The 144,179-nt window shown below is 32.3% G+C and overlaps 6 protein-coding genes and 1 long non-coding RNA gene across 7 annotated transcripts; 4 read left to right on the top strand and 3 right to left on the bottom strand.

Annotated features, from left to right (window-relative positions):
* Positions 1-22,712: 22,712 nt before the first annotated feature.
* LOC143070496 (uncharacterized) lies at positions 22,713-79,679 on the top strand. The gene is made up of 17 exons (XM_076244763.1): positions 22,713-22,801; positions 22,927-23,030; positions 29,678-29,916; positions 38,995-39,185; positions 43,509-43,716; positions 46,274-46,442; positions 48,069-48,186; positions 49,039-49,135; positions 49,489-49,572; positions 50,130-50,189; positions 51,524-51,637; positions 54,276-54,401; positions 55,457-55,588; positions 59,195-59,328; positions 63,280-63,396; positions 67,684-67,743; positions 79,234-79,679. Exons 2-17 carry the CDS (start codon positions 22,969-22,971, stop codon positions 79,369-79,371), a joined length of 2,049 nt encoding a protein of 682 aa, XP_076100878.1. The 5' UTR covers positions 22,713-22,801; positions 22,927-22,968; the 3' UTR covers positions 79,372-79,679.
* On the bottom strand, positions 71,432-72,876 carry LOC143071404 (uncharacterized). The gene has a single exon (XM_076245665.1). It carries the CDS (start codon positions 72,735-72,737, stop codon positions 72,198-72,200), a length of 540 nt encoding a protein of 179 aa, XP_076101780.1. The 5' UTR covers positions 72,738-72,876; the 3' UTR covers positions 71,432-72,197.
* LOC143071403 (uncharacterized) lies at positions 75,487-76,466 on the bottom strand. Its single transcript, XM_076245663.1, has one exon. It carries the CDS (start codon positions 76,231-76,233, stop codon positions 75,487-75,489), a length of 747 nt encoding a protein of 248 aa, XP_076101778.1. The 5' UTR covers positions 76,234-76,466.
* Positions 79,680-81,692: 2,013 nt separating the features above from the next.
* LOC143070975 (uncharacterized) lies at positions 81,693-89,785 on the top strand. Its single transcript, XM_076245072.1, has 6 exons — positions 81,693-81,781; positions 86,256-86,355; positions 86,711-86,942; positions 87,467-87,556; positions 88,691-88,834; positions 89,777-89,785. Exons 2-6 carry the CDS (start codon positions 86,267-86,269, stop codon positions 89,783-89,785), a joined length of 564 nt encoding a protein of 187 aa, XP_076101187.1. The 5' UTR covers positions 81,693-81,781; positions 86,256-86,266.
* Positions 89,786-94,447: 4,662 nt separating this feature from the next.
* On the top strand, positions 94,448-98,808 carry LOC143071402 (uncharacterized). The gene is made up of 4 exons (XR_012976893.1): positions 94,448-94,710; positions 95,296-95,497; positions 95,963-96,128; positions 98,657-98,808. It is a non-coding gene; the product is annotated as an uncharacterized LOC143071402 (long non-coding RNA).
* Positions 98,809-107,078: 8,270 nt separating this feature from the next.
* On the bottom strand, positions 107,079-118,497 carry LOC143071401 (peptidyl-glycine alpha-amidating monooxygenase B-like). The gene is made up of 10 exons (XM_076245662.1): positions 118,362-118,497; positions 117,278-117,471; positions 116,304-116,423; positions 113,978-114,050; positions 112,922-113,061; positions 111,222-111,295; positions 109,754-109,856; positions 109,246-109,358; positions 108,067-108,173; positions 107,079-107,238 (listed from the first exon to the last, which is right to left on the bottom strand). Exons 1-10 carry the CDS (start codon positions 118,488-118,490, stop codon positions 107,140-107,142), a joined length of 1,152 nt encoding a protein of 383 aa, XP_076101777.1. The 5' UTR covers positions 118,491-118,497; the 3' UTR covers positions 107,079-107,139.
* Positions 118,498-122,519: 4,022 nt separating this feature from the next.
* On the top strand, positions 122,520-126,600 carry LOC143071399 (uncharacterized). Its single transcript, XM_076245661.1, has one exon. The coding sequence runs from the start codon at positions 122,674-122,676 to the stop codon at positions 124,822-124,824; it is 2,151 nt and encodes a 716-aa protein (XP_076101776.1). The 5' UTR covers positions 122,520-122,673; the 3' UTR covers positions 124,825-126,600.
* Positions 126,601-144,179: the final 17,579 nt, after the last annotated feature.

Here is a 144,179-nt window from a genome sequence, read left to right as displayed (position 1 = left end):
CGAAAAAACAACTACTTTGCAGTCATTCGTAATTAAAACTAAGTTTTATTTAATGATATTTGTAAATATTTTTTAGAAACATGAAACTTAACAAACAAAATAGCAATGTGATATATAAAAAAATATTTTGGCTGAATATTGTCACAACCTCAGAAGCAGAGGTCATTTTTCAATATAGTTCAGAAGACAAATTTTACACATTTTGTATGAACAAAATAGACATTTTTGCATCCACCTCCATTTAACCTGTGGTTATGAATGAAAAGTATCAATGTTTCGAATCAAAAAAATATAACAAAATGTTTGGGAAATTAGGTTCTAGGATGGTTGCTATGGAAACAAAAATGTGTCATTTTTTCCTTTTTGCCTCTAAAATGTATCCATTTTATTAAAATAGTCCACAAAAAGTAATTATTATTGAATGACTATTGGCAATTAAATAACCATAAATTTGTTCAAAGGTCAAAAGTCATTGATGACCTTGACCTTTGACCTTGTGTATATTAATTGAATTTTGAATGGAAATATAATAGAAAGAGGCTACTATACATGGAGAAAATTATCAGGATGTTTTAAGCCACCTTTTATCAGCATATGAAAAATAAAGAGTCATGGTCATGTCAAAAGTGCTTAGCAACCAACCTTATTTGATAAAAAAATGTACCTAGCAACCATGCACAGCAACAGTTTATTTTAGATTTCATTTGGACAAAAATTAGAATTTTTTTTTATTAAAAACACATGTCTAATCCGGAAAAGTAAATAATATAGCAAATTTAATTTCATGAGACTGATTACACATATATACAAAAATTTAAAAGATGTCGTCTGTAGAAACAACTCTCCAGAAGACAACCAAATGTTATTTAAAGACAAATTATTTATATCTACAAGAAGAAGAGAAACGGAATATAACTTCTAAGAGATCAACCAGTTTATTTTGGTTGGAGTTGGCCTTTCAAGCAAAGAAGTTATGCATAGACAATATTTTCATTTTCACTCGTTATAACTTATAAGGCTTGATTATTTCATATTTTTCATCGAAATTGTTTTTCATTGCGTACACACTGTTTTTGTATTTTAAATAGTTTTAGATGTGCATCTAAATGTACAGAAATTTGTGTTTAGCATGTTTTGGGCAATATTATTTATATTCAGATCAAGACACTATCACATTCATTTCGTTAAACTTCCATCATCCCCATCACAAAAGATAAAATGCTCTTTCCTAGCTAATATAACTACCCTGCATCTATCTATTGCTGTTTTTGTATATCAACAGTGGAAGATTAAAAAAAAATATATTACAAAATACTTTGTGTGTTTAGCAAAAGTTATCTCAGTGCCAATTGAGATTTAGTAATCGAACAGACTAGGCCAATCAGGACCCCTTTTGGCGCCAAAATATAGATTATTATTACATTTGCTTAAAAAGTAAACTCTAACGTTATTTATAAGAAAGTAGAAAGCGTGTGTTAGATAAATATGAATCGTCTTTGACAACACAGTGAATCAAGCGTTAAGAAATTGAGCACTTACTTATACAAATGATGAGACAAGACATGAATTCGACAACTTCCATTTAAGACTAAAAACATTCTAAAAATGAAATGTAATAGCAAATTTGATTTATTTCCATATTTGAACTTGAATTTAAGTATTTGTAATGATGAAATCAGTTCAAATTTTTTAAACAAACTGATTGATTCAAGTGAAGTACACACTTTTTGAAGTGTCTAAAATGTAACATTTTTGGAAAAATTATCTTTTAACCGGACTTCTCCACAAACCAGATTTGGACACAATCATCATTAAAGTAATAATATACTTTCAAAATGTATCCTATGATGGCTTACATGGCTTAAATAGAATAAAGGAATAAAATGCAAGTTTGAATTGTCCATCATCATAAAAATTGTTATAAATAGAAAACCCCGAAAGGACCTTTAATATTCCGAGTGAAAGGGTCTACCTACTATCTATTTACAGGGGAATTTCTGGCCTGAAAGGATGAATGTTAACCTTTTTATGCCCCGCTGAAGCAGACGTGGCATTAAGTGTTACCCTTTCCATCTGTTTGTACGTTCGTCCGTCCGTATTTCTCAAAAGTTGGTATCCGTTCTCTTATTTTAGTTTGCCTTAGCCAAATATTGTTTTAACCTTACCATGCTTATTGCCACATAAAACATGTCAATTTGAAAATTGGGTGTCCTCACCTTTATCGTTTTGGAGTTATATGACACGATTACAAATAATTTAACATGGTTAAGGTAGATCATAAAAATAGACCTTTTTAGACAGAATTTTCTTATTATTTGCTAAAATAAAGATTTAACTTTGCTTTTTTATCTCACCTGGCCCAAAGGGCCAAGTGAGCTTTTCTCATCACTTGGCGTCCGTCGTCCGTCGTCGTTAACTTTTACAAAAATCTTCTCCTCTGAAACTACTGGGCCAAATTTAACCAAACTTAGCCACAATCATCATTGGGGTATCTAGTTTAAAAAATGTGTCCGGTGACTAGGGCAACCAACCAAGATGGCCGCCATGACTAAAAATGGAACAAAGGGGTAAAATACAGTTTTTGGCTTATAACTAAAAAACCAAAGCTTTTATAGCAAATCTGATAGGGGATGAAATTGTTTATAAAGCCAAGATCTATCTGCCCTGGCATTTTCAGATAAATCGGACAACCCGTTTTTAGGTTGCTGCCCCTGAATTGGTACTTTTAAGGAAATTTTGCTGTTTTTGGTTATTATCTTGAATATTATTATAAATAGAGATAAACTGTAAACAGCAATAATGTTCAGCAAAGTAAGATTTACAAATAAGTCAACAGGACCAAAATGGTCAGTTGACCCCTTTAGGAGTTATTGCCCTTTATAGTCAATTTTTAACCATTTTTCGTAAATCTGTAATCTTTTAGAAAAATCTTCTCCTCTAAAACTTCTAAAAGTATTGAAGAAAAAAATCAAATCATCATTACTTGGGACAGGTATTCAAATAACAACTGATCAAACCTATCGCGGATATGGACATGCACTAAGAATAAGAACATCATATTTAAAATACATAAGTTTAGTGTTAAAATATACTGAGATTTTTAGCTTTTTTAAATATAAATTAATTACTGCACCCTTTCTATGTAAATATGGAACATTTCAGGCTACAAATATTCAAAATTAAATTAATAAACGTATACCTGTTGACGTTTTTTTGCTGGTCGTATTGCGATCATTGTGTTTTTGTTAGTATCATCTCCTTTGAATGCATCATATATCAGTTTGCTAATACCACTATTGCTACCTCGGTAAATAACCCAACTCTCTAAAAAAATCAATTTTGTATAATACAAAAACCTAGTAAATCCAAACATCGTATTCAAATTGGTTAATATTACTCCAACCAGGTAAACTGTTTTGAAGTAATTGTCAAAGTGACACATCTTTTGTGTGCGTCTTTGTTAGATTTAACTGTATATCTATTCCTATCTTTTAGTCGGGTGTGTTGTTTGTCTGTGATATATGCAAACACAGCTTTGGCTGCTGGATCCAAATATAATTGTCACATACATTAGCCTTTTATGTTTGTTTAAGGTTTTCAAGCAATTTTACCAATATAACGAAATTATAAAAAACTGATATTCAACTGGCATGTTTGGCTAGCCTTATAACCAGATTTTATCCACGATGTGCTGTACTTAGTCAGGAATATTGCAATTCTTTTTTTTTTTAAATCTATTCATTGATACATGTAGCGTCTGATTTAGTGAGGTTTTATAAACTTCCTCTTTCTGATGTTGCTTTAGAGTTTATGTTTATATTTATGTTTATCTTTCTTATACGGGAAAACTTTGCGTATAAACGATAATACGGTATTAAAAATTACCGACGTCAGTGCAATCGGTTAGAATATTGTAAATCATTTTCAATACAACCAGATATTTGCATGTTTTTTCTATTATACTTTCTTAATCATTTTAGTACAAAGAAATATCAATACTTAGTATATATACCACGTTGGTGTCTTCAACCTATGCCAACATTTGATAAAAATATATTCAACCTATGCCTACAAACAATACACATTAGGTGTTGTTATAACAATTATTAATTAATAAAAGGTAAAATACAGTCAGTATACTTAAGCATTAAATATTACTCTTTAAAAATTCAGAAACGAAAATAAAGCATTTGCAAAATTGAGTTGCAGTAAAAATTTAATAATTAGAAAATTCTAAAAGACAAAACATTTAACCCTGGATACTACCAAAATTGAGTTGAAATAAATATTAAATTATTATAAAAAAAAACTAGAGGCTCTAAAGAGCCTGTGTCGCTCACCTTGGTCTATGTGAATACTAAACAAACGAAGCATATGGATTCCTGACAAAATTGTGTTTTGGTGATGGTGATGTGTTTGTACATCTTACTTTACTGAACATTCTTGCTGCTTACAATTATCTATATCTATAATGAACTTGGCCCAGTAGTTTCAGTGGAATATGTTAGTTAAAATTTACAAATTTTATGAAAATTGTTAAAAATTGACTATAAAGGACAATAACTCCTTAGGAGTCAATTGACCATTTCCGTCATGTTGACTTATTTGTAAATCTTACTTTGCTTAACATTATTGATGTTCACAGTTTATCTCTATCTATAATAATATTCAAGATAATAACCAAAAACAGCAAAATATTTCCTTAAAATTACCAATTCAGGGGCAGCAACCCAACAACGGGTTGTCAGATTCATCTGATAATTTCAGGGCAGATAGATCTTGACCTGATAAACAATTGTATCCCATGTCAGATTTGCTCTAAAGGCTGCGATTTCAGAGTTATAAGCCAAAATCTACATTTCACCCCTATTTTCTATTTTTAGCCATGGCGGCCATCTTGGTTGGTTGGCCGGGTCACCGAACACATTTTTAAAACTAGATACTCCAATGATGATTGTAACCAAGTTTGATTAAATTTGGCCCAGTAGTTTTAGAGGAGAAGATTTTTGTAAAAGTTAACGACGACGGACGACGACTGACGCCGGATGCAAAGTGATGGGAAAAGCTCACTTGGCACTTCGGGCCAGGTGAGCTAAAAATTAGACTTAAATTCCTAAAATTAAACCCATAAATATAACAAAACTTGAGAAAAAAGACAAAAAGCTATTTCATTTCTGCAAATTTTTAATTTTTGTTCATTATTTTGTTGTAATATGAAGCATACTACAACAAGCAATAAAATATACAAATATAACATACTTTAACAGAAACTTTTTTATAATTCATATCAAATTAATTTTGCAATACACAAGATTTCACAAAAATATGAAAAAATGATTTTTTTTTTCGGTTCATTTATAGGCAGTAACTTTCCAGTGGGACCGTACTGACACCATTTGTTTTAGTTAAGAAAATTCAAGTACTCCGTGTTTGTTTTTATTCATTATATTGAGTTGTGAGATTTGTGGTTAAATTTTGTGTCTCTAATTTAGAACTCCATCATCTGGATTGATAATATTAGATAATAATAACATAATTTGCAAAATTAATCTAAAAAATACGTGTTATTTATATAAGCCAACTATCGTGTAGTCATTACTTTGTGACTAACTTTAAAGGATGTCCAAATTTAGGACCTCTTTGTGAACCCCACTTAGGACAAGAATATGCCGTAAACCATTCTTAGACATGTCTTACTTCTGAGATAGTTTTGTGAAATTGGCCCCAGTGACTCAAGGATAACAACATAACACCATTTGATTATGCAGATGCAGCATCATATCTTATAGTATCATGACTTTTGAGATAATCATATTAATTTAGTGAAATTTTTCTTCTCTATATGTTTTGGAATTAATAGTGAACATTTAAAATAGATATTGTACATAAGTCAGTATTTATGAAATAAAGTTTTCAAAAAGTTTCAAAAGTGTTGTATGTCATTGTATTTGAAGAAATCAATTTTACATAAAATTTAATATTTTGATCAAGTATATTTATATTATTCATGAAAATGGCACTGATAGATGACTAGATGATTGTTCCTTTGATTAAAATCATAAAATCCTTTTACCCCCATTATTTCATTATATTAATTTGAAACTAATTCCTTTATGAAAAAGAGATCCTCAACACACAATTATCTACATTTGCACTAGTACTTGTAAAAGAAATTGTATCTTGAGTATACTTCAACAGTAGGTTTAACTGGTTATAGATTGATTAGCCCCTAATTAATTTATGTTTTTATAACATTTAATCTGCAACAAATTATTCAACCTCTGCCAACATTTTTCACACATTTTGATACCTAAATATCAAAATGTTGGCATAGGTAGAATGAACCACCACGTTACCAAAACAAGTAACACTATATAAAAAAAAACGAAACAGTAAATAAAGGTATCAATATATATTTCGGATAATAGTTATTCATCATCACTATAATCATAATGATGTATCAAAAATCGTTTCAATTTATTTTCAATTATTTCACAAAATACGTAACCTTTTACAAATTTAAACCGAACCACGCTTGTATGATTTAAAAAATAAACTAAAAGTTGACGTAGATTAAGTATTTACAACATAATCTGCATCCAAAATGAATAAAAATGTGCTTCTTGAACACTGATTTTTTTTTTAATTTCAAAGTTAACGAAGGTTAATTTATAACAACAGACACTGTGCAGCAATACGTCCTAAATGAAGGTAACTCCTCGATTTGAACTACAGCTTTTTATTGATCTAATTTGGGGCAAATGTTTTAAACTTTGTAATCTAAAATATTTTCCAGAGTATTTCTCTCCTCCCTAGACAAATATATATACAGAGTCATGAAGAAGACTTAATCAACATCAAATCTTTCTTGACTTCGACAAGTTGGAAAACAAACTGGTGGGTTTGTCTCATTGATTGGTTGATTTAAGATATACATATATAAATTATGGAGTTGGCCCTGTATAACCACAAGCTAATCGATGAAAAACATAGAAAGAAAGTCAGACACATATTAAGGCGTGTATAATACGTTATATTTGAATAACTGAATGGTACGACAAACTAACAAACGCTGATATGCAAGATATACTACTTACTTTCAATCTACTACACATCATGCTCATACGAACCGAAATAAAGCTAGCGAGGAGGCAATCAAAGTTTAAAAAGTTGCTTAAAGTGCTTTAGCCCCATTTAATCTAGACACAAAGTTGCAAACCAATAAATCGGTTATTAGATTTCCTTTGGAGTTCCATTTCATATTCTTGAATAATATGAAATCTTTTTTGATATGTTTGATTCTCTTTCACCAAAATCTAAAGCTTTATATTAAAATTTTCTAATGATATTTCACTGGATGAATATACAGAAAAAAAGGTCATGTTTTACATTACACTTTGTCAAAATGAATAACAGTCCTTTCTTAAATAGTTTTTCTAACAAAAGTATTTGACCAGGGGACACAGCTTTCGTTCAATGATTTTGGTCTGAAGCTGTCAAACTGTATTAAAGACACCATGAATGTAATTTTTTCCATATTTTTGGTAAAAGCCGATAGGTTTTTCTTTATTTTGTCCAAAAAAAGTAGTAAACTTCACTATAAAATTATTTTTAGGACAAAGCAAGTGCGGTTCTTTTTAAATTTGCTTTTTTATCTCTAAACAATGCGTTACAAAATACCTATATTCTCGTATCAAATAACAACTTGTAGCAAAACGTGACATAAGAACAAAACCAAAAGTCGCTGAAGATTAAAATCGGAAAGACCCTGATCAAATGACAAAATCAAGAGCTCACACAAATCAAACGATTGGAAAACAACTGCACATATATCTAACTTGGTACAGTCATTTTCTTATGTTTAACTGCACATATATCTAACTTGGTACAGGCATTTTCTTATATGTATCACCCTCGACCAATATCATCCCTCGGGCCTAAAGGCCCTTGGTCTGATATTGATGTCTCGGGATGATACGACATATGATACGGATTTTGCCATGTATTATTCTCTATATTTCAGATATGACGTAAAGAATGGTCTGCGTAATTATTAAAATTTTAATGTTTTTAAACAAGTTGAACGGTTTTTGAATCAAAAGGGATTCTTGAAAATTATACATACAAACTGCAAAATATGGGAATCTTTTCATATTTCATTTTTTCTCATTGTGAGACAATATAAAATCTTTTGATATTTCTACGATTTACTACGGTAGTCGGTTGGTGTCAACGGGAATTAGTTTTTATTTATTTCAATTTGTTATAACGACTTATCGTTCATCGGTTAAACGACTTAACCACCTCGTTATAATGACTAAACTAATTTGTTATAACGACAAATTAACTCGTTATAACGACAAAACAACTTGTTATAATGACTTAGTAACTCGTTACACCGACTGAAATACCCTCTTATTTCTTATTTATTTGACCTAGTGTTCTTATTTTCGAATTTCAAATTTCGACGAAGGTTACATAAAAAGTTTTAAAAAAAACCAACAGAAGTTATAACTAGTTAGCTCAGTTGTTATAACGTAAGATAAACTTGATTACTAGTGATGACTGTCTAAGTAGCTTTCAGTATTGACTTCGTCGGTTGTATATTTTTCAATGGACCTTGTTTCGTCCAAATGATATAGTTAAACCAATATGGAGGTTTGATTTCACCGTAATCACATAAACACGAAAACAATATAAGCAATCGGCAATTGTTGGAAGAATGAAAATAAAAAAAATATCCTAAGGTTTAATTAAGAATAATTATAATACTGGTTTTTTTTCTTCAAGTTTTATCTTTCAAAATTATTTAGGACTTTTGTTTGGCATAGTGTTGCCTTTGATAAAACTCATTTTTTGAAATTGATGTATTTCGCTTAACATTTTGCTTGAGGAAAATTTATAGAAAATGTATTATATCCTTTAATTTATTCAATTTACTTAAACAAATATTCTAACTAATGATAATATATAATAATACTTATTTTCAATACCTTTGACTCCTTGTATTAATTGCAAAAGTCCAGATGTGAAAGCTACTGTATTCCATGGTTTTGGAACATAACTCTTCGAGTCTCCGATTATTGATAATACTAGCCCTGGAAAACAGTTGTCAGTTCCATCAGCAGCTGCTAGTCGTTCTTTAAGATTACTTAAAATTGGACAAATATCTTCACTCGTGACTTTTGGTTTCTTAACTCTTATTTCAATATGTTTTTCGGGCCTATAAATGCAACACTATTTCAATTCAAGTTTGTTAGAAACATGACTTATTGCAAACCAAACATTTATCAAAAAAGAATCAAAATGTAAAAGATTATAGTGAAAAATGTACACACAGTGACAGAACAATATCTATGTATTTATTCAATGGGATTATATATGTGACAAAAGCTGTAATATATTGATCAATAAGAGATACATCTTTTGAAAAGTTTCGTTTGGTAGTTAATGATAATGTAAAAGTTTTGTTAAATACATTAAATTTTTTAAATCCTTTACATAAAATTACATATGCGTAAATTAATAATCAAATTGAAAATTGAAAATTCAGTGTTAGCTAGATAACTTTATAATATTGCAAAACTATGTTATAATAAAACACATACACGAATTTCAATTTGATTATATCCGTTTCAAATTATTTTAACAGGCGTTTTGGCAGGATGTTTTAATGCATACTTCTCTGACACACACATTATGTGCTTACCTTAAACTGATGGCACTCATTGCTTTAGTGCTACTGTTGTCTGTATATTAACGTAATCCAATAACTACAATTAGTAAAGTAAACAATATGTATTATAAATAGCCTGATTCAAGTTTGTCAAATTAAGGACTGCATTTGAAGCAAATTATAGTTTTGTTCAAGTATTAATACAGAAAAAAGCAAATTTACAATTTACGTTTACTTAAATTAATTGGAGAAGATCAAAGAAACATGGTCATTTAATTTCACATTCAGCTCTTTCCATTTACAATCCAAACTTTTCTGATTTGATTCCATAAATATATACCTAAGAACTGGAAATAAACCTCGAATTTGACTACACAGTCATCTCCGTACAGGAATCCATGACAAACGAAAAGATTTTAATTATTAACTACCTTAGTAGCAATATACATTTTCCAACTTATTCGGTATACAAGAGCGTGTAACTTAGCCGTATTTGACACAACCTTTTTCAACTTTTAATCTTCAGTGCTGTACAACTTTGTACTTTTTTACACTTTCGATCTTTTATATCTGGGCGTCGCTGGGTAGTCTTGTGTGAACGAGGCGCGTTTTGGCGTATTAAATTTTAAACCTGATGCTTTTTGTTATTCATTAATCATGTGTTTCTTTGTCTAATACGTTTTCCTATTTATTTGTATTGTAGTCCTGTATTATTATGTTGTCATTTCTATGTTATATTTAACATTGCCATTAAAGTGCGAGGTTTGGCATGCCACAAAACCAGGTTCAACCCACCATTTTTTCCTTTAAAAATGTCCTGTTCCAAGTCAGGAATATGGCCATTGTTATATTATAGTTCGTTTCTGTGTGTGTTACAATTTAACGTTGCGTCGTTTGTTTTCTCTTTCTTCTTTTTAGTGTAAATTGACATTGCGATAAGACGTGTCACGGTACTTGTCTATCCCAAATTCATGTATTTGGTTTTGATGTTATATTTGTTATTCTCGTGGGATTTTGTCTGATGCTTGGTCCGTTTCTGTGTGCGTTAGTTATATTGTAGTGTTGTGTCGTTGTTTTCCTCTTATATTTATGCGTTTCCCTCAGTTTTAGTTTGTTACCCCGATTTTGTTTTTTGTCCATGGATTTATGAGTTTGAACAGCGGTATGTTGCCTTTATTTTACTCCTACTCAGACTGTGCAAAAATTCACCAGTGTCTGTGCAGAAACTTGAGGAACCAGGGATATGCCACAGATCGTCTCGTTCTCTAAAAGAATGTTCATCGGAAAGTACCGAGACCTTGTTGATAAATATTCCAAATCAACTTCACAAATAATACACGATAGTGACGTTGTTTTTCATCTTAATAACGGGTTATAGTATTCTTTTTATTTTCTTAAAGAGTATTACTTTTACTGTTGTTGTTTTTTTGGATAATTAACCGATGACATGACTCATATACTAATAAATCCCGTAAATGAAAATGCCTGTACCAGGTCAGGAATATGACATTTGTTATCTATTCGTATGGTGTGTTTGGGCATTTGAATTTGCTATTTGATTAGGGACTTTCTGTTTGGGATTTTCCTATGAGTTCAGTATTTTCGGGATTTTTACATTTTTCTAAATTCCCTCGCACAGTACACAACATTTCAATAAAATATAGGATGTACTATTCCGTTTCAAATGAGTTTTCTACAGGTACAACTTAAATTCAAAACCAAATCTATCTATCTATGAAATTATTTACTGAAGGTTAGCATACTCAAACGGCATCAATTTGCTATGTGAGTTGAGAGGAGGTATGCTCAATAGTATTCTTATAAAAATTTGACGAAAACAACCAGAACGAAATAAAATTTGACCAAAAAGGTTGAAATGTGTATTTCGTATTTATCCTTGATGACATTATAATGCCATTTTTCAATAGAGGGGGGTAATCCATCGTGACTTATGCTAGACATCATTGGCTTAAAAAAAACAATTAAATTTGAAACACACTGCACATAGTCCCACCAAATCTATGTTTTTTAGTTTCACTTACTCATACCGAGTTTCGTTATTTGTGATACGAGCAATGTCTAATTATGCGGTGAGGATAACAGAACACATCCATAACAGACGCGCGTTTCGTCTAAATAAGACTCATCAGTGAAGCTCAGATCAAAATAACTAGAAAGCCAAATAAGTATAAAGAACCAAAAATTAAAAAAATAATGGTGTGCAAATACGGATATGGTTATCTTTGTCTGGGATTAAAAAAAAATCCTTAATATTTCAAATATTTCATACTTTTGCAAACAGTTTATTTATAAAAATGACAATATACTTGATATTCATGTCAACATCTGAGTGCTGACTCCTGGTCTGCTGATAACCTCGGGGACAAAACGTCCATCATCAGTGGCATCGACCCAGTGGTTTAAATAGTTATCAAAGGTACCAGGCTAATCATTTAATACTTCATACGCACGTTTGGTCGACATTAGACTCATCACTAACGCTCAGATCAAGTACAAAGTCAAAGAGCATTGAGGACCCAAAATTCCAAAAAGGTGTGCCATATACGGCTAAAGTAATTTATGCCTGGGATAATCAAAATGTTATCTTTACTATTAAATTGACTGCTAGCCTGCAAATGATGCAACATCCAGTTAATCTAACAATAAAATGAGAACTTTATCATCAGTATCTCATTTTCGAGAGGGTGGAATGTTTTCAAACACGATGTTTCGGTAAGATTGGTTGTTGATATGTGCAGTTTGAATACATTATTTCATTTATTATAATTACAATCATCCTAACTCTAACTACGTCGTAGTTATTTGTTACATTCGTACCGTTCAAATATACTTAAAGTATAAATTTCTTTGGTTTTCTTATTTTAAAATCAAGGTTTTTCATTTATGAAATAAGTACGTTTAAATAGAAAATATGGGTCTATTTATGCAATAGGACACACATTCATAAAGGAAAATTAAAAATCGCAGTTTTATTTCAAGGTTTGAAAATGTTGAAAAATTAAACAGGTTAAAAACCCATGCCATGTAATCAATAGCCACTATATCATATTGCATGCTTTTATGTGTCATATATACCTTGGATTCATTATGCTCTGCAATTTCGATTTTATTTGGTCTAATTAACTTTTTTGATTCGAGCGTCACTGGTGAGTAGTTTGAAGACTGCAAGCACGTCAAACGAACAAACTTTTAAGCCTGATATATATGACGAGTAAAAACAGGACGAAAGACACAAACAAACTGACAACGGCATGACTTAAAATGAAAAGAAAAACAGACACACAATAGTACACAAACACAACATAGAGTACTAAGCACGAACCCCAACAAAGACTTGGTGATCTCAGGTGCTCTGACAAGTTAAGCAGATCCTGCTTAACATGTGGCATCCGTCATGTTGTTAATTTAAATACAAACCTTGTGACAAGTCTTATTCCGTTGGTCACGTTCGTGAAAAGGGGACTGGATTGTAGTTACGACATTTGGTATTTATCTTTCCCAGGAGTGTACGTTACATTTTTTCAAATAGATATAAAGACAAATACATGTTGTTTCTCAATTTTCATTGTAAAATGAAAAAGGAAGTGCAAATCTTATTAATAAATCTTAGTGCTCTTTTAAATATTGGGGAAGGAGAACGAAGTTTAAGAAAAGTACAAATGATAATGATAATCTAATTTTCATTTTTCACCTCTCATTTTAAACTTTCACACATGTTATATTGAACATTTAAAAACAACGCAGGTGTCTTCTGTTGGGTAAAAATGTAACCTACATAACATCACACATTGCATATGACAACTGACCCGTCCGTTGTTAAGTATTCATGTATATGTATTAATCAGGTCCAAATCAAAATCTGGCTTGTAGAAAGTACCCTCAACCATTTGTGTAATTCATCATGCCGTGCAAGCATTAATGATATATGACCTTTCAAAGAAATTGAATCACTCTTATCGGGACTATACAACTTAATCCAATTGAACACAATATTTGTTCATAATTTAAGTTAAAAACGACATATTGATAGACATGAAAAATATGCAAATACAATTACTGATAAATTAATACATGTTACATACTCATCAGACAAACATATACATTTCGTATGGTGATCAGTGGTTGCACCTGCGTTAAATAAACACTGCAAATTATTCAAAATTTCTTTTTGCGCCTAGAACCGTGCCATTTTCATGTTTAAGTTAAATTTGACCTACTATATACTAGAATATAGGTTCACATGTACACCTTCCCCGGAGTTCAGTGTTTGCGTGAATTTACTTTTTGTTAAAGTAAGTTCTATCCTGGAAGCCTTCTATGATGATTGAAATGCTTCAAAGTACCAACACTTGATCAGCACTTCATTTGGAACATTCATGCCATGTTTGGTTTCATTCATTCAGTGGTTCTCTGATTAGAAAACATTTCATTCCGTGTTGCTGTTCTTAAAAAGAAGACATATTGACTTATTTGTTTTCATATGTCTTTTTATCTTTTATGATAAGCAACACAAATGGAGATAATCGTGTTGCAAATTTTCGTTATATTTAATGAATTCAAATGTATGAGGACCAATATGCGTCAGCTATGAATTGAGAAACTAAATGAAAGTAGTTAAACTTTATCGATACATGAATGTAATATTTTTGCTATTATTCAGAAAGAATATAAGAAGGTATGTCATATGAATCTAGTAATTACGAGATAAAAATTCATTTGGCCAAGTAGATTAAGAGTAGATTTTTGAAATAGTGAAAATTTACTAAATTGCAGAAATGACTTTAAAGGGCAATTACTCCTTAAGGGCTTAATTGGCAATTTTGGTCATTTGACTTATTTGTAGATCTTACTTGGCTGAACATTTTTGCTGCTACAGTTTATATCTATCTGTTATAATATTCAAGAAAATAAGCAAAAACTGAAAAAAGATTATCAAAATAACCAATTCAGGGACAGCATCTTAACAACGGGAAGTCTGATTCGTCTGAAATTTCTTACCCTGTCATATTTGCTCTAAATGCTTTAGTTTCAGAGATAATATACTACATTCCCCCCATGTTCTATTTCTAGCCATGGTGGCCATCTTGATTGGTGGGCGGGGTCTTAGGATACGTTTCTAAAGCTAGAAAACATAAAGATGATTTAGGCCAATTTGGTTCAATTTAGCCCATTGGTTTCTGTAAAAGTTAACGTACGACGACCAACGACGGATGCCAAGTGATGGGACAAGATCACTTGACCCTTTGGGTCAGGTGAGCTTATAAAAACGCGCGTATTATCAAGTGCCCCGGAAGGGTAATCATGATCTATATATCTATATATATACATGTAATTTTATCTCGTTATTAAGAGATAGTTTTCTCGTAATTACGCGATAGTTATTTCGTAAAAACGCGATAATTATCTCGTTATTACGAGATAGAAAAATCTTAACTCGTTATTACGCGATAGTTTTCTCGTAATTACGCGATAGTTTTCTCGTAATTACGCGATAGTTTTCTCGTAATTACGCGATAGTTATATCGTAATTGCGAGATAAATAAAAAAAAAATGTGACCCTAATAGGCTTTCGTAGATAATAAGGTGATAGAATAATGTCACTGTTCAGAGTTAACGTATAAAAATAACACTTGAAATTTCCTTACCTAAAATAGGCAGAAACAAAACAGATTTTTAAAATGAGTTTATTTTATGTGTCTAAACATAGCACACTGTTGTCATCGGATTTAAATAATATGTTCTCTCTTGCATAAAATGCAACGAATTGTAACTGGTATCTGACAGCTACTGGTCCTCGGTTCCTGGCACAACCGGTATCCAAAACAAATTTTCTTTCTTGTTTTAATCGAACAAATCTAAGATATTTTCAAAACGCATATGTCTTCAAACAAATAGTTGTGAATAAAACATACATTTACAATTTGCAAAAAATCTTTAAAAACACTTAAACACATTTAGTATTTGTTTTCACAAATCATCAATATTGGTTAAATCCTTGAAATTAACTGACATGCTATATAATATGAATAATCGATTTAATTGCAGAATAATCGTCTATTTAAACACATTTTGTCAACATGAAAAATTATATTGATATCTTTTTTTTGTACGTATAATCCCCATTTGCCATGTCTTAATCATCTAAGTGTGTTCAGTACGTTTTTATTCATTCAAAATATGAAAACAATACTGGATGAATAGCATGCGTCCGAAGTCATATTCTGGCTTTACCTCTATAAGGAACACTCAAATCTGTATATATGAAATCTAAGGATATATTAAAATCGGAAAAGTTCAAGACCATTGCATGATAACCGAATGCATCTATGGTTAACTCGAGAGGGAGTTGAACCTTGGTATCTAAACAATCTTGAAAATATAATCGGACAATTTTAGAAATGTTTGTTTTAAATTATGTCAGTACTATGGTTCTGACTACGAAGCTGATGACACTTTTGTGGACTAATAGTTCACCAGCATCAGCGCGCATACATTGTTCTAATAACACCACCCCTCCCCCACATCTTCAACTAACCATTTTCATTTTCCATGTAATGACAGAAAATGATATTCTGACAAAAACAAGGTTATTCCGATTGTATTAGTTATCAAAGGTACCAGGATTGTAATTAAATACGCCAGACGCGCGTTTCTTCTACATAAGATTCATCAGTGACGCTCGAATCAAAAAAGTTATAAAGCCAAACAAGTACAAAGTTGAGGAGCATTAATGACCCAAAATTTCAAAAAGTTGTGCCAAATACGGCTAAGGTAATCTATTCCTGGGATAAGAAAATCCTTAGTTTTTCGAAAAATTTAAAGTTTTGTCAACATGAAATTTATTAAAATGACCATATAATTGATATTCATGTCAACATCGAAGTGCTGACTACTGGGCTGTTGATACCCTCGGGAACAAAACGTCCACCAGCCGTGCCAGTGATGTGAATACAAATAATATTTACGGCATCGGAAACATCTTTTTCATTAAAGTGAGAAGTTTAGATTGCTATAAAACCAGGATTCGTCCACAATTTTCTACAAATGCTTGTACCAAATCAGGAAAAACAGTTGTTTTCAATTCGTTAAAGTGTTTGAGCTCTTAGATTTTACCATTTGTAAAATGGACTTTCCGTTTTGAATTGTTCTTGACGTGCGGTATTTTTTTTTTTCAAGCGGTCAAAAGCATCACTGCTCTTTGTTATTTTTACATTTTACCTAAACATTATATAATGGCAGTTATATTTTTTGTGAAACATGAGAGCAATGCTTATATCTAGAAAAAGCATTTTCTGCTAGTTTTCCTTCGAACATTTAAATCTTGCTCATCATGATATCTGTCTTATATATTCTATTCTCTTACATTTTTATTTGGAGAAGAGTACCAGTTAGACCTGTATTAACGTCAGCTAGATATTCTATTCTTGTGAAATTTTCAGAAATTTCGTGTTCGAGCATGTGCGCATTTAATTTTGAAAAGAAATGAGGAATATTTGTTATTTTGAATTAATAGTTTATTGTTAAAAGATTGTAGTTTAGAAATATGTGTATTATTTTATAACTATTAACTAGACATTGCTTAAATTTTGTTTTAAATATTTTTTAACAAACTAGTACTTACATTTACTGCATCGTAGACATTTATTAAATGCGCACTATTTAATCTTTTTTTAGAATTTATATTGATTCAATTTACTGATTTTGCAACCAAGGTCCTTTCTCTTATCAGATATATAAATTAACAGAGGGTTGCGTCGATCTAAACAATTAGACACATTTTTAAAGGGAACATTCAAAATTGTAGATTTTATTTTACATGATTGCAAAAAGTAAACGGGTTGAAGAGACACGCTACATAATCAATACATGTTATACCGTATACCGTCATAATATCATATATCTTCTTTTCAATTATATGAGTGACATTTTGTCAAATAAACAGTATAACTTATGCAAATATTGTCATAGTAAAATAAAACAAATGCGCAAATGTGAAAAAAAAAACAAATCTTTTCGTATTGTTGTTGAGGAATGAACACACATATTAAGTAATCATGTTTAAGACACGTGTACATTTTGCATTCATTTGTAAAACATTTGTCATTATTTGAAAGAAAAAAAAAGCAAATTGTCTTCTGTTCGATGAGATTTTTTAACATAACAACACAATTGCTTCAGACAGACAATCATATCCATATAATTATATATTTAGTGTGCTAGCTATTGTATACATCTGGTGCAAATCAAGAGTACAAACAAAATGCTTTACAAAAATTTAAAAAAAAAGGATACACACATGCTTGGTTCCCTAAGTTACATCCCTTTTTCAACAAAACAAAATCTAGATTAAATTCTAACATTAATCTAATTTTTCTTTAGTTTCCAAGGCGACCTGCGTCTCTCGGCTACAATACTGTACGTATTCATGGTAAATTATACCTAAATTGATATTAAATCAGTTCATATGGGAAAATGTTGTGATATTCCAGAGCAAATTATGGGGAACGCCATTCAGGTCAGTCTTTGAATTACAATTTGGATTGAAACATATGTTGATATAGTGCATGCTAATGGGAAAATAACACAATTTCCCTTATCAAATGGCAAAATTACATAATAATCGCACACCCATCAAACGAACGAAGAACACAACCCATTTAAACAATTATCACAAAATTTAACAAATAGAAATTTAACCTACTGAATATATAAAAAAAAAGGTCATACTGGTGATTCATTTTAAGAAGCTGAAATCTTATTATATTCATACACAAGGGCAGAAACCTTAGCGATTTCCTTATATTACAGGTATATGTTTTTAAAAAGTGGTATGATTGCAAATGAGACAACTCTTCCCACGAGACCATATGAAACAGAAACTAACAAGTATAGGTCATCGTGCAGCCTTTCACAATGAGCAACGCCAATTCCTGGGGCAGTGGTGTAACAGAACAATACAAGACCTATACAAAACAGTAAACAAACCACCACGCTGAAGTACGTCCTTTATTCATTTTTCATTATTCAAAATTCAATAATGAAATTTTTCACTATTCACTATTCAATGTTAAGTGATGAATAATTAAACCAAGAAATCTGACATACCAATAATTGGTTTTCTGACGCGAAATTTTCAATTGGCATTTATCCGTTTCAGATCCGTTTATCATCCGTTTTATCCGTTATACGTCCGGTAGAAGTCCGTTTCTCATTCGTTCGACATCCGTTTTATCCGTTAAACGTCCGAAAGAAGTCCGTTGGTGAATTTATCTTCCAGACCTCCAACGGATGTATAACGGACACGTAACGGATACAAAACGGAAACGAAACGGACGATTACCGTACGTACAAAACGGACGCCTAACGGACGCTCAACGGACATTTCATCCTTTGGACGTCCGTTCAAAGTTTTGAACATGCTCAAAATTTTCCACCGGACAGACCGGACGTCGACGGAGAAAACGTACGCTTAACGGACATGCAACGGATATGGACGGACGTATAACGGATACGAACAGACGTCTAAAGGACATGAACGGATTGAAAAAAGTTATCCGTTAGGCGTCCGTTCGAGCTATCCGGTAAGGTGTGACCGAGGCTTAACAGATAAACTTTTTTTCAATCCGTTCATGTCCGTTAGACGTCCGTTCTAATCCGTTTAGACGTCCGTCCATATCCGTTGCATGCGTGTTAAGCGTACGTTTTATCCGTCGACGTCCGTTCTGTCCGGTGGAAAATTTTGAGCATGTTCGAAACTTTGAACGGACGTCCAACGGATGAAATGTCCGTTGAACGTCCAGTAGGCGTTCGTTTTGTATCTGTTACGTGTCCGTTATATATCCGTTGGAGGTCTGGAAGTTAAATTCATCAACGGACTTCTAACGGACGTTTAACGGATAAAACGGATGTTGAACGGATGAGAAACGGACTTCTACCGGACGTATAACGGATAAAACGGATGATGAACGGATCTGAAACGGATAAATGCCAATTGAAAATTTCGCGTCAGAAATGCCAATTATTGGTATGTCAGATTTCTTAAGGTTCATGAATTCGTATCATTCATAATCGATCTTAGAGTATACTAGGTACGTCAACACAATCAAGCAGTGCTTATTCAGGCCAGACACTGCCGTTTGGCGGAATTTTGAAGATTAAACCAAAACCAGTTACATAGAAACATTTTGGATATTTATGCGATTTCAAGTATTATTATTGTCGCCTTTGATTTTCCGTATATTTTGTTCATCCGTTTTAAATATCCGGTACGTTTCCGTTAGGTGTTCGTTATATGCGGTACTCGTCTGTTGGATGCACGTTCGACATCCGTTCTGTCCGGTACGTTTCCGTTTCTCGTACGTTGCATACCCGGTGTGTGTCCGTTATGCATCCGTTACACGTCCGTTTTATTCGGTCAGTACATCAACGGATTCCCAACGGATAACAATTTTGTCAACGGACAACTTTTATTTTCATTCGTTAGGCGTCCGTTCGTGCTATCCGGTAAGGTGTGACCGAGGCTTTAAGGTTCATGAATTCTTATTATTCATAATCGATCTTAGAGTAAGGGTACGTCTTCACAATCAAGCAGTTCTTATTCCCTTTAATTTCCACTTTGTGGGTGCGAGTGCTGCCTTGTAGCAGCATTAGTCTGCTCTTTTTCGAAATCTACAAAGGTGTCTTTAATGTGCAAGAGATATGGCTCTCTCTAAAACGCGGGTCAGCAATTTATCGTCTCCTTCAGACGGATTATAATCGTTTACTCAAGACCATACTCGCAAATGTTGTCAAGGGAGAGCCGAAAATTTAGTCCATGTAATTTTTATCCCGGAACGAGAATTGAACCAGGAACCTTTGTGTTAGTAGTCCGATGCGCTAACCACTATACCAAGGCTCTCGGTTTCGGTATTCAGGTCGTCCATACATGAAACAAAGGAATTTCTGTTAGAGAAACGCACTAGTTTATTCTCCGAAACTAAATAAATAAATAAAAATAAAGTGTTTTGATATTTTCTGCTGATATTAATTTAAAAATTTGTAAGATAAGACGAAAATGACGAATTCAGAAAACGGGAATACTATTAGTGTCACAGTAAAAAAATATGTGTTTTTTATTTCATTATTCACTTCTTAACTTAAATACTGAAATATAAACTATTTCATTATTTATTATTCATCACTTAACGTTAAATAGAAAAGAATGAAATTTTGAATAATGAAAAATAAATAATGGACGTACTTCATCGCGGTATACAAACAACGCCTATGATAAACAACAACAAACAGCAACCACTCAGTTGCAGACTCCGGACTTGGGACAGGCAAATAAATATAGAAAATGACGGGGGTAAACATGTTAGCGGACGCACAACACTCCCCCGAAACTATAAAAGTCGGTTGAAAAAGCCTATACCCATCAGATGGATACAAATAAATTGCCGATTACTTATGCACCCAAACAACAAAAAGACATACACTGTAGTCTACCTACAAAATAGCCTAAAAATTAACATTTTACCCGTCCGTAATATTTCATTTTCAACTTCAAACAGTTTGAAGAAATACAACAGCTAACCTCAAGAGTATTTGATGACACGCGGTTAAAAGCAATCAACCACTTTTAAGAATCGTTTATATATATATATATATATATGTAAGTATCTATAAGATCACAAACACAAAGGTCGTAGTACGGTTATTAACTTATGTGTCAAGAAAAATAATTTGCCTGTACAAAGATAGAGTCGAATGATACCAAAGGGACATTCAAACTCATAAGTCGAAAATAAACTGACAGCGACATGACTATAAAGGACAAAGACAAACAATGTTCCAAGATAGCATATATATGAAACAACAAACTACAAGAGATAAAAATTACGTATATAATACCGTTAGTCCTTGTACATTGAATAATACTAATACCATGTATTACATGCTATAGAAATTTCCAACATGATAAAAGCTAAAACAATTCAAAAGAAAATAAATCAACGGTCTGACAAATATACAAAACAACAAACGAAAATCAAATCTAATTTAAAAAATAAACTACAGTTTTATGAGCTACTAAACTAGTACAGGCACATATATACTTATTATTGCAAACATAAGCACGTTTGCAGAGGATCTAGCTTTAAAATCAATAGATTTAACACATAATGTTAAAATTAGATAAGATTTATTCATTTGTTGTTTTCTTTTACTTCGGCCACAAATATAAAAAAAAAAAACTAGACTAATTGATTTAAGTTACTGTTTGTACCTATATCCAACAAAAAGCATTTGAAATGTTATTCATATTCATTTGTCATTCCTTTGGATTCTTGATCTCTGAAGTCTAAAGTCGGGACAATTTGAAGACATTTTATAACTTATATATGTCTGTCTTATTTGGAAGGATTCTTATATACGAAACATATATTTTCTATCATGTATACATGTATTTGCAAAGTTCAACAGGTCTTCGAATTTATACCTGCATTTGTAACTTGTATTTTCAGTTTTTCATTTGGTAGAACTAAAATAGCAAAATTAATGCACTATTCATGATTGACATTCATGTATTTATGTACAAAACATGAAAGTGAAATCTGCAAGGAAATTGAAATTTACAATAAATTCATATTCCTTTTATTGATAATTATTCGATATTTAAGTAGGCAAACACTATGCAAAGGCAGTAAGATTTCGTTTGAAAATTGAAAAATCAGCGTTAAAGAGATTAAGTTGAAGTTATAGGTCAAAGTTTTATTATTTATTATATTATGAAAGGCATAACCTTAAGATAAATCTAACGTTATTGTTTTTCTTCAATGTGATTTGTTTAAAATTACAATGCTTTTTACATAAGGTACGATTATGTTACAAAACTTAATTTTCGAAAAATTCGACTATATTAAAATAGCTAACATTAAATGTTCATTTTATTGACCTACTTTCAACTGAATTATGTTTTTGGACCTGCAGTCTTCCATATAAGTAACTTAGAACAATACAAACATTGGTATAAGTACTTGAGTGTGTATTGTCGTGTGTAAGAATTAAATTTTAGCTCAATATGAATCTTGTTGATAAACAGTAAACTAATTTTTGGAAATTTCTGTAAGTTCACTTTTATACTTTGCCTAATTGCTATTTAGGTATCAACATTAATATAATTCACTACGAAGTAACTTTTTTTAATGTTTGCCAATGTATGCACTATTGTTCAATGTATTTTGTTGCAGATATTAACATATGAGATATTGAACACATAGATAGTTTGGAGAATGTCACGAGTTTCCGCCGAACCTGGACCATCCAATTCCAGTTCACAAGAGACATCATCGAAGTAAGTATATATCTTTCTCGTAATAGATAACTTGTAAAATGTGGCGGTAATAATAACTCACGATCGAATGTGCCTTTGGGTATAGTAGAGATTTCCAATAAAATGACTTTACTCCACATAACCGACCTAACTCAACCTATTTCTTCCTATTTCATTGAAGCATGACGGAGGGGAGCATACATTGCATGCATGTTTTGCTCTTTGAACACGCATTGTTTTCTGGAATATACTTTAAGTAAAAATAAACCCTAACTATTTTTTTTTTATCTTTAAATATTTTGTCATTTGAATGATTTTATTGACACACATATTTTACAATGGAATAAGTAAGTTAAAACTCGTAATCAAATACACCCATCATTCTTGTCATTTCACTTGACCCATATTTTAGTTCTTCTCAAATTATGAATTTGTTGTACTGTTATACCACTGTCCCAGGTTAGGGGGAGGGTTGGGATCCCGCTAACATTTTTAACCCCGACACATTATTTATGTATGTGCCTGTCCCAAGTCAGGAGCCTGTAATTCAGTGGTTGTCGTTTGTTTATGTTTTACATATTTGTGTTTCGTTCATTTTTTTACATAAATAATGCCGTTAGTTTTCTCGTTTGAATTGTTTTACATTGTCTTATCGGGGCCTTTATTGCTCACTATGCGGTATGGGCTTTGCTCATTGTTGAAGGCCGTACGTTGACCAATAGTTGTTAATGTCTGTGTCGTTTTGGTCTTTTGTGGATAGTTGTCTCATTGGCAATCATACCACATCTTCTTTTTTTATATTTAAAAACTACCTAGACAAAATTTAGCATGCGAATATAAAGAAAATGAATTCCGAAGCAAGAAGGTTGCTTTTTTATTGTTGTTACAAGTTTTAACGTTTAAAGTAGATTCCAACACACCCGAATGTAAAAGGTGTACTCGAATATTAAAAAAAAATGTTTTTCTATAATTCAATTCTAAGATATTTGATGTGGGCAGAAATTCTTATCATTTATATATTCATCAAATAGTACTTTTTCGTCTTTACCTATATCAATGTATGTGACGAGGTTTTTGTCCATGTATACCTAAACGTGCATTCTATGATACAGGGGTAGATGGCGTACTCCCCCTTTTGATCGCTAGATAATTTTGAAAATCGCATGCTTTCCACAATGTCTATACACATTTTAGCATATACTCGTCTAAATTATTTTTTGCATCGCTTCAAATAAAATTAAATTTAAATTTTTGGGAACTATACCCTCTTTGAAATATCTTGGATCCGGCCGTAATCACAAATTGTATTGCACGAAAAAATCTTAAATGATTGTCGTTTTACTTTGATAAATACTTTTTAAAAACAACAATGTCTGAACATTAGGTATCTCGCATGAGATTTAAAAGTTTAAGACAACATACTGAATTGGATTTTTTCCATGATTTAGTAGCTCATTGAACACAGAAATGTGATACTGACGTGTAATCTAATGGACACATGGAAAATACATGTAATCTGCTATAGAGTTACTACCATTAATGGTCCTACATATACTATCTGCTTTTGACATGACAAAAGGTCTTGCTTTTCTAGATTGTCTATGAATATTTTATACTTAATTTGCGATACATGTATGTACAAAAAAAGGTGTAGTTTGATTGCCAATGAGACAACTCTTCACAAGAGACCAAAATGACACAGAAATTAACAACTATAGGTCACGGTACTGCTTTCAACAATGAGCAAAGCCCATACAGAATAGCCAGCTATAAGAGGCCGCAAAATGACAAATGTAAAACAACTAAAACGAGAAAACTAACAGCAAAAATCATATGCGAAAAAATTACTGAAAACACAACAAGAACTGATAAGCACTGGGTTACAGGCTCCTGACTTGGGACATGCACATCCATACTAGGACAATGATGTAACAACATAATTGATCAATTTTATAAAATGGATAATTATTTTTTTATTTATTAGTTGTAGTTGTTTTAAGATAGCTTTCAGCAGATGTGGATACTATCAGATCGGTACATTTATTTAGAAAAACTAGAAATTGCTGTTTTTATGCTTCGTTTCAGTCTCACGAGTCATTCCCTTTCTTACTGTTTTTAAAAATTGTTGCATGATCATTTGATAAACACACTTCTATGATCTCTATTGGCTTTAACACTTCTATGATCTATATTGGCTTTAACACTTCTATGATCTCTATTGGCTTTAACACTTCTATGATCTCTATTGGCTTTAACACTTCTATGATCTATATTGGCTTTAACACTTCTATGATCTCTATTGGCTTTAACACTTCTATGATCTATATTGGCTTTAACACTTCTATGATCTCTATTGGCTTTAACACTTCTATGATCTATATTGGCTTTAACACTTCTATGATCTATATTGGCTTTAACACTTCTATAATCTCTAATGGCTTTAACACTTCTATAATCTCTATTAGCTTTAACACTTCTATAATCTCTATTAGTTTTAACACTTCTATGATCTCTATTGGCTTTAACACTTCTATGATCTCTATTGGCTTTAACACGTCTATAATCTCTATTGGCTTTAACACTTCTATAATCTCTATTGGCTTTAACACTTCTATAATCTCTATTGGCTTTAACACTTCTATGATCTCTATTGGCTTTAACACTTCTATAATCTCTATTGGCTTTAACACTTCTATAATCTCTATTGCCCTTGACACTTGTAAAATCTCTATTAGTTTTAACACTTCTATAATCTCTATTGGCTTTAACACCTCTATAATCTCTATTAGCTTTAACACTTCTATAATCTCTATTGGCTTTAACACTTCTATAATCTCTATTGGCTTTAACACTTCTATAATCTCTATTGGCTTTAACACTTCTATAATCTCTATTAGCTTTAACACTTCTATAATCTCTATTGGCTTTAACACTTCTATAATCTCTATTGGCTTTAACACCTCTATAATCTCTATTGGCTTTAACACTTCTATAATCTCTATTGGCTTTAACACTTCTATAATCTCTATTGGCTTTAACACTTCTATAATCTCTATTGGCTTTAACACTTTTATAATCTATATTGGCTTTAACACTTCTATAATCTCTATTGGCTTTAACTTGGATATTTATAAAAAAAACTATGTAGCATAGAGATGCATGCGTAAAATAAGTTCTCGATATAAATTGGCTAAAATATCAAATAAGAATTAAGCCTCACGTTATAATACTAACGACGAAGAAGCCCAAAGGTATATATAATGCATGTACTTACGACGGAGATTTAGCCTCATGTTATAGTACGTATGATTATGATGATACTGATGTAAGTCTTATATCCAACGACAAGTATTACATAAATATTAAGGATGATGAAATGATAATGATAAATGCAAATACCTTTTATACATCATGCTCAACACTTAAAGTCACATTTTCATATGCTAGGGAACAAGAGAGCGTAACCACTATAAAGACACACTTGCCTTTCTACGAGTAAACCAATACCTGCTCTTACTCGTGAATGAGTCATGCTTGGCGGAGAAGCCGAAAAATACAGTCTTACAAATATTGGACCAGGGGGTCAAACAAAATAATTGAACCCGTTTCCGAGGCTAACCTGCTACTAGTCAATCCCATATACAAGTATATAATTATGAATATAAAAAGTTTTTTTCAGTCGTGTAAACCTTCAATGGTGAGCCTGTCCATGAATCCGTCACATAGTTGTCACTTTTATATATATACCTCCAAAGCGAGACAAAAATTGAAACTAAATATGTTCGCTAACTCAATTGCATACATAAAAGTAAAAAAAAAATCTCGTAAAGACTGAAGTGACATTATAGTTGTCTCAAAAAATGTAACAACTATGTTAATTGGCATTCTTACATTTATCTACTTTTTATCAGAGATCTTGGGGACAGGATATTTTTAACCAATTACTATGTTCTATAAATTGATAGTTTAATATCCACAGTGGTCAATGTTTATATGCATATTATTAGTCATCAGTTGTTAGTCAAGTACATCTTCCAAATAACAATCTATAATAATGAATTGGTATACACATTTATTTACATACATTATCAATTACAATATTCTTTTTTTCAATGTTCGCTGACTTTCATTTGAAAGAAAAGAGTATGTCAACTATTAAAATTTAAAGAAGTACAAGACCTGAGATCAACTGCAGAAAAAGAGAACGTTTAAAATAATGCTGAATAAAATATGATGCAATCCCAGTTATCAACTTTAACAGAGACACATTCTAATTAACACTTTGAGTTCATTTTTTTTCTAAATGGCTAAAAATCTATTTAATAATACTACAATGTACCCACGGAAATTACATTAAATATTATAAAACATTAAAAACGAAAAGAAGAAGGGACATTTATCTGTATCTGATACTGACAAACAAAACAATGTAAATATCAAATAATAAAATGTTCAATAACTTTTGCAAAGTATATCGGAAAAACAAAGTCATGGTCAAAACTTTAAAGACAACTCAAATGAATCGTATGATAAGTAAAGATACGCATATATACGTGGTCTTATGAAAGTTAAGTTTAGGCGGGAATCTCAATTAACACTTGATATATAAAAAAAATATGATTTCTTTCGTTTTTTATCATCTTCGAAATATTTGGTACTGATAAAATTTATTATGAATGGGTTTCATAGTTTAGGAATACTTAGTTAAAACTTAAGTAACGCATTTAACAAAATTAATTGGTTAACAAGAACTGGTCCCGTTACGTACGTACGTCGAGTTAGGTACAATGTACGTATGTCATTTTATTGGAAATCTCTATTAATAAGTCGTGTTTACCTCATTTAATAATTGTTGGATGATTTTCAAGTTCTCATAATAGTCGACCTTTATTCGCAATATTATATAACTCGAAAGACAGTCTTTAATATGTGTAAGGCTGTAAAGACCTCGATCCTTAACCGTGTCTACGTAAAGAAAGTTGGATGCATTTAGGATACTTATCTTATCTTTTATAATAATGGTCTTTGGCATTTTCATGAAAAGAGATTAAAAAAAAAACGTTTTCATCTTGACAAAAATGTTTGATCTAATCACAATTACGACATGAACATAACGATATAAACGGCATTTATCAATAGACAAAAATTGGTCAGGGTCGAAGAAAAATCGTTCATATTTTAGAAAAGATATAATTATATAAGTTGAAGAAAAGATGTGACCATATAACTTGTGTCTTACGTTCAACTCTCCTACTTGTAATATCGATCGACCGAAAAAAAAGCAGCTATATGGAGAGAAAAAAGTATTGCAACTCTGAATATATATACACACTCCTCAACATCATCATTTATTGAACAAAATTATCAAAACTATGATATTGAACAATATTTCATTATGTCCACAGCAGCGACATAAATGCTTCATTCTCCCCTATCCAATATACAAATATAGCCTAATCGTGTTTTATTCATTTACTATTCTGATATTTATAATATAAAAAAGAAGATGTTGTATGATTGCCAATGAGACAACTATCCACAAAAGACAAAAATGACACAGACATTAAGAACTAAAGTTCTTTTAGGTCAAATTGAGGCAAATCTATGTTGTGCATGTATCTTTAAATTGATATATTGTACACATATTTACTTTAATTGTTGTCGGTATTATTATGTTACGTAGTTAAAGAAAAGAGGGGCAAAAGATACAAGAGGAACAATCAAACTCATAAATCAAAAATGACAACGCCATGGCTATAAATGAACAAGACAAACAGGGCGGCGGAGTTAATCATGTTAGGGGGCCCTAACCCTCCTCACATTATCTTGGACAGTGGTATAACAGTACAACATAAAAATGATAGCAATAAACATGTTAAAAAGGTTGTTTTGTGTTTTATGTGTTGGCAGTCAACTGCTCAGAGTCTTTTCAATCGTTATTAATGATAAAATGTTAAGGAAGCCTTACTTGTAACCTATTCCACATACAGTTCATTGATTACGCTCGTACATATAAACATGTTTATAGATATTGTTATGCGTTTACTTTTCTACATTGGCTAGAGGTATTGGGGGAGGGGGGAGATCTCACAAACATGTTTAACCCCGCCGCATTTTTGCGCCTGTCCCAAGTCAGGAGCCTCTGGCCTTTGTTAGTCTTGTATTATTTTAATATTAGTTTCTTGTGTACAATTTGGAAATTAGTATGGCGTTCATTATCACTGAACTAGTATATATTTGTTTAGGGACCAGCTGAAGGACGCCTCCGGGTGCGGGAATTTCTCGCTACATTGAAGACCTGTTGATGACCTTCTGCTGTTGTTTTTTTTTCTATGGTCGGGTTGTTGTCTCTTTGGCACATTCCCCATTTCCATTCTCAATTTTAGTAATATAATACATGTAATGTACGGAACATTCTATTTTTTGAAGAATAATCATATCTATATATACATGTTTATATGTAGAAATGAATGATATTTCTGGATTGTTCTTACATGCTTATTGCTAAGCTTGTTAACCTTATAATTATCTTCGTACCGACTCGAATCAACAGAAATTGTGTGATTATGACTTTCCAAACAAGACAGTTTCATGGAAGTTCTTTATGATACTTCAGTTTTGTTAAATGTATAATCCCTTTTTAAACAAGAATTATTACTCATTGATAGGGATTTTAAGCTTCACGTACTTGTGTCAAGCGAACAATCAAACAAGGAAACAACCAAAGTGTATAGCGAAATATACAATACTATACGAGAGTCTACGGAAGCTATTTTTGACAACCAAGACAAGTCCTTGCCAGGACTTGTTCTATCAGTCATTGGAGATTCCGAAAGTTATGTTCCAAAATCATGGAATACAGCAGAATTTGAGTCGGGGCTACTTCAGACTGTCAAAGGTGCAAAGGGTAAGCAAATTGTAACTCACTGTAACGTTGGTTCGTTTAAAGTAATTCAAACTAGTGTCAACAATTGTTTAATGCTTATGCGTTTTTAATAATTTTGTGGCATTTTAACCTTTCTGGACTCATTGTTGAATACATCAAAATCAATGCGTACCTGAGGTCATAATCTTTATCAGCTTTCCAGATAAATCGAACTGTGAGATAGAGAAATATAAAACCTTTGTGTAACCAAAATAAAACAAAGGATGTATGACGTAGAAATCAGGAATGTGGAAATCATTAGAAACGTATTTTCGTTTATTAATATAATAATCATTAGAGTAACAGATTCCTACATAGTTACTCGTGGATCGCCTGATTTGTTCAAATACGATCATTTTATCCGAGATTCGGACTTTAAAATTTGATAATTTAACTAAACAACGCTGAATAAAAAGTATACATGATCACTATATTTTTCACCTTAAAAATGATAATAATTTAATGGAATATGTAGTTTACATCATTTTGAAGATGAAAACCCCAAGTTTTCTCTGCTTAAAACAAGATTACACATTTCGGACAATTTCAACAGGACCAAACTCAAGTTAACATGTCAATAGCTATCATAGGTACCAGGCTTATAATTTAATACGCCAGACGCGCGTTTCGTCTACGTAAGACTCATCAGTGACGTTCAGATCAAAAAAGTTATAAAGCCACACAAGTACAAAGTTGAAGAGCATTGAGGACCCAAAATTCCAAAAAGGTGTGAAAAATACAGCTAGGTAATCTATTCCTGGGATAAGAAAATCCTTAGTATTTCGAAAAAATTATACTGTTGTAAAAATGATCACACAATTGATAGGCATGTGAACACCGAAGGGCTGACTACTGAAATAGCGATACCCTCGGGAACGAAACGTCCACTAGCAGTGGCATCGACCCAGTGTTGTAAATAGCTATCAAAGGTACCAGACGTATATATATAACGTATAATTTGATACGGCAGACGAGCGTTTCGTCTACATAAAACGCATTAGTAAAGTGCTGATCAAAAACGTTATAAAGCCAAACAAGTACAAAGCTAAAGACCATTGGGGACCGAAATTCCAAAAGGTAGTGCCAAATACAGATAAGGTAATGTATGCCTTGGATAAGAAAACCCTGAGTACAAAACCGTGTATGACCACCAACTGCATTTATGACCGCCAGACACCTCTGTCGCATTTAATCAACTAGACGTCGAATAAAGTCATACGAAATATTGGTCCGTTCCCTGTTAAGTGCTGTTCGCACCTGGGCGTGCGTTTTCGGTGGATTTTAGATATTTTGAAACGTCGTTCAAGTTCGTCCCAAAGATTTTCGATTGTCAATAAATCTTGAGACATTGCTGGCCATGGCAACATACGAATTTGATTATTCCCCAAAACGTCATCAAAATGTGTTCAAAAAATGACAACAGGCGTTGTCCTGCTGCAAATGTAGTTAAAGCGATGCATTTTTGAAAACGGGAGATCAACTGGAGGCAGAATTTCCTTTTCTATACCATTTAGCATTTAATAAAGCGTCAATGCTTTTGAGCTTGATGCGTTCCTGGTATGTTTAATTCCGCCCTTTACCACAATTCCTCCACCACCAAATCAAACTGTTTCCTGTGCGCACACATCCGAAAACCGTTCATTGCGTCTCCTGTAGGCCCTGGCTCTGTCGTCGCAAAATTTCAAGTTGAATTTCACTTCATCGGTAATTAAAAAGAACCTGTATCCATAAGACTTTTAGGAATTTTGGTCAACTTCGTACTTTATTTGGCCTTTTTACCTTTTTTGGATTCGAGCGTCACTGATGAGTCTTTTGTAGACGAAACGCGCGTCTGGCGTATATAGAAAATTTAGTCCTGGTATCTATGATGAGTTTATCCACGTAAGCCTATTCCGTCGAATCCGTTCCATAGTCCATTGAAGTCGCGTCACTCTGGGACAATGCGTAAGGATAGGTCCCTTCAACGCTCTTAGACCAACTAAACACATTCGGGTACGAACTGTTTGGAAAGAAATTTTGTTATTTCTTTCTTGTGTTTGACGGGCTGTTTGTTATTACCCGTTTAAAAACGATTCCGGAGTTGAATATGCGGATGTGCATTTCTTGACGTAACGTCGTTTTACATGACCTGCCACTTCGGCCACGATCATTTGTCGTGGCAGTATCTCATATATTAGTCTTTACTCTTGCTATAGTCATTATAGGGACATTAAAACTATGTTCAACTTGCATTCGATTCATTCCTGTTGCCACCATTCCAATAGCTCGTTCTCTATCATTTTCCCGTAGACATGTTGCTTTGTCAATTTGTTGAAGCGATCTTTTGTTAACATTAGTGTTCGACACAATTAATGACCAAAATGGAAACCTCGGTCCCATTTCTTTACAGGTATTTTTTAAAAGAGAAACATGCACTTACCCTTGTCTGAAGTGTCTAAAAATTCCGTTACGTCATTTCCGATTTTTGTCTTTACAAAGGAGTAAATTTGATAAATAAATCATTCGGATCACTAGTTTTTATCTTGATTTTTTTATAAATATCAACCAATGTTACGTTTTCTCTCATGCCTAGTATATTTCGATTGGAACATTCGATTGTCTATTGATACGTAAGAACCTATATTTGGAATTTTGGATAATCAATGCTCTTCAACTTTGTACTTTGATTGGCTTGATAGATATTTTGATATGAGCGTCACTGACGATTCTTATATAGACGAAACGTCGTCTTGTCGTACTAAATTATAATCCTGGTACCTTTGATACTATTGATAACTCTATGTATCCAAGAACCTATATTTGATAATTCTATGTATCCATGACATAAAGTTGCGTATAAATAAGGTATCATTAACGAATCCATTATCAATTAACCATATGTATTAATGAGTATACAAAAGTATGGAATTTTCATAATATGATGTGCATATATACGTTTATATATGATGTGCATTTACCTTTATATGATGTGCAATTCTCATTATATTATGTACAAGTATCTTTATAAGACGTGCAAATATGCTTATAGTATGTGCAAGTATCTTTATATGATGTCCAAATATTTTATATGATGTGCAAATGTATTCATATGATGTCATACATACTTATATGATGTGCATACATACTTATAAGATGTGCATAGATACTTATATGATGTGCATACATACTTATATGATGTGCAAACATACTTATAGGATGTGCAAACATTCTTATACACTGTATGATGTGCAAACATTCTTATACACTGTATGATGTGAAAATATTATACGATGTACAAATGTACTTATATTATGTACAAATATTCTGATACGATGTGCAAAGATCATTATATAGTTTAAACATATTTATTCATCATCAATACAAATATATCATCATACAAAAAACACAATAATAATAGGATTCGGAAACAAACTATATATAGAAGAGGGACGAAAGATACCAAAGGGACAGTCAAATTCATAAATCTAAAACAAACTGACAACGCCATGGCTAAAAATGAAAAAGACAAACAAACAACAACACACACGACACAACATAGAAAACTAAAGAATAAACAACACGAACCACACCAAAAAACAAGGGGTGATCTCAGGTGCTCCGGAAGGGTAAGCAGATCCTGCTCTACATGTTGCTTATGTGATAACAAATCCGGTAAATAGTCTAATTCGGTAGGTCACATTCAGGAAAGGGAAGGGGATTGTAATTACGACGTAAGGAACATATCCGATATCATTTGTGATACGGTTGTTCCATAACGGTCAACCAACTCGTATAGCTTATATTAATCCGTTTCCCTGAAATACCAACTCCAGTTACATTTGTAACTATTACATAAATATAGCATGCAATGTTACTATGATATGGAACAAGAATAAACTAAGTAACTATATAACAAAAAAAGAAAGGAGAAAAAAAAGACTCATTTTAAAATAATGAAAATAAATACAACAAAAGAAGAAAAAAAAGTAAAAAAAAGAAAAAAGAAACTACACCGAAATACTACACACATGTTTAGATGAAATGCAACTTAGTGAGAATAGTGAATAACAATTTAACTTGTAAATCTCTTGCACTTTAGTAGGAATTTTTGTACTTTTCCAAAAATATCTTTATTTTGGTCTAAATTTAGAGCTTGTGATCCAAATAAAAGTAAATTCGTGTTTAGTGTGACTGGATAATTAATTGAGAAAATAATGTCATTACGCAATTCGTCATATTTTTTACAATGCAATAAGAAATGAGCTGTAGACTCGATCAAACCACACGAGCAGTTTGAAGAATCTACTAGATTTCGCTTGAACAAATGTTCTTTAGAGAACTACTATTCATCCTTAATCTGGCATGTAAAACTTGACCCATTCTTGTACCAGTGTAGTAAAACTTTGGGCATTTATTATTTGGTTTTTTATACGACTTTTAAAAATGCTTAAAGACGTAGAATTTCTCGTTTGGTCTGGTAACTTATTCCACAATTTAATAGACGAAGGAAGGAAATAATCGGAGTATAGATTGGTTCTTGTACGAATTTTCGAAGTATTTTGAGTCTGACGAGTGAAATGGTTATGTAAATTAACTATTTGATTTGGTACCAAGTTTGTTTTGTAAATAATATGGAGTTTCCTTATTCACCATTTTATAAAACATAGTGAGCTTGTGTTTTCCCTTCTTTCTGAAAGTGTTTCCCAACCCGTTTCCTTATAAAGCATCTGTATCGAAGTTAATCATAAGATCATTATATGATGTGAAAATATCCTTATATGATGTGCAAGCATCTTTATATGAAGTGGTTGTGTCATTATATTATGTGCTTGTAATCTTATATCATGTGGTTCGATGTACTTCAATAAATGATTTGCTTTCATCGTCGTTATGGTCAGTGAACGTGATTACGATTAGAATGATTAAGATTAGAATGATTACTATCTACGTCATAACTGATTCGATTTCGATCTGTTTCTGCGGAGTTAATATACACCCGGTTCAATTTTGTAGCTATCGTTTGGAAAATGATATGAGATTTAAAAAGATAAAAAAAAACATAGGCATGTTGGTACCTCCATTTAAGATATAAAAAAAAATCATACCAGATATTGATGGAAATTTATCAAATCATTAATTGCAAAGCTTAGTTTAAAGTCATATGAAACCTCAAATTAAAAAAAATATATATGCATCTTTTTTTATAACTAAATGAATAGTTTTAATTTTAAAACTCATGAACGTAATCTATTTTTGAAAGAAAAGCCTTTAATTGTCCACATTTAGAAGAAGTTTACTCTTTTTTAATTGCTGGCCTCCAGCATATAATTCGCAGACATATTTTCCGTATGCAAAGTGACCCTTCTTGTAAAATTCGGTGATACCAATACACATGAATCTGTCATTAAAAAAACTATAACCTGATTGTACATGTTATGCACATTTTTTTTTACCAGTCACTCGTTTCATATATGACTTTAATCGATGGGTCTATAATACACGGTGGGTAATGTTGTCCTGTGAAAAAACGTTCTGTGCTGGTGATTCGGTCCTGACTGGTCCTGGTGGGTGCTGATTCTGTGCTGGTGTGTTTGTTTAAATTGTACCAGAACCGCAATAAAACAACCATTCTGTTACCTATTATTTCTTTGTCCTGACGATGTGCTGGTGATTTTAAAAACGATCCTGGTTCTGTGCACCTATGTCCTGGTTCTGTGCCTTTAAATTGTAGTTTAAAGTGTCAAATATTCAAGATCATTGATGCAAAAAAATGTGTGTAATTGATAGAAACTATACCTAGCATATATTTGATGGATATTTCATTTGAGCAAAGTTTCTATTTTGTTTTAATTTGATTTTTGAGAGGGGTGCAAAATCATTACTGTTGAGTTTTTTGGGACGTTTTTAAACTATTGTTAACTGCTGTTTTGAAGATATATGTTCTGTTAACTGTTATTGGCTAATTAGCTGTTATTTGTTTTCTTAAAATTTACATTGCTGTGAACTGTTATCTATACTATTAAACGAGAAGACCTCATTTTATGTGTCGCTTCTCTTCCTCCCACAATAGGTTAATCAACATGCCTCTGTGTCCTAAAGGTACCATGCATAGTTGCATTTGTCATCCATTCTTATGACTATTCAGTTTGGGTTATTTTGGGAGAAAAACGAAAATAAATGCGTCCGAATATTGTTTCCGTTATCAAACCGACTTTTATATCAAACATGACTTCCGGTTTTAACATTGAGAACCAATCGTATGAAAGATAAAAAAAAAATGAAAAAAATAAATAAGCCAATTAGAGCGTTGTGCTTATCATAGTTGTATATCGTAGGAACCACTACTATTATACCTCGGTTTTGACTTACACATAATTTTCATACGTATGCCTCTGTGTTCTATATGTAACATGCATAGTCGCATTTGTCATCCATTCTTATGATTATTCATATTGAGTTATTTTTGGAAAAAACGACAAAAAAGGTGTCAGACCACCAATTACTCCCTCCAATTTAGAACGTAAAAGTAGTCCTACTTTGACACAAAATAGTGCTTTTGATGTCATTGTTTACTTAAACTAACCAACAAATTTGCAGAAATGAAACTTTTGGTGAAAGGGAAATATATTTAGACCATTTTGAGCCAAAATTCACTTGTCTATGAGTTTGCATAAAAAAATTCAGGATTAATGCGTTACATAGTACACTAATTTAAGATTTCCAGAAAACCGGGAGTTATTTTGGTAGTACCTGTCTTTTCAAAATCAGAAATTTGTTACAAGACTTTAAACATTGGTTGAAAATTGGCATGTAGGAAGGTGATACATGTACAATTCAGGATATACCTGGTTTCCTTGAAGTTAAACTTAAGGTAAAATATTTAGAAAGCTGTGAAAATTGCAAAATTTGGTTGAACAGATAGGGATTTTTAATTGGTGGTCTGACACCTTTAAGGGAAATGCGGTGAAACCCCAAATTCAGAAAACAATTGATTTTTTTTACTTAACTGATCATATGAAGTGATAGTAGTCACATTTCAATCTTTTTGGGGGCAAAAAGTCACATATTGCAAATTTAGAGCCTTAGACCTGAATTTGTACTATTTTTAGCTTTTCCCACCCTGACAATATGCTTTCACATAAAAAAATGTCCCAAATTTTATAAATGCACAGCAAGATGTTTCTGTGGTATTAACATTAAAACATGGTTATTTTACCACCAAAAAAAGTTCTTGTCATCAAGATTTAATAAAATTATTTGATTTTTATCCCTTATATCATTGCGTCATAGCATGTATTTGGCAGATAACATAGCCTGATGTAAACATTGCAAAAACTCACAAAAATCCCATTTATTATCTCAAATGAAAGTTTTATGCCTTACGTTGTATTAACTGATAGAAAATAAAAACATTTAAATGATCATGACTGCACTTTTGATCATTTAATAGTCCCATTACTTACACCAGGTGTAAAAAAGGGGGGTCAATATTCCTTGACTCCTCAATACCTTGAATTTTTTACTTAACCCATTGTAAAAATTGTTGAAAGTCTTTTAAGAAGTAGAACAAACAAGAACAAAATCAACAAAACTGATCTTGATATTGAAAGTTTATGTTCCTGTAGTCCAAAATGAAATTTTCAAGTATTTTCTATCAAAGTCATACATTACAGTCAGTTTAAATTGAGCTGTGAAATTTGTAATATAAGTCACATTATGCTCAGATAGGATGTTTCTGACTTCAAATTGACTAAGGATTAAGAATAAAGCAAAGCAAAGATTTCTGAGCAACTTTTTTGGCTCTTTAGGTGTCAGACCACCAATTACTCCCTCCAATTTAGAACGTCCTACTTTGACACAAAATAGTGCTTTTGATGTCATTGTTTACTTAAACTAACCAACAAATTTGCAGAAATGAAACTTTTGGTGAAAGGGAAATATATTTAGACCATTTTGAGCCAAAATTTGATTTTAAAATCAGAAATTTGTTACAAGACTTTAAACATTGGTTGAAAATTGGCATGTAGGAAGGTGATACATGTACAATTCAGGATATACCTGGTTTCCTTGAAGTTAAACTTAAGGTAAAATATTTAGAAAGCTGTGAAAATTGCAAAATTTGGTTGAACAGATAGGGATTTTTAATTGGTGGTCTGACACCAAAAGGAGTCCGGATATTGATTCCGTCATCAGACTGACTTTTAATGATAGATAAGACTTCCGGTTTAAAACAACCAATCGTATGATAGATAACAAAAATCGAAAAATAAAAAAGCCAATCAGAGCGTTCTCCATATCATGGTGTTTAAATCGCAAGAAACAAGAAACTATTATACCTCCTTAGAGAGGACAATTATTTTATGCATTTTATGTACATGTAAACTACGATTATGCTACTTTAATATATAGATCCTCTCTGTATTCTGTCTACTGTTTTCTTTGAAATTTTTACTATTTAAGGGGTCATACCAGTAGCATATATATAAAAATAAATAAAACATGCGGAAACAAGAATGTGTCCATAGTACACAGATGCCACCTCGGCACTATACTAAGTTTCGAGTTGATTTGACTTCAACTTCATCGAAAACTACCTCGACCAAAAACTTTAACCTGTAGTGGGACAGACGGTCGGACGTCACGAACGAACACACGAATGTACAGACTAGAAAACATAATGCACATAAATAGGGCATAACAAAATTATTGTTGAAAGTGAAAGTAGTGATTTGGCAAAAATGAAACTAGGGTAGAGACTAGAGGGAGACAGGACCTTTTTCGAGACTTCGGGATCGGGTGTTTTTAATCTTGGGATTTGGGGATTGATAAATATGGGAACCGGGAATATATTTTTTTTCGATTTCGGTATTTTCGGTTTTAATTTAAAATAAGAAAACTTGCATTAGATTTGCGGGAAAATCGTATAAAGGTAAATGCACATCATATAATTAAAATGGCCATAACAAGACAGTTTAGAAGTTCCATTAAAAAGCCTTATCAATAATGCGTATTATCAAAGTTAAAACTTTGAGGACTTTAGTAAAAGGACATACTAGTATTGCTCAAAATTGTTCATTGTAGAAAGCTGGATTATATATAGAGGAGAGAAAGATGGCGTTAGTTCTCTAGTAGATATGGCTCTAAAAGGCAGCATACTAGTGGACGATAAGGATCAAGACAATGATACAAATGACAAAAAACAGAAAGTAACGTTAGTTGCAATCAAACCATGTAATGGCACGATGGTTGAAACAAGCAATGTAAAAGACAAGGTACATTTATAAAAAAATAAACGTGTTGTTTGGATAAATGATTTCTAATTTGTACATGTATTCTGAAACTTCGACACGAAAATAGACAACAGCATCGTCAAAATGGAAAAGGACAAACAGACAAAAAAAAATCATTAAATAACTGAACTCCGAATGAAATTCAAAACGGAATGTCCATAATCAAATGGCAAAATCAAAAGCTCGAACACATAAAACGAATGTAGAAAATGGTGAATTTAATCTTGTGTTATAGCTAGCTAAATCCCTCACAGTTTTGAAAATTAAACAGTGGAATTGATTTTAAAAAAAAAACAACTAACAAAACTATCTACGGTGACTTTTGGCTAACAGACTGCTCATCTATAAACCGAAATGGAAGGGATTAAGGGTTGCCTTGAACATTTGAGGGAATGGAAAGGGCCTATCCAATATTTCAATACTTTAGATTGGGAACATCGAAAACAAAACCAAGATTTAGGTTATTCTTAATTTTTATTTCAAACATGCAAACACTAAAGTTAATTTGATGAATACATAAAATCAGTATCTACCACCTGGGCTTATATTGTGATCAATTTTATATTGTGATCAATTTTATATTGTGATCAATTTTATTTGGCAATCGCCATTGGCAGTCAGCAGGGTTATAGATCATCAGTTGTTCGACCTGTTAGTCAAATGCGTTTTGTTTAAATATACTTTTTCACTTTTTTTGTCTTTTAAAAATGTTGTTTGTGCTGTATATAGACCCTTCTAAAACGTTTGTTTTACATGCACACGTATAAAAATTGCGGTTTTTATCCAACTCAATCTATGTACTAAAAATATTGATTTGAACGTTTGAACGTAGTTTTCAATTTAGACTTTTCGCAAATTTTTTGTCCTTCTTAAAAATCTAAATTTAAGGGTAATTAATAATTTTGATATTATATTTGTACATTTAAACTCTTTGAAACCAAAAAAATAAGTTAAAAAAATAGCTACGTTTTATATCAGAATTGAATTGTAAATAGATAAATTAATAATATAAATAATGAGTACTTTAAATATTTTATTTTATTACTGCAAAAGAAAAGAAAAATATTTTCCCGATGCAAAACTACAGGGCCCAGTTTCATCCTAAATGTATAAACAAGTTGCTTTTTTTTAAAAAAAAAGACAATAGGTGAACACGAAGTGCAACAGCATAATTTTAGATGGAAAAACTTTACATAAAGGAAAAATTGTCATTAAGTCCAACAGCTTGTTGTTGTTTGTTTTTAATAGAAAGATTTCTTAATCTATATCATATGCACACTGTAGACATACAGATGTAAAAGAATATGCCCCACACTTTCTGTTGGAAGGGCATAACTCACAGGGGATAATATTTTTTTAGAGGATGCCATTACTTGCATTATCTCTCTTTTCTTATTAAAATGTACATAGGCCACCACTCTGATTAATTTTTTATTATTTTACTTCCAGTCACAACTATATGTATAAACTGCATAAATAAGATGTGCCACCATTATGAAATTGACTTCACAACTTTTGAGATGGGAGATTGTGTCCTTGACATTTACTATTTATCCATTCTTTTTTCATGTATGTAAGAAAAGTTAGAATACTAATACAATCTATAGATGGTACTTTTGATAATATTTTTTGAAGTATAGATTCTAGGTACTGTAGTTGTTTATTATCTTAATTACGTGGCACAGTGTTCTTTTTTGTTGTCTGTATAATTCTAACCCCAACTGTTTCGTTCCTTTTTTGATATTATCGTTTTGGCGTGGCTTGGTATTTTTACATCCTGCATGTGTCCTATTGTGTTATGGTAATTTTTAAATTTTTGTCTTACTTTTTGCTAATATGTCTTGTCTCTTGAGTGTTTTTGTATTATTTTGTTCTTTTCTATTGACATATTTGATGTCTCTTGGTATTTAAGATTTAAACACCATGTTGATCGACTGGTGTACCCCATTTTTCAATTAAATGGAATACTATGCGACTGTCATAAAAGTGAGAGGTTCAGCTAGCTTTAAAACCAGCTTTTATCCACCATTTTCTACAGTAGAAAATGCCTGTACCAAGTCAGGAATATGACAGTTGCTTTCCATTAGTTTGATGTGTTTGAGCCCTCCCTTTTTTGCCAGTTAATTAAGGACTTTCGCTTTAGAAGTTTCATTGGTATGTTTTACTTTTATCCATTCTGTTTTCATCTGTGTGTGAATAGTAAGAATACTAATACAATATGTGATCACATAGTAACTTTGGTGTTGGGAGATTGTCTCCTTAACATTTACTATTTATCCATTATTTGGTCACATACGCATGAAAAGTGACAAAACTATAAGCATTTATATACGACATTTAAATGATGATTTTTGAACATTTATTATAAAATTAAAATTTAATTAAAGAACTCAGACACTTGAGTATTTCTCTAGTGTAACATGAAAATTAACTGTCGATATGACAGAAACACTTTATTTTGTTAATAAATTCAAAATAAGTTTACACATTTATAAATGTTCTACCATAAAAAATTGATTACACTAAAAATATTGATAATCTAATATTATATCAATACAATAATTAAAACTAAAAAAGTAAACTAAATAACTTCAAGTTCTGCACTAATCTAACAATTAGACAAAAAATTGACAACAAAACATGAAGCTCAAAACAGCAATTTCCATCATAATAGCAGAATTTTACTTTCTTTTCATCAAAATATTTACAATGGTAGTTTCCACGAAGTGTATATCTAATTTCAAACAGCACAATTCAGTGGCGGATCCAGAAATTTTCATAAGTGGGGGCCCACTGACTGACCTAAGAGGGGGCCCGCTCCAGTCACGCTTCAGTGATTCCCTATATAAGCAACCAATTTTTTTCCTAATAAGGGGGGGCCCCCTGGGCCCCCCCTCTAAATCCGCCTCTGCAATTTTCATGATTGCTTCCATGATAATAGTTTTATCAAAATCCAACTGAAACTCAATTCCCCTTGACTGAAACACCTGTTTAATTGTTGGAAGAAACATTGCACATTTTTTGTTTCCATTTTCTGTGTTTAAGAGGACAACTACTCTCACATATGTTTTTGCAGTAGATGCTCTGAAAGTTCCATTACATTTACTACATCTCATCACATATATCAGACATTATATATTCATCATTATGGAAATAAAATTAAATGTGACTGTATAAACATGCACGCTCAAACCTTAATAATCATGTATTTTGCATTGTAATTTAATATTATATATGTTTTTGTGTAACCTGTAAACAGCTGACAAAGTGTTTATTTCCGTTACGCTGGCTGTCGTCTGCTATTATTAATGTTTAAAATAACACGTGTAACCTCATAGTGTAGCTGATAAAGTGTTTATTGTTTCTGTTTGATAATATACAGTACGCTGGCTGTCGTCTGCTAGTATCACTGATTAAAATAATACGTGCAACCTAATAGTGTTTCAATTTTGTCGTCTGCTGATTTTTCAACTGGCGATAAGTAATCGTTGCTAACCAAACTTTAGATTCTTGGGAAAATTACATGGCGACTTCCTTGTACAGGAAGTTAATAGCCGCTGATTATGAGAGGGGTGAACACTCATGTGTTCACCCAAAAAGAAGATGTCCACAAGAGACCCCAAATAGAATCACTAATAAAATATGTCATTTATATTAAAACGCATCAAATTATAATTTTAAAATATGAAAACTTGATTGAAATTTGTGTGAAATCATTTTGTTATCACAAGTTGTGGAACTGTGAACAAAGAAACTTATCTAATAAAAAAAAAATGGAAAATGGTGTGAGCAAACAATCATATCTTAATGTTGTCTACTTTTGAGCAGTTCAAACCAGCTCGACTAGTGAAGTGTACAAATTTTCAAATTTGTGAAGAGAACAGGAGTGGATCGTAAACCTTCGAAAGCGAAGATGAATATATTGGTGTATTTGATAACTTTATATTAACAGATGAAGACTTCACTTTGTCAAAATTGTACGATCCACCTAGGAACAAAAGCTGGCCTTTCGTTAATATGTCTATAGATAATTTGTCGCCTCTAACAAATTTTTCACTTACAGTGTCTTATTTTATTTTTGGTGGATCTGTATATTCTTTATATTGGAAAAAATTGAATAAAAGAATTGGCTTTGACAACTACGCTAACAAAAGCTAAAACGCCTAACTTCAAAACGTGGTAAAGGTATTCAAAGATGAGTACAAGATGAATCTAAAGATACTTTTGTTATCTAAAATAAATGTACATTCTGTTTTTTCTCGTCATCAAATTGCCCTTAATGGTAAATATCCCATTTTGTTGCAGAAAAAGAATGGCAGATGGACTTTTCACCTCAAACCAGAGGTTCAAAAACCAAAGGTTCAAAAACCAAGTGAAAACTCTGAAAAAAAGAACACCGAGAAAAATCGTCCAAATATCGAAAAGGACTTTAAATGGTTCAACAACTACTTAGCTAATCTACTTTCAGAGTTATCACAACAGTATACACCACTACTGACCAACAAAAGTAAAGGTAAACTATCAATTATGCAAAGGAATAAAAACAAACATATCCTAAGACAATGCAAACGTGCAATGTTTGAATTGACTGGTAAGCAGAACATGTTGCAATGTCAAATAAACTGAATGAAGAACTACCTGCAATACTTTAATTATATAAGATTTACATATCAATATTAAACACGTTTGATTGTTAATAATTTACATCAATTTTTCTTCTTTAGAGACCAAATTTAATGTATGACAACTTGAAGCACTGATTACAATTTTGAAGCGATCTCGCAAATGTAATACTGAACATTAATATATGTTTTATTTTTTGAATGCAAAAACACTATTTGTGTCTTACAATATAAAAAAAAGTTAATCTAACAAGCATCTACACGTATTACCTTACGCGTCAACTTTGTAAAAAAGGGACGAAAGACACCAAAGGGACAGTCAAACTGTTTTGCTACGCTTTCATAACGTAGTGAAACATAGCTCTTGAAACGTGACTAACCTTAACTGTTTATACAACTGGGTCGTATCTACTGCTGGTGGCCGTTTCATCCCGGAGGGTATCACCAGCCCAATAGTTTTTACTTCGGTGTTGACATGAATATCAATTATATGGTCATTTTAATAAATTTCCTTTTACAAAACTTTGAATTTTTCGAAAAACTAAGGATTTTCTTATCCCAGGAATAGATTATCTTAGCCGCATTTAACACAACTGATTGGTATTTTTGTTCTGAAATGCTCTTCAACTTTGTACTTGTTTGGCTTTATAACTATTTTGATGTAAGCGTCACTGATGAGTCTTATGCATACAAAATGCGCGTCTGGCGTATCAAAAATTATAGTCCTGATCCTTCGATAACTATTTACATAAATCATCCAACTATATTGCAGGTTTAACACATTAATCAAAACAAACTTACTATATTACCAAGGATTTGTATACAATACAAATCCTTTCTATTACCAATAAGTTAATGATAAGCTTAATTGATATAGATTTTTAAACTACACAAAAACCTGTAAAATATCGTTTCATCTCGACCTCTAAATGTTAATAAATTGGACCTTAGATAGAATTTCGCTTACAGTTTTTAGGTATTTTATACTTATACATCCTCGCATTCAAATATTTGTCTTTCAGCGTTTCTGATGGAGGTTAATCCAGAAAAGCGCTTCGAACGCTAAATCTATTAAACGTGTTGCAAATCTTTGTTTATTAATTGATATTTTAGAGAAGAGATATTATTAATAAACAAAAGTTTCCTTCTTTTGAAATTTATCTGCTGCAAGTGATGTTAAAGTCATGAAACTAGTTACTAGTGAAACAACTAATGTTAATCAAATTTTTGACAATCAATGCATGTATACATCATAACTTTAGTCTTCAGTACACGATTTTATATTTTTTTACGCATCCATTGTGTATAATCGTAATAAACATATTTCACTCGGTCTTTTTTGATGTGAAAATATGGTAGCTAATTAATAGTCGTGTTTTGAAGCCGAAGTTTTCCGACAAAGAAGCATGAGTATTGAAGTAAGCACGTGTATAACATGTGCAATAAGATAGAGTTAATTTCGATGATGTAGCGATGCCATTTTCGATCACATTTCAAATTTCCATTTTTAATTGCTTGAAAATATGTTAATATGTCGAGCAAACTATCAGAAATATATGATAAGGTCATATAAATTCCCATATCTTTGTCTGTCATCTTTCTTGGTGTTCCTGACTGTTTTTATCAACCAATTTTCTCTCTTTTTTTGTTATTCCACTGTTACATTACACACCAAACGAAACACAAAAATATTGGAAAAAAGTTAACATTTTTACCTACGCAATATATGAAAAGATGTTAATTTTTAAATCTTAATTATATAAAAAAAAAAAGAGTGGGGTAACAGAAACCCAGCGAATTTCCCTCTTTTATCCCCCCCCCCCCCCCCCCCCCCCCCCCCCCCGCCCACTCAAGACAGTGTAGGTACAAACTAAGTACAGACCAATCAACAGTATAGTCAACAACACTTATCGTTATCGTGATGATATTTCGATAAATGATCCAAGAATCTATCTCTTAATGACTTCCTGAAATTTACCCCCAAAAACTCAATTTGAATCAATCAAATATACACTGGAATAACTGTCCTTGTCTAGATTTGGATGTTTCAGTTTTACACAGAAAACACTCCATAAGTATGTGCGACGTGAAGGACGAATTTTCTGTATTGTTAATTTTGTCTTTTTAATTGTACAATTTATATCCCCATTTACTCAAACTATGTCAAAATGCATTACGTGAAGAGAAAACATTTGATATTCTTTTTATTTTCTTTTATCTTTAATGCTTTTTAGGCTGATATCGTTTTAATTTGATTTGTGTCACCTATTGTCATGATGTAATTGGTTTGTCGCTCTCGATTTGAGTAAGAATTAAGCATCCATTTAGTCTGTATTTATGTCATTTTTAACCCATAATACTCAATTTTACCTTATCTTACAAATCATTCGTCAAGGAAAAGTTGTTTGTTATAACTGCCTATGTTGTAATAACTTTCAATTGTTGCAGTTGTTCTTAACATGAGAGTTCCAGTAGTAATTATTGCAGTAGAAGGTGACGTCACTACTGTCCATCAAATATTGTCGTCTATTCAAGGAAAGGTACCAGTCCTTTTAGTGAAAGGCTCGGGCAAAGCAGTAGATTTCATTATTGAATACATCAAAGAAATATCCAGCAGGTCAGTTATTCTTGATACATAAGACTTTGGAAAATGTCCTATATAAATGTTAATGAAATATTTATCTCGATGGGGAGAACATGGTGAATCGGAAAACAGGAAATACATACTCTTTCCTAATGAGTTAAGGTTATTATAATGTCTTATATACAAAAATGTATTTAAAACAAAGCCTCGACAGGGCTGTGAACATTTATGTAAGAACACATATATTCTAATATAACTCTTGCAATCCACCATTTTCTACATTTGGAAATGCCTGTACCATGTCACAAAAATGACATTTGTTGTCCATTTGGTTTATGTGTTTTATCATTTTATTTTGCCATTTGATTATGGACTTTTTGATTTTTCTCGGAGTTCAGTATTTTGTGATGTGACTTTTTGCTATAGTTTAAAACAATTGACCCGTCTACCCTTTACATAAGTATTCCCTATTCATGCCTAAAAATCAAATTAAACTGTTTGGTACCACTGTGTTTCAGAATGAAAATTATGAACGTAGATACAATATCATGAACGTAGATACAAGAAGGATGGATAAATCGTAATTTGTACCCATTCATTCTGATTCAAACAAATTATTCTCAAATACTGACAATATTCAAATTCTTGATTTCTTGATTGACAATGTATATGTCACGTTTGGAGGATGGGTTTTCAACATTCGTCATTCCAATGGGAACCAATTGTATTCTTCTATCCGACGTGTTCCTTTATATATAAAAGGCGTACCCCATAAAAAAAAAAGCTTTTATAGAATAATGAAAAGAAGCTAGCATTGTCTTTTAACTTAACATTCCGGTATATAGATGGTGTCCTGTCACTAAATAATTTGAAATTTAGATAAGGCTTAGTCTGCCTTATATTTTGACTTGCATCTTAAAATTTACTATGGTGGTCGGTTGAGAACAAATCTTTACGCGAATACAACATTTTAGTCCTGGTTTCCATGATGAGTTTATTCACAACCACATGTTCGATGCCGCTGTGGTCATAATTATAAATTAGCTGTTTACAAAACTATTAATTTTTAGATTACTTAGTGTTTTCTAACTCATGAACAGAATACCTTTTAGCTGTTTTTCACAAAACTTTCATGAACTTTTTGTTCTCGATGCTCTTCAAATTTATACTTTATTTGGCCTATTATACTTGTTGGATTCGAGCGGCAATAAACTCATAGATTTTATCAGGATTAAAATTTTATATTTTGTCAGGATTAAGATTTTATATTTTCGCCAGACGAGCGTTTCATCTACAAAAGACTTGTCAGTGACGCTCAAATCAAAAAAGTTATAAAGCTAAACAATAACAAAGTTGAAGAGCATTGAGGATCAAAAATTTCAAAACGTTGTGCCAAATAAGGCTAAGATTATCTATTCTTGGGATAAGAAAATCGTTAGTTTTTCCAAAAATTCTAAGTTTTGTAACATGAAATTTATAACACCGTACTAGTCCTACCAGCTTTTTAAAATTGATAATAATTCTATTCCTGGTTCATGTTCTTTAATATATGTTTTGTATTTTGTCTTGTTATCACGGAAATTTGATTTTATTACTTTCTTATATTAATGAGTTTTCAAATCATCTCGGTGAAATAACAAAGTAAGTTCTGAATTTTAGTGAGAAAGACCGAATTTTAGCTGAAAATGCTGCTTTGCTACTTGGAATCTGCATAAACAGTGAAGAATATGAAAATTTAAGGAAAATGATGGAGGAAATAGAGAAATACCGTTACCTGGTAAGAAAAGTTATTAAAAAACTTTAAAGCTTGATATAAAAAATATTTAAGATATATCAATAGTAGTTTGACAGAGGACGTATTGTGATCTTGGTGATCTTATGTCAAAGAGTTCGTTACCACTAGTTTGGATGGTGCGGCTCTCAAAATACGAAAAATGGTCCTTAAGTTTGACGAGACAGTTATCTATTAACAAAAAGTAAAATTGCTAGACTTCCACTAACGGTCAAAGTGTTTTTAAGGTTTTAAATTAACAAATATAGTACTCACACTTGTCTGTTATAGATACTATCTCTAAAATATATCCACATTGATTTTTTAAAACTTTTATCTAATAATTTTAAACTTTTATGATATATTGTTATTTGCCATTTGTCTCCACTTTTCAGCGCAGGTACTTATTCGTACAGGTTAGGTTAATATGTCATTAGCATTCACAACGTTGAATAGCAATATTTGTTCAATACAGTTTATTTTCAGACATAGTCTAAACCTATGAGCATAAAAGTTTTTTTTAATTGTGCAATCATTGATGGTTTCTTTGTTATTTCAAGCCAAAATTTCTTGAAACACAATGATTACATTTTTTATTTCTATATATTTTGGCTTCAAGTACTAGTAACATTTAACAAAGTTTTAACAAATTATACAAATATAACTGCAAAATAGGTACTGATTGATGTGTTTCTTATATTCGAACTAAACACTACACTAAAAGGAAACCTTGCCCATATCGAATCTGCAGTAATCAAATAAAGCCTTATTGTAGTATAAACATATGTTGATTTTTGGAGGCAAATTTTTGTGCAGGAAAATATATGAAGTAATGATTTCATATTGATAATATTTTAGGTAACAATTTTTGACTTGCACAGCAAAAATGATGGGAAAATGGAAGACGCAATTGTAAAAGCAATTCTTAAAGGATGGTCTCTTCAAGGAGTACATGGTACGGTATACAAATTAATCAAAGTATACATTACAAAGTCATTGGATTTCCTTCACGCAGACCTGTTATCATCTTTTAAAAGTCGTCTTAAAGGATTGCCTTATATTTCTGTTATCGTGTTGCAAGAACTCTTGAATTGTAACGCTGTAAAGCAAAGTTATTTCTGATAAATGAAAATCAAAAACGTCTTTTGGTTTTATTTTACAGTTGAATGTTTCCAGTTCACTAAGATCGCCGAAAATATATTAAAAACATCAAAATATACCGATTGAAACACGTAATTAGTGATACACAATTTTATGCTGAGTCATTTTATATCGAGGTTTAAACTTGATTAATTCTTGTTTATGTAGCACAAACATCACCTACTGAGAGCTCTCAGCCATATACAAGATTCAAAACTTGGATACCAAATGTTCCAGATAAACCTGATAAAGGTACTTACAATGTAGTTTAAGCCAAAAAAAATAAGATACAAAGTATATTGAAAATGTCGACTAGTTACTTGATAATCTTTTTTAATTTTAACTTTCAAACTAAAATTCAATCAATATAATCCATCGAGAAGTTAAAACTGGTTATTAGACATCATACAGTTGACTATAGATAAAAAAAATTCTGTCTTACCATAAAATTCATGCAAGTTTTACTCTTTTGTGTATGAGACTGTTAGTCAAACAAAATATTTAATGAAATAATGACAACTTTGATCAACTATATTCTTTAAGGCTCAATATGACGGGTGTCACATGCGGAGCAGCATCCCGTTACCCTGTCTGAACACATGTGATCACAGTATTGTTTATGATAGGGTTTGTGTTATTATCCCTTTGATATCTTCCGCTTCTCTTTATTAACGAGTTAACCATATAAATAGTATTGTAGAAAACCGTGTCGTGTTCACTGATATCGAAAGTGTATGTTTAGTTATTACTTTAAACAATTATATGTATTCAATATCAAATAATGTTTGCCCTTAACCTGTTTTAACTAGATATTACAAAAATGGAACAGGGGATGCTTGAACTAAATTCTTTAGTGAAGAAAATTTATGGTGTGTATATATATGATGTAATGAATACAATGCCAACTATGCACTTTATAATTTTAAATCACATTTCCCAAAAATATAGTGTAATGACTTCATATTGCAAGGCGGCATAAAACTGGTTAGCATGGATGATACACAAGGTATAGGTAAAAAAAAACACTAATTCATGCCCGGTCGGAAAGAACATACAAAAAAGTAGTACATAGTTTAAACAAAATAGTTCCTACGCATAGCTGTATCTTTGTCAATAGGGGAAATATTTGGTTAGTTTTTGTATATAATGATAGCTTTGGGACTTGGGATCACTGCAGAACCCTTGTTTAAAGTTTTACTTGAATAATAAAGAAGTGTATGCAATTTTGATAAGAGGGCACATTTGGCCTGTTGTTCAGATCAGAAGTTCCTGTTTTTTGTATTATCAAACTTCGGGGAACCAGTACGCTCTAATATGCAATTAAAGGTATGTTGATTCTTTCAGCACAAGTCAGGAAAATGTACAGTTTTGACATGAAATAACTGCCACTTTATTTGAACTTAAGACTAAGCAGCCATCAATGCTTGAAATTGCAGAATTTAACATGGAAAGCAATGGGGCTATGAATTGGTGGTTTTATACCTATAGTCACAGTTGTTTAATCTGCTAAGAAATCAGCCGCCAGCCGCAGTCGTGATCAGTCTTACCGACAGAAGCACAATATATTGTCAAAGTTCAAAGATGCATATTGTAACATTTGCAATCAAACTTTATTGCAATATGATGTACTACTGTAGTGGTCCACAACTAAGACTATATTTCGCCGTATTTATTTCTACATACAATTATCTCCGGAAACGTTTTAATATGATTATGTACTTCAGTTTTTGTTCAAGTCTGTTCGGGTATGTTCCTAATGTCGTAACAATAAACTTGTTCCTTTTTCACGAATGTGACCCACCGAATTATACTATTTACCGGGTTTCTAACAACATGAGCAGACACCATAGATGTCAAATGTGGAGCAGGATCTGCTTACCCTCCCGGAGTACCTGAGATCACTCCCGTTATGGTGAGGTCCGTTTTGCTTAGTTTTTAGTTTTCTATATTGTGTCGTGTGTACTATTATGTGTCTGTTTTCTTTTTTAGCCATGACTTTGTCAGTTTATTTTTGATCTATGAGTTTGAATGTCCCTCTGTTCTCTTTCGACTCTTTTTTTTTTTACTCGTTCTTATAATTGAAAACATGGCATATGTTGATTTATGACTTTATACACGTCGCACTTTTAAAAACAAACATATCTACTACGGATACCAAAACGATGCGGAGTTTATTTTAATTTGTGTTTCTTGTATTCAACAGAATCAGACAGTATGACGAATGTAAAGCCTTTGTCACCAATAATAGTTCACAATAACGACGATATAACATCAATAACAATGCAGTCGGCTTCATGCAATGATGTCAAATCATCTGGTTTGTAACAATTAATGTTCAAATATTTTCTGTAATTTGTTATAGAGAACAAAGAGCTATCTCCCGTATTTAGAATACTCTTATTTAAAAGCGTAGACCTTCTTTGCCAAACTTATTTAAAAGCGTATACCTTATTTGCTTAACTATTTTGAAACTTTAATACATGTTTTATTGTTCAAAATGACACACAAGTTATATAAAAATAAGTATATAATATTGCAGTCCCACTAGGCCACGATCGCGCTTCGATCTGTGTAAAAAAGAAAAATTTTGACGATCGTATTGCGATCGTGCAGATCGCAGTAAGATCGTAGTACGGTCGTGATGAGGTCTTCAAGATCGTAATGAGCGTGGTCAACTTTGAACATGTTCAAAACAATCGTGGTACGGTCGTGGCGAAATCAAGTCGTAGTAGAAGCGTAGTGAGAGCGCAGTCAGGTCGTGATAAGATCTCAAAGGTCGCTGTACCATCGTAGCGAGAGCGTCGGGAAAGCATTATTCTATTAGGAGAGACTTCGATACAATCTCACAGCGACGTTACTACGACCATCACGTTCTCACCGCGGCCCATCTACGCTTTCACTACGACTATACCACGTTTACACCACGCTTTTCAAGACCATAGTACGATTCTATCACGTACATGCCGTCCTCATGACGCTCTTCTTACGACCTGGCTACGTTCATACTACGACCATAATGCACATCATTTTCACATAAAAAACATAAAAGCTCTCTAGATTTTGTTTGTATGCATGTAATTTTGACATCTTTCTCCAACGGCTCAACCATGCTTGACACATTTGTGTCATCCCTGATATCGTTCACTAAAACATCATCATTTAAGCTTGATGGACCAGCAATAAGTTGTGGTTTTTCTGGTTGGTCCGACATTTCTTTTGGTTCAGGATTTGTTACTATCAGATATCCCTCTGCCTCTGCCTCTTCCACTACCACTACGCCCACGAGTTCTGGTAGATTTTGGTTGCATGACTGCATTGTTTCGAAAAACTCTTCCTATCAATGAGAAATAGAAGGAATGATCATACGGTATTTATATGGAACACGATGTTGACGATATATTACTGGGAGCGTAGTAAGATCGTGGTATGGTCGTAGTATGGTCGTGGTAAGAGCGTGCTATACTCGAAGTAGAAGCGTGGCAAGATCGTGTTGCAATCGGATAAATCGTGGTATGGTCGTAGTGAGGACGTCATGAGCGTGATAAGATCGTGATAATCGTAGTGAGGTCGCAGAATAAACGTGGTATAATCGTAGCGGGATCGTTGTATACGCGTAATGAGGACGTAGTAGCATCGTGAAAGCAACGAAAATTTACATTTTCATGCCGCTCATACTACGACACCACCACGATCTGAATTTATTTTAGATCGCGGTGAGCTAGGTGCGATCGTGGTCTAGTTGGACTGGGGCTTAAGATATGGTTGCTTATGAGACAAATATCCACCACAGTTCAAATAAAGAACATGTAGCCAATAATAGGCTATAAAAGATCCGACACAAAAAATGAAACAAAGCAAATGGTCTAATTCATAACGAAACAATGAACAAAAAATAAAATGACAGTCATAAACCAACGACCATCACCAAACTAACAGATCTTGACTTGGAACAGACACATAAGAATATAGCGGTTTTAAACATGTTTGTGAACGCTCAACTCGTTTTTAATCTTGGAAAGTTATGTAATAGCAAACTATAAAAACTATTTGAAAAAAACTGAACTTATTAGATCGAGCCAAAGCAGAAAAGCATCAAACATTTCTCATACATTAACACAAATCAGTGTTCAAAATTTAGATAAATTAGATAAATATGCTGTTTGACGTCTTTGTGGTTAATAAAGGAGCAATTATTAAATGCAGGGTTATTAGTTTGTGAAATAGAACGTTTTGCTCTTCAACTGTTTCGGTTCTTATGCATCATTGGCTTTCAGATATTCGGTTTTGAACATGGTCAATCCATATTTTTTTATTTTTGTTTTGATGGGGGTTGTAGATATTAAAAAGTACATAATAATAAAGAACATGGATGGATTTATTTATCGATTTTCGATACTTATCACGTTTTTTGAAAGCAACAGAAATAAGTGAATTTGGTGTATATCTTGAGGAATTTGTTGAGATTATTATGTTTTCCTGTTCATCAGTATTAAGTTTGAGTTTCTTGTAAAAGTCTTACATAAATAACACACATAAAATAAAGAGTATCCAGCACGTGATATTTAGAATAACTAAACGTGATCGGATAAACAACTGTAATAAGTCAATCGAGATTTTTATCTTAATAAAACATTTCCAATGCACATGGACTAACATAATTGAAAGGTAATTATGAATTAGGATATCATCACAAATATAATTTAAGACAAAAACAAATTGAGAAATTATTAAACGTTTTGAGGTCTCTGGTCGACGTCATTAATGGTAACTATGTTCAAAATCAAACAACTAAACTTGAACTATGTAAGCTGTATTTGCTTAACCAACGTCAATGAGACAGCACCACTAAAAGAATATTCCAGTTTTACAAAAAAACGTAATACTTTTGAAAACTGCAGGTAAAGAAAATGTAGTTATTGAATTTAATTTTACATAATATGTTTGACATTTCACAGGATATAGTAAGAACGTCCCACCTGTATCACATGCAATCGTTACAAAGACAAACGAAAACGAGACATCTAACGATAAAGAACAAAAACAAAAACACTCTTCTATATCGAATGACATTGACAAACCTGGTATGTACTAGATAAATGATAGAAATACAGAAAATTCATGCAACAGAGAATAGTTTTTACTTTATATTCTAAACATCTTTTACTCGATCAAATATTGCTGTATCCGGTAACAACGTCTCTGAGACAGGAACCATAAAAGAATATTACGATTTTACATAAAGAAGTTTTCTAAAATATGAATACAAAAAAAGTACCAAAAATACCGAGCTATAAGGCACATTAACAAAGAGTACGTCCATAAAACTGACAAAATCAAAACATTATTAATCAACGGAACGAGTGAAATCTACTATATTAAATGTTGTTAACAACACTAGTACGCACTGCGTTCATTACATCATAACACGTAACCTTGTAATCAATTTGATATAGATGAAGGATAAAAAAGAAAACAAAGAAAACAAAGAAAACAAAAAAATTAGTTCATTTTATTAACAGAAAACCTTTTATCCAATCAAATGACGTTGTTTCCGGTATAAACATGGAACATCATCTTTGAGACAGCGACCATTGACGAAAATCCCGATTTTGAATTAACAGTATGAAGATATATGATATAGCAAAACATTATATCAAAAATACCAAACTACCTGATAAATTCAAAATGGGGAAGTCCAAAATAACTGATAAACTCATGTGTGATCAATCAACAGAACGATTGAAAAAAAACTGTTAAAAGATTAGATATGCTACAGGTTTTTTTTTCTGAAGAAGATGATGGAATACCTGGTCTTATTTCAAGCTAATTCTTCACTTGTATAACAGTTGTTTATAGTTAATATTGACCAAATTGAGTTACCAACTTCCTAAACAGGAATAAAAGGTAAATATGACAATAAATTGGTTAATTGATTGATTTTTGGTTGCTTAACGTTCCGTAACGCAACCAGCAATCAATTAATCATCCAAGTTATTGTCACATTGTCCTATTATGCCTGTTTGACAATTATTTGGATCCAGCAGCCAAAATTGTGTAAACATGCACCAATAAGGTATTCAAACATTTAAACAAATAATCTAAATTGCAATAACTTGTATTGATATATTTAATAAAGGAAACAGTTGCAATAAAGAAGAGGATACGAATACAAAGGTTACAAATAAAAATGTTACTAATGAGACTTCTACTAACAGGATAGAACCCACAACAAAAATCTCTATTACATTGAATGTTGTTGATAAAACTGGTACGTACTAAATAAATGACAAAAACATACAGGACTGCTTTCATTACATCATAACCCAAGATCTTGTTATTAGTTTGATATATAGTGGTGATCACTTCTAACCTCTCATTAGAACTGTCAGAAAAATCTGTCATATAGCTGTTCTACCTTGAACTGTTCTAAGTAGAACTGTCGGTATCAGTTATAGGTAGAACTGACCAAATCAGTTCTAGGTACAACTGTCAGCAGAATTGACCAAATCAGTTCTGACCGTAGAACTGTACGCAGAACTGTCTTAAAACTGTTCCATGGATATAACTGACTAAATCAATTCTAGCCGTAGAACAGACAAAAATCAGTTCTAATGGTAGAACTGTTCTAGTCGTAGATCCTACCATAGATTTGGTCAGTTCGATCCAGGTAGAACTGTTAAAAACTGTTCTATGGTAGAACTGTCATGATCAGTTCGATGTAGAACTGTCTAAATCAGTTATAGGTAGAACTGACCAAATCATTTCTATGTTAGAACGGTTTTAGCTAGAACTGTATAAAAAGTGTCAGGATGGCAGTTCTTCATATTGTCATAGAACAGTTCTCCTGACAGATTCTGACAGATTTGATGAGAGGGTAGAAGTGATCTCCTCTATTGCTTCCTCCACTCTCAGTAAGAAGATTATATTTTTTTCTGTTTTGATAAAGTGTCATCTTCAATTTCAATCTGTATGTGTTTTACAGAATAATATTATTTCGGTATTATTAAATTTTATTTTTCAAAAAGGTAAAATCGTCTTTGAGTTTCCATAATGTTGTAAATGACTTTTTCTTCTAAAAATACTATTTTACAGAAATGGATTTGCCCGAAGAAAAATCCTTATACCTCAAAATTCTACATTTAAACTACATAAAATATTTGATTGAAAGATATACAAAATTGACAGCTCCAATTGGTTTGATGGTGTTTTTTTTTTACTAAATGTTGAATGTAAGCTTTAGAATTGTTGTATGTTGTTATGGCTTTGAGAATCAAAAACCTGTAAATATCAGGTTATTTTTTTTCAAGAAATGTCTGACGTTTTTATTTCACAAACATTTAGAGAAATGTTATACGTTCAGAAACGGCTATTTGGACTCAAGCATTTCAACCAAAATTTCAAATTCCGTTTGTGAGATTTTTATCTGTTACAAAATAAGTATTTTTTTTTTTATTTTGGAAGCCCATCGAAAGACTATTCTATTGAAAAAAAATTGAGAATATATTTGAGTTTTCACCCGATTTTTCCTTCATTCCATTTTTAAAACCTGTAGATTTTTTTATAAAGCATCTTTCAGTGAAAGGCTTTCTGTATTATTTGATGTTTCGGCTTTTTTCGATTCTTTTTCGGGTTTGTTTTTTTTTTCTTGGTTTAGGGTATCCTAAGAATAAAAATATATATCTTTAGGAGTTACGACTCACCTAAAACGTATTCATAAATAACACAATAGAAAATACAAATGTGAAAGGAAACTGTACGTTGTAGACCGACCCATAAATCCATGCATTTCTCACATATCTAACATTGCTTTATATGTTATTTCTTAAAAGTTTTTATATATTGTATAAAATCTACATTGGAATCACAATATTTCATTCGGTATTTTTTTCTCTGACGTACCGTTCTTTGCTTTAGCGACGAAAATGTTTCGTTTGAGCGACAACACATATTTCATATGTGCCAGGGAAAAAAACTTTGATTTGCGCCAATATTACAGGTAAATACACTCGAGTTCTGATTATGAGTTGTTGTGAATCAAATATATGCTTGTTAACGACATGGCGAACTGTTACAATCAGTTGAAAAAAGCTGAACTTAACAGATGGATAAAAATACAAATACTGCATATAAAAGTGGACGTGGTCGGGTACTTGTACATCCCAACAACTAAAAATACACTTGTTGCAGATCTCAGAATACTCGTAGTAACAAACAACTATTAAATAAATCATGCATCTAGGACTTATTACCTCTATTACCTGTAAAATGGCGCAAATGAAATATAACCTTGTGGCGCAAATGAAAGGTTTTTTTTTTAACATATACGCAAATGCAATACGCCCATGATGTTAATAAGATTGAATGTTGGAATAACTATTTTTTTACAAATTTTTGTAGATTTCAGAAATCTTTCGATCCTGTAGTGCATGTAGTCTTGATTTTAAAACTCCAAAACACTGGGACAGGGAGCTTTATGATAATATTATTAATATCATGTTTGATTTTTATGCCCCACCTACGATAGTAGAGGACGTTACGTTTTCTGGTCTGTGCGTCCGTATGTTCAATTGTCCGTGTGTTCGTCCGTTCGTTCGTCCCACTTCAAGTTAAAGATTTTGGTAAGGTAGTTTTTGATGAAGTTAAAGTCCAATTAACTTGAAACTTATTACACATGTTTCCTATGATATGATCTTTCTTATTTTAATGTCAAATTAGAGTTTTCATCTCGAATTCTGCAAGGTCCACTATACATATAAAATTATAGTGCGTGTGGGGCATCTGTGTACTGGGGATAGTTATCAAAGGCTACAGGGTTATAATTTAATACGTCAGACGCGCGTTTCGTCTACAAAAGACTCATCAGTGACGCTCAGATCAAAATAGTTATAAAGCCAAAAAAGTACAAAGTTGAAGAGCATTGAGGACCCAAAATTCCAAAAAGTTGTACTAAATACGGCTAAGGTAATCTATTCCTGTAAAAAGAAAATCCTTAGTTTTTCAAAAAATTTAAAGTTTTTTAACAGGAAATTTAAAAAAAAAAATGACCATATAATTGATATTCATGTCAACACCGAAGTGCCGACTACTGGGCTGGTGATACCTGCGGGACGAAACGTCCACCAGCAGTGGCGTCGACCCAGTGGTGTAAATTCTAAAAAGTACCAGGATTATAATTTAGTACGCCAGATGTAAAGATGGTGTGGGCAGTGTAAAAATATGCAATTGAAGATGAGTTTCATGTTTTAAAGGAATTCACTATATTGTATTCTGTTTTGCACCGAAAGATAATGCATTGTAGAGTGTAATACTAGTTGACCTTTGTTTTTAAAAAAAATCGTTGACTTCATTTGAATATCAACAATCAATATGATCAAACTTTTTGGTATGAAAACAACTTCAAGAAATCACCCCGTAACTCAATAATATATTGGTCCTCTTTCGAAATGAGTTAATGCCAATAATGCCAATTATGATTTTAAAGCGAGAAATGCGTTTCAAGATGAGTTGTGCAAGTGTGAATTAAAAGATGCAAGTTTTAACGGACCACAGTATCATTCATCACATAACGTGTTGGGTAACAATAAACGTACTTATTACAGCTAAGACAGGAACTGAATTTAAAGACTAAAACTAATAAGTAAATCAATGCACAGTTTGTTTGGAATTTCGAACGATTTTCTAAGTATTGTCATGCAAGCAAAATATCCGAACTTGCGTAGAGAATATGGTTTGTATTGTTTTTAAACTATAACGAAACATCAATTATTCTTAAAAACACATTGTGATAAGGTTAATCTTACAGTTTTAATTCATTCCTCATTAGTACTTGACGTGATTTAATAGCAAGTAAACAATTGTCCAATCTGGTTTCTAGGTGCAGAAAAACATGGAAGCTTAAAGGAATTGTATCCGCTTATTCTCACGCCTGGATCATTGTCGCTTTACTTTTACATAGTATACCAATATATCAAAGACAGCGAGCATTTAACAGAGCGTCAGAAACATGAAGTAACATCGAAAATTATGAAAATATATTTAAAAAAAAGTTTAACCTCATAAATATTAATTCATCAGCAGGAAAAATTACCATACGTTTGAACAGGAATAATTCAATACAATACAAACAAGGTAAACAGTAAGTGTATGCAGTAGTACATAACATGTAATTCTGGTTATTTCATTCAGAGTCTTTGGTTCAAAAATTGCAACTAATTAAGTTTCATTTCAAATTATCTGCTCGCATTATTAAATGTTTTCACATAATAAAGCATCATACGAAGTGGATATTTCCATCTTGGCATTCTTTAATATACATAATAATGTGAAGATGTGCGTATAGTGTTTATGGTTTCAGTAAAATCGTATGAATTCATAGCTATAAATCATTTTTTTTTACCATTACTAGAGAGGGAGTAGTTGTTATACAACTCTGACGTTTACATGTGTACAATAGTCTAATATACTTTTATCCTTGATATATATGATTGAAAAAAAAAACATAAACTACCTTTTAGCAGAATCAAATATAACAGTATGTTCGAAAGTTTTCATAAGTTAGTTAGTTTAAGCATATTTTTTGGTTTAAAAATGTCAAATTTGGTGTACATGGTCATTTAGTTTAAACATATTTTATTGTTCAAAACAAATGTCTTCTCCATAATATACATGAATATACATTATATTTATATAGCACATTACATAAATTTGTATTTTTCTAATAAGCATGAAGGCATGAAAAATAATTAAATAAATCACAACTATTGTTATTATAATATTTATACACAAAAAATAATATGGGGACGAAGTCCCCAATAACAGTAGAAAATTCAATAAAAAAAAAAATTCGGGAAAATTTCCCGAATTTTTCATTGTATACTAATGAACTCAAAATCGTTCAATTTTTTTTTGTCGTGTTTTGAAATCCCGGACCTGCGCAGAAATGTACAATGTACTTCCTTTTTCCGGTCTCGTTTGTATGAAACTTTGAGTAAAATATATATTTATCAGTCTAGTATAAAATAGGAAGGAACGCGCAATACCAATTTCATTTTTAATAATTCCTTGATATGAAAAAACGTTACCTGATGATAGCGTTTCTTTGTTTACATTGCATATGACGTCATAATTTAAATAACGTCACAACTAAAATCCCTAACAACAGAACCAAAATCGGAAACGTTCCGGTATTTCCGTTTCTTTTTTTTTTAACAAATATTTAAGTTACAAAAAAATAATTCATACAGACTTCGTCCCCATTTACAGGTAATGCCTGCCTCATATTAGAAACGGCTCAATCACAGGCGCTTGGGTCTATGATACAGATTTGTTTTTTTTTTTTTATTAAAATATTCAATTTTCTATATTTATAATACATATCTATCACTTCTGTGCATGTCTCACCTAGTTTCGAGTGATTTAAACGACCCAGAGAAAATACCCAATTTTACTATCCATACTAAGAAACAAAAAGGCAACTAACTCGACGCCATTTTTCTGCTATCTATAAATAAATAGATTGACCTACCTGGATTCCCCAACGATTTCTCTAGGAAAACGTGCCTTCCTTGCCGTCAGATCGCACATATCGTTGATATTTTTCAAATTGGTATTGTTCGTAACATTTTTAGTCCATCTCCAGCATATAATAAAAAGATTTTAACTTTTTTGACTAATTTCAAATTTACGTGCCCGGAAGTTGACTGTTTTTCCCGAACTTTTATTAAAGGGAAGTAATATTTTCCCGGACTTTTTCGGAACATCTCTCCAAGTACGTATGAAAATAATAAAGTGCACTGCACTTGTTGCGTAGCCTTGCATGTAATATAGATAGCAGTCTATCTCCATAAAAATAGTACCTAGGAGGTTTTACATTATGAAAATACAGTTGTTGCAATTGTAACTTAAAAGGAGAGAAAGTATGAATTTGATGAATATGCAAATCTAATTCATTCCACAATGTAATAGAAGATGGAAAAAAAGACTGTTGATAAACTGATCATTTGACTGTGAAATAATGCAAACATGACAACAACTATTCATTTCATAAAAAAGAATTCACAATAATGTGAGTTAAACACATATCATTTCTTTCGTGTAAATACAGTTTAGAAAACATTTTGTTTTATTTTATTATTTAATGTTTTTAGATATTTGACTGTCCTTGCTAGCCATTGAACAGGTTAAATATTCACAAGGAATGCAAATCTTATCATAGGCTAGTTTATTATGACCTAAGAGTAATTTCAGTAAGAATGTTTAACTGCCTAGAACAGTACTGAACAGGGGAAATACCTAACGAGTCATTGATAACATTTGAACACCAAAAGAATAAATTTATTTTCATCGAAGTTTATTTTAACCATATCAGATCGATCATCGTGTCCACGTTGTGACATAACCAGTTCTGACTAAAAATAAACAATAATTGTAGACGTGTCTATTTTTAAAATTCATTTATTTACTTTACATGACCTATTTTAACAGTAATTATGTCTTTTGGTCCTTATTATCTGTCTACAACAAATGCTGCTCATCTCTGATATAATTTCGAATCTTATTTGTGAAGAATTAATAATCATTGGTTACAAATAATATAAAATGTTTCAGTATGGAATATTTGATCTTTCGGGGAAAAGAAATACTACTTTTTGGGGGGATGAGTCAGTTTTCTTTAAAAGTTTAAAAGTTGCCATAAACCAATCTAACATGTCAAAGCACAAAAATACCGTACTCCATACTAAGAGTGCTCTTCAGGTTGTCAGCTGGTTCTGTAAACTCTTCTGGAGCATGATCTGATATCATCTCAGATTTTGATGGTGTTTTGGTTCATCAGTCTTTAGGAACAGCCTAAAAATTGTATTGATAAAAGAATATATTGAATGTTTCAAGTTATTTATGGTTACAAAAGACTTAGAACCTACAAAATTGAACGCCAGAAATGTATGAATTAAAATACACGTTACGAGGTAGATATAAAAAAAAGATTTGGTATAATTGCCAATGAGACACATCTCCACATGAGACACAGAAAATTAACATTTATATGTCTTCGTCATCAGGAACATTTGAAAGCCAGGATGTATAATAACAAGGAAATGTTAAAAGCTTTATCAAAAAGGGACATACAGAGATACTCATATTCATATGCCGACACATTTAGTTATCTCTTGAGGATTCGTTTCTCTTTTGAAAGCTGAAACTATAATCTAACTATTGTTTCTCAATAAAGGTGTGTAATACCACATTAAATGACCTGCTTGGTAAATGCATTGTGTTTTGCAAATTCACTTGAAAATTCAACATGTTACCCTACAATACTTACCAAATAAACTCATCATAGATACCAGTATTGAAATTTTATATTAACGCCAGACGCGCGTTTCGTCTACAAACGACTCATCAGTGACGCTCGAATCAAAAAATGTTAAAAAGGCCAGAAACAGATCCTAAATAATCATAGACTTTTTCTATGTTCCTTTGGGAATTTCAACCAAAAATGAAGAACAGGATCTTTCTTCATTGTATTGAATACCTTAATTACAAACAACATTATATAACTGGATCTTCCAAGTGCTGTACGAAAGCTCTTTCATTATGAACAACAATGAAAGCCGGGCTTTAAGGTTATTGTGAAACTACCTACTCTGGAGAGGGCTTGAATTGAGATGTGGATACTAAATGAAATCCAAAGATCTTCTAGAGTACATGCAATATAAGACTCTTTCGTCAAGCAAAAAATATTTAACATTTAACAGTCAAGATCCCGTTAAAAACTAAAAGACACATTGAAAGAGTTTTTCCTAGTTTGCTTCATAAAGAAGGAATGGCCAACGTAGATACAAGTATCTTCTTGATTTAATAAACCAGATATTGAATATGATTGGCTAAAACTTGTCTTTAACAATTGTTTTCATTTTTCTCTTTAGCTAGATTGTATAACTTTGTTTTTACATTTTACAGGATTTGCAGGTGCTTCTTCTTTACGCAATTATTGCTGATCGAGATGATTATGTATCGTCATTGATTCAACATGGGATAAAATTCGATCGCAAACGTATAAACACTCTTTATAGCGAGGTATGGCTAGATTTTTTTTTCTTTTTGGTGTTCAAACTACCGTGCATACATACATAGATACAAGACATAAGGGAATGAAGTTGATGACATTGTTGTAATTGTTATAATGCGACTTAGAAATAGTAAATATTTACAACTCTACGGTGTGAATACACAGTATATTATGATACATAAATATTCCAACATTTCCGTACTCTTTTCGAAAATTTAAGGCCCCGTCACACTAGAACACGATCGCACCACGCTCATCGCGATCTAAAATAAATTCAGATCGTGGTGATGTAGCGGTATGAGCGGCAAGAAAAAGTTTTCACGATGCTTCTGCGTCCGATCCTCTCTACGCTAACTGCAACGATACCGCTACAATATATCACATTCTTATCTCGTTTATTTTGCGATTTCACTACGATTATCACGATCTTACTACTCTTATTACGTTCTCACTACAACCATACCACGATTTATTTGATCACAACACGATCTTACCACGCTTCAAATGTGATTATATTACGCTGTTACCACGATTTAACTACGATCACACTGCGTTCATAACGCGATCTTTCTACGCTTTCAGCAATAACGGCCACATCGTGTTCCATATAAATACTGCTTCATTCCTTCTCATTAATACGTAGATTTCACGGAAACAACACAGTAATGGCCATTCAAAAAAAAAATGAAAGAAGGAAGGTTCCTCCTCAATTATACTCGTTCATCAACTGATCATAATTACCCAACTGGTATTTTCTTTCGGTTGATAACCAAAGGACGAACCTTGCGTCATCTAAACATTTTTCTTATTCTCTTTTGCTCTCTCAATAAAAATATCATGGCCTGGTCTTTACGATTTTGTATCTATGTTAATGATTGTAGAAGCATTACTATATGTACATGTAGTCTCCAGTCAAACTAAGTGTCAACCTCAAACTAATTGCAACAGAAAATGTTTTAGTTCTAATCTATAGCATTAAGACCAAAATAAACACAGAAAAAAGTCCTATATAATCTAACTTGTGGAAAACAAAATTTTGCATTTTTAATTTCTTATGGAGATCAATATTGGAAAGGGAGATAACTCCGCAAAACTGAGTTCTTTGGTTGATTTTCTTAAAATTCATGTAAAATATGAAACTTTGATGGGGTTATAAGTCTGTATATATAATCTTCTGCTCATGAATTGAAAGAAGTAAGGTTCCTCCTCAATTTATACTCGTTCATCAACTAATCATAATTACCAAACTGGTATTTTCTTTCGGTTGATAACCAAAGGACGAACCTTGCGTCATTTAAACATTTTTCTTATTCTTTTTTGCTCTCTCAATAAAAATATCATGGCCTGGTCTTTACGATTTTGTATCTATGTTAATGATTGTAGAAGCATTACTATATGTACATGTAGTCCAGTCAAACTAAGTGTCAACCTCAAACTAATTGCAACAGAAAATGTTTTAGTTCTAATCTATAGCATTAAGACCAAAATAAACACAGAAAAAAGTCCTATAAAATACAAAATTTTGCATTTTTAATTTCTTATGGAGATCAATATTGGAAAGGGAGATAACTCCGCAAAACTGAGTTCTTTGGTTGATTTTCTTAAAATTCATGTAAAATATGAAACTTTGATGGGGTTATAAGTTCGTATATATAATCTTCTGCTCATGAATTGTACAAAACCGAAGTGTTATGGGTATTTTTATTTTTTATTGCACATTTTTCATTAAAGAAATTGCAAATTAATGGCTTTATGACCATTTAAAAAAAAATTGAATATTTGGTATTGTTAACATTTTTGTAAGTTATATTTGTACAGCATCTGCCTATCTTAAAATCATGATTTTTTTGTTTTTCCTCAAGTTAGATTTTATGGGATTTTTTCTGTGTATATTTGGGATATAATGCTAGAGATTGAAACTTAAAAATCTTCTACTTCAAGGTAAGGGTCAAATTTATGCTTAATTGACTGGACTAATGGTCTCAACGTGTTTCCATGGTTCAATTGAAATTGATGTTTCAAACAATACCTGAAGAGGTTTTACATATTTTATTTGTCAATTACAATAAGAATGACTAGATCTCGAAATGGTCGTACTATGGACGTAGACATGGTCTCAGTATGAACGTACACATGTTGTAAGAAGAGCGTGTTGAAGACGACATAAACGTGCTAGAATCGTACTTTGGTCCTGAACAGCGTGGTGTAAACGTGATATAGTCGTAGTAAGTTAAAGCGTGTTTGGGTAGTAAAGACTAGTCTTGACGTAACGTCGTTTCACATGGCCTGCCACTACGGGGGCGATCATTTGTTGTGCCAGTATCTCTAAGACGAGTCTTAAGCCTCGCAATAGTCATTCTAGAGACATTAAAATGATTTGCAACCTACACTTGAGTCATTCCTGCTGCCAAAATCCCAATAGCTCGTTCTCTCTCATAGACGGGGCATTGACTGATCATTGACTTACGTGTAACTTTTTCAATTTTTAATGCGACCTTTTGTTAACAATCGTGTTCGACACAATTAATGACCAAAAGAACAACTCGATTCCATCTCTATATGGGTAAATTTTTGAAAAAAGGGTTATTTGTTTGAAATCACAAAATGACGTTACGTCATTTCCGATATTTTTATAAATGAGTAAATTTGATAGATAAATCATGCAGGTTACCAATTTTAATCATGAAAATATTTTAAATTAATATATATGACATTTTTAAATTAAAAACAAATGTAACGTTTCTTTTTTTGCCTAGTATATATAGAAACGAACTTAATAATTAAATTTTCATAACAACTGCCATATTCCTGACTCGCTACCGAACATTTAAAAATAAATTTAAAAAGGGGGTGGGTAGAACCAATAATTATGGCTAATCAAACCTCCCGTTTAAGGAAGCTGGCTTGTCATGTTTTGGAATTTTTGTCGAATTTTCGGAATCCTCTGGTTTTGTCCATCTGAATGCATTAACAAGTTTTGCCCGGTTACCCCCATTTTCCTTCTTATAATTCTTGTACATGTATAATGATAAGCTGTCAGTTAAAGTCTTTTAAAATTTTAATTACTTTTTAATAGTTTTTGAGGACTTTAACTTGTCAATGATAAAGCTATGAAAAGTCAAGAGAGAGAACATTTACCCGCCAAAATTTCAATGGCTAATATATCGAAAACGAGCACGGTGACCTATATATTGTGTTTGCTCTTTATATTCCTTTATTAATCCCCTATTAATATAAACTAGTGTTTTGAAAAGTTAATTACTTTGAAACTGAGAAGCGAACTCCCTTAAATGACGTTAACAAAAAAAATCGATAAAATGACAACACTACGTAATAGAAATACAGTACAAACAAACTCAGGATCACTAAGCACAGAAAACGCACTCATAAATATTATATAATAGTCGTTACAACATGTAAATTGTAGAATAACAACGAACAGCTTCCATTCACGGCAGTCAGCAAATTAGTTCTGTACATAGGGACAGTCAAACTCATAAATCGAAAATAAACAACGCCATGGCTAAAAATGAAAAAGACAAACAGACAATCAAAGTACAGATGACACAACATAGAAAACTAAAGAATACGCAACACGAACCCCACCAAAAACTAGGGGTCATCTCAGGTGCCCTGGAAGGGTAAGAAGATTCTACTCTACATGTGGCACCCGTCTTGTTGCTTATGTGATTATGTAACAAATCCGGTAAATAGTCTAACTGTAGGTCACAGTTATGAAATGGAAGGGGATTGTAGTTACGACGTAAGGAACATATCCGATATCATTTGTGAAACGGTTATTCCATAACGGTCAACCAACTCGTGATGGCGTCCGTAAATTTACGAAGTGATGATTTCAACTTCACCATTTGGAACTCTTGGTTTAATAGCTTCCATGTGAGCAGCAACTCTCTATCAAGAAAATCATGATAGGAAATGCAAGCACGGGAATATTGTATCAATTGGGAGATATATATCCCATATGCAGGTGCTGATGAAATGTTACTACTTAGAAATGGAAAGTTCACAATTGGAAAGCTGAAATCATCTCTTTTGTCGTAAAGTTTGTAAACATACATGAGTCTGAATTTAGTTCTTTTAAATGCCGATATGTACCTTAAACCTGTTATTACTGTTAAAAACTTTCTGGACCACCGAACACTTACAAGTTTGGTTTTATGCGTTGTTTCCATCTTCTAAATTCGTTAAAGAGGTACAACTGGCATTAAGCACACATTAATCGATTAATTAAGAATTATTAAAATGAATTATTAGATTGTTGTCTGTCATTTTAGACCCTTCAGTGCAAGAACTGCGACGGCATCGACTGTACAAAGATACATGCTATCCATTTTGTGAGTACTGTTTGCATATAAACATTTGTAGCTGAATGTATGGATATATTCCTTTCTAAACAAACCGAAAAAAAATAGTGAATAGTCATCTTATAGTTTTTTATATATAATTCAATGAATATTATTTTGATTATAATTTGCTATTGTGTCTACGATTATTTATTTGTTTGCATTTGTAAAAGTAATTTGATAACAACACAATAACTAAATGAAGTCAATGTATAGTGAACACTTATTTACGTTTTAAAGTTAGCAAATAACGTTTTATTAATTGAACAGGTTTGAAGATATTGATTTTCCAAAATAATGTAAAATGTTATCTAGGATAAGATTAGACTGGTTCTTGGTTGCCATTATCAGTATGTTGCACATATACCAATATAACAGCGTTTGGCTATCAGTTAATACCTGGAACATAGTACCGGGAACCAAGATAGGATAAGATTGCAAATAGTCTGCATGTCTTGCAGCTTGCATATTTTTTAAAGCCATTATTTAACACAATCTAGTATCCTCAAAAGTTGGAAAGGACCCAATAGAGAAACAAGTGAACAAGAATTTAATTACTACTCGTGCGGTGACAATTGACCGAAGTAAGAGAATTGCAGTAACCAAGTCCTACTCCTGAGTCTTGATCAACTTGCAAGAATAGAAATCTTCGCTCGTTAATGTTATTATTGACAACACTACGAAAATAGTAAAATCAATAAAATACTGTACTTCGATGACAATTTTAGTCTGGCTTAAGCTGTGCTGTCCATATCTATGTGGTTATATGTTTAATCTTGTTCGATTCGCTAGTGTATGTAACAACGTATTACATTTTTACGAAAGGCATAGATAAAACCAGGTTTAATCCACCATTTTCTACATTTTGAAAATGCCTGTACCAAGTCAGGAATATGACAGTTCTTGTCCATTCGTTTTTTATGTGTTTTGTCATTTGATTTTGCCATGTGATTATGGACTTTCCGATTAAATTTTCCTCTGAGTTCAGTATTTTTGTGATTTTACTTTTTACTGGAAAAAAATATACATGGGTTTTCTATATCACAAACTAGTCAAAACATTGTTATGTCTATACATCGTTGCCGATATAATTGAATTTGTTGCGACTATCATACAAATGAGAGGTTAAGCAAGCTATAAAACCATGTTTAAGAAATGAATTTACCAATTCAAGCATAATATGACCGTTGGTATTCACTCGTTTGATGTGTTTGAGCTTTTATTTTGCGAAATGCTTAGGGACTTTTTTTAATTTATCCTCGGAGTCCACCTTTTTAGCTCACCTGGCCCAAAGGGACAAGTGAGCTTTTATCATCACTTAGCGTCCGTCGTCCGTCGTCCGTCGTCGTTAACTTTTACAAAAATCTTCTTCTCTGCAACTACTGGGCCAAATTTACCCAAACTTGGCCACAATCATTATTGGGGTATTTAGTTTTAAAAATGTGTCCGTGGACCCGGCCAACTATCCAAGATGGCCGCCATGGCTAAAAATAGAACATAGGGGTAAAATGAAGTGTTTGTCTTATAACTCAAAAACCAAAGCATTTAGAGGGGTAAAATTGTTTATCAGGTCAAGATTTATCTGCCCTGAAATTTTCAGGTGAATCGGATAACCGGTTGTTAGGTTGCTGCCACTGAATTTGTAATTTTAAGGAAATTTTGCTGTTTTTGGTTATTATCTTGAATATAATTATAGATAGAGATAAACTGTAAACAGCAATAATGTTCAGCAAAGTAAGTTTAACAAATAAGACAAGATGACCAAATTGGTCAGCTGACCCCTTTAGGAATTATTGCCCTTTATAGTCAATTTTAAACCATTTTTTGTAATTTACAGGCTATTTAGAGCCTCCAGTTTTTGTGGTTTTACTCTTTACGAATTAAAGGACGTGCTCCAAAAATAGATGAAATACTCCTAACATGCTCAATATGTAGAAAGAGGAAGTAGTATTCATAAAAACCCAACCGATCGTAATGACAGAAAGAACAATATAAAAAGGCATTACTGACACTACAAACTCCTCAGAGTCTAAATTGACCAGTTTTTTGTGCTCGACCAGTAAAATCGAGCACACATTTTACTCGACTAGTCTCGACATTGTCTCGACTGTACTTAACTGTACTTAAGTGTACTCGACTAGGTTTCGACTTTACTTAATTAGTCTGATTTAGTACTTGATGATCTTTGTGTAGTCTGAAATGGTCTTGACCAAGGTTCGACCTGTCTCGACCTGTCTTGACTAGTCTCGACCTGTCTCGACTAGTCTCGACTCAGTCTCAACCAGTCTCGACCTGTCTCGACTAGTCTTGACCTTCAAATTTAGTTTTGACTGGTGTAAATCAGCCCATCTAACTAAATTAAATATTGATCTTACAAAATTCAAGCTTATTAGGTAGTTTGATTTATTGCTGTGAAATGAAAGAATTTAATTTTACAATATGTAAAAATAAAAATTATTATATAAAAATTCAGATAGGCATCTTTAATTTTTTTATTAACTTTTTAAAATCAACTTGGATTTTCATCACACTATGCAGCTATCTTACATATATATCAAGCTTACTGAATCCAATTTCATTTAGTTTTTTGTTGTATTGCTGTAAAATTTAAGAATTTAAGTAATCTTGGTAAAAAAAAAAGCTAGAATTTGCAGTTCGAACAAAATAGAGATAGTACACTTTAATTTTGTTTATAACTTTTTAAATTCAACTTGGATTTTATTGAAACTATAGAGCTTAGCTACCTTGGTGATGTATTCATCTTACTGAATCCCAGGTTGTTATAAAGTTTGTTGTATTGCTGTCAAATTTAAGAATTAATTCAATCTAGGTAAAAAAAAAAGCTAGGATTTGCAGTTTTGACAAAATAGAGATGGTACACTTTAATTTTTTTCATAACTTTTTCAAATCAACTTAGATTTTCATCAAACTCTACAAATATCTTTGCAATATATTGATCTTACTGAATCATAGGTTGTTATTTTGTTTGGTGTATTTCTGTCAAATTCAAGAATTTAATTAACCTAGGTCAAAAAGCTACGATATTAGAAATATATCTTTTCTCATAATTTGGGGAAAAGTATATATAAAATAGTTATATAATTCCTTTAATGTTTTATTCCTTTTGATATACACTATATAAATATATCAAAAAGGGATGAAACATTAGAAATTATTAAAATAGTTTTATTTGTGGTGATTTATAAAGCAATACCTTCTGCTTGGGGCAAACTTATTAAAAAGATCGCATCTACCAGAGAGTTTTAAATTCAAAATAACATTTATTCAAAGTTGCAACATCCTGTTAAATCTAAATCGCAGGGCTTTTAATTAACTAGATAATTAATACACGAGTTTAAGAAAAGTAGGGCTTTCTTTTTACCTGTAAAACTCACGTGTACTGATGTAATTATTAAATCATGTACAGTGCCATATCATTAAATTTGACAAAAAAATATTTTAAAACTTCATAACAACCTGGGATTTAGTAAGATCACCAAGGTAGATATATAGTTTTAATAAAATCCAAGTTGATTTGAAAAAGTTATTAAAAAACTTAAAGTGTACTATCTCTATTTTGTTCGAACTGCAAATTCTAGCTTTTTTGACCTAGATTAATTTAATTCTTAAATTTGACAGCAATACAACAAAAAACAAAATTATGTTCTAATTCGCCAAGCTTAACCGAACATAAATTATTTAGTCAATAAAACTCAACACATGTATACAATAGGAATGAGCTCTCCTTGTGAGTAGCACACTTAAACTTTATTTTTCTTCAAACAACAAACCATTTCATATATATTCATATTTCAATTGTCATTCAAACATCCATCTGCATCAAATTACTCCTAGTAAATCACACAATTTTCTCAATATAACAAAACACCGTATCGGGACTCCATCCCACTAAAAATCAAAATCAACAACAATCTACAAAACACAATAAATACATTATTATTACAATATATCTTGTCACATCATTACTGTCTAACTTAAATCTATCAAAATGGGTGGGGTGGGTGGGGGATGTGTATAACGAAACGGAAGGTATGCTACTCTGTAAAGGCAGAACTTCGAATAACTGGTTATAAAAATATCTTATATTTATAATGAGATTCTGCACGAGAATCACGATCCTACCCTCGTACAAACGGGTAGAATACCTGCATTGCGACATACAATAGCCAATCAAATCATACAATAACAAACCAGGTATGCAACCATGTGCTCATCAACACGTGTTGAACATAAACAAACACAAACAAGTCATGTGCTTCCGATACTATTAATAAATATATTTATGTTCTAATTCGCCAAGCTTAACCGAACATAAATTATTTAGTCAATAAAACTCAACACATGTATACAATAGGAATGAGCTCTCCTTGTGAGTAGCACACTTTCGAAATGACAAAGTAGATAAGAAAAAACTGGTATGAAAATTACAAGCCAAGATTCTTAGTAACGAGTAGTTTTTCAGAAATATTTTCACGCACATATCCGTCTTTTGCTGTATCTGAAGACCATCTACCGTGTTTCTTAAATATTCTATCTTGAATACCAGCAGCAGCCGCAGCTGTTGCTCCACCTGCTCTTAAACTATGCAAACCAAATTTTGATTTGTCTAATCCCAAAGATTCTAAAGCCTCTAACAGTACTTCTCTGGCTCTTGTATAAGACAAAGGCGCATGACCCCTTAGCACGTACGTGTTAGTCTTTTTACGATATAAAACTGATCTAAATATGAATTCTACAGAATCGTGTTTAATGTTCGCTTGGTTCAAGTATGTCTCTAACATTTGGACTGGACAGGTAACCGAATATGTTTTGGAAATAAAAACATGAGTTCCTGCTCTTTGTTGGTCCGTTTTGCTTTTTTCGATGAATAAAGACATATATAATGAATGAAATGAAACATCTGACCTTTTTAAATTAACTAATTCTGAAAATCTTAAAAATCCGGCATAGCTAACGAGACACATACATGCTATTCTTCTATGATTTAAAGTACTATTTGTATTGCCGTATTTCAAAACCAGTTGATTAAGAATATGAGGAGTTATTGGTTCCTTCTTGTTTACAATGTGATGACCGATTGACCTTTGTGTACCTTCTTTTACGGAAGTACAAAGAAAAGAATCACAAGGATTTACATATCCAGCTAATTTGTGTGTCCATTGAATGGCATAATATGCTTCATCTATCTTTGCAGAAGAATTATAATTTTTTCGTAAGTGAATCAAATATAATGAGACATTGTAATCTGATGCCGGTAAAGGCTTTATATTAAATAAATTACACCATTTACAAAAGCTATTAAATGCATACCTGTATTTCTTTCTAGTATTATCAGCTCTAGAATTTAAACAATCATCTGGAAGACATTTTGCAAGATTGCTAAGAGCTTCATTCTGTGGTATTTTATCCTTAGACCAACGACCAGTACTAAAAACATCTGCAAAACGTATAAATAAAATAAACAAATAATAATATTATAAAACTTTTTTTTTTTTTTTTTTTTTTTTATATATATATCTCATATACATCGTACTATTCACTAGACCTTGCTATATCAACATATATAGCCGTGTCATACATCTTACTACATGTATTCTTGCTATATCAACATACATAGCCGTGTCAGAACCAAATTTGCAATACAATGCAAATTTCACATATTGTAAACAATTAACAATATGTACAAATAAACTCGAACATCATTAAGTCGCTTTCATCTTAATTGCCAGTATATCAGACTTAAAATGCTTGGTACCAAAAATGGAGTTTTTATTCTGTCCTTGAACAAATATATTCTGACCTGATGAAAAATCAAGAACTTCTATAACGTAAGGTTGAAATTCCAATCTTCTATTAAAAATCAAAGACCAAAATGCCGATGAAGGCCATTTTGGAACGATCAATGTTCCCTCAGCTCTACAGAGAATGAGATGTTTAATACTTTTAGCCACTAAACTTATCGGAGGAACCATCCAATTATTTTCCATTGTCCAATTTTGAGCAAAAGCGTCAATAGCAGTGCTTCCTGGATTCCAAAATTTTGAGTTGAACCTTTTCAGTTTAGTATTATGAAAATTGGCAAATCTATCGATTGTGTAAGGACCCCAAATTTCATTCATGAAAGTAAAAAACTGAAAAGAGGTTTGCCAGTCATCAATATCAACCATTTTAGATATGAAGTCAGCTTTGAAATTTTCACACCGAGGTATCCAAGTAGGACACAACGTGATACCCGACCTTGTACATGTTCTAAAAATATCATAAGCTAAATGTTGTAAATGCAACTTTGTACTGCCTTTATTGATTATATTTACACAATTTTGGTTGTCTGTATGCCATTTAACTATTTTACATTTCAGATCGTGTTCAAACGAATTCAACGATAACTGAATAGCCCTGAGTTCACGCCAAGTGGAACTTAATTTTTTCTCATTTTCATTCAACATACAATGAAAAATCTTTTCATTTGATTCAACAGTATATGCACCTAAAGCTACATTACTTGCATCTGAATATATCATAATTCTCGGTAAAGAATCATTCAATAAACGCTTCTCATTAAGCTCCAACAAGTTTTCCTGCCAAAATTTCAATTCAGCTAATACACATTTTTCATATACTAAATATAGTTTTGAATCCCACGTTTTTCTGTTTTCTATCGCGAAATATATATGCCTCGTCATTAAATTTGTGACATTACCCATAACTGGTGACATTGATATAATTCTTCCGGCAAATTGAGCCAGCATACGTGCGTTCAAATTTGAAAATGATTTTAGTATAATATCAAGAGAATTTTTAGTGTCTTTAATTCTGCGCTCTGGCACCTTTAAAGTAAAATCTTTAGAATCCCAAATCAATCCTAACCATTCTAAACACTGAACCGGTTCAAAAATTGATTTTTCTTCATTGACAATAAATCCAGCCAGTTTAAGTGATGACTTTACAAATTCAGAAGTATCTTTACAATTTTTATAACCTTCATCCATGCCTAATCCATCGTCCAGATAAAGAACAATATTAACACCATTTTCTCGCCAATACTTTACCATTGGTCTCAAACATTTAGTGAATATATAGGGGGCGCTACTCAAACCAAAAGCTAATACAGAAAAGCAGTAAAACTTGTTATTCCAGGAAAAACCTAAATATGTTTGTTGTTCTTTACAGATGTCCAAATGAAAATATCCAGATTTTAAATCAAATTTAATTAGAAAATGATCTTTTTGGAAGAATTCCATTGCAATTTTCCAATCTTCAAATTTTACCTTGTTTTTCAAAACATAGAAATTCAATTCACTTAAATCTAAAATCAAACGCTTTTTACCAGTCTTTTGTGTAGCAACACTGAGAGGATTAACGACGAATGGTTGAAATGGTACTTCTAGAATACAGCCATTGCTAATTAACTCAGTTATCGCTTCATTTACAAACAAACTATTTTTTAAAGCAGATTTATTATTCCGAAATTTCATTGGAGGGGGTTGTTTCATAAATGGAATTATATAACCCTTTTCAATGGTGTCCAACACAAATTTGTTGGCCCCAATGTGTTTCCAAAACTCTATATGTTTAAATAAGCTTGATTTTACTCCTTTGGCGATTTTTGAAAAATCTATATTATCAAAATATTTAACATGTTGAAAGAGAACATTACTATGACCAAATAGCATTAAATTGTCAACAAAAGAAATATACTCATCTTGTATCTTTTCACTTTGACAAGTTTCCAAAGGTTGGTTTGTTTGTTGCTTTTGGGCAGTTCCTCTTGAAGTGGCCAGTTTGGTGGCACTCGTAACAGGTGTCGTATGGGGTCGCCTCGCGGCGACGGAACCTCGGAAAGGGCTGCTGAGTAGCGTTGTAAGGCTGATAGTAACTGTTACTAGTATCAGTAGGGTTGGCAGGTCTAGAAACGGTGGCGGACGGTTTTGAGTAAGGTTTTCCACGGGTTTTCTTTTCTTTGATTGTCTTGAGGGCCCTGCTTTCTGCTTGCCGTAAGCGTTTTTCATCTTCTGAATCTGATGCCAGGTCATCACTTTCGTATTCTCTGACTGTGGACCAGCCTGCTGGCGACTTGTCGGCAATTCGAATTAATTTATTCCTCCTGTTGATTTTAAGAATAAGGCCCGATATCAAATTGGTGCTAACGGAATCTTCCGCGGATGTACGCTTCTGAAGTTTCTGCAATTCGGAAACTATATCTGAGTTGAAGGAGTATTGAATCTGATTCCCTTCCCCCTTCAGCTTAACAGACACCTCTTTCTTGAGCTTCTTAGCTAGGGAGTCGTTCCCGGAGACTAACTCGTTCTTCAGAGAAGAAATCTTACTATCAAAATAAGATGTAAAAAGTTCAAAAGTTTGATCACTTATCTGTGGTACAGAACTAGACTTGGCACCTGAATGTACTGGTGGCTCGTGCAAAAGCAAAGTGTCCTCGTCGTCTGAGTGGTTTTCGGTCATTATGTGTATAACGAAACGGAAGGTATGCTACTCTGTAAAGGCAGAACTTCGAATAACTGGTTATAAAAATATCTTATATTTATAATGAGATTCTGCACGAGAATCACGATCCTACCCTCGTACAAACGGGTAGAATACCTGCATTGCGACATACAATAGCCAATCAAATCATACAATAACAAACCAGGTATGCAACCATGTGCTCATCAACACGTGTTGAACATAAACAAACACAAACAAGTCATGTGCTTCCGATACTATTAATAAATATATTAACCTTGGATTCAGTAAGCTTAATATATATCTAAGATAGATGCATAGTTTGGTGAAAATCCAAGTTGATTTGAAAAAGTTATTAAAAAAATTAAAGTGTATTATCTCTATTTTGTTCGAATTGCAAATCCTAGCTTTTTTTACCAAGATTAGGTCACACCAATTTGATTCCTTGTTCGACGGACCCGCCCGCACCTATTTTTTTCAAAACAGAATTTTTATTTTTTTTTTATATTCCCGCTTCCCGCATCCGGAAATGTAATCATGTCCATTTCCCGCACCGTTTTTTTGTAAATTTTATAACAAGATATCAACATTTGTTTTTAAAATCACAGTCTAACCTGTATATAACGATTTTAATCATAAAAGCACCCCCCACACTTTGTAAATATCTGTGAGAATATTTGTTCAGCATGAAACCTATTTATCCAAAGCGGGAGTACTCCGATAAAAATTTATAACAGCTGTAACAAAAAATTGGTTACTTTCCCCCTTACTTATATTCCCTATCAAAACATGTTCGTTGTTAGAATAAAGTACAAAGAATAAAGTACAAAGAACTTCTGAAGGATTTGCCTTCAACTGCAATTATATAGTATGCTGGCGAAACAAAACTATCCATAGCCGCTGCATGTTTATGCACCTGTCCTGACTGATTGAGGGGCCTGTCGTTCAGCAGTTATCGTTTGTTGATGTTGTTCATTGATATTTTCCCGTGTGGATATACATGATATATAAATTAGATCGTTGGTTTTCCTGTTCGAATTGTGTACGCTAATAATTTTGGGGTCCTTTATAGCCTGCTGTTTGGTCTGTATCAAAGCCCTGTGTAAAAGGCCGTACTTTGTCCTGTTTTTGTTATTATCAGGTTGAGAACAACCCTCCCTCAGACAAGGGGTCATTTTACTGATGTAGAAAAGAAAATAGAAGTACAAAGGATTTGTATAGTTCTTCTATACAAAACCTTTGAAAACTTAGAATTTTGTACTCAAAAAGAGGAGAGTTACATCATATTTTAAACTTTTTCTAAAAGAGGGGTCCACTTATTTTGAATAATATTAAACTTAAAGTAAATGTGTTAACATGGTTAAAGTCCAGGAATATTACAAAATTCTTAGACATGTTTTGACCATTTAATACCAGATAGATATATAGTTCTTTGAGAAAATATGAGCCCTTTTGTACAAACAAATATATTATAACTTATATTGATCCCTCATAAAACATGTAAAAGGGATATTTATGACATTAAGGGGATTATGACATGGATGGAGAATTGTCTCATTGTCAGTCACACATACATAGACCAGATTTAATTATTTCTTGGTGAACAGGGAAAAAATACTTCAGAAATTAAAGAAATGTCAAAGTACGGGTGATAAATCAAGCTTTAATATTGTCAAAACCTACTATTTTATGTTTACAAAAAAAAATTATAATCGCTCGCCTTTACTTTTCAAGCTTCGCCTCAAAAATTTGCAAACTAAATATTTTTTTATTAAAATTTTCAAATCGCTCGCTCGCCCCAAATTTTGGAGCCCAAAAATCCGTAGAACAAGAAATTAAATTGGTGTGGCCTTACTTTAATTCTTAAATTTTACAGCAATACAACAAAAAACTAAATGAAATTGGAATCTAGTAAGCTTGATATATATGTAAGATAGCTGCATAGTTTGATGCAAATGCAAGTTGATTTGAAAAAGTTTAAAAAAAAATTAAAGTGTACTATCTCTATTTTGTCCGAATTGCAAATCACAGCTTTTTCTACCAAGATTACTTTAATTCTTAAATTTTACAGCAATACAACAAAAAACTAAATAAATGGGATTCAGTAAGCTTGATATTTATGTAAGATAGCTGCATAGTTTGATAAAAAATCAAATTTGATTTGAAAAAGTTATTAAAAAAATTAAAGTGTACTATCTCTATTTTGTCCGAATTGCAAATCCTAGCTTTTTTTACCAAAATTACTTTAATTCTTAAATTTTACAGCAATACAACAAAAAACTAAATGAAATTGGATTCAGTAAGCTTGGTATATATCTAAGATATCTGCATAGTTTGATGACAATCCAAGTTGATTTGAAAAAGTTATTAAAAAAATTAAAGATGCCTATCTGAATTTTTATATAATAATTTTTTTTTTACATATTGTAAAATTAAATTCTTTCATTTCAAAGCAATAAATCAAACTACCTAATAAGCTTGAATTTTGTAAGATCAATATTTAATTTAGTTAGATGGGCTGATTTACACCAGTCAAAACTAAATTTGAAGGTCAAGACTAGTGGAGACAGGTCGAGACTAGTCAAGACAGGTCGAGACAGGTCGAGCCTTGGTCAAGACCATTTCAGACTACACAAAGATCATCAAGTACTGAATCAGACTAATTAAGTAAAGTCGAGACCTAGTCGAGTACACTTAAGTACAGTTAAGTACAGTCGAGACAATGTCGAGACTAGTCGAGTAAAATGTGTGCTCGATTTTACTGATCGAGCACAAAAAAACTGGTCAATTCAGACTCTGAGGAGTTTGTAATGTGACTAGAAGGCGACGCGACACACAAAATAGAATTATAGCAAATCTGTCTGTATGTGCTTAGAAAAAAAACGAAATTCACAACATAAGATAGCAATTTGATTCCCGTATATTAATAGTCTTTTTAATTAATTTTTCTTTGTAGAATGACTGTGCAATTCACTTATAAATTTTGTACATACATTTCAGGGTGTGTCAGCAACTCGCTGTCGGAATATTTGGTGCACATGCAATAATCATTCGAATCAAGATTGTGAGATGATAAGCAAGGTTACAAATAATGCAAGGCAGTTATGTTCTATTCTCTTGACATCCTCAGAAAGTTAGTTCTTTATTTGCGACATTCTTGCTATTATTTGCGCAACTCGAGGCATTTTTATACCACCATCAAGTCGAAGCAATATAGGTGTATATTTTGTCTTCCACTAATTATTGGCTTAGAAACATACACATGTAAGAAATACAAATATCACAACGAATGTTGACTTTGACAGATGTTATCAAGAATATGAAGTCGTCTGTAATAGCAATATCCCCCGAAGAAAATAAAATTGCGACTATGAACCTCGCAAATGGTTTCAAATGATAAATTGTCTTGAGTCCTCTGAACCGCAATGTACTTTTTAGAAACTAAATCACTGCAAAAACTCATATTACTTTACAAAGGCATATAGTTTCTCGCTCAGTCATTCAAAACAGCAATGGACAGTTTCCATGAGTATACCAAACAATTACTTAACCAATTACCACTTCTATAATTTATCTTTCATTAAAACTACGTCTAGTTATGTCATGAATTACTGTCTTATTTGTTATATTCAAATTGGATTTTATTTGTCGACCTGTTTACACTTATATGTTTAATAACGAGTGAGATTTGGATATAGTTTGATATGAACTCTCGTTTTTTTTCGGAAAACGCATGTACCAAGTCAGATCTATGAAAATTCTGTTCCGCGTGGGCCATTGGTGTACCAAATAATGTATAACGCTTTATGTAATCACTATTATTTGACCACCTTTTATTTGAATTTACATTGAGGTTTAGTTTGTTTTGTTATTAATCTTTTTTCATTTGAAAGACCACATCTCGTATGATAGCACTCATGACATAGAATTTTTAGCTCCCCATACCTAATTAATCAATTAGAGTGACCTTCACAGAAGCGCTCGCGAAAACAGCATTCAATTATATCATATACTGTGGATTCATTAATTTTCGTGGGTACCAATTTTTGTGGATTCAGGGAAAATAACATATTCGTGGATATTTAATTTCGTGGTTTTACTGAAGTCTTCATACACGCCTTTGTAAAATTTGTAATTTGTTGAACATTTAATTTCGTGGTTTTCCTGTACCAACGAAATCCACGAAAATTGGTATCCCACGAATAATAATGAATCCACAGAACAACATCCGATGAAGAACATTGTCTACTGTTGGTAATGATGCGTGCTCTTTGCACCACATCTACAAATATATATAATGCCTCTTACAAATTCTGTAATAATGTTATAATTAAAATTCTCTATAATTTTCCAAATGTTTCAATCGATGATGAACGGATATATTATATGCACTACAATTGATCAATATTAAATATAGTGTACATGTTGTATCTTGTTATGACGATTGTTTACTTTTGTAGCAGATAAAGATAAAGGTAAGGATTCGAAGGAAGTTTATCCTCATAACTTTATTAGTTATTGTATAACTTTTAACTACAGTATACAAACAAAATCGCTCCTAATCAATGATAAAAGAAAATAACCAACACCGAAATATAATATTTCAAATGATCAAGCAAATTAGGAAAAAGTAAAATCACAAAAATACTGAACTCAGAGGAAAATCAAATCGGAAAGTCCATAGATAGAGATGAAGCACGAATTCAAATGTTCAACGAATAACAAATTTACAAAAGGCTGATATGTTGACCGCAGCTAAACCACGAAATTGAAGATCCACGAACATATAAGTTTTCTTTAATCCACGAAAATTGGTACCCACGAAAAGAATTTAATCCACAGTATTCGAATAACATGAAAAATAAGGTGCACACTTTAACGCTGGTTTTTAAGTGTGCATCACACTTTTATGTTACTTCTTGATAGACAGAAAAAAAAATAGTCAATCCTTGAATAATGTTAATTTCATATATCAAATATATGAATGCCAATTTTATTGTAGTGGATAAATTCAAATGGATCCTCTTTATATTAAAAACAAAAACAGTATTCAAAAGTACTATACCTATTGTGTTTAAATGTCGTCAAACTTTTGCCGGGATGACGTTTATATGTACCTGACATCTTTGTTTAGTCACAGTCCGTCCAGTTACTAAACCAAATTTGAGTACATTTGGTATTTATTAATCCGTTCTAATATGATCTTTATTTGTGAAAAAAATCATAGTTGAACATTTCGCGTGTGGCTCATTGTAAGTAAATTTCCGGTTTAAATAACAAGTCAATTGCACAGTAAAAAATGATAAAGGATTAGTAGAGCTTATATTGAATCTACATATAAAAATAACGTTAGCTTTATAATAATGGTCATATCTGTGATCACCCGGGACGAAGATATTTTGTCACGATCACAACATATAATCACATAAATCTATATAGTCGTTTATCTTTGTAGATGATTTGTATCAAGATTTGTTAGCATGGGCTTTATTTGCAAACAGAAAAGAATTAGCTGGAGTATTTTGGTCAAAATGCGAAAATCCATTACGTAAGAATGAATATATATAATTAACTGGGTTAAAGTGAATTATTGAAAAATTCTTTTTTCTTTCTTCATAATGTTTTAATTGATTCATATTTTCTGAGTTTCCATCTCATTGTAATTTCTGTTCATTTTTATTATACGACAAGACAGATAAATGCGTGTCTATACTGAATTAGTTTAATTTACAAGTGTTTCTGTAAAAACGAATCACATAATATAAAAAAAAGAAGATGTGGTATGATTTCCAATGAGACAGCTATCTACAAAAGACCAAAATGACACAGACATTAACAACTATATGTCACCGTACGGCCTTCAACAATGAGCAAAGCCTATACCGCATAGTCAGCTATAATAGGCCCCGATAAGACAATGTAAAACAATTCAAACGAGAAAACTAACGGCCTTATTTATGTAAAAAAAAATGAACGAAAAACAAATATGTAACACCTAAAAAAAACGACAACCACTGAATTACAGGCTCCTGACTTGGGACAGGCACATACATAAATAATGTGGCGGGGTTAAACATGTTAGCGGGATCCCAACCCTCCTCTAACCTGGGACAGTGGTATAACAGTACAACATAAGAACGAACTATAAAAATCAGTTGAAAAAGGCTTAACTCATCAGGTGGACAAAGATTGATTGCTGTAAGTGCTTGAATAGATTAGATATCACATGTTTTAGAACGTAAAATAAAAATGTTTCAACAAAGACACACATTTTTCTGAGGTCTTCGATATACTGGTTGAGGCATTAAATTTATAATCCTATCGAATTTACCCTCATTTTCAGGTGATAGTACAAATTGTATCCCATTCATTCTGATCGACCTCTTTTACAGGACCTACCTATTGCATGCATTGTTTACTTGTGTTCATCTTATTCATGGATGCAGAAGACCGTAATTTAACCTATAATTTTTTACTTTTAAAAATAAAATATGGTTTGGATGAAGAGTCATTGGTTCTCATACAACATCTTCCTTTTTATGACATGTATAAATTTATTTGAAGTATAATTTGTTGCTTTGTATCGAACTGGTGAGTTATGTCCTTTTTAACTTAGTTTTATTGTTAGTTCATATGTCGTGCTGATTCACTCTTTCCCTTGTTTAGAAGAGTTGGGCACCTACAAACATGTTAAGCCCAGTCACATTCTGTATGTGTCTGTCCCGAGTCATGAGCTTGTATTTCAATCAATGTCGTTTGTTGATGTATATCATATTTGTTTTTCGTTCAAGTTAAGATTTAGTACATACATTAGGCTGTCAGTTTTCTCGTCTGAATTGTTTTATAGTTGTTTGTCAATTGGTCTCTGGTAGAGAGTTATCTCATTGGTAATTATACCGATTCTTGTTATTTTCATATGACTTTTCACAATACGTTAAGCAAACAAGAAACAATCTGTATAATGTTTTACAAATTGTAATCTATAGAACTAGACTTGTTACCAGGTTTGTACTAGCATGCGCAACACGACGGATGCAACATGTGGAGCAGGATCTGCCTACACTCCTTGACCACCTGATATTACCCCTTAGTTTTTGGTAGAATTCGTGTAACTTAGTCTTTAGTTTTCATTATTATATTTTGTGTACAGTTGTTTGCTTTTGGGGTTTTTTTTTAACTTTTCAGCCATGGTGTTGTCAGTTTATTTTTGAATGTCCCTCTTGTATCTTTTGCCTCTCTTTTGCAGACTTTATTTTGTTTTTTCGGCATTTTTAGTTTAGGCAATGGTGTTCTTTTCTTCATACTATTATTTTTTATTCCATACTGATATGATTTTTTCTAATTTTAATCAATATTTGTAATAAAGTAGCATGCTGACAAAAACCTTATAAACCATCAAGTTTACGTTAATTATTACAATAATGTGAATCATTTAAAAGATCACTGCCAATATTTTTGTATCAAATATTCAAAACAATAGCATTGCATGTAAAGTACAACATTCGAAACGGAGACATATGGATATCTTGTTGAAAGCTGCGTATTACTGCAATAGATTTTCACAAATCTTGTATTTAAAACAAATTTCAATTTTTCCAGGAGTAAAACAATCGAATGGAAAGAATGTTTTCATTGTAAATTATATATCCCCGTTGTAGAAAAAATTGTTCCCATATATAAAGTTTAATTCACATTGGAACTTTTTGTGTACTTGATTTCCCACGAGAACTAATCGGAACTTTGAAATTACCGTATTGTTTTTTGCTACGGGAACTTCTCAAATTATCATTGAAAATTTACTTTTATTCAGCTGTAGTGAGAAGAATGACAACAGTGACAAGCTAAAATTCATCTAACACTTGGCCTAAAAATATTTGTATTATCTTGGAAAGCAATAAAGTCAGATTTGCCAATTCTGGAATGGCAAATTTGTCCAGCACAGAAATATATAATTCATATTTAAGGAATGACTGTAATATTTTTTCTGTCTATGAAGAAATAACTTTAAAATTTTGGTGCACACTGAATAACGCGCGTAGCGGGTTATTTAACAGTGTGCACCACATTTTTTATGTTATTTCGAATAGACAGAAAAAATATTACAGTCATTTCTTATAATTTAATTCTAAATTCCATTTTCAACCGTAGAAAACCACGAAAAAACGTTGATGACGTCACGGTCACATGACTAAATTATGTATATGGGCTCATAACAAAATAACGTCAGCCAATCAGAAGACGCGTTACATCCTAAATTAAATTAAATTGAAATAAAGTTACAAATGTATGAGATAAAAATAAGTTATATTTTGTATTAATTTACGGGTAATGTGATAGTTTTGTAAACATGGATTAAACATGTAGGAATAGAATGATAATTCTTTTTGAAAGATATTTTCCAACTACTAGTATAAAAAAGTGACGAAAGATACCAGAGGGACAGTCAAACTCATAAATCGAAAATAAACTGACAACGACATGGCTAAAATGAAAAAGACAAACAGACAAATAATAGCACACATGACACAACTTAGAAAACCAAAGAATAAGCAACACCAAAAACTAGGGGCAATCTCAGGTGCCCCGGAAGGGTAAGCAGATCCTGCTCCACATGTGACACCCGTCGTGTTGCTCATGTTATACCAAATCCGGAAAATAGTCTAATTCGGTAGGTCACATTCATGAAAGGGAAGTTACTACGTAAGGAACATATCCGATATCATCGGTGAAACGGTTATTACATAACTGTCAACCAACTCGTTATGCCGTCCGTAAAATGTACGAAGGGATGATTTCAACTTCACCATTTGGAACTCTTGGTTTAATAGCTTCCTTGTGAGCATCAACCCTCTATCGATAAAATCATGATAGGAAATACAAGCACAGGAATATCGTATCAATTGGGAGATGTACAATATAAACCCCGTATGCAGGTGCTGCTGGAAGGTTGCTACTTAGATATGGAGAGTTCACAATTGGAAAGCTGAAATCAACTCTTTTGTCGTAAAGTTTTGTTTTTACGTGGTTAAACAAAATCTATAAATATGTACAAATACCCGTCCACGTCCACTTGGATTATTATCCATTTGATGAGTTCAGCCTTTTCAACTGATTTTTATAGATCGTTCTTATGTTGTACTGTTATACCACTGTCCCTGGTTAGGAGGGATCCCGCCAACATGTTAAACCCCGCCACATGCTGTATGTATGATCCTGTCCCAAGTCAGGAGCCTGTAATTCAGTGGTTGTCGTTTGTTTATGTGTTACATATTTGTTGTTCGTTCATTTTTTGTACATAAATATGGCCGTTAGTTTATCGTTTGAATTGTTTTACATCGTCATTTCGGGGCACTTTATAGCTGACTATGCGGTATGAGCTTTGCTCATTGTTGAAGGTCGTACGGTGACCTTTAGTTGTTAATTTCTGTGTCATTTTGGTCTCTTGTTGAGAGTTGTCTCATTGGCAATCATATCATATCTTCTTTTTTATATGTACACAATAGCCAAAACAATCATATGAGTAGAAATCCGGAACACAGATTATATTGTTTCATCAGATAATTGTGTGTGAAATAAATCTCTATAATGATGTTTTTCAGATTGATATTTAAAAGTGGCTTCTGATTTTTAAAGTTTTAAATTTAACTGTCTAATCATGTTACCAATTGATGGATCTTTATAGAATTACGAGACATATTAAAACCACATAATCAAGACGATTTACAATTCCCTGCCCAATGGGAAACTATGGTTCAGAAATCAATATACATTGAAAACAATTTAACTTCTATGGATTGCCCATAAAACATAAGCCTTAAACTACAGGTATGCGAAATACGTATTACACAGTGTTTTTTTTTAATTTCTTTTAGATACATCAGTAAAATAATGTATTGCGGTGCCATTTAATTTGCTTTCCCAACGAAAACTTTCATATGGTTACATGTACAATAAACAATATTGTTTAAATTGTGACCAGTCTTTATAATCTTCAAATCTAATATCTTTACTTATTCTAACAGTTACAGCGATTATGGCAAGTAGTGTTTTAAAGAATATGGCTAAGAAAGTTCACACAGGCAAAGATCGGAAGTTACATGAAGATTTAACACAACATTCAAGGTGATATGTTTTGTTTATTAAAAATGGTATTTGATATTTTGTTACATCAATGTTATTTGATATCACAACTGTTCTATATATACATGTTATTAAGAGATCATTATTTTTTTATTGTTAGTCATTTATCCTGGTCAGTATTATTATTTATTGATTAAAGACATTTTTTTTACTCGTTTTCCATGGGCAGAAGCATTGTTCATGGGCAGAGTATTTTTAATAATTGTTTTTTAGCAGCATTGTTATTCGCCAGACCAAACACTTGTATCGTGTACTTTATCATTATATATTTCGCTGCCTCAGATAAAAAGATATTCAATTTGAAAAAAAGATCATATCATATTTTGCTGTGTTTTAGGCTTTTTAAAAAAAGGGCCTTGAAACTTCAGAATACCTTGTATGACGAAGATGAAAAAGGTTGTATGTCGCTAGTAAACTCTGTAGACGATATATGGGGTATGAGCGTTGGTCCAATTGAATGTGCTTATGAAAACGGAATGGTTGACGTGATCGGACATCCTTGTGTCCAGCGCCTCCTGAGTAAAATATGGTACAATGATTCTGCAGTTCAGTTTCCACAGTGGTATAAGGTTATTTCCTTTCATATGATAATGAAGGACAATACTGAGAACCAATTCTATTTTTCATTTTTTTTTTTGGGGGGGGGAGGGACAGGTCAGTCAATTTTAACAGTTAGATTAAAAGCACCAGTTCAAGTATCAATTCGTGCTGACATAAAATACGATTGGGATATGTTTTATTAGTAATGCTAAGATCGGTTGAATTCTTTCAAATTCCCGATTTACTAGCAAAAATTCCATTCCAAGACTAACATACTGTTTATTAGATTTGCAATAAGAATAAACATTTTGAAGTAAATGTCCTATACATCTCTTTGGGGTTTAAAACATTTGTACATGGTCCATTTCAATTTGTAGTTTTGAGCCTCTGTGTCCACATTAATCTAACTAAATTGTATTGTTAAACCTGAAAACACGTCATACTACTGGCCTTGTTGTTAATTAGAGAAGCCAATTGATTGAAATGTATTTTAGTATGTTATACAAAGCACACTTTGTTGTTGATTAAAACATTTCAATTGTATTAATTGCAGAGTCTTTGTTGTTATGGTCGTGGTCATAGACGTTTCGAAAACATGAAGAAAGCTTGGTCTTCTCCAGCAATGACATTTGCTGTACATTATGTAAGTGGCGCCACATATAAAACATGAAAAAAGGTTGATAAAAAAGACGAATTTCTAGATATATGGAATAAGATGAATATCATTGAACTAGTACATATTTTTAGCCTGTGAGATTTGAGATTATTAGCCTGGATAACCATAAACCAAAGTAGTGTCTATCTTCTTCAAACTTATACTAAAACCACAACAGAATATAAAAATAAAATTTTAGTACCATGTGATGATTAGTTCGTTTTAAAAACAAGAATAGTTTCAGAAGAAACTGGGTTTTTTTTTAGATTATATTTTTCAAAAGAACATTAATATTTATTAGAATCATTGCTTCGGAATTGTGCTTAGTTTTTCTAAATCTTTCAATAACTGAATTGAAATTGAGGATGACAATAATAGGAAATGTGTGAAATAGACAACAACCCGTGCAGAAAACAGACGAATGACACCAATGGATCTTCAATACAGCGGGGCTTCAGCTTGACCCTAACAAAAAGTGTAGTAGTTCAGTAGAAATGGTTGTCAAACCAAACACCAAAACGTATAAATTAATAAAAAAAGAAATACAAGACTAACAAAGTCTAGAAGCTTCTGACTCAGGACAGGCGTAAAAATATGACGGGGTTAATATTTCTCATTAAACTACAACCACATAAACATATAATTACACTTACTAGGTTAAAGGTATACAACCACTTACTCATAGCCCCTTCGCTTTCTTTGTATAATTCTTCAATTTTAAGCAAAAACGACTACTTTGTCTTAAGTTCAACTAAAGTCGCAGTTACTTCATGTCAAAACTATCTATACCTTATACTGACTTGTGCTATTATTCTTTTTAATTTTAAATTAATTATTTTTCTTTAGGGGAGTATTTAATCCAACTATCAACTGCAGCAACCCGGTTTAAGTCAGATTTAAACATCGTGTGCCATTTTGTATTTACATATTCAAACTTGATTTAGTAGTTACTCTGTGTAATATTGTTACTTTTTATCTATGATTTGTTTTAATCATACTGTATGCATTTTCAGGTTTTTATTTTACTTTTTTTTACTTTTCTGTATATCATTTTATTGCATAGGGCGGTTCATTATATTCTGGTATTTTATTGAAATCGATTTCATATTTTTGTATTTTAAGTTTGTGGTGTTGGTTCTGTTGGTGATTTACAGTGCATTCATTTTAATGGACATAAAAAGTAAAAATGCTCTCAGAGGAATTGGAGCGTATGAATTTATACTTCATCTTTGGATATTACTTGATTTATTAGAAGAAGTACTTCTTGTAAGTATATGGAGATGTTTTTCGATACTCCCAAAGTCTTTTTATTGATATTAACTATAGTAATATGAAAGGAAGGGACATATATTCTGTTTAGTATTAAATTTATATTAAGATCCATTTTGTTACATCTTGTGATCAATTTTATTTGGCAATCGCCAATGACAGTCAGCAGGGTTTAAGAACATCAGTTGTTTGACCTGTTAGTCAAATGCGTTTTGTTTAAATATACTTTTTCACTTTTTTTATCTTCTGGAAAATGTTGCTTGTGCTGTATTTAGACCCTTCTACAACGAAATTTGGTTTACATGCACACGTATAAAAATTGCAGTTTTTATCCAACGCAATTAGGTTTGAACGTAGTGTTCAATATATATAAAGTACGTCTGAGTCAGTGACAACTCTACAAAGTAAAGGATCCTACAAATTAATGTAATATACAGTCATAGCTGATCTGTAACAATAACATCTTCGTGCCTTATATATCATGTACTGTAGTACGCCGCTAGATTAAAACTGACGAGGAAAGGTAACACACGGCCAGCGAAAGCTCTTTTTTGAGAGCCCAGGTGGTCGTGTGGTCTAGCGGGACGGCTGCAGTGCAGGCGATTTGGTGTCACGATATCACAGTAGCATGGGTTCGAATCCCGGCGAGGGAAGAACCAAAAATTTGCGAAGGCAAATTTACAGATCTAACATTGTTGGGTTGATGTTTAGACGAGTTGTATATATATATATATATATTTGGCGGATATTTGGATTTTCCCTATTCAATTTCGACCAGTAGATTAACATAACGTACATACGAAACATGCAATTTAGACTAGCTCAGGTTAAATACTTATCTCTTAGAAGCGGTACATTAGATAACATAGAAAACAACAGTTATACATACAAACAACAATTATACAGTATAACAGAAACCATTGTTCGCACTTTCTGTAGTCAATGTAAAAGTACTAACGCCCAATAAAAAACTTACATGTACATGATTGCATGTAAGTTACGAAAACGTGTCACTGTATTTGATATCCTGTTGTCGTTGATGGAATATGTTAGTTGTTGTTCTGTGGTTTGCTTATTAGTCGACTATTATATTATTTCTTTGTACATTTCTCTGGAATGAATGTGTGTTTGTGTTGTTTTTCTATCACGTAGTGTATTAGCGATAATTTGTAACATTGCCATAAAGCGGAAATTTAGGCATGCCATTAAACCATGTTTAAACCACCGTTTTTTCTTAAAATGTGCTGTACCAAGTCAGGAATATTGCAGTTCTTATCAAATAGTTTGTTTCTATTTGTGTTGGCGTTTGCTCATCGATGATCATGCTGTTTTTTCTTATGGTTGAAGTGTTTCCCTCAGTTTGGTTTGAAACCCGGATTTATTTGTTTTCAATCGATTTATGACTTTTGAACACCGGTTTACTACTGTTTCCTTTATGGACAATGTGACAGAAAATCAACTGAAACAGCTGTCAAAGTTTAAGGAAGACGTTGGGTGACGCGGGACTTAATAGTCAACAGTTCTTTCTTCATTTGTGACAATAATATTTATTAATTTTGCTAAATTAGCGTCGTATCCAATGAAAATGTACTATACAACAGTTAGTTTCGAAATGGCTTTTGTGCAACGCAAACCCCGTTGCTAAAGAAAAATATATATTTGTCGAATATATATCGACAATTGAAATGAACAGATGCATATCTTAAACCAGAAGAACATCATCCGAAGTTACCATGGCGGTGTTTCCATTTATCTACGTGCAACCCAAAATACACAATGAAAAAAGAAATCACCGCAAAAAAATAAAGCATAGTGAACAAAAGATCCCGTATCATTATATGTGCCTATAAATAGCAACACATAACATACAAATTTATTAGAATGTGGATTAATTAGTTAAAAGATTAATACAATTACACAAATAAAATTCAAAAATTCCCTAACAATGTAATTTTAACACATTTTTGTATAATTAATTTGTTAAAGATATATAGAATGATACGGAATAAACATAATATTTCGCTAGACAAACTTGCTTCATCGAGCGAGCATCTATGCTGGGGAAATCGGACGTAGATAATAAACTGTTGTTGCCTTGTAAATAAAAAGTTTGAATGAAGGTCAAGATTATTTGTTTAATGACGAAATTCAGTGTTCGGGAGTTTGTATCCTACATTGGTCAAAACAGACGTTTTCATTACAGAAATAGAAAGGATTTATAAGTAATTGTTCTTTATCTTTCTTGAACCTTTTCTCGTCTTTTTTATTAAGCCCACAAGGTGCTTAAGTATGGAGCTGGTGGATCCGAAAGATGTCTCTTTTCCTTTTCTCCTTTCTGTCCCAATCACTATACACTTATATAAATTGCCTAACAATGTAATTTTAACCCACTATTGGGTATGTCGTGCAGTAAAACAGGGATGTATCCTTTCACCAACATTGTTTTTTCTTTATATAAATGACTAAGCGGACCGCATAAATGAGTTAAACTGTGGAGTGAAGGCTGATGCTTTTCATTTGAGTATTTTAGTATACGCTGACGACATAGCTTTTGTCGCACCCGACGAAAATAGTTTGCAACGAATGCTGGATGTCGTGTCGGAATGGTGCTCTACATGGAAACTTTCAATTAACATTAACAAAACTAAAATCGCACACTTCCGAAATCAATCAATTGCAAGGTCAGATAAGATTTTCAATTGTTCAGGCAATAACCTTGATTACTGTGAATCCTACAAATACTTAGGTTTCTGGATGGACGAGTACTTGACATCTAAAAAACGTGTAACGGAACTGTCAAAAGCGGCTAGTCGTGCCCGCGGAGCGATAATAACAATGACGTCTTTGTTAGGTGGAATGACATATAAAGGTTTACACTAAACTGTATACATCAATGGTAGAGCCAGTTCTTCTCCATGGACTTGGTAGTGGTATTTGGTGCACTAAATCGTTTAGTGCCATATCGACAATTCAGAACAGGGCCTGTAAATTCAATTGTCCGTCGGAAAACGAAAGTCTAATTTATCGTCACGCGGTGACATGGGCTGGACGTCGTGCTTTACAAAATAGCGAAATAACTACTCTAACCTTTTGTGTAGACTTTTTTCGCTCTGATCAACATAGAAACTGTAATAAAATACTAAAATGGACTTCACGGTATAGAAAGGGCTAAGCTTTCAAAGTGCACAAAACTGTTGATTTACTAAATGTGAGAGATCTTGTGTACAATTTATCTGTATCTACAAAAACTGTTATGCGTACAATTAGCGAAAAATTAAATGCATTAGATAACACGGAATGGCACGAGGAAGTTTTTAATGAACGATATAACTCACAGAACGGAAACAAATTACGAACTTATAAGCAATACAAACAAAGTGTGAAAACCGAACAATATGTCCGTCTGAACATTTTCAAAACTGAGCGACGTTCAATGGCTCTGTTTCGCTCCTGTTCACTTCCACTGGCGTGTGAGACGGGAAGATACTACAGGCCGCCTACACCAATTGAACACAGAATATGTGCGTTGTGCAAATCAAACAGCATTGAAGCAGAAAAACACTTTCTTATGGAATACTCATTATATGACGATCTTCGATACAATCTTTTTAATAAATGCTCAAAGCTTATTGAATACTTTCAAGATTTTAATACAAACAGAAAATTTATTGAAATTATGAATTGTACCAATATCCATTATTATTTTTGCAAATGTTTACATAAATTTTATTTGCGTAGAAAATAATTTTTAAAAGTAATATTTACCTATAATCAATTTTAATGCATTTATTTATAAGATTGTTACCCAATTTTATAGTATTTCATATTTCGTAGTTAATATATATATCTTTTTTAACCTAAGAATTATTTATATTTTTAGTGACTTGTCGCTTTTTGAATATAATTTTTATGAGATTATTTACAAGTTTAAATATTATATTTTTTTTATATATTTTGGTTTTAAGGATCAGTGTCTCATAAGTCATATTTTGGCTGGATATTGATTGTTGTTTGTGTGTATATGAAAATTGTGTGAATGCCTTGTTTCAATCAATATGTGACACTATAATAAACAAATTTTATTTTATTATTATTCTTAATATTAAAGACGAAAAAAACTAACAATCAAAATAAATACAAAAGGTCTTTCCACACAGAAGTGGACAGAACTAATAAAAGATAAAAAGAAAAGAAAAGAAAAGAAAAAAATAATAAGAAGAACAATTGGGTAATGCTTGACGTATCTTGACCTACATCAACTGCAAGATATCCACATATATTAATATAGTGTATAAAATAAAATTAAGAATGGAAATGAGGAATGCATTAAAGAGACAACAACGCCACCGATTGGCCTTTAACACAGCGAGAAAACCCTGCACATGGAGATGGGCTTCAACTGGCCATCAACACAAATGTTTACTATAGCTCAGTGAAAATGAACATCACACTTAACTTTGAAACATAATATTGAATTAAAATTAAAAAGAAAAATATAAGAATAACAAAAGCCAGAGGTTCCTAACTTGGTACTGGCTCATTAATGCGATGGGTTTATGCATGCTTAGGAAATCTCAAACCTTCCCCTATACCTCTGGCAATGTAGAAGTAGCAAACTCACATCAATACGCACAGTTAAACTCGCTTAAAAGAAGTCCGAGTCCGATGTCAGAATAGGTAACAGAGGAAAATGGCAATAGTACATTAAAATTAATAAAAGACTAAATGCAGAAACTGACATGCCAGCTCTAGCTATAGACATTGATTAAACTGATTGAAGGATTGTGTCTTCATCATATACAATCAAGCACGATGCCTCCCATTATGTGTTTAGTATCATGCCATCATTAAATATATGAGAAGACCCAACAACTGGTTAGAATAGATGTGTTTATTTTCGAAGCAAGGACCCTATGAGATATTCAAGAGCTTGCAGCTCCTACTCATACTTTGTAAAACGTCATCAGTGTCTGAGTAGAAAGTTGATGACCAGGGGTATGTCAAAGAACGTCTCGTCCTTTTTCTAAAAAAAAAATATGTGACGTATAAAATTTTCGGACATCAGACACGCGAATCAATGAATGTGTTTATAGATAGATGTTTTTTTGTGTTCTGTTGAATTGTTCCGTTTAAAATTATTACACGATGATGACTGCTGTACCCATATTTTGACTATTTTATTTGTTATGTCTGTTTAGTTCACGCATCATTGTAAATATAACGGAATTTGATGAGACTGTCATCAAAGTGAAAGGTTTAGCGCTTTAAAACCAGGTTTAATCCACCATTTTCTACATTTGAAAACGCCTGTACCAAGTCAGGAATATGACAGTTCTTGTCCATTCGTTTTTGATGTGTTTTGTCATTTGATTTTGCCATGTGATTATGGACTTTCCGATTGGATTCTCCTCTGAGTTCAGTATTTTTGTGATTTTACTTTTTATGATTACATCTATAATAATTCCAAAATATGCCATCTTTAATGACCTGTCAATTGTATCGTTACTAAATCCCATAAATTAAAAGTAAATCACAAAAATAGTTTTCCAAGTGTCCTAAAAACCAAAGATAATTGGATCTTTCAAACAATATACTTTCCTTACTTTCAGAGACATCTGAGGTCGCTTCTACTCTTCAAAATGCCAAAGGTTCGACTGGTTGCATATCTGAAAGATTTTTGGAACATTCTAGCCTGGTTATCATACATTATCATTATAGCTGCCTTTATGGTCAGAATTGTTTCTGCAGATGAATACAAACGTACAGAAATTAGAGTGTATAGCCTAGGGCTATTCATTATGTACATGCGATTTTTGAAGAGTATGTTGGTACTCACTTACTTTGGTCCGAAGATAATAATGATCGGCAAAATGGTAAGCTTATTTTTTGGGGAGAATATCAAAACATTTGATGTAGTGATATTGAGTGTTTATTAAGAATGTTGAAGTACTGTGACAATTTACATAAAACAAGGTAAATATCAAAATTAGAAGACATGGTTGCAAATGAGACAACGCTCAACAAGAGACAACATAACAAATAAATTAGCAGTTATAAGCCCTCAACAATCACTACAAAAAGCCTATGCTGCATAGTCATTTATGAAACCAGTTGCATCAGTTGCATCTCAATTCGACTAAATATTCGAAAGTGATCACATCGTTAAATTGCTGAATTGGCTGAAATATCATCATAGCAATATTAATACAAAACTTTTCCTAATTATATCTTATCGACAACTTTGTTAATGACATCGATCCGCAGAATAAAAAAAATAATCAAAATGTATTACAAAATACGAAAGAAATTAGCATATCGAAATAAAAGTTCGAACTACATGCATTATATTACATATAAAGAAAATATTCAACCCCATACGATATATTATATTCTCAAAAAAACTATTAACATCGTATCCTTGCATATTTTGTGATTCATGTTTTTGTATATTTTACAAGCTAAAAGAGTTAATACAATTCAGCTGGATTCTGTTTATTTTCATCATGTGCGCTGGAGTGTTGTATCATTCAAACATGTACCCACATCACTACGACATGTGGCCAAGTCGTGGAACAGGAGCACTCTATTGGAGACTCTGGAAAATAATGTCGCTGCCATATTGGCAAATCTATGGTGAACTTTTTCTTGACGATCTGAAAGGTAACTGGTTATAAAGTGCAGTTCTTTTAATGTGACCTACTGAATATGACTATCGCCATGTGGATCAGACTTTTCTGGAGAACCTTAGATCACCCCTTATAATATTGTTGTGTTCGTGATTTCATTCACATGTGTTTTATGCTTTGTTTTGTATACTGTTAATTGTCTTTGGTCGATTTTCTTCCTGCCATGGTGTTCTCATTTTTTTTCGCTTTATGATTTTGAATAGCTCTTTTTGTATCTCTTGCACCTCTTTCATATATAAAAATTTGTAAATAATTTACTATTGGTAATGACAAATGTACGCACCAATTCTTGAAACTAGATCTGCATACAACACCAATTTTATAAAAAAGCAAAACAATAAAATATTATTGCAACGCACAACTTTGCAGCATCTTTTCGAATTACACATATTGTATTGCACTGAAAATGTTACAGCTGACCATTCATTTATTTCTTCAGGTGAAAACAACAGCAACGGTTCTTGCACTTTTATCCAATCAGAATGGGAGAGTGATCCAAGTATAGAGAGATGTGTTGAGTCCGACTGGGCAATCATGATCATTGCAGCCATATACATGCTTATATCAAACCTTTTGTTGGTCAATTTAGTAATTGCCTTATTCAGGTATAATTATAAATCCTAACCAAGTCTTGTTTCAAGTATCAACATGCTGTTTTAAATATTTCTAAACAATACTGTATTGCACTAACTTTTTCTAAAAAATAAATTACTGAGAAAAACGTCTCTTGTTCAAACAAATTGATCTTTAGCAGGAAGACAACATATAGTTTTACAGCTTTACATAACAAATTTATTTTTTCTTAAGAATGTTCGTCATTATGCCATCTGTTAAAGGTGCGGTCGTTTCAGTCGTTTATAATTTGGTTATTTGTTTTAGATATATCGTATGACAACGTAAAATCATGATAACAGTATATACATGTATCTGTACTTTTACATATTAATTTGAGCTTTGATATGTTTAATATAATTACCCTGGTGCTTCATAAACTCACGGATATACTTACTATCCTCCTTTTCCAAACTGTTTTCATTAAACAAAAAAACTAAATCAACTGTTGATATTAACAACAGGTCACACCTGTGAACGTGCAATGTCGATAATATGGTACAAATATTGAAATTTTAAATGACATTACTTGTACACGAAGAAAATGGAGGCGGTGTCAAATAATTACAATGGAAATGAATAAACCTATGCAAAAATCAACTACCAACAAAATGTCGTTACTAGTTTGCCATATGCGGTTGATCTTAAACTGACCTCTTACAGGGAACTATGGAATAGTTTAAAAGTCTATAACTACATGTATAGTCGTCAGTAAAAATTACTAAAGCGGCAGGGTCAAATTATCTCAAAGCCAATATGATACACCTTTGCTATTACAACGGCAACAGAATTCAATTAGTATATTTGTGTTACTGCAATTATTATTTTTAAACACTGCACGTGGCGATATGTGTTAAGTTTGACTCCGACCTTAATTTGGTAATTTCGGAACACTTTTGCAGCAACCATCAATGCAAATTGATCGCCATGAGTCAAGTCACTAAAATTTGTTGAAAATGAAGGCACAAACGCTCCCCAAAACCTGAGGCAGTGGTGTAACAGTACACCTTCAGAACATTCAATAAAAATTCGGAAACAATGTTTATCTCATCAGATATATACAACGCAGATAACAACAACACATACCAGACACGGAAGGGTGTTTATGCATTCAAAGAAAACAAAAGACACCAAGCGCAGATGTACGAGTATTTGCAGTTACCGACAACTAGTAGCATTTAAAAGTTGATATCAACTTATAAAAGAATCATGTATGAAATACTTCAATATCAATATAAAAATGACATTATATTAATTTTTTTAATAGCATCACGGCCACTGTCAATCTAATGAGTTAAGCCTTTTTCAGCTGATTTTTATTGTTTGTTCTTATGTTGTACTGATATACCACTGTCCCAGGTTGTTGCATCATTGTCACATATCAGGTGGAAGAGGATTGGTGCTTTCAAATATGTGTAACACCTCAATATTCTATATGCTTGTTTGAAGTCAGGAGCCTGTAGTGCAGTAGTTATCTCTGGTTCATGACTATCGTTTTTGTTGTTCGTTCATTGTTTTGTAATAAATTAAGCCGTTAGTTTTCTAAATTGTTTTATTTTTTTATATCAATATCAAAATGAAATTATATATATTTTTTAAAATAGACATCACGGCCACTCCCACTTGTACATCTAATGACCTTTTTCGACTGATTTTCATAGTTCGTTCTTATGTTGCACTGTTATACCACTGTCCCAGGTTAGGGGAGGGTTCGGATCCCGCTAACATGTTTAACCCCGTTACACTATGTATGTATGTGCCTGTACCAAGTCAGGAGCCTGTAATTCAGTGGTTGTCGTTTGTTTATATGTTACATATTTGCTTTTCGTTCATTTTTTTACATAAATAAGACAGTTAGTTTTCTCTCGTTTGAATTGTTTGACATTGTCATGTCGGGGCCTATTATAGCTGACTATTCGGTATGGCCTTTGCTCATTGTTGAAAGCCGTACGGTGACCTATAATTGTTAATTTCTGTGTCAAGTTGGTCTTTTGTGGAGAGTTGTCTCATTGGCAATGATACCACATCTTCTTTTTTTATATCAACTTACCAACACAGTATTGAATATGATTACAATATACAAACTTCCAGTAAAATTCATTTCATACAGCGTACATATTACCTTTACAGTAAATATGCATGTTGTACTGCGTATATATTACATTTGATTTTACAGTAAACACAAATGCTATACTGCGCATTCACTATAAGTGATATATAGATGTAAATACTTCGGGTATTGTGATATGATGTCCTTGCCTAATACCTTTGAGAAGTTAACCCCTCCCGAAACGAAAGTGGATTTTACTCAATAATGCGTCTGTGCAATGCTAGATGGTGTTGTCAAGTAAAAAGTACAGGTTAAAGTCCAGCTCGGGGAAGAACTAAGTAATCATAGTCTACTCTTATATTGTTAGATTGATTTTCCTGGCACTAATGTGATATAGATAAAAAGAAAAATTCACATGCACAGAACTATATATTTATGAAAATTTACATGTAATTATGTGTTTTGTTTCAGTTATAGATTTGAAGAGGTACAAAATAATTCTGACAGACTTTGGAAGTTTTGGAGATATTCTATCATAAGCGATTACAGTAAAAGATTTCCAATACCTTTGAACTTGCCTCTTCACATATTTGATGTGATAAGAACCTTGTATCGCCGAAAACGTGCATGTAAGCAAAATTTGTATTTATATAAATCTAACAGCTGTATCATATTAATCTATTTTCTTAATAGAAGTTACACAAAATAACATGTATTGGCCGATTATATATTTTACAAACTATTTCAAACCTCTATGTCTATGATATCTAGATAGTTATTGAACCAATACATGCCTATGTACTAAATAGTGTCCTATATGTCTGTTTCGAACATTGAAATGTGCTGTACGATTGCTTAATTTCAAAAGATAGGGTGATGATAGGGTCATTGAATGTGGACAATTCAGAAAACAGTAATTCAATTCCAGTACTTTTCTGAATATCTGGATTAATAAAAACTTTAAATGAATGATAAAGTGACTTTATTTAGCTTTTTAATCCTTGGCATGCTAAACCTGAAACACACACACTGTAGATAGGCATGTACGTGAAATGCATGGAGTTATATATACACGATATACATATTAAACATGTTATATAAAGATATTCTATAACTAATGATAAGAAAACTGATACACGCTTAAAATCCTTGCCTATATATCATGCCCATATATCGATGGTAAAGTTAAGATATAATATTATTGAAATAAGAGTCTTTCTTTTTATTCTTAGCTTGTAAAGATGCATCTTACAAAGGTAAGTCCTTTTATGAACTGTAAGTACTAAGTAGCTGTAATAGCTCGAATATATGCATGAATCGTAAAGAAATAAAATCAGTTATGTGGTAATTTATGGGATTACGTCATTTGGTGTATATTAGCATTCATGTAAAACATTTCTTGTGGATCTCGGTTGCAAATATTTTGATATGAGCGTCACTGATGCGTCTTATGTAGACGAAATGCGCGTCTGGCGTACTAGATTATAATCCTGGTACCTTTGATTATTAACACCACTAGGTAGATGCCACTGCTGGTGGACGTTTCTTCTCCGAGGGTATTACCAGCCCAGTAGTCGTTGACATGAATATCAATAATGTGGTCATTTTTATAAATTTCCTGTTTAAAAAAACTTTGAATTTTTCGAAAAACTATGAATATTCTTATGCCAGGCTTAGATTACCTTAGCCGTATTTGGCACAACTTTTTTGAATTTTGGATCCTCAATGCTCTTCAACATTGTACTTGTTTGGCTAATACATATTTTGATATGAGCGTCACTGATGAGTCTTGTGTAGTTGAAACGCGCGTCTGGCGTACTAGGTTAGAATCCTAGTACCTTTCATAACTATTGCAACTTATTAGACTCTTCCTTATAAGCTAAAGATGTTCAAATATTTGACATTCAAGACCTGTGTATATTTAGAAATTATATTAAGAATCTCAAATTTTAAAAAAAGCAGAAAAAATGCAATATTAAAATGCAAAAAGTCTATACATTATATAGACGAAATATAGAAACGAAGCACGATTAATTTTGAATTTAGCTGATTAGAATCAACAAATATAAAGAAATGTATATTATTGATAATTTTTCACTGTAATTGTTAATTTGATATATACGTCAATGCATAGCTAACCATAAATTTCTGTAGGGAATATTCGAGGATACTAGCTGTCTCAGTGCATATTATTTCATATGGTAAATTTAACTGGTTGTTAAAATACATTAAATGCTCTTAAATAGCAGAACAAGCATGATTGGTTTGCCTATGATTATCATAATGAGTCGATGACATTGTCATTACACTATTTTATTAAAATTATACTACTCTGAACATATTTTGTATTGCCTGCCTAAGTTCACGGCATTTTGTCTCCGTTGAAAAGTTGTTTCATGAGCAATCATATCACATCATAGACGCCAGGTGCGCGTTTCGTCGACAACAAATATTGCCATGCCACCAGAGACAAACAAATCAAAATGGGATAAATGGCTAACCAAAGTACGACGTTGGAGAGCATTGAAGACCCATAATTCCGAATGTTTTTGTCATATAAAGCACAACTTTTGGGAATTTTGGGTCCTCAATGCTCTTCAGCTTGGTACTTGTTTTACTTTTTAACTGTTTCGATATGAGCGTTGCAGATGAGTCTTATGTAGACGAAACGCGCATCTGGCGTATTAAATTATAATCCTGGTACCTTTGATAACTATTTACTATTAAATCTTGCATGAGTTAAACAAAAACATTCCCAACCGCATTCGCCAAACACGAAATCAAAGAACGAAACTTTTATATCCCTTGTTCACTGTTAATGCATTTCTTTTTTGGCTCAAAGTAATATACTTGTGAGCTGATTTTTTTAATGTATATTTTAATTTAAATTTCAGTGTTATGTTTTAGCTCACATGGCCCAAAATGGCCAAGTGAAGTTTTCACAACACTTGGCGTCCGTCGATTGCCGTCGTCCATCGTCGTCCGTTTAATTTTACAAATATTTTCCTTGACACTGCTGTGCCAAATGATACCAAACTTGGCCTACATCATCCTTAGGGTATCTAGTTAAAACAGTATCCGATTACCTCGCGCATCAATCAAGATGGCCGCCAAGGCTAAAAAAGAAGGGTAAAATTAAGTTTGGCTTACAGCCCTGACACTAAAGCATTTAAGCATATCTGACATGGGGTTAAAAAAGTTCACTGGGGCAAGATTCATCTGCTGCCACTAAATTGATAATTCTAAGCACATTGAGCGTCACTGATGAGTCTTATGTAGACGAAATGTGCGTCTGGCATACTAAATTATAATCCTGGTACTTTTGATAACTATATATTAGAGTTTTTGGTGATTATTTTGACTATTATAATAAAAAGAGATAAACTATTAAAAGCTGCAAATTTGTTCAACAAAGTAAGATCTACCAATAAGTTAACATTACAAAAATGACTAAATAAAAAACAAATGTCCGATAAAGTTGGTAAATTTTTGTAACCTTTTACAAACATCTTCTCTGAAACCAGTCAGACAAATTAAACCTAACTTAGCCACTACCATCCTTAAGTTATCTTATTTAAAAAATGTGTCAGATGTTCCCGCCTTCCAACCAACATGGTTGACATGGCTAAACATAGAACATAGGGACTAAAATGCAAGTTTTGTCTTTTATTTTATGAAGATTTATAAATAGAGAAAATCTGAAAGGAACAAATAGGTTTAAAATAATGACCTCAGGTTGCATGTTGAAAGGTATTTTTGGATTGTTTATTTGTGTATTTCTCTGTCCTGAATGTTCTTGAATTTATCTGTTCTGAATGTTTTTGTATTTATCTGTACTGTAGTCCTGTCATGAAATGTTATCCTATTAGTGTTACATTTAACATTGCAACAAAAGCGCAAGGTTTGGATAGCCACGAAACCTGGTTCAACCCACTATTTTTTCTTAAAATGTACTATACCAAGACAGAAAAATAGCAGTTGATATCTTTTAGCTCGTTTCTGTGTGTGTAACATTGTCTTTTTTTTGTTTTGTTGCACTTTAGTGTTTCTGTTGTTTCATTGTTTTCCTCTTATAGTTGATGTGTTCCCTTGGTTTTAGTTTGTAACCCGGATTTGTATTCTCTCAATCGATTTATGACTTTCGAACAGCGGTATACTATTGTAGTTTTTATTTAGACAATTTCTGATAGGAGTTATGGCCCATAAAAGACCATTTCTTTTTCATTTGTATACGGCCATCAAAATTTTGCTGGCACCTATTATGTTATAAAAATGTCGTTCGTGCGTTTGTCTGTTCGTCTATCTTTCTGTCCGGCGTCCACATGTCGCAACGTAACTTGAGGACCATGTATCTAAATTTCATGAAACTTAACATAGTTGTTTCTTAGAATGATCAAAAGATCTGTATACTTTTTGGTGAAAACAAGATTCTTAGTTATATTAATTTAAAGATCTGTATACTCTTTGGTGGTGATTAAAAAATGTATTTGAGAGTTATAGAGTTTTAATGGAAAAAATAAAAGAGAGGGGTTCACATGTCGCATCGTATCTCAAAAACGATTTATGAATATTGCTTTAACCTTTACAAACCTCTTAGTTATATTAGTTTAAAGATCTGTATACTCTTTGATTATGATTCAAAATTTTATTTTAGTGATTGAGTTTATTGTAGGAAAAAAATGGAAGGCGTTACAAATGTCCCGTCGTATCTCATAAACGATTTACGATTATTGCTTTAAACTGTACACACTTTTTAGTTATACTAATCTAAAGATATGTTTTTTTTTTATGATGATTCAAAATTTTATTTTAGAGTTATTTAGTTTTTTGTAACATGTAGCGCTGTATCTCAGAAACTATTCATGATTATTGCATAAAACTTCACACACAAGAAGACAGGCGTATCATGCGCTTGTGGTGCAGCTGTTTATTGCCTATTATCATGAAAACTATGATATTTAGAGAGAGAAAATTCTGTTATGCCTCATATGATTTAAATTATAATATATAAATAAACACTTTAAATCACAAAAAATGATCTACAACTTGAAGGCAAGATCTATTAATAAGTCAATGAAACTAAACAGACTTAAAGATCAGTAATACAAGATCAGCAAAAAGGGGATTTTTGTCATATGAAGTCTATTTTCGTGTTCAATGTCGTTTGATATGCAAATAGACCAAGATTAGCGACACATTCTTTTTATTTGTAGAAGTACAAGTAGTGAAATAGTATAATGATTTTATATATTACAGATTATCACAAAAAATGCATAAATGGAACGTGCCTTCCTTTTGATCTTCTAATAGACATTCAATCTAAACATGCCGCAAGATGCCTGTTTGAAGAGAAGAATGAGAAAAACCCATAGAACAGAATCAATTATTTTTGTCTGATAAACCTTTATCATTTTTTCTGAATAATATTATAAGAGCTATTCTTATTAAAAAAAAAAGGAAATTGATGAGGACTTTCAATTAAATGAATATTTGTGTGTGTGTATATGTATCCATTATATGTGCTAATGACAGTTGGGATCAAGTATAACTTCACTTCAGATTTATCAGGAACTGACAGAAAAACTGTTGTTTGTTTGTTAGGTTTTTTTTTACATATATTTGTTTATAGTGATTTTTTTTGATACATTTGACATTTGATAATAAAGTATGGATTAAAATTAATAATTCAAAAGTTTTGGTATCTTGTACTACTTTTGTATGTAATAAGTTAAATGAACACTGAACTCAAAGTAACTTTTGGCGTTACATGAAAGGTTTATTTCAATCCTGGTATCTGTGATTGAGTTTATGTACACTTATTCTTTTAAATAATGATTTCCTGTTACTTTTGCTTGAACAAAAACTATTTTGGCACGTGAGAATTCATCAAAAATGATTATGGATGAGTGTTCTTTGGTGGGTTGTTTTGTACTGTATTCTTGTCACATAGTGTTTTCATTATTATAAACGGGGGGCTTGGCTAGCCATCAATCCAAGACCAACCCACTATTTCTTTTGTTCAAATGTCTTGTATCTAGTGAGGAATATAATGAATATTGCGGTTTTTGTTAAATATTCCGTTTCTATGTATGTTGGTTGTTTTGGTTACAGTTCATTGTTTCTGTTGATCCTTAAAGTTTGTTTCCTTTTTATAGTTTTCCCTTAGTTTTAGTTTGTAACCTGGATTTGTTTTCTCCTAATCGATGTTTTTTTTACTTTTAAACAGCGGTAAACTACTGTTGCCTTCATATCTAAAAGCTGCACAAAAGTCAGCATACAAAAGTTGAACAAATGTTCAGTTTTGAATAAAAAGAAGTTAATTTATAGAAAATAGTTCTATATATATTAAAATCCGTTAAATGACTTCGTCAAATGCAATTAACTATTTGTAATGATTTAACTATAATGCATGCGAATGAAGTTTTTATTAAAAGGATATCAAGAAAGCCAAAGTGAATGTAAAATACAACAAAAACACCTAGAATAAAGACAAATCAAATTATTATCTAACCAGTTATCTAACATAGAAACATGCAGAAAATTAGAACAAATAATTCTGTATAAAGTATTGATATATACAATAAGTATAATTGGGCATGACTGTGAACCTGTACAAGAAAAGATTTCCAATGCCAATCTTGAAATCATTAAAAATTACGGAACTATCTCTCTCATGCAAAGCTCTGATTCCTTGCCCGGCTTAAGTTATACTTGTTTTCCTTTTTGGGCTATAGCTCTTCATCCTTTTAATAAGCTTTGGATTTTTAAATGTTTCGACCTCGAGAATCACTGAAGAGACATTGATTGTCGAAATGTGCGTCTGGTGCAGACAAAAAAATGGACCGTTTATGTTATTGAAACTTAATAAGCCTAAGTACGTTGACAACTTGACTGAAAGTGTACACAGTGACGTATTGATATAAATATTAATCGAAAAGATTTTGAACCAAGAGTTACAAATGGTAAATGAAAAATCAGCCCTCCTAAATATTACAGAATCCATGACGAGTAAGTTGATCGTTCTAGAAATTCTGTTTCACAGATGACCAACAGATATTTCCAATTATCATAGTCACAATTCCGTCACTTCGGTGACAATTTACTGCTGAATATATATTGATAAGTGGCTAGTCATTAGAAATTATTTGATAATATTAGTTGAAATGTTTTCATCTAAAATTAATTCCATTCTTTATTCATTACCTTGAAGTATGTTTATTTATGTTGTGCTCTGTGTATTAGTCAAATCTTAAATTTTATTGTTCTCTGTTTATTAGTTAACTATTGTTGAATACGGTATTTCTTTTCCTCATTTCCTATTTTTCCTCATTTCGTATAAGTTTTACCATGATATACCATTGTTAGTTTCAGTTATGTAAAAACAAAATCCAACATAATCCCATTATTTACACAATAATTAATCCCGCAAGCTCCAGCATGAATTTCTTACCAACAATGTTTTCAACTTGTTTTAAAGCCTGAATAACCCCTGGTTTGATATGAAACTAAAACAGTAAATCATATATACTTAGTTTTAAAATAAGTAGAATTGGTCGAAATATTATCCTTTTTTAGCTGGATTTGAACCAATTTATATGAGGTACTGTGGTAAATACGCTTTTATATATATCAAATAATAAGCAAAAGAAAAACAATAATAACATAACAATTTAGATCTGTGTTTATTTCCAAAAAAGTCAACCATGTACATAAGTAAAATTTAAAATGTATCAATTATAACAATGTTTATCACATATTTGTTACGAATATGTCTGGTTTTGCATATGCAATAACCTCAAAATTGCCCGGGGCAAAAAAGACCATATTGATATTGTGCCCTGATTCTAAATGACGTGACGTCACTGTGTCCTTAACGACACGTTTGTGATAAAATGTTTAAGATGTTACCTTTTATCGTTCATTAAATTGTTATAATTGACCTTTGTTTCTCTTTTCTGCAGAAATTAAATATGTGATAAAAAGATTATAACATGTCTTTTCCATATTGGCCCTATTGGGCCAATATGGAAAAGGGCATGTTATAATCTATACATATTTTCCTTTATTTAGAAATATTTCATGGCAATTGATCTATAGGAATTAAATTTGAACTGGCGTCCAATAACTTTTTCTAACTATATATTCAGGAATGTTTCAGTCGTTAAGTATAATGATTTATTTTAAAAAGGTTTGCTTATAACGGACATGTCATCTTCTTAAAACTAGTTGTACGAAAGTGCATTTTTTTTTAAACTTAAAAAAATTCTTATCGACTTATCATATCTGAAGTTTCAAATCAATTTATTTATAAATAGTATATTTTTTACAAGATTTTTTTCGGAATATATATTTAGCAAGTCAGGAATATGGCAGTTGTTTACATTCGTTTGTTGGTTGATTAAGTCTAACTTTTGCTTAATCGTGTATAACCTCTCCCCTTTCTTTTATTTTGGAAAGCTTTTTGTAATGACTTTTTTCAATTATTCTAACGTTCTTCAAGAAAAGTCCGTCTTAAAATTTGAAATGAAGTCTTTTCTAAGAAAGGACAAAAGTTCATTTGTCATATGCTCGGCATTATTAATTAATAACTAAGCGTAGTCAATGGCTTTTTAGAAGTAACCAAAGTAGTGTTTAATATTCAACATGCCACAACTATGATTGCAGCTCTATGTAATTGACGATATAATGTTTTTGAAAAGTACATGAACATGAAAAGGTCAAACAGTCATACATGAACACTTTGTTTTATGCAATTAATAGGTCTACATTGAAAGCCACGTATGTTACCCTAAAAGCAATTCAAATATCATCTTTTTTTGAAAAAAAATTTCTAGATATTATAATCTCATTCTTACAGAATAAACATTAACATTATAAAATTTAACATTGGATAAAGAATGTAACATTTAATAAAGTATTTTTTTAACCATAATCAATTATAACAACAACAATTTTTATTTGTTGAACTTTGTTATCCTGTTGGGTCGTATTTCTGCTACATAAACCTGGTGACCATCAGGAGATACGGCTACGTCGTGAGGTTCATCAAAATTCTACAAACGAAATAACAGATATATATTAATATTATACGTGTTTGCAGCCGTGCACACCTTCACTGGTGATTCAATTGATGGATCTGTGTTAGAGTAGTCACTTGTTTAGACGTAATTAAAAATAATTATTTTTGTGACCGTATATTACGATCCTTTAAGATAGATATTTAGCTAACCTGCAACCATTTCCATCTTCATGCCAGATATATTATGAACTGTGTTACAACTCTAGATTCTAATGACGGGAAAGGTAACACTACGCTACTGAAAGCTAATAATCTAATTTTAGATATATTTTACATAGATAAAAGAGGGGCCAAAGATACCAAAGGAACAGTCAAACTAAAAAATCGACAATAAACTGACAACGCTATGACTAAAATGAAAAAGTTGAACAGACAAATAAAAGTGCACAAGAAACAACATAGAAAACTAAAGACTGAGCAACACGAACCCCACCAAAACATGGGGCTGTAACAGGTGCCCCGGAAGGGTATAAGCAGATTCTGCTCCACATCTGGCACCCGTATAAGATAAGCAAGATCATAAAAAAAACGAAAAACATAATGTGTGTATGCAGTTAAACCTGTGGCACATTTTATATAATTTCATTCCAAAGCAAATAGGCAACGTATGCATTCTGGAGCTTTTTAATCCTGCAAATTTTCGTTCAATAATTATCAACAAAACATTATCAGCTGTGACATCAACATTCCATTTTTCTATGTTATCCTTCTATATGTCTGATCAATGTTCCTTAGAAAAACTTACCATGTTCCTTGGTGCCCATGTATCATTGATATCTGCTTAATGTATCTATGAACTTACCATGTTCCTTGGTGTCCATGTATCACGGATTTTGCCATCTAAATCAACAGTGAAACCTTCTACTTTATTTGAGCCAGTTGGACCGTTAACAACGTACAACATCTTGTCTACGAATACATGATGAGAACATCATTATCATATGCCAACTTTTAAAACATACAATTTACAGTGGCGGATCCAGAATGCAACATGAAATATCAGTGGGAAAAAAGAATCTGAAGAGCTGAATGTAAGTGTTCAAAGATAATGAAAACTGATTTAGAATACAGATTCTATTGCTGGTCTTTATTCACTGCATATGTAAAAGTTTTATTACAATCTACTATGAATAAGACATGTCATATGCATGGTTTTGTTTTCTTCTGATTTTTTATTTATTTATTTATCTTAATTCTAGATAGTGTATATTTTTCGTTTGTATCATCTTGCCTTTATTACAATTTAGAATGGTTAGTTTTTTCGTCCGTTAATTAATATTTATTTTCAATGTCAGAATTTTATACGAAGAAGTTCGGTCCACAACTAAAACGATCAGCCATCGCGAAAGTCGATGCGTTGTCTAATGCAAAAAGGTGTAACCTTCAAATAAAGTATTTTATCATTTGTGAAGGTTTGTCCTCTAAATTTTCCTGCGATATTTTGAAAAGTCTTATTTTTCAAAACCAAAAATTCTAAAAACTAACGACACACTTTCACATTTTGTATCCTTAGTTTTTGTCACACACATTGTAATTGTGTGTATGAAAGTAAAGATTGTCATTATTTATAAGATAAACCTGAACCCGCTTATTATAAACTCATCATAGGTAACAGGATTGAACAGTTCTGCAAAAATTAGAGGCATTGATAAATAAGAGGTTTGTTAGTGTTGTTAAACTCAACTTTCTAGAGACTTCCTCCAATCCCTTTCCTCTAACGTAATTTTAAGTGTCGACAAAATTAATGATTGAATTATTATAATAAGTCTCGGATTTGCATCATTGAAAGTACTAAAAATAAGTGGTAAAAATCAAGCTAACAAAGTACCAAACAAGTTATTCAAAGAATGTTACTATAATTCGATGTGTTAACACTATCTGACATGATGTTCATTATCTCTCTGTTATTTATATGGATTATCCTGAGCGATTGATGTGCGCAAGGGAGTAGTCTTATGGTGATTATTAAAATAGAATATACCTGTAGGGTCGTATGAAATCGCAAAAACTTTGCCAAATCTAGAGTTTGAAATACTCTTTACAAATCTACCCGTATCATTTGGATCAGTGATTCCTGCTGTAAAAAGCTGAATTCTGAAACAGAAAATTTACATGAATCAATTATTTATATGGAAACATTAAATTGCGCAAACAATTTCGTTTAGATAAACGTTCATTTAGGAAAAAATATAAAAATATGATTTAAATTCCAGATCATGAATTTAGAAAATTGAGTTGGGTTTTGAACAATTCTACGATTGACATAGTGAAACAAGATATGCTAAATCGGTTATTGGCAAATAGACTTTTACATGCACCAATTCATAAACCTATAGAATTGATGCTTTTAATAAACATGTAGCATTGTTAAGTTATTAACCATAATTTCAGTTGATACACAGGTTTGAAGATGATGATAGCACGCGGGTATTGTTGTAATAGCAGCATGACCATATGTATTATTATGTAAAGCTATAATTGTGTGTTACCTCCCATGTTCCCTATCTGCAACAGCTACTAAATTCGATTCTTCGATCAGTGTGATGCTGTGGGGAATAAACAGTTCATCATCAGCTGAAAACTCTACGGGATCTGGCAAAAAAAAAGAAATGCATATTTATTACAAAACAAATCAACAGTACTACAAACAATTCGGTACAATTTACAGAGAAGATTGGCAGAATATGTCAGCAGCGATTAGAAAATATGGATGTTTTAAAAATATGACGAATATCATATTGCAACAGAACACTTACGGACCCCTCAAAACGTTGTGGCAGAGGTGTTTCACCATCTAGAAATTGTGACATTTTTCAACACAACGCTACTGATTTCGTGTCCAAATTCCTACCAGAAATCACTTTCGGTTATACACTCGCACATTCAACAGAACCCCTCTCTTGATCGTGGTTTCAAATCAGAAAAATTAATATGGCCAAGCGTATATACCCAAACTAAATCATTGGGGTTGTAACAATTTGCAATGAACATGATGTAGAGTATCAAAAAATAAAAAGTCATTTATTGTGGTTGTGAAATTTTTTTAAGATTCCTTATTTGATGAGCACCACTGGTTGATATGGAGATAACAGATGGGGTATGATTACCACTCACCAGAGTTCGATTATATGATGCAAGATTATATTGTGCCGCACGGCATTACTGAAGCAATGAGAAAAAAACTATACCTTATATTCGGCAATAAGAAGTCCCGACATGATAAATGTGAAACAATGAAAACGAGAAAAACAACGAACTTTTTATGTCAATTCAATTTACGAAAAAACAAATATGACAGATATGAACCAACAACGGTACCTAAATTACAAGCTTATGGTTTTGAAAAGACATATAGATAACATGATTGCGGGGCTTACCCCTCCCTCAACACGGGACAGTGGTGTAACCGAACAACAGAAGAACAAACTGTAGAAATCAGTTGCAACTTTGCATTCTCAATATATCAGTTCGAACAACACACACAAAAACAAACTTGCTCCCAATCATGCTTAACCCGTCACATTTTACTGTAACATTGCACAAAGTCAGCTTTAACTAAATGTCGGTTCAAACAACCGGGTTCTTTTGTATTTACTACATATTTGCTGAGCAAACGATCAATTGAAAAGAAAAGCAAAGACTGATCGACTCGTAGCGGGAATATAATGCCCGTTATTGGCAGCATATTAAAAATGCATGTAGCAAGTATTGTGATTGTTACATTTGGGTCATTGTCCTTGTATGCATGTTGTTACAGAAATATTCATGTGTCGTCCGTTTGGCTGTGCGGGATATATAAATTCACAGCCATATCCTGTCATAGTGTGTGTTTAGTAACTAGTTTTTCAAAAGATACCTGGGATTTCAAAAAGTTACCGGACATCACAGTTTCAATAAAGTAAACCAAAAGAAATTTAAAAATAACTATAAAATTTAACTCGTATATATTTCACTTACTGTTTGTTGGTCTTCCCCACGTTTTAATTAGCATACCATCTTTAGTAAACTTCATTATTCTTCCGTTACAGTATCTACAATAAAATGCATAGATGATGTTCTTTTAAAGAGGGAATGATTTAGTTTATATGCTACTTTTAAAAATTCACATGGTGATGGAATATGCGGAATACTGTAAATAAGTAATTAGTAGTAATGTCAGAACTTTTAATTGTAAATAAAAAATAACAAAATTCACTTTTACTAAGAGTGCTCTTAATTTGTGTAAGGGTCTAGGATACAATGTATTACCCTTTGAAAGGGAAATGCTGGAGGAGGACGATTAAGACTAGATAACAGGTTATATTTAGATTCTCATTTAAATTTTAAAACATTTTTTTGTTCAACTCGTCAACGTGTTCCAGGTGTAATTAAACATTATTACATTGTACATGTACTTGTATTTATAAGTCTAGTCAGTTCTACTGCACCTGTGATTCCTCCAATTCATCTTATTATTTGATGTTATTTCTTTTTATCTCTTAGCAAGTGTAAAACGTAAAAGTACACTGTGCTTGTAAAAAAGGAATCATTAACTTTTTTTAAACATACTCATATTATATAGAATGACTGGTGTTGAATTTATTCGCAATTTGACAATATCAAATTTCTCAAATTGAAAGAAGTAAAAACAAAAGTAGTTCATGTGTTAGGAGTACATTCAAGTACATCAAAAGGTTTTAAGTTCATGTGGACCTAATGTTTAAAATGTCAGTGTTTACACCTTAAAATATACTTTGAGTACAGACAAATCCTTGCATCTTGGATGTTTTAAGACAAAGCATGGGCTAGACATATATTATTCAAATGCATTTTATGTTTCAGAAAATTAAAACCTTCATTGAAGTTTGCAGTGCTCTTTTTCTTAGATCTTCGCAAGATGATGAAATAAGCAAACGCTCGAGTGATTCTTGATATGGTTAACTCAGTGACACAGCACTTTTATGTTTCGTATAAATAACAAAACTATGTTTTATTATATAATTCTGATGTTTTATAATTGTATGTAACAGTCTCTCATATTTCTTTTAAGAATGGCACATGCATTCTAAATTTTTATATTGTGTACCTGATATTATATTGTTTTTATACTTGTATGTATGTGGTGAGACTTTAATAACCTATTGAATATGAATCTGTCAGATATATTTTGTATGAATGACACTTCTAATTCTGCTAATTATTGCGTGTTTGATATTCAGGACGTCAGTCACGTGTTACACAGTTTAACATAGAACACAATTGGGGGGGGGGGGACATAGAAATCTTGTTTATCAGAAAACAATGTCAAACACTCAAGCATAGTGACACTCTCCCAACTGATCTGTGGCCACACTTGTTACAGTCAAAAACAAACTGAGAAACATTACATATACATGTACAACATTCATGTTTTATTATTATTATTATTATCATTAAAACGCTTTAAAACTATTAACGTATGCCCTGCCATTTGCAAAAGCCAAGCTTACAGTGGCAAAAATAAAAATAGATTTCGTATAGTATGAATCCTTAAGCGTAATGAAATTAGAAACACAGTGTATGTCTACCACCATATATGCCTCACCCGTCATATGATTCCAAAGTCAAATCCAGTATCTGTTATCACCCAAGAATATAACAAAACCGGTAGTAATGTCAGATTACATGAAATTACTTACCCATCAGATACAAAGAAATGTCCATTCGACGCAACAGCGACATCTGTTGGTTTACAGAAATGTTCATTGTCACTTCCGGGTTTCATGGCTTCACCAAGAACAAGCCCAGCATCTGTGGGGTCCACTGGTATTTTTATAACCTTTGGAGAAAGATAATGGTATTTATAGTGTTTGTCCTTCATTAAAGTCTAATAATCAAGATAATAAGAAACATTTAGCAGAAAAACTTTAAACTGAAAAAAAATGGTGGAAATTTCAATATTTTTCGGCCTTTGATTGTGAGTAGTTTGAGTAAATCATGAAATCGAGTGAAATAAATATAATAGTACAGGTGCTCTTCTTTGTATTAACCTCCATCAGAAATCAATCCCAGTCAAAAATAAAAACACGAACTAAGAGCAATATTTATGATACATTGGATTTTTTGTTAGATTGGTGTTTATTTTCCAGTGCCAGCTTATTGTTCAGTGGCAGGCATTACATGCGTATTTAGGACAACAAAACATTGATGGAAATCATAAATATAGCTTGCATGAAATCTAAACCGGAATATGTATGATTGAATCGCGACAAAATGTCTGCGCCAGATGCTAACATCTTGTTAGTGTCGATTATTATATAGCGCAGACATTCTGGATCGATACAAACACACAAACATACGCATACCGGAGTGGATGGGTCTCAATGAATTAAAAAAGCAGTTTATTAAATTGGTGCATCGACAGCGCTAAAATTCTTAACCTTGGCGCAGACATCTTTAATCCAACTAAGCATGCGTAGTACTTCGATATATAATTGTTAACTTGCAGTATATATTGTGACTTAGATGGAACTCATACCACATCTTCTTATTTATATGTATACATCTGTTGTCTAGAGTTCTGTCCGTCACCGAGTCTTTTCTTCAATTCTTATATGAAAACAGATACAAATGTCAATTTCAGAGACTTAAGATTGAACCAGCCGGGTATCCAACAGCCTGAAGGAGAGTAGAAGCCACGAGAAGCATGGCGGGGATACACAAAATAGATATTAATCTCCCTGTAAATTACCTACCTGGTGTAAACCAACATCAGTTACCCAGAGATTTCCTTTTTTGTCGACAGTCAATCCATGGGGCATGAAAAACCTAAAAATCAATAAAACAGAAATTATTTATTTAATTGTTCGTTCTATTTTAACTTTGTAATCTATCCGGTTTGAATGAAAGTATTATAGGAAAATTTAACAAAGATCACATTGGTTTTACAAATACATAATTGAACACGAGATCTGAGTCAGGGAAATCTGCTTCTAGGAAGATAGATTAAATTGACACATTTTACAGCCAATTAAAACAAACAGATGTACCTCACATAGACAATTTATCTATTTTGATCTCAACCATACAAATACATGTTTTGGTCTGTCAAGTTTAGAATTACAGGTATTTCTTCATTCTATGCTTTATTTTCCTTATTTCCTTTAAAAAATGCCAGAGTTACATATTAACTTTTTTTTACAATATGCTTGCTAGTTAGTATGAATGGAATGTTACACAACAAAATAGTCTCGCGTTCATACTGATATGGACATATTATATAAGGGGGAAATGTCAATTAAACATTAACCCATCTCTCAATAAAATAAATGGTATGGAAACTGATTTGATAATATATGGGGGATAACTTATCAATAACTTAATATGGTATTATGAATATAACTGAATCAAGGATTTGTACATGTATTGTTTATAGATATTTGGCTGAGTGAACTATGCTATTTTGAATTTAACAGATGCAAATCCATGAATCGTGTGCTAAGTAATCACAGGCGCTTGGACATGGACATTTTTTTTTCAATTTTCTCTGTTTTATTGTTTTGTTTTCGTTTTTTAATGGAGGGGGGGTAAGAAATGTTAGTATATATTCTTCAATATTTAACTTTATTACCAGAGACATATATATATGTGTATATATGTCTCTGTTATTACTGATAGATGTGTAATTGTTTTATCCTTACGCGGACACTAATATGCTTTATATATGCAGCCCATATGTTTAATTTGTTAATAATATAGTACATCTGCTCGTCTTATGCAAAATTTATGTAACATATTTTCAATTAATCTTAAAAATTACGAATATGTATTTTAATTAACTAAAACTACACTTTACAATTTGTTTATGTTAGTGGTTTGTATGCATAATGACTCCGATTGAAAATTTGAAAAGAGGTGGCAGAAAAAATAAGCTAGTGTTTGCTGTAAGAATTTAGATTGATAAAAAAAGGAAAAAATGGGGAGTTAAGTATCACAATCGCCTGTGCTGAAATTAAATCTTATCATAACGCTATGAGATTGTTTTGCTTCTGGAGTAAGGGTTACATAACTTTATTGATCGTGCGGTAAACTTTTCTTTAATATATCTCCTTAGGGCGACTTGTGGTGATGTTTAAATTCGTTCGCGACATTGTTTGGACTATAAGTGACGAATAATGATTATAATTAAGTGTCATAAATCAATGTCAAATTATTTCAAACTGTAATTGTTAACTATATTCATTTACAGTTAAGTCTTTGTCATTCTCACAGCAAATGTTAAGTGCTATTTTATTAATAATATAATACTGGTATATATAAATACGGTAAATGCAATGGAGAAGGACGGTTAATATGAAAATAAAATGTCAAATGTCATAGAAACGTGATCACACCAGAACTTGGATTATCAATCTTTCTAATAAAATTGAGAATGGAAATGGGGAATGTGTCAAAGAGACAACAACCCGACCAAATAAAAAACAACACCAGAGGGTCACCAACAGGTCTTCAATGTAGCGAGAAATTCCCGCACCCGAAGGCGTCCTTCAGCTGGCCCCTAAACAAATATATACTAGTCCAGTGATAATGAACGCCATACTAATTTCCAAATTGTACACAAGAAACTAAAATTAAAATAATACAAGACTAAAAAAGGCCAGAGGCTCCTGACTTGGGACAGGCGCAAAAATGCGGCGGGGTTAAACATGTTTGTGAGATCTCAACCCTCCCCCTATACCTCTAACCAATGTAGTAAAGTAAACGCATAACAATTCTAAGTATGCAAAACGTTTAATTTCCTTCAACCACTGAGACTTCGTGTTGTACGAACTCTTGACCTTATGGGATACCACTCAACTTTATTTTGTTCTATGTTCTTTTCATTAACGTTTTATTTAAGTAGAACTTTTTATTAAATTTTAGTTATTTAAGTTATATATTATAAAATTAAGTATTATATAGCCTCACTTTAAGTAACAAACTTTAATTATTGATTGAGTAGAATCGTAGGTGCAATATTTCAACAGTGCGTTTTGTCATCAATAACCTGAGCTAGTTAAATTAAATAAAATGTATTAGTACCTATTAGCTCCAAGACGTTGTATAACTGTTCCATTCTTGTTCAGTCTGAGGATAGTAGCATTCCTGATAGGCCCTTTATTCTGTTCCACCTGTGAAAGTTCGTTGTTGTAATCAAAAGATCTAAAACAGTGTCGAAAAATAACATTATTCATTGCTTAAATTATCAACTTATTTTATTTTTTTTGATAACCTTATGAGTAACCAAGTAATTTTGTTTCGAATGGTTTTCAAAATGTAAAATTAAAAACAATGACAACATCAATTACATTGGGTTTTTTATGCTGATACAAAAGCAATTTTAATTACCCTAAAAAGCGATAAACATCAGTTTTTACCAGTGACTGTGGTAAAGAAATATCATCAGGTCTTCTACTCGGTCTGGCGTTAACACCCATGTTGTAGAGGTTTTCGTGTATCTTTGCACGGCTATAAGAACACAGCCACGTGCGGTTAGATAGTGACGTTAAAACCGATGCCTTGTATAAGAAGATTGTTATGCTTGTTATGCACGGAGTTCGTCGATTGCATATTGCAAGGCAAAAATTTGACCCCAATCAATCATTAAACCCTCTTTTCCAAGTTTTGAGCAAAATATGACGCCCTTTATCTCAATCGATTTATTTTGTAAAACCTTCCTTGGATTTCTTGTTAATTTATTCTCGGTCCGCATATGCATGATATATTTGCAACTGGACGCTAGGAATACTACAATCAATCTACGACAAAGGATTTAGAATTTTTATGCTTATTCATATATTTCATGTGCGGTATTAATGTATATAACACATAGTGGGGGAGCAATCATGATGCTTGTAAAATATAAAAAGAAACAGGAAATATAAATGGTATTCTCAGCCAACTAATTGTTTTATTCCTGGTTTTGCTTGTCTTTGTTAAACTTTGAACCACCAGATAGTATTGCAGTTGTGTTTAAAAAGTCGTCGAATTGAGAAAAGTATTTTAAACTGGATTACCTTGCTCCCCATGCACGATCACCTCTGTGAAATACAAGAACGTCGCCATTGTTGTCAACAGCAACACCAGCAACCTGACCTAGCTTTAGGTTATTTTGAGGCCAATTTTCCTGTTGCTGTACAGGAGAGTTTTGTTGTCTGTTTGACCTTGGAGGACTGTCACTGTCTAACAGGAATGCATATTCAGGATTATTCTAAAGAAAATAAGCGTAAGAGGCGTAAAACATTTTGAGAAAGTAATACTATCTTTATCGTTGATCATCTCGACGAGATTGATGTTCTCGCTTGAGCCGGACGGCTCAAGCGAGAAAGGCAATCGAGTTGAGATGATCAATGATAATCTGTTTATCGCTATTTTACCTATGACGACGTTGTCAATTTCATGTCAATTTCGTTAGCAACGCCACGTGCCTGCTTAGTTTCTAGCGATAATTTTCCATCTCAAGCGAGTAGCATGATATGAAAATTATCACAAAAATAGATCAAAGGAAAATTGACAAAATAGCGATAATATTGTCAATCTGTGCCTAATATACATAATATTAACATGACAGACAGTTGTTACAAAAGGTAATATGTGTTAAATCACAATTTTCAGCTCTTTGTATTACTCTTTTCTATTTAATTTTAACATTGTTTAGTAAATCAAGTTTTACTTTCGTAGAGTGGATTTGGTATAATTGGCAATAAAAACAGCTTTTAAAATAATATCTTCTTAAATATAAATGAAACATCTGTCAAATGGATTATGCTTAAACAAAACTAGTAATTTGTATAGTTAATGTATAGTTAAAGAATAATTAAGCTACAAATTATCCATTACAATAATTGACTATAAAATGAGATATCTATTATACATCTCGCACAACGAAAATAGATTAAACCAGATGTCCATAACCAGGACTGGACTTCTAATCGTACATTTGTTTTATCCTAAAAAAAAACGTACGTTGGTCACTTTTAAATGAATATTTAGTGATATTATTAAGTGATATTGTATAGATTGTTTTATAGATCACTGTGTCAAATTACAAACAGAGGTCAGACAACTATATATCAAAATAACAACCAGATGTTTTATTACCTGCAATCTGTCCAGTAACGCAGGTAAAAATTCATCAATCATTACTCGTTCATCCTCAGTTCTTGGTCGTCCATTAATTGTGGAAGCGATTCCCAGAATAACACATAAGGAAAAATATATTGCGGCCATTTTAGATTTAAACGACCACAAATAGAAGTAATTCCGAAACAAGGGATTTCTCGTTAATTCTTATCACATATTGTCGCTATATACACCTGTAAAATATTGTACACTGTCGTGTAAATATGTTTGTAATGTCTTCCTACAATCGATAATGTCAAAGTTTGTATGACGTCTATGAAATAATTAATGTTGCCAGAGATACAGGAACTGAGGAATTGATTTTTGTGTGGGTGCTGAAGACTAATCAATATGGTTGGAATAAAATTAGAATGATCAGTGTTTCCGCACATATTTCCATCTATTGAACGTTCCGTGACTGATTGTTGTCCTACAATTATTTATTTCAGTTTTTAAACAAGTTTTTATACATTAGATTAAAACAATATATATCCCTGGATTATTTGGTGTATGATGAAGCAATTAGTGCGTGTTACGCTGGATATTTCACCATTTTACAAGTTTTGATAATTTCCTTTAAATCATATAATTAAAGTTATCAAAAGTTGTTCATATGTCGATGCTAGTTTGTTATGTTTGGTAAGATACACGTGTTTACGCTATTTATAGAGAGGTCTGTTTGATTGGATATATAAAGTATGCGGGTAGAATTTTATGCACGGGTAGTTTGATTTTAGTTAAAGTCATTCGAATCATTGCAGTCAAGTGCTACAGATGCTTTTTTCCAAATAAATAATTATAAAAATTATTTATTTACAGGTTGGTAGTCCAAGATGAGTCGCAAATATTGATGTGGCAGTGCTAGTTAGAGACGAAAAATTCTCATTGATATTCAATGAATTACGTGTACTTGACCTTCGCAAGTGGCTACTCCCATGTGAGAGTTTTGTATTATATTGATAAATGTTTTATGTTCGTTTGAGGTTACGAATTAGAACATAATACTCAATCTGTTCGGGTTTGGATTATCATAGTTTTAAAAAAGTGTAATATTTTACAAAAACGTCAAAATCAAAAACATTTAAAATGTTAGATATGTGAGTCTTTAAACAAAACAAATTATCTTTTCATACATGAATAAATTAAATGTATTAGCGATTCGTTTGATATCCTTCCACCTTTTTATGTTGTTTCATAATATGTCGATATGTCATTTAGAGAACTCGTTACCTGCATCATTGATTTTAATAGAGATAACTCTTGATTTCTGGAACTCATTGTGACTCACCATTTCTCAATCATAATAGCGTGTCTTTTCCCATCAGTAACGACAACTCCCAAAACACTCATCAATACCCACTAGTGGCAGCAATTCTTTTGCCACGACCCATACATTGCTATTTGGGTGTTTTTTAACAAGCTATTTCGTTGTTGCGTTTGCTTCCGATGTTTTTGTTGTTGCCGATATATTGATAGAAATGGAAATAGACAAAAAGAGTTGTGTGCATGTTTTCTTGTTTTTAAACCTAGTAGCACCATATAAAGTTATGTTATGTAATCTCACATTTAACATTGAGCCGAAACGGATAGTTTTTATCATTCAAATCGTTGTTGAATAAAACCTACATGTCGTTAAGGTGTCAGACCACCAATTAAAAATCCCTATCTGTTCAACCAAATTTTGCAATTTTCACAGCTTTATAAATATTTTACCTTAAGTTTCACTTCATAGAAACCAGGTATATCCTGAATTGTACATTTATTAGACTTCTACATGCCAATTTTCACCATACCTTTAAAGCATTCTAACAAAATAACTGACCTTCGAACAGAGGTACTCCAAAAATAACCCCTGTTTTTCTGGAAATCTTAAATTAGAATACTATGGAGCGCATTAATCCCCAATTTTTAATGCAAACTCATAGACAAGTAAATTTTGGCTCAAAATGGTCTAGATATATTTCTCTTTCACCAAAAGTTTCATTTCTGCAAATTTGTTCGATAGTTTAAGTAAACAAGGACATCAAAAGCACTATTTTGTGTCAGAGTAGGGCTACTTTTACATACGTTCTAAATTGGAGGGAGTAATTGGTGGTCTGACACCTAAAGAGCAAAAAAAGTTGATCAGAAATCTTTTGTTTTGTTAATTCTTAATCCTTAGTCAATTTATAGTTAAAAACATCCTTTCTGAGCATAATGCGACTCATATTACAAATTTCACAGCTCAATTTTAACTGACTGTAATGTAAGCCTTTGATAGAAAATACTTGAAAATCTCATTTTGGACTAGAGGAACATAAACTTTCAATATCAAGATCACTTTTTGTTGATTTTTCCTTGTTTGTTCTACTGCTTTAAAGACTTTCCACAATTTTTACAACGAGTTTAATAAAAAAAAATCCAAGGTATTGAAGAGTCAAGAAATATTGACCCCCCTTTTTTACACCTGGTGTCAGTAATGGGACTATTAACTGATCAAAAGTGCAGTCATGGTCATTTAACTGTTTTATTTACTATCAGTCAATAAGATTTAAGGTATAAAACTGTCATCTGGGTCTGACACCTCAACGCAAACCGCTATGAGGAGCTTATATTGAGCTGTTACATAAACAATAATTTGAACATAACCGTTCGCTCGCAACAGCAGCAGGATACCAGGAGTCTATAAAAGTACCGGTTATCGCCACCATGTATTGGTTTCATAGAAAGCTCGATTCAAGGATAAAAAAATGTGTTTTTGTTTTATATATAAGCGTGAAATATTTGCAACTGGACGTTAAGCAAGCAACAACACTAAAAATGTATAGTTCCAGATAATTGTTATACTTCTTTCAAATCACAGGTTCTTGTTTTCGATTTATGGCAAGATCTTCTATCGCTATACATATATTACGAGTATGTAGTTGTAGAAGATCTCGCCATAGATAGAAAACAATTGCTAGTGTTTCGAATTAGTCGATCAAGGTTCAGAGATTCAAAAATTATAGGGTTACCTCCCGTTGTCCACACTTTGTACATTTGCTGTTTTATTCTGAGTCCACATACACATGGGATTTAATGAGATTTAAATTACAACTTAAATATAAAAATAAGGCGATGCAGTATGATTGACAATATGACAACTATCGACCGTTCAGCCATTACCAACTTAATTTATCCTGAATGTGGTGTCATTTCAACTGAAACTTAGTATACTTCATGATGTGGGTTTCTAAAATCCCGCTCCTCGCCTTTTCAATAAGAAAGAATGAAATAAAGGTAAAATCACAGCTTATATTGTGTCAAAAAAAGGTCCTCAAATTTATTATTCTGATACGTGCCCTGTACTCTTAACATCAAATCTCGGATATATGCTTGATTTTACGTTCGATATACTGTATAGTCTGTATACTTTTGTCAAGTTTCCGCCCAACCGTATGTCTGACTAATAAATTGAATATTCAACCAGCAATCGGCAAGCATATCGATCCTGGTAATATGGTAAAGATTTAATGATTTATAGTAATTGGTCACTATAGCTTTAGGATTGTTTGATAATCCTGTTATGTGTTGTTTTATCAGTTTTGTTGTTGTGGGGTTTTTTTTTGTGTTTCTAAAGAGTCATGATCATCAAAATATGCTGACCAATTTGTTTATCAGATATTTATTTAAACAATATGTCACATTATATAATCTATTGAAGGCGCTGAAAAAAACAACTCAACAAAACGACCAACACCCATGAGAACAACGTCACACTCAAACTAAATTTAAAAAAGTGCAAAAAAAATAAATCTGACGTTACTTTGTGGTACTGCTAAGCACTCCACACCTTTCTGGAAGGGTTAAACGTGCATATACCATGAAATGAGACTACTTTGTTGTGGCTAAATGACAAAGCGATGTGCAACTACTCAATCAACTAAGGTGTTTTCTGTAGGAAGAAAACAATAATCAGCTTCTTTGTTTGTTAACTGCAATAAAACAAATTGTACAACACCATATGTCAATCAAATCATTAAAGTAAAAGCATCTATTTAATTTCCTTATAAGAAATATGCAAAATCGGATACACATTCATATTACCTGAGGGGAATATAATACACTGTTTGACATGTATATGTCATTTTAATTGTCATGGCCAGTAATACTGACAGTTCCTCTGTGTTAAACTTGTGAGACGGATGGTTCGGGATTTTATGGGAACGTATAGCCCTGAATATTGTCCGTATTAAAACTCTATACTTATTAAATTTTGTGATTGTATCCTTTATTGGATTATTTCGAAATTCGCAGAGGAACTATTTTCGGAATGAATTGTAAGTGTTTATTTAATTTCTTGTTTTTCACAACTTTCGTTACCCTTTGTGCTTCACGATATGGAATTGAATACAGCAGTGAGCCAAGCGCTTGTGTGACATGTATGAACAATAAAACGTGCCTTGCACCTGACTGTTTTTGTTGTAGAGATGAATTAAGACTGCCGATTTCAAAAAGAGATATACCTCAAATAGTTTTCTTTACATTTGATGATGCTTTAACTGACTCTGCTACAAAATTTTATCATCGACTATTCAATGAATCCAGAAAAAATCCGAATGGATGTCCGATATCCATGACATTGTTTGTTTCCCATCACGATACCAAATATAATAATGTAAACCATTTGTATAGAAAAGGAATGGAAATAGCTGCTCATAGTGTATCTCATGCTCATATGAGTAATAAAAATTTTATGAAGGAAGCTAAAAACCAAAAACGAAATTTAGCAACACTTGGTGGAGTGCCCGAGAACGAGATTGTTGGCTGGAGAAGTCCATTCTTGGAACCGGTCGGGGATATGCAACCACACGCTCTTAAGACCCTTGGATATACTTACGATGCGACATTGACCTATAGCAAACGGTCGCTCAAAGATAAAGCGCCAACTCCCTTTACCTTAGACTTTGGTTGGCCATATGATTGCAAGGTAAAACCTTGTCCAAAACGACGTCATTTTGGATTCTGGGAAGTTCCCGTTGTTTCTTTGTTGGATTATTTACATAAGTATGATTGCGTTTATGTTGATGGATGTAACAACCCACCACCAGACGAATCGTCTGCCTATAAGTTTTTAATGGATAACTTTAATAGTTATCATTCAAAGAATCGTGTGCCTTTTGGAATAAACATGCATCCTTCTTGGTTTTATATTCCTGCAAGATTAAACGCAATGGATCGCTTTATTCAAACATTGTCAAAAATGGATGATGTTTTCATTGTATCAGTGAAAAAGATGATTGATTGGCTTAAAAATCCTATAGGATTATCTCAGATCAATACATTTCAACCATGGCAATGTCAAAACAATAACATGCCTCACAATTCACATCAGTCGCACAACAGCCAAAAACAAAAACCCGCATGGAACAGACAATCAGACCCAGTCACACGCAGGAGAAACTACATTAGAGCGCGACTCGAAAAAATACAAGCAATGCGAAAACAATCTCAAAAACAGCATTCGGACGATTTAACGAGACTTCATCATTCCAATGAAGCAAGAAAGAAATGGTGGAGTCATAAACCCGCCAGACACGAAACAAGTCATGTTCCAGCAAGACACGAAGACATTCATGCTCCAAAGCCAACAAAACCAGCCGCCATTGCACCTTGGGTACACAGAAGACATGACAGACCCGTGAAACAAAACGCAAGAAGACCTATGATTATAAAAACAAGTCCCACTGCTCAAGTTGTTGCCGAAGTACCATTTTGGAAAAGGAAGCACAAAACAAACGTCTCACCAATAAAACAGAATGAAGAAGTTGCTTGGTGGGAAAAAGCTATACCGAGAACAAGAAGTTCAAAACTAGAGATCGCCAAAAAGAAAGAGGTGATGAAAACAGAAGGAACAGAAAATCATTCAAAACACAGTATGTCTTCTGATTATCCTATAAGTTTTACCAGTTCTAAAGATGATCAAAAGAAACCACAAGAATCGTTAAGTGAGAACAAAGGGTCTCACACCGTGGAAATAATATCAGCTAACTTTCCGTCTCCCCCTAAAGTATACTTTAAGAAACAGCTGAAAGAACAGGAATTGAAACAACAACAAATTATTGAAAAACAAAAAGAAATGCAGGAACGTCAATTAAAACTTCAAATAGAACAATTAAAACAAAACAACGAAAAAGTGTTCAAAAAGCAGAAGGCAGAAGAAGATAAACGAATGAGGAATATTGAACAAAAACATAGTATAGTATTAAACAAACAGCAACCCTTTAATATGGGTGAAATAATAAACACAAAATTTAAAAATCCAGCTTCAAAAGTTATAATTACAACAGTGTCAGAAGCTTTTGACAAAATAACGAGCACGAAGTCTCCAAGTGAGGAGAAGTTTTCATTAATTGCAGACAAAAACGACAAGTTGGATCCATGGACAAGATTCGTACAATTTATTATTAGGAATAAACCATGAGGATACTATAGTATGCTCTAACATGTTGTGTTATAAGGTATTGGTATTCAATATATAGGTCTTGGATTATGATGATTTATTTTCTCAATTGTCAAAAATGACTTCAACATTAACTTTAGAGGAAGTCGCCTGAGTTACTTAATCGTTGTCGTTTTTATAACATTTAAAATATGAACGAGAAAAAAGGGGGTATATGTCGATCTGACAACAATCTCAACAGCAAAACGATATCCAAAAATTAAATAGAGTTCACCGTGTGTATTGTCGTAATAACAAACTATACTCTTAAAATTGAGAATGGAAATGGGGGATGTGTCAAAGAGACAACAACTCTTACAGTATCTTAGCATACTGTAGCTCTAAATGGTCCTTGAAATTAAATGTACTGTTACTAAATTTTGGGGCCCTTTATAGCTTGCTGTTTGGTGTGAGCCAAGGCTCTGTGTTGAAGGTCGTACCTTGACCTATAATGGTTTACTTTTATAAATTGTTATTTGGATGGAGAGTTGTCTCATTAGCACTCATACCACATCTTCCTATATCTATGAACTTTTATTCAAGTATTTTTTGCATTTGAAAAATCAGATTCTTTATTTGAATAAAGCTCAACACGGTGTTGGACTCCTCGTCGCAGGTTCTTATAATTTAGTCTTCTCAAAATCTAAATGAACATAAGAAGTAATGGTTTTTTCATTGGGAAGCACCTATTTTTGCAATTATATCCTTGTTATAACTGTGTAACATAAATAACAAAATAATTGTCAGATCTCGCATATTTATTCATTGTGGGTCAATTCTGAGTGTGCGATATTCTACTTTAATCAGTAGAAGCTGTTTCACTGTTCAAAAAATGAAACAAAGTAGGTATTACTAAACTTGAAACTAAATTGTCATGACGTGTTTATAGAACGATGTAAAAAAAAACATCTTTTTTAATTATTTGAAGACAACAAACACTTATCTTGTTCAATTTGACAGTGTTGGTAGTTAAAAATATTGAAATGTGCACTATTTAATTAGATAATTAACTTTCAATTGTATTTGTAATAGCGGTAAAGAATCCGGCAGTGGGTGAATTGTTGACTGGCATAAACCGCAAATTTAACATTTCATGTTGCTTAATGACAGGACACTGCGCAGTCTTAATGACAGGACAGTGCGCAGTCAATCTTCTGTTAATTTGCATATCTATTAACAGCTTTCGATTAATCATCTTATATTATGCACTTTACAGTAAATTACTAGCTAGCGTACATGGTAGCATATTATTTGTTTCCCCTACTACCTACAAAAACAATTCAACAATATGCAGATTTACGACGAAAATATAGTTTCTAGTCATTTACAAAGATTTTTCATGCATAGCTAAAACTACATATACCATTATACATAAATTTCTAGTCATTTTAGCGAAATATTAATTTTCCAATTTTGTGTAGTCTGACACTTAAGTAAAAAATATAAGTTGCAATTAGCAACCCTACCAACCTATTTTAAGGCCCAAAAATGCATACCGTCAAGCTTTTTATAATTTCTGTTGGATAACACAAAGAAAACAAATTTGGCATAAGAAAAAAAAAAGCTATTTAATACCTTTCCATTTTTTTAAAGAGAAAGTTTAAAACTTATTTGTTAGTTTGTCCCTACTTCTTTTTAACGAGGAAACCCCTAAAAAGAGTTTTGTTTGTTAAGCCCTCCTTTTTTGCATATTCACAGCTGAATCAAATGCATTTGAAATTTACATATTATATGTTACAATAAACTTGTTCAAATTGATTTAATTAACTGATTGTTTGACACTCATATTACAAGGTGACGTAGCAGTAAAAGTCAACGTGTGTGACGTTTGACAGATCAATACTAAAGGAAAGCAAGTACATATTTCTTAAAAATAGAGAAAAATACACAAGTGGGTTGATGGGTGACTCCTTTTATTATTTTTTGTCAAAATTATGATTGGTAAATTACAAGGTAATTGTAAAATGTACAGCTGTAAAATAATGTACATGCTGACATTGATTCGTATTTTTTATCGAGAAATTAAACTCGAGTGAGATTTTTATATATGTACTTGAAAAACGCTTTAATTTGCTATTATTCAAATAACAGATAAACGATTTTTTTTTTTTTATTTGTACATGAGCATAAGAAAGGGTCTCCTGTTATCCTGTTTCTAATAGTTGTTGAATGAACAGCTTTGTTAAAATTACTACGTAACATAAAAAAGGTGGTATGATTGCCAATTAAACAATTATCCATCAAAGTTTAAATGAAGTCGATGTAAGCAACTATAACCAACGGTACGGCCTTCGACAATGAGTATATCCATACCGTAAAGTCAGCATTCATAGGTCTCGACATGAAAAAAGTACATACACATGTTTTCATTGGTAGTAAATTTAATCCATGTTTGGAAAAAACTGTTTACAATATCTGTGAGTCTTTCAAATGTGATTTTATTATGTCCCATGGAGAGGTCTAACAAATAAATATTTTTTTTATTGAAGCAAATTTTTATATATTTGAAGTCATTTTCTAATAAGATGATCACTCTCTGAAATATAAATGGGGAAACGTCGTACCGAGTCAGGAATATGACACATGTTGTCCATTCGTTTGATGATTTTGCCATTTGATTAGGGACTTTCCATTTTGAATTTTCCTCGGAGTTCAGTATTTTTGTGATTTTACTTTTTGCTAACTGAACGCATATAGCTAAGACGTATGAGAATGAATTATAATACTAACGGTAGATGCCATCAAGGTTAAAGGAAGTATTGATTTACATAGGCGATACTAGTAACATTTTAAAGCTCTGCGTTTGAAACATAAATAACTGACGACAAAAAATCACTGACTAATGAATTTTCAACTAATTTGTAGCGAATAAATTGGCAGATTACGTATGATCACACACTTATTTTAAGTGCAAAAAATACATTTGTTTAGGTTACTGCATGACTTTAGAACTTTTCAAATAAGTATAAATGAATTATACCTTAATTTGCAAAGCAATCGTCACAAAAAGTTTTCCTCCATATTTATCGCTATATTTAAACAAAAAGCAGACATTCATTTCCTTTTTCTATTGTCCTTTTTACTAAGCATAATAAAGACAAACACAAGGTTGATCTATCATGTTGGAAGTGAAAACTAGTTGGAGTCCGTCATCCGTATTTACTTCTATTTACTTAGTAACCTTTAACAAGTCAATATATTGCCTAAAATACTGTTATTGATTGCCATTCATTGGAAATTAAGCAATTAAACAAGTTGTAGAAATACGTATTTGAAAAATTGATTACTTCAATTTAACATAATTTATATCATAATATCTATAGAAGAAATTACTTTCCCTTGCATGAAACCTAAATTCTTGACGCTCCATCTTTGGTTTTCTTTGTAGTGTGTTTGTACTCTTGTTTTGCTGTTTGTTTGTAGTTTTTTGCATGGTTTTGTATGTCTTTCTTCGAGTTGTGTTATTTTTTATTGCACACTAGGTATTCCCCAACTTTTTTGTACAATGAATCGAAGACAATCAAAACTTTAATAACCAGACAACTCAATCGAAAATAAACAAAGACATATACATTGTATGTTGACATTTGTACAATCTAACAACTAAAACGATTCAAAAATGAAATCTGTAGAAAAAATAATCCTAAAAGCGGATTTCAACATTATAAGTAAAATGGTTTTACATATTTTGTGTACGACCCTCTTAGGGGACGACAATTTGATTGTCGGATGGGGGAGAAGGAGGATCATTTTGTAAATGAATAACTTGGCCTGCGGTAAGAACTTAAGATAAATAACTATGCACAATACAGGATGAAAGTTGAGTATTCTCCAACTCAAAATCAAGAAAATCATGTGTTCAAAAACGAATATAAATGTTCGCTTGGCAAAGTCCCAGAACAAAACTAAGCATCCGTATCAACAGATGAAAATATATAACCAATCCGGGAATAATCCTCTGATGATCCAATTCCCTCAGAATATCAAATATTCGTCACCTTAACCCTTGAGAAAATATAAAACATTACATTAATACGTTTTTCATAGTCGAGTAACATTGTTTTTCTTCCGTTTCTTTTTTTCCATCATTGACCCTCCACTTTTTGTCGATGCATATGTAAATGTGCCGTTAGACTTTGAAACATTTTAAATGGCAGCCGCTACAATAACAACAGAACAAATGTGAAAAATATTTTTGTTTTTGTTTTGGTCAATAATTATTCGAGTATTCATTTGCTTCATCAAATTTGCATACAACGTATATGTCCACTATACAGGCTTTTTGGGGATATTTATAATCGTTAGAACTAGTGTATTGCCATAAAAACTCTGGAAAGGCTTTCCATTAAAACTCTATAAGGGAAAAACCTTTAAGTAGCATTTAACTAATTAAATGATACTTCAAATCTAGTGAAACTTTATTGGTATGTTCCCTGTCTTGTGCTAACTGTGGTATCTGTCTTTGGAATGTTGAAAAAATGGTTTCATGTAATGGAATTTATGAACATTCGCTGCTTGAAATATACAAAATGGATGCTGCTTAATAGCATTGTAACATCAGCTAATGCTTGCAATAGCAATTGTAGTAATAATAATAAATGTTTTAATTATGTGTACCTCTCTCCGTTGGATACGGAGATGTACGGATTTTGAAAAAAAAAATTCTTACAATATAAAAATAAGGAGACGTGCTATGATTGCCAATGAGACAACTATCTGTCAAAGTCAAAATAACATGGATGTAAGCAACGCATTTCATTGTACGGCCTTCACAAGAATAAGCAAAACTTATACCGTTATAGTTGGCTATATAAAGCTCCAACGTGACGAAAGATTAAACAATTAAAAAAAAACACAAAACAAAGGTTTTCACCTATGTCAAAACAATGAATGAAAAACATATATGACTGACAACAACCAACGAAAACCATTGCAAATATGTAGGCTTCTGACGTAATACACTGGTCTCTTAAAGAACTATACATGTATCCACAATTAAGTTTTCAATATGCATGTTCCACTGGGACTAGTTTGGTACCCATCTAATGTTTGATTTTTTTTTATCGTAAGTAAACGATTAATATTCGCGTATGATATTAATTTCTCCTTCCGTCTGCTCTGAACTTTGTCAGAAATGATATATGTTTTATTAACGATATCTAAAGATGTCAGAATTAGAATATTTCAAGAAGATAAATCAAAAGCATGTTTGCATTTATATTTTCAAATTAATGTATATATGTACATGTATGACGTCAATCAAACACACCATTACTTATTTTATTGACAGAGGAAATACCAACAGCTACTTGTCATCGCACGTATTCCACTTAGCATTAGTTACAGACATAAGCTGACACATATAATTTCAGGAGATTAATAGTGGAAAGCGCCATCTGATCTGCATGTTTATTTGTTTCCTCTCGTGGTTTTAGTAGTGGAAAGTTGCTGCTTAAATAGAAAAAAATAAAATCACAAAAATACTGAACTCAGAGGTAAATCAAATCGAAAAGTCCCTAGAAGCTATACAGCCGAACTCTTTAAAGGTTTATTGGATGCATTTATGATTATATTGGTCATTTTGTAATTCCTGTGTCACAGATGACCATGGTTTTGTTCCAATTAATGTATCCACAATCCCGTCCTCTTTTCGTAGATTGTGACATCGCCTTATACGGCTTATCATCGTATTTACTGTTATGAGCACCACAAAAAGTCATTTGTGGGGCAGGAACTGATTACCTTTCGGAGTACCTGATTTCACCTCCCACGTTTTTAAGTGGATCTTGTTGCTGAATCTGTAATTTTATTCGTAGTATTTTGAAGACTTTTTCGTTTGGCAATTGTGTTGTCTTTTTTTCTTTGGTTTGTGTTTTTTTTCTTTGTACCCCAACCCCCACATTTTATAACTCTAAGGTTTTATTTTTCTGAATTTTCCGTTATTTCATCAGTGTCCTGAAGGTATAACAGTTTTGAGGTCTAAAGATAAAAGAATATTTATTTTGTTGTCAAGAATAAACACATCGAATAAAAACCTTTTAATGTATAATGAGGATCATCCCTTTAACCTTATAATTACCCATATGGCTGACAGCTGTAGTATCAAAGCACAGCAATGACATGACATCTTTAGCGCTGTCATTTATAAAAAAAATATATATACAATTAGCAAAAATAAGAGAAAACACTCGGCACTTTCATATAATTATTGTTAGATAACAAACATTTCATAATTAAAATTACCTTGAAATAAAACTCTAATGTCAACAATTTGACGACTTATGTCAACAAAAGGGCTTGTTTTTACTTCTTACATCTTATTAAAATTCACGTTGGGCGAGAATAGAGTCAGGATATTACTTAAATAAATTATAAAAACGTTGTTAGAATTTTAAAGTTTTTAATCAGACCAATTAATTAGGTTTTATTTAATTACATCATGATTAACCTTGTGGACTTCTGTCGGTGCACTTGTGTTCTGTCAAATTAAGTCTTCTTGTTTCTATTAACATACATGTGTGTGGTTACATTATCCGGATAACAATACCATGGTTTATTATAGTTCCACTAATTCACAACTAACAGCAAACATGATGATTTCACCGTTGACACGCACGCTTTGTAAAAAAGGGTTTTGAAGGAATAAAATTCAGTTGTGGTATGATTTGTGGTTTAAGTTATTTAAGATATTAACATTTGAATACCAGCACAGACTTGAAAAGTGGTTACAATAATTAAAACAAAGGACAACTAATTCAGTGCATTCTGTCACCATTAATTGAATAAAGAATGAACAAACTCATACCACATAGCAAGCTATGGATGCATCAAAATAACAAACGATAATTTGGAGACTATTCAAACGAGAAAAAATAACGGTTTGATTTATGTTCAAAACATCAAACAAAAAACAAATATGATATGTAACAACAAACGACAATCACTGAAAAATATTCTCTTGACTTGGGGAATTGCAGGTGCATAGTGTGTCTAGGTTGTTTGGCGGCGCAAAAACACGCATCTACCATTGAACAGTGGTGTAACAACACAATAAGAACAAACTATCAAAATGAGTTGAAAATGACTTGACTCATCAGATCCATACAAAGTACAGAAAACAAATAACACAAACACGAAAGACATTCATTACTGATCTCAGAAAACTTACAATTACTGAAAGCAAGTTCGAAGCCCCAAAAAAACAAAACAAATCATGTTGCCAATACAAAATATTAATCGGTACATATCGAATAGATTAAGAATTAAGACTTGAAAATGTCGAAGAAAACATTGCCTTGTGAAATTTCAAAATATGTTTAATATCAATAATTCTCTTCGTGCCCACTGGCATCATGGGCATATAAGGCTGATACCTACTGTTGTCTGTCCTAAGCAATCTTCATTTCACCCCAGGTCTTTTCCATGATTTTAAATTTCACTGTAAATTGTCTTCCTCCGTGTTTCCATTGGTTTTCCTCTGGTTCTTTTACTGTTCTTTGGCGTCCATTTCAGAGCATTTTTGGTGATGCTGTTCTTTACTTTTCTAATAGTATATCTTAGCCATCTGAATCTCTGTTATTTTATGGTTGAATCAGATCTTCTTGTCATATTTTTTCGTACAGTTCTTTATTTGATATCTTTGCTGGTCAATGTGTCTTACAAATTTCCCTCATACATTTGGTGTAAAATCCAGAGAGTCTCTGGCTGTCTTTCTGGGTTATTCTCCCTCCAGCATTATGCACCATACAACAAGAAAACACATTACTCTGGCAGAACTTTATTTTTGTTTATTTATTTATGTTGCCTGTCCGCCATACTTTATTTGCTTGTTGAAAAGATGTTCTGGACTTCTTGAGTCCGTTTGAGATGTCTTTTTGTTGCGTTGTTTTTGCTGAGAAAACTGCACAGAAAGATAACGTCTTCTACTTCTTCTATTGATTCAGCCACTAGTTTTGTTTCAGTGAAGGTAGATGTAAGCTGAATTGTTTGTTTTTTGTCGCTATTCAATCCAATATGGTGTACATACTTGGCTAGATTATGGATTTTATTTTGTAAATGGCCATTACTTTAAAGTAGAGCTATATCATCTGCAAATTCAAGATCTTCCAGCATTGTTTCTAAGTTTCATCTAATACCTCTATTTTAATTCCCTATTGCTTGCTTAATTACCCAAAAGATAGCGACAAAGAAGGGCATATGTAACACGATAACTGTTTACTTTGATTTTAATATTTGTATAGGATAGGTTTTGGCAACTTAACTGATTAGAAAATTATCAATTCAAGAATCATAGAAATATTGTACGGTGGCAGAATGCGGCCATGAAAGAAAAAAAAATATGTTGTTCCCTCAAGATACTATGTCGTTCCCTCAAGATACTATGTCGTTCCCACAAGATTGCTATCTCGTTCCCTCAAGATTCTATGTCGATCCCGCAAGATACTATGTCGTTCCCTCAAGATACTTTGTCGTTCCCACAAGATAGTTATCTCGTTCCCTCAAGATACCATGTCGTTCCCACAAGATAGTTATCTCGTTCCCTCAAGATACTATGTCGTTCCCACAAGATAGTTATCTCGTTTCCTCAAGATGATATATCGTTCCCTCAAGATATTATGTCGTTCCCTCAAGATACTATGTCGTTTCCTCAAGATAATATGTTGTTCCCTCAAGATGCTATGTCGTTCCCTCAAGATACTATGTTGTTCCCTCAAGATCTTATGTCGTTCCCTCTACATAGTTTTAAAATTGTATTGATATTGCTATGTTGAGGGAACAACATAGTATCTTGAGGGACGATATATCATCTTGAGGGAAAAACATAGTATCTTGAGGGAACAACATAATATCTTGAGGGAACGACATGATATCTTGAGGGAACGACATATCATCTTGAGGGAACGACATATCATCTTGAAGGAACGAGATAACTATCTTGTGGGAACGACATAGTATCTTGAGGGAACGAGATAACTATCTTGAGGGAATAACATAACATCTTGAGGGAACGACATAGTATCATGAGGGAACGACACAGCATCTTTAGGGAACGAGATAACTATCTTGTGGGAACGACAAAGTATCTTGAGGGAACGAGATGATTATCTTGTGGGAACGACATAGCATCTTGAGGGAACGACATAGTATCTTGAGGGAACAACATTTTTTTTTCTTTCATGGCCGCATTCTGCCACCGTCGTACACAACAAATAAATTATACTATTTACCGGGTTTATAATACCATGAGTAACACGACGGGTGTCACATGTGAAGCAGGAGCTGCTTACCTTTCCGGAGCACCCGAGATCAACCCCAGTTTTTGGTGGGGTTGGTGTTGCACATTCTTTAGTTTTCTATGTTGTTTCTTGTGTACTATTAGTTGTCTGTTTGTCTTTTTAATTTTTAGCCATGGCGTTGTCAGTTTATTTTCGATTTATGAGTTAGACTGTTCTTCTGGTATCTTTCACCCCTCTTTTAAAAATTTTATTGTCTTTGATAACCGTATCAGTTTAATAATGTCTATATGATCTACCCGTCTACCAGTTGTGGTATTGGCCATGCGGGAGGAGATGGGTAATCTTTACAGTCTGAATATTCTAAAGTTAGACGAAACTTATCCAGGAAGCTATTATATACATATACAATGTAAAGGTTTATTTTTTTCGTGTTGGTATGCATAACTACATAAGCTTTCAATCGGCACTTCTTAGTTAAAACCCGTAGTATAATCTAAGAAAATCATGAATTTGTTTTTCGAACATTTACACAAAAAAAACAAACATAAATTTATAAAATTCAGCGACATTAGATCCTCCAGAAACAAGAATCACATAAATGATTTGAGATTGCCAACTTTCTTGAATAAAACTGTACATGTAGTTAATTAAATAGATAATCATGAGTGTACAAGTACATGTTTTATATTAACGTTTGTCAACTTCGACTGTTCCTTCGGAACGATAAACCTGAAGAATCATTTTTAAAGCCGTTGTCTGAAAGAAATGAAAAAAAAATAATAACAGGGGTACTGATTTAATCAATATATATACTATTTTTAAATTCCTTTCAAAGCTATAATCCTCCGTATTCAAGGGTTTTGAAACAAAACAGTAAAATTTTATTTTTTTGATGTTTTGGATAAATGACGTGTTGTTGATGGTGCGTTTAATTCGGTTAAGAGTTATTGCTTTAGACTAGCTTTGTACACGACTCTTCCACAAACTCTAATCAAGTAAAAGTTCTCTGATTCAAATAAATAATCCATTGAAAAATATGATTGCAGATATATTTGCTACAAGTCATTAAAAGTCTTCTTCTGGACTGAAAAAGGATAATATAGTATATATACTTGCTGGAACTGTGAAATGATATAAGCTGTTAATCCTTGACATGTATAGATATAAGAAGATGTGATATGAGTGCCAACTCTTAATCCATTTCACAATTTGTAAAAGTAAAAACATTCAACATACGATCTTCAACACGGAGCCTTGACTTACACCGAACAGCAAGCAATAAGGACCCCAAAAATTACTAGTGTAAAACCTTTTTAAACGGGAACATTAACGGTCTAATACATATATAAAAGGAGAAACGAGAAACATTTATGAACCACATCAACAAAAGACAACTACTGAACATTAGGTTGCTGACTTAGGACAGGTGCAAACCAATGCAGCGGGTTAAAGTATTTTAATATGTACCAACCTAGAAAGACCCACTATAAAATATCTATTGAAATGGCTTAACTCAATCAAAAGACATACACACACGGAACGAACACAATTGATCTATGACACAGTGAATACAAAATCAATAAGATAAGTGGTGAATAAGTAAAGGCAACAGTAGAATACGGCTGTGAGATGTTAAATAAATTAAGAAGCCTATAACCTTGAACAAATAACCTTGCTGCCAAATAGAATAATATACACAGGTAAATGAAAATAATTTTGTTGTAAGGTAGACAGTATGAATAGAACACGGAAATATTTTTTTACAAATAAACAAATTTGCTGTTTATAATACGAGAACATAAGTGAAAATGTATAGTCATACTAAACACAGAGCTGGTATATATTGAAATAAAGAGAGACAATATATAAGCCTAAATAAGTAAACATCAAATAGTAAAAAAAACATTACAAATTGTATCAACAGGACACATTAACACAAAAGTACGATTTGAGAGTACTCACAGTTACTGAAAGCTAGTTAAAAGCCAAAAAAACAATTAATAATAATAAAAAATAATGCATCAGAGACTAAAATAAACAGAAACATACCCAGGGATTTAAGATTTTTACCTGAAGACATGACTTATGCAATGCCAAAAATTTAGGCTGTAGGATAGAGGGACAGTCAAACTCATAGATCGAAAATAAACTGACAACGACATGGCTAAAAAAACAAATAGACAAAAGACAAATAATTGTACACAAGACACAACATAGAAAACTAAAGACTAAGCAACACAATACCCACAACAAACTGGGGTGATCTAAGGTACGCCAGAAGGGTAACATTTAGGATGTAAAATATCGTTTTTAAGTACAGCCAAATTTATTCATCAAAAGTAAAATCACAAAAATACTGAACTCCGAGGAAAATTCAAAAGGAAAGTCCCTAATCATTAGGTAAAATCAAAAGCTCAAATACACAAAACGATTGGATAACAACTGTCACATTTCCGACTTGCCACATGCATTTACCTGTGTCGAAAATGGAAGATTGAACCTGGTTGAATAGCTAGTCAAACAATTCACTTGTATTACAGTCGCATCAAATTGCCTTATATTGATAACGATGTGTGAACAAAACAAACAGACATAATAGGTATACATGTCAAAAATAAGGGTAAAACAGTCAACATTGTGTTATTATCTTAACCACAATAAAAACAAACACATATATATATTATATACATTTACCATGGAACCATAACACAATGACGGGATGTATAAGTACAGAGCCACGTCGGCTGTAACAAGGAAACACAAAAAGGCATATAGACAAAACATATTAGCAAAAATGAAACACAAGAATACAAAAATTATCATATAATAATAACACAATGCCGGGATGTATAAGTAAAGAGTGTCAAATGAAAACCACAAAAAAACCCAGTAAAAGTAATATGCATAAAGACAAATAAAGGAACACTGTAAATAAAGGCAACATTAGTATACCGCTGTTCGAAATTCATAAGTGGATTGATAAAAAAAAACAAATCCGGGTTACAAACTAAAACTGATGGAGAAACACGTCAAATATAAGAGGAGAACTACGACACAACAGAAACAGAATTAAAATGTAACACACACAGAAACGCACTATAATATAACAATGGCCATTTTCCTGCCTTGGTACAGGACATTTAACCTGAGTTTTAACGCTTTTAAGATGATTAACAACGTCAGTACCAAGAAGCTATACGTCAAGACCATCGTGTATTGTTTGTGAAGTTGATACGGAATATTTATCAAAATGGTCTTGGTAACTTCCGATGAACATTTTTTTAGAAAAAGGACGAGACATTCTACATACCCATGGTTCATCAACTTTCTGCTCAGACACGAGTGACATTTTACAAAGTCTGAGTAGGTGTTGCATGCCTTGAATATCGAATAAGTTGGGAAATGTATATCCCATATGCAGGTGAAGATAGTATATTGCTACTAAAGAGGAGTTGAATAATTTCAAAATTAAAATCGTCTCGTTTGTCACTGATTCTGGTACGGAGATGAGTTGACCGTGTATGTCAAATTCGGGGTGTTATTCTGAAAATGAGGCGGCGGAAGCCGTGTCTGCTGTTTCTTTGAATTCACGTTCTGCGGGATATATTAATAGAACCCAATCAGAAAAGTTTAAAATGTCAAAATGTAGAGAAGGACAACTACTGCAGTTTATGTTCCAATTAGTTAAAGTTAATTCCTTTGGGTAAAATTCGGTAGTATATTTTGGGAACTCTTTATTATTAAACGAAGTAATATCATCAAGATGGTACTGTTGAATGTATCAACCAAATGTAACAATGACGAGTCTTTGAGTTTGGTCATAATTAAGATTCAAAATAATGCAGGAATAAATCTGCTATTAAAGGGGCGCAGTTAGTGACCATCGAAATACCGACTACCTGTCGATACACTTTGTGTATGTTTATGCAATACAATTTATGGACAAGTCGTAGGCATTCCTTTGATAGAAGACTTGTTCCTGTTTTGTTATGAATAACAGCGTATGCCTATGCTCAGTAAAGATCATTAGATTTAATTGATAAGTTTAAAAACATATACTGTTACTTTGGTGACATGGTTTGCTTTGAAAAAGTAACAATTTTCTAATGTTACATCTGCGATTTGCCAATTGAAAGAGAACTTACTTTTTCTAGATTTTGATATTTCTGTTAAACACGTGAAATTTTATACAATAACAACAAAAGATACTTTTCTTTCCTTATTGTTAATTTTTACGTTTTGGATGGTGATATTCCTTTGATCCTTTTTTACAGTATGTATGTTTCACAATTTTTCCCTATGCTCAAGTCTTAAGTAGGCACTCTATATTTCAATGAAATTGGTTTGTGCATATTTAGATAAAGGTATTTTAAAAGATCTTATAGTTCATGTGTTCCTTCGGTTTAAATAATCTGTAGCCTGGATTTGTTTTCTCTCAATCTATTTATGACTTTCGAACAGCGGTATACTACTGTTGCCTTTTTTTTTGCAAATTCAACACTACAATTAGATCTTTTTATTGCCGGTTTTAATACTGATTTTTGTCGAACCTTCGACTTTTGCGAGACAAATCGATTCTACATTTCGTCGTCGGCGGCAGCGGCGTCCACAAATATTCACTCTGTGGTTTAAGTTTTTGAAATTTTAAATAACTTTCTTAAACTATCCCGTACTTCTTCCAAACTTAGACAGAAGCTTCTTTATGATCAGAAGATGGTAAAAAAATCTGTTTTTCCGTATTTTACTTGTAAATGGACTTAGTTTTTTTTCTGCAAGGAAACATTATATTCACTCTGTGGTTCAAGTTTTTAAACGTTAACTTTCTTATACTATCCTGAATGTGTACCAAACTTGGACAAAAGCTTGTTTATGATCAAAAGATAGTATCTAGAATTTTTTTTTTTTTTAAATTTTGTACCTGGTTTTCTGTATTTTATTTATAAATGAAATGAGTTTCCTTCAAGTTACCATTACACTATGCAGTTAAAGTGTTTAAAACATTTACATGTATTAGATTCATTAACTATCCTGGATTTTTACCAAACTCGGAAAGAAGCTTAATACTTACAATCAAAAGATGGTATCGAGTGGAATATTTATTTGTTTTTTCTCATTTTTGTTGAGTCTGCAATTAACAGCAAAAGTATGCGAGACACTGGGTTCCGGGGAACCCTTGTAAATTTTGTTATCAGGGAATTCAAATCAGACTAAGTATGATTTGTTTACATGTGTACATGTAGGGCTCTACAATTTGTCGATACCTGTATATTGGCATGGCACAACTCAAGGTCATGTTTTTCTCTAACTGACTATCACGTCTTTATACTAAACCCATTTGGTGTTGGATTGTACTGATTGATATTTTTTCTTTGATGTATGTTTCTTGTATCAGTTCGAACTAGTTGTCAGTACCTGCAAGTACTCCCAGATCTGTACTAAGTGTCTGTTTGTTATGGGATGAATAAGTTCCCTTTCACGTCAACCCTGTGTTTTTGTTAGATGTATTTCTGCTATATATCGAACTGATGAAGTACATACATTTTCGTCATTTAAACTCTGGTGGATGATTATCTCATTTGCAATAATACCCCATCTCCTTGGCTTTTTATACGAGGAAAAATGTAAAATCCCACTTGTTATTGGTTGTACAGCAGAAGAGGAACATAGTTCTCTGTTATAAAGGCTTCCATAATCCTACAATGAAACTCCATGTCGTCGTAAACGTACGACAAATATGTTTAAGAGTCCATAAACGGACGTAAAATAACACATGTACATACATCTTAGTAATGACAAGCATAATAAATATGTTTTACAGTATATACAACATAAGTATTACATGTAATTACTAGCCGAATACACCGTTACAGACTTTAATAACATATGTAACTGTTAGTTATTCTTTTCTAATAGTAATAAAGTATTTTGTTTGTTGTATGACTTGCTCCTGTTTACATATGTAAATGATTTTGATTACCGAGCCTGTCCACTGAAATTCAATAAGAATTGTCTGTATGGATTTTCAAGTAGTTTACAGAGTTGGTTTGGTTTGGTATTCCATAATAGTACACAAATAACTGTACGATCCATATGCATGCAATGATGTTTAATTTCTGGTGGATCCAGATTTTTTTCACGATTTTTTTTGTTGACGATCCATCTTTCAGTTCCCTTACATATGACGTTTTTTCGACACTTTACTAAATAGATAATTGTTTGTAAGTTTTTAAAAGTAAAACCTTACAATGCTGATGAAAAATAAAACGTACTGAGTTGAAATGTTAAATCTTTGATATCTCCAGAAAAAACTTTTAGATTTGTCTATTTCGAAGTTAAACTCCAAAGCATTGATTTACATGGTTTGGTACGGAAGCCGATAAGGGCCATTCAAAAAAAAAATTTTATGTCGTAATTACGACATAACATGTCGTTATTACGACATCGCTATGTCGTAATTTCGACATAACATGTCGTTATAACGACATCGCTATGTCGTAATTTCGACATATCATGTCGTAATAACGACATCACTATGTCGTTAAAACGACATAGCTATGTCGTAATAACTACATCGCTAAATATAAAAGAATATGTATTATGATTGCCAAGAGACTAAATGACACAGAAATTAACAACTATAGGTCATCATAATGCCCCCAATAATTAGAAAAGCCCCACATAGTCAGCTATAAAAGAGGGAGGAAAGATACCAGAGGGAGAGCCCCCGAAATGCTGTGTGGCAGACAGTGTTATTAATTAATTATTAGCTCCCTTGGTAAAACTCCAAATTTCATATTTAATGTATTTCATTGTTAAATAATTTGCATGAAGCTTAATAAGTACATATTTGTTAATTGCATAGCTTTTGCTATTTGAATTCATTGGTTAAAGATTTTTTATTTATATTGTAAAGTTTAATATTTGCATCGTCGCAAAATCTTTGGTTACCTTCTTTGGATACCTTCAGTGAGAAACTTATATATTTTTAAAATACTATCTAAGTTTTATAAGATACCTGCCGTGGAAGGGCTGTATAGCCAGACAAGTTTGAAATAAACAAATAAGACGTGGAAATATATGAGGACTGACATTGCAAGCCAAACATTCCATCTCCCTATCTATAAGCGCAAACTACAGGATTTTTTGTAATAAGGGTGAAGCTCTATTTCTACTTTCAAACGTTGGGCACGACGTTACACTTTAACATGCGGCGTCGAAGAGGGTTTTTGACTTCGTTTAATTTTTGCAAGTTTTATTCGGTTTTTTATATTGTTGGTTGATTCTGGTTCTGTTCGTTTTGTGATGTAATTTTATCAAAATTACCTCGAGTTGTGGAAATCGATTTTATAATGTTTACCCTTTAAGTTATTTCAACTAAAAATGCAGTACTGTCGCAAGTAATGTAGGAAGGAAAGATGGGACGGAAGTGCATGTATACGGTTTTCCATATTTTTGTTTTATTATAGGATGTTTAACTTTCAAGGTGCATATCATCTGTCATTGTAAAATTTCTATATCTTAATTCAACCAATACAAATATATCTGACACTCTGCAAGTAAATCGAACATTTTTACCCTTGGTTAAATTTGAATAGAATTGTATTTTCCCTGGCACATAAGTTGTCGAAATACACCCCTTCAATTACTTGAACCTTGGCTTGAGAATTATTTCCCAAGTCATCTATAGCGTTTAACTTCTGATATACATTGTAAAATATAGTAATCTACCCCTGGATCGTCCGCGAAAACGGCAAATATAATCCCGGGTTTTTATTAATTCGATGAAACGGTTTTCGTTGCTGTTTAGGATTCGTCTTTCAATTACCTCCATTTCATGCACAAGTTTATATTGACGAAAAGTTCCGGCTTCGCTAGTACAGGAACTATTTTCATCACGACCGTTATAACATGAATAGCAGGACGAATCGCGAAGTAAAACATTCCGTGAACTGGTATTAAGTCTTTTAATATTGGTGATTGCACCTTACTGAAGTGACGACTTTAAATGATCTATTTCGGAGTACTAAGTCTTCCGCAACATAAATTTCAATTCGCATTTTACATTTAGAGGACTGTCTTGGTGTCTCCAATTTGTCTTTGCAAAAGTTGGACGAAGTTCATGTAATGGGATGTTTTCCCCATTTCCCAATTCTTTTAAATAAATCGTTAAAAGCTATAAACGATTAATAAAAATTGCAAAATTTAACCTGTGTCGAACCTATGTCCCCGGGCGGAGTCTATAGCAACATGCACTATTCTTTTTTTTCGGCAGCAATCATCAACCTCTTTTTCCAAATGTCATAACACGATTTGTTTTAATTATCATGAACATTTAATTGAAACTTTAGCACATGTAACGTCGGAAATTAGCGTCTTTAGGATTTTAGACGTTTTCAGACGTTTGGACAAATTGGCTACTGTTTTGTAATGTGTGGAAGCATTTTATTCCTTTAAGACCTAAATATGTATGTAATAAGAAAAGAATCTTGGCATTTTTTCCTCTTCGTGTATCTAACTTTTGTTTTTATCAATTATAAAAAATACGCGTTAACTGCTTTGAAAAATGAAATATCAACTTGGACAAAATGGCTACCTTTTGAAAAACGACTGTGTAGAGAAGATTTTATTGAATCAGCAATATTTGAACTCACATGAGGCAAATATTTGTACTTTTGTTAGATATTATTATTGTCTTACTCTTTTCATTCATTTTCTGCTATATCTACTTATAAAATTCACTTTCAGTCGTTGAGTTAATGAAAAACGTCGTTGGACATTTTTCTTATTCCAGCTTAATATGCAGCCACCGAGTCAAATGAAATTTGTCAAAAAAACGGCTTTAACGGCACAGAGAACCAACACATGTCGTTGTTCCTGCCAAGAATCAAGAAGATCAGAGAATAAGAAATAGGATCACTATACATAAGAGTTAAAACAGTTTTTCATAAATGTAACTTTGGACATCCGTTTTTTTTTTCACATAGCTTTCTTATTTTAATCCTCAAATAAACTAGATATTATACAAATATAGCCTTTGCATGAGGTCGATACAAGGATATATTGACCTGAAAGAAGTATATTGACTGAGGACGAAGTCCGAGGTCGATATACTTCTCATGGTCGATATATCCTGTATTGAGCAATCAAAACGTCAATTCAACCTTATTACAAAAAGCCTTGAAGTTTGCACATATTTGTAGGGAGATGGATAGCTTGACTTGCCCTAGTAAGCTAACATACACAGTCGGTATAATTACATGGGATCTATAAAATATATAAGTTTCTCACTTAATCTATTCAAAGGAGGTAACCAAAGATTTTGCGACGATGCAAATATTTAACTTTACAATATAAATAAATATCTTTAACCAATGAATTCAAATAGCAAAGTCCATGCAATTAACAAATATGTACTTATTAAGCTTCATGTAAATTATTTAACAATGAAATACATTAAATATGAAATTTGGAGTTTTACCAAGGGAGCTAATAATTAATTAATAACACTGTCTGCCACACAGCATTTCGGGGGCTCTCCCTCTGGTATCTTTTCTCCCTCTTTTATAGCTGACCATGTGGGGCTTTTCTAATTATTGGGGGCATTATGATGACCTATAGTTGTTAATTTCTGTGTCATTTAGTCTCTTGGCAATCATAATACATATTCTTTTATATATAGCGATGTCGTTATTACGACATAGCTATGTCGTTTTAACGACATAGTGATGTCGTTATTACGACATGATATGTCGAAATTACGACATAGCGATGTCGTTATAACGACATGTTATGTCGAAATTACGACATAGCGATGTCGTAATAACGACATGTTATGTCGAAATTACGACATGCTATGTCGTAATTACGACATAAAATTTTTTTTTTGAATGGCCCTTATCGGCTTCCGTAGTTTGGTCAATGGTGTAGGAATAGTTAGTTTTTTAATTGAAGGATGTCCTTTACTAAAATCAATCAATTTACATTTGAAGTATAATATAGGTGAAAAGTGGTATGATAACACAGCAACAAACGACAACCACTGAACTCCTGACTAGGTAGAAGCACATACATAATATTGTTAACTAGTTTGAAGGCGCCAAA

Source organism: Mytilus galloprovincialis, chromosome 4 (assembly GCF_965363235.1).
Source record: "Mytilus galloprovincialis chromosome 4, xbMytGall1.hap1.1, whole genome shotgun sequence".
NCBI classification, from domain to species: domain Eukaryota; kingdom Metazoa; phylum Mollusca; class Bivalvia; order Mytilida; family Mytilidae; genus Mytilus; species Mytilus galloprovincialis.
Note: the sequence above shows the minus strand (reverse complement) of the source record. Positions and strands in the feature narration are given on the sequence as shown.

What these genes read in the sequence shown, in the direction of transcription:
- LOC143071403 (XM_076245663.1), bottom strand. Translation starts at nt 76,233, where the DNA reads ATGACCGAAAACCACTCAGACGACGAGGACACTTTGCTTTTGCACGAG.
- LOC143070496 (XM_076244763.1), top strand. Translation starts at nt 22,969, where the DNA reads ATGTCACGAGTTTCCGCCGAACCTGGACCATCCAATTCCAGTTCACAA. An exon ending in ACTGACCAACAAAAGTAAAG is followed by an intron (nt 43,717 to 46,273) that starts GTAAACTATCAA and finishes CAATTGTTGCAG; the next exon opens with TTGTTCTTAACATGAGAGTT. An exon ending in TAAACACTCTTTATAGCGAG is followed by an intron (nt 63,397 to 67,683) that starts GTATGGCTAGAT and finishes CTGTCATTTTAG; the next exon opens with ACCCTTCAGTGCAAGAACTG.
- LOC143071401 (XM_076245662.1), bottom strand. Translation starts at nt 118,490, where the DNA reads ATGGCCGCAATATATTTTTCCTTATGTGTTATTCTGGGAATCGCTTCC. An exon ending in CAACGTCTTGGAGCTAATAG is followed by an intron (nt 114,051 to 116,303) that starts GTACTAATACAT and finishes ATTGATTTTTAG; the next exon opens with GTTTTTCATGCCCCATGGAT. An exon ending in CATGGACACCAAGGAACATG is followed by an intron (nt 107,239 to 108,066) that starts GTAAGTTCATAG and finishes TTTCGTTTGTAG; the next exon opens with AATTTTGATGAACCTCACGA.
- LOC143071404 (XM_076245665.1), bottom strand. Translation starts at nt 72,737, where the DNA reads ATGTGTCTCGTTAGCTATGCCGGATTTTTAAGATTTTCAGAATTAGTT.
- LOC143070975 (XM_076245072.1), top strand. Translation starts at nt 86,267, where the DNA reads ATGGCAAGTAGTGTTTTAAAGAATATGGCTAAGAAAGTTCACACAGGC. An exon ending in AGTTTCCACAGTGGTATAAG is followed by an intron (nt 86,943 to 87,466) that starts GTTATTTCCTTT and finishes TATTAATTGCAG; the next exon opens with AGTCTTTGTTGTTATGGTCG. An exon ending in TGACATTTGCTGTACATTAT is followed by an intron (nt 87,557 to 88,690) that starts GTAAGTGGCGCC and finishes TTGTATTTTAAG; the next exon opens with TTTGTGGTGTTGGTTCTGTT.
- LOC143071399 (XM_076245661.1), top strand. Translation starts at nt 122,674, where the DNA reads ATGAATTGTAAGTGTTTATTTAATTTCTTGTTTTTCACAACTTTCGTT.